The sequence below is a fragment of the Muntiacus reevesi genome (genome assembly GCF_963930625.1).
Source record: "Muntiacus reevesi chromosome 9 unlocalized genomic scaffold, mMunRee1.1 SUPER_9_unloc_2, whole genome shotgun sequence".
NCBI lineage: Eukaryota > Metazoa > Chordata > Mammalia > Artiodactyla > Cervidae > Muntiacus > Muntiacus reevesi.
In genome coordinates, this window is record NW_027077796.1 from 630,970 (window position 1) to 763,677 (window position 132,708).

Sequence of the window (132,708 nt, forward strand, 5' to 3'; positions counted from 1 at the left end):
CCAGCCGGTTCCAGCCGATTCCAACCGGTTTAATCCGGTTCAAACCGGTTCCAGCCGGTTCCAGCCGGTTCAAACCTGTTCCAGCCGGTTCCAGCCGATTTAAACCGGTTGAAACCGGTTCCAGCCGGTTCCAGCCAGTTCCAGCCGGTTCCAGCCGGTTCAAACCGGTTCCAGCCGGTTCCAGCCGGAAAAACCCGGTTCCAGCCGGTTCCACCCGCTTCCAGCCGCTTCTAGCCGCTTCCAGGTTGTCCAGCCGGTCCAGCCAACCCGCCAGCCATCCTCTCAGCCAGCCTCCCAGCCAGCCAGCCAGACTCCCACGCAATCATCCAGCCATCCAGCCAGCCAGCCAGCCAGATTCCCAGCCAGCCAGCCTGCCAGGCAGCCCGCCAGCCAGCCAGCCTCCCAGCCAGCCTCCTAGCCAGCCAGCCAGCTTCCAGGCCAGCCAGCCTCCCAGCCAGCCAGCCTCCCATCCAGCCTGCCAGCCAGCCTCCCAGCAGTCTCCCAGCCAGCCTCCCAGCCTCCCAGCCTCCCAGCCAGCCAGCCAGCCAGCCAGCCCGCCAGCCAGCCAGCCAGCCCGCCAGCCAGCCTCCCAGCCAGGCTCCCAGCCTCCCAGCCTCCCAGCCTCCCAGCCAGCCTCCTAGACTCCTAGCCTCCCAGCCTCCCAGCCTCCCAGCCTTCCAGCCTCCAAGCCAGCCAGCCAGCCTCCCAAACAGCCAGCCTTCCAGCCAGCCAGCCCACCAGCCAGCCAGCCTCCCAGCCAGTCTCCCAGCCTCCCAGCCTCCCAGCCTCCCATCCTCCCAGCCTCCCAACCAGCCTCCCAGCCTCCCAGCCTCCCAGCGTCCCAGCCTCCCAGCCTCCCAGCCAGCCTCCCAGCCAGCCTCCAAGCCTCCCAGCCTCCCAGCAGACTCCCAGCCAGCCTCCCAGCCTCCCAGCCTCCCAGACTCCCAGCCTCCCAGGCTCCCAGCCTCCCAGCCAGCCTCCTAGCCTCCCAGCCTCCCAGCCTCCCATCCTCCCAGCCTCCCAGCCAGCCAGCCAACCAGCCAGCGAGCCAGCCAGCCTCACAGCCAGCCTCCCAGCCAGGCTCCCAGCCTCCCATCCTCAGAGGCTCCCAGCCTCCCAGCCTCCCAGCCTCCCAGCCAGCCTCCCAGCCTCCAAGACTCCCAGCCTCCCAGCCTCCCAGCCAGCCTCCCATTCTCCCAGCCTCCCAGCCAGCCTCCCAACCTCCCAGCCAGCCTCCCAGCCTCCCAGCCAGCCTGCCAGCCAGCCTCCCAGGCAGTCATCCAGCCAGCCAGCCAGCCAGCCAGCCAGACTCCGAGCCAGCCAGCCAGCCAGCCAGCCCGCCAGCCAGCCAGCCTCCCAGCCAGCCTCCTAGCCAGCCAGCCAGCCTCCAGGCCAGCCAGCCTCCCAGCCAGCAAGCCTCCCAGGCTGCCTGCCAGCCAGCCTCCCAGGCAGCCTCCCAGCCAGCCTCCCAGCCTCCCAGCCTCCCAGCTTCCCAGCCTCCCAGCCTCCCAGGCTCCCAGCCTCCCAGCCACCCAGCCTCCCAACCAGCCTCCCAGCCTCCCAGCCTCCCAGCCAGCCTGCCAGCCAGCCAGCCAGCCAGCTAGCCTCCCAGCCAGCCTCCCAGCCTCCCAGCCTCCCAGCGTCCCAGCCTCCCAGCCTCCCAGGAAGCCTCCCAGCCAGCCTCCCATCTTCCCAGACTCCCAGCCAGCCTCCATGCCAGCCTCCCAGCCACCCAGCCTCCCAGCCAGCCAGCAAGCCAGCCAGCCAGCCAGCCTCCCAGGCAGCATCACAGCCAGGCTCCCATGCTCCCAGCCTCCCAGCCAGCCAGCCAACCAGCCAGCGAGCCAGCCAGCCTCACAGCCAGCCTCCCAGCCAGGCTCCCAGCCTCCCATCCTCCCAGCCTCCCAGCATCCCAGCCTCCCAGCCTCCCAGCCAGCATCCCAGCCTCCAAGACTCCCAGCCTCCCAGCCTCCCAGCCAGCCTCCCATGCTCCCAGCCTCCCAGCCAGCCTCCCAGCCTCCCAGCCAGCCTCCCAGCCTCCCAGCCTCCAAGCCAGTGCCAGCCAGCGAGCCAGCCTGTTCCAGCCGGTTCAAGCCGTTTCTAGCCGGTTCCAGCCTGTTCCAACTGGTTCCAACCGGTTCCAGCCGGTTCCAGCTGGTACAAACCGGTTCCAGCCGGTTCCAGCCGGTTCAAACCGGTTTCAGCCGGTTCCAGCCGGTTCTAGCCGGTTCCAGCCGGTTCCAGCCGGTTCTAGCCAGTTCCCGCCGGTTCAAACCGGTTCCAGCCGGAAAAAACCGTTTCCAGCCGGTTCCAGCCGGTTCCAGCCGGAAAAAACCAGTTTCAGCCGGTTCCAGACGGTTCCAGCCGGAAAAAACCGGTTCCAGCCGTTTCCAGCCGGTTCCAGCCGGAAAAACCGGTTCCAGCCGGAAAAAACCGGTTCAGCCGGTTCAAGCCGGTTCCAGCCGGTTCCAGCCGGTTCCAGCCGGAAAAAACCGGTTCCAGCCGGTTCCAGCCGGTTCCAGCCGTTTCCAGCCGGTTCAAACCGTTTCCAGCCGGTTCCAGCTGGAAAAAACCGGTTCCAGCCGGTTCCAGCCGGTTCCAGCCGGTTCAAACCGGTTCCAGCCGGTTCCAGCCGGTTCCAGCCGTTTCCAGCCGGTTCAAACCGTTTCCAGCCGGTTCCAGCCGGAAAAAACCGGTTCCAGCCGGTTCCAGCCGGTTCAAGCCGGTTCCAGCCGGTTCCAGCCGGTTCCAGCCGGTTCCAGCCGGAAAAAACCGGTTCCAGCCGGTTCCAGCCGGTTCCAGCCGGTTCAAACCGGTTCCAGCCGGTTCCAGCCGGAAAAAAACGGTTCCAGCCGGTTCCAGCCGGTTCAAACCGGTTCCAGCCGGTTCCAGCCGGAAAAAAACGATTCCAGCCGGTTCCAGCCGGTTCCAGCCGGTTCTAGCCGGTTCCAGCCGGTTCAAACCGGTTCCAGCCGGTTCCAGCCGGAAAAAAACGGTTCCAGCCGGTTCCAGCCGGTTTAAACCGGTTCAAACCGGTTCCAGCCGGTTCCAGCCGGTTCAAACCGGATTAAACCGGTTCAAACCGGTTCCAGCCGGTTCCAGACGGTTCCAGCCGGTTCAAACCGGTTTCAGCCGGTTCCAGCCGGTTTAAACCGGTTCAAACCGGTTCCAGCCGGTTCCAGCCGGTTTAAACCGGTTCAAACCGTTTCCAGCCGGTTCCAGCCGGTTCCAGCCGGTTCAAACAGGATTAAACCGGTTCAAACCGGTTCCAGCCGGTTCCAGACAGTTCCAGCCGGTTCAAACCGGTTTCAGCCGGTTCAAACCGGTTTAAACCGGTTCAAACCGGTTCCAGCCGGTTCCAGCCTGTTCCAGCCGGTTCAAACCGGTTCCAGCCGGTTCCAGCCGGTTTAAACCGGTTCAAACCGGTTCCAGCCGGATCCACCGGTTCAAACCGGTTCCAGCCGGTTCCAGCCGGTTCCAGCAGGTTCAAACCGGTTCCAGCCGGTTCCAGCCGGTTCCAGCCGGTTTAAACCGGTTCAAACCGGTTCCAGCCGGTTCCAGCCGGTTCCAGCCGGTTCAAACCGGTTCCAGCCGGTTCCAGTCGGGTCAAGCCGGTTCCAGCTGCTTCCAGCCGCTTCCAGCCGCTTCCAGGTGGTCCAGCCGGTCCAGCCAACCAGGCAGCCATGCTTTCAGCCAGCCTCCCAGCCAGCCAGCCAGCCAGCCAGCCCGCCAGCCAGCCAGCCTCCCAGGCAGCCTCCCAGCCAGCCTCCCAGCCTCCCAGCCTCCCAGCCTCACAGCCAGCCTCCCAGCCTCCAAGACTCCCAGCCTCCCAGCCTCCCAGCCATCCTCCCATTCTCCCAGCCTCCCAGCCAGCCTCCCAGCCTCCCAGCCAGCCTCCCAGCCTCCCAGCCTCCCAGCCTCCCAGCCTCCCAACCTCCCAGCAAGCCTCCCTGCCTCCAAGACTCACAGCCTCCCAGCCTCTCAGCCAGCCTCCCAGCCTCCCAGCCTCCCAGCCAGCCAGCCAGCCAGCCAGCCCGCCAGCCAGCCAGCCAGCCCGCCAGCCAGCCTCCCAGCCAGGCTCCCAGCCTCCCAGCCTCCCAGCCTATCAGCCTCCCAGCCTCCCGGCCTCCCAACCAGCCTCCCAGCCTCCCAGCCTCCCAGCCAGCCTGCCAGCCAGCCAGCCAGCCAGCCAGCCTCCCAGCCAGCCTCCCAGCCAGCCTCCCATCCTCCCAGTCTCCCAGCCTCCCAGCCTCCCAGCCAGCCTCCATGCCAGCCTCCCAGCCACCCAGCCTCCTAGCCAGCCAGCAAGCCAACCAGCCAGCCGGCCTCCTAGGCAGCATCACAGCCAGGCTCCCATCCTCCCAGCCTCCCAGCCAGCCAGCCAACCAGCCAGCGAGCCAGCCAGCCTCACAGCCAGCCTCCCAGCCTCCCATCCTCCCAGCCTCCAAGCCTCCCAGCCTCCCAGCCTCCCAGCCAGCCTCCCAGCCTCCAAGACTCCCAGCCTCCCAGTCTCCCAGCCAGCCTCCCATTCTCCCAGCCTCTCAGCCAGCCTCCCAGCCTCCCAGCCAGCCTCCCAGCCTTCCAGCCAGCCTCCCAGCCTCCCAGCCAAGGCCAGCCAGCGAGCCAGCATGTTCCAGCCGGTTCCATCCGGTTCAAACCGGTTCCAGCTGGTTCCAGCCGCTTCCAGGTGGTCCAGCCGGTCCAGCCAACCAGCCAGCCAGCCTCCCAGCCAGACTCCCAGCCAGCCTCCTAGCCAGCCAGCCAGCCTCAAGGCCAGCCAGCTTCCCAGCCAGCCAGCCTCCCAGCCAGCCTCCCAGCCAGCCTCCCAGCCTCCCAGCCTCCCAGCCTCCCAGGCTCCCAGCCTCCCAGCCAGCCTCCTAGACTCCTAGCCTCCCAGCCTCCCAGCCTCCCAGCCTTCCAGGCTCCAAGCCAGCCAGCCAGGCTCCCATGCAGCCAGCCTCCCAGCCAGCCAGCCCACCAGACAGCCAGGCTCCCAGCCAGTCTCCCAGCCTCCAAGCCTCCCAGCCTCCCAGCCTCCCAGCCTCCCAGCCTCCCAACCAGCCTCCCAGCCTCCCAGCCTCCCAGCCAGCCTGCCAGCCAGTCAGCCAGCCAGCCAGCCTCCCAGCCAGCCTCCCAGCCAGCCTCCCAGCCTCCCAGCCTCCCAGCGTTCCAGCCTCCCAGCCTCCCAGCCAGCCTCCCAGCCAGCCTCCCAGCCTCCCAGCCTCCCAGCCAGCCTCCATGCCAGCCTCCCAGCCACCCAGCCTCCCATTCAGCCAGCAAGCCAGCCAGCCAGCCAGCCTCCCAGGCAGCATCACAGCCAGGCTCCCATCCTCCCAGCCTCCCAGCCAGCCAGCCAACCAGCCAGCGAGCCAGCCAGCCTCCCAGCCTCCCAGCCTTCCAGCCTCCCAGCCAGCCTCCCAGCCTCCAAGACTCACAGCCTCCCAGCCTCTCAGCCAGCCTCCCATTCTCCCAGCCTCCCAGCCAGCCTCCCAGCCTCCCAGCCAGCCTCCCATTCTCCCAGCCTCCCAGCCAGCCTCCCAGCCTCCCAGCCAGCCTCCCAGCCTCCCAGCCTCCCAGCCTCCCAGCCAGCCTCCCAGCCTCCAAGACTCACAGCCTCCCAGCCTCTCAGCCAGCCTCCCATTCTCCCAGCCTCCCAGCCAGCTTCCCAGGCAGCCTCCCAGCCAGCCTCCCAGGCTCCCAGCCTCCCAGCCTCCCAGCCCCCCAGCCTCCCAGCCTCCCAGCCTCCCAGCCAGTGCCAGCCAGCGAGCCAGCCTGTTCCAGCCGGTTCCAGACGGTTCCATCCGGTTCCAGCCGATTCTAGCCAGTTCGAGCCGGTACCAGCCGGTTCCAGCCGGTTCCAGCCAGATCCAGCCGGAAAAAACCGGTTCCAGCTGGTTCCAGCCGGTTTCCGCCGGTTTCAGGCGGTTCCAGCTGGTTCCAGCCGGTTCAAACCGGTTCCAGCCGGTTCTAGCCTGTTCCAGCCGGTTTCAGGCGGTTACAGCCGGTTCAAACCGGTTCCAGCCGGTTCCACCAGGTTCAAAACGGTTTAAACCGGTTCAAACCGGTTCCAGCCGGTTCCAGCCGGTTCTAGCCGGTTCCAGCCGGTTCCAGCCGGTTAAAGCTAGCTCCAGCCGGTTCCAGCCGGTTCTAGCCTGTTTAAACCGGTTCCAGCCGGTTCCAGCCGGTTCCAGCCGGTTCAAACCGGTTTCAGGCGGATCCAGCCGCTTCCAGCCGCTTCCAGGTGGTCCAGCCGGTCCAGCCAACCAGCCAGCCATCCTCTCAGCCAGCCTCCCAGCCAGCCAGCCAGCCAGCCAGCCCGCCAGCCAGCCAGCCTCCCAGGCAGCCTCCCAGCCAGCCTCCCAGCCTCCCAGCCTCCCAGCCTCCCAGCCTCCCAGCCTCCCATCCTCCCAGCCAGCCTCCCAGCCTCCAAGACTCCCAGCCTCCCAACCAGCCTCCCAGCCTCCCAGCCTCCCAGCCAGCCAGCCAGCCAGCCCGCCAGCCAGCCAGCCTTCCAGGCAGCCTCCCAGCCACCCTCCCAGCCTCCCAGCCTCCCAGCCTCACAGCCAGCCTCCCAGCCTCCAAGACTCCCAGCCTCCCAGGCTCCCAGCCAGCCTCCCATTCTCCCAGCCTCCCAGCCAGCCTCCCAGCATCCCAGCCAGCCTCCCAGCCTCCCAGCCTCCCAGCCTCCCAGCCTCCCAGCCTCCCAGCAAGCCTCCCAGCCTCCAAGACTCACAGCCTCCCAGCCTCTCAGCCAGCCTCCCATTCTCCCAGCCTCCCAGCCAGCCTCCCAGCCTCCCGGCCAGCCTCCCAGCCTCCCAGCCTCCCAGCCAGCCAGCCAGCCAGCCAGCCCGCCAGCCAGCCAGCCAGCCCGCCAGACAGTCAGCCTCCCAGGCAGCCTCCCAGCCAGCCTCCCAGCCTCCCAGCCTCCCAGCCTCCCAGCCTCCCAGCCTCCCAGCCAGTGCCAGCCAGTGAGCCAGCCTGTTCCAGCCGGTTCCAGCCGGTTCCATCCGGTTCCAGCCGATTCTAGCCGGTTCGAGCCGGTACCAGCCGGTTCCAGCCGGTTCCAGCCGGTTCAAACCGGTTTAAACCGGTTCATACCGGTTCCAGCCGGTTCCAGCCGGTTCCAGCCAGTTCCAGCCGGTTTAAACCGGTTCAAACCGGTTCCAGCCGGTTCCAGCCGGTTCCAGCCGGTTTAAACCGGTTCAAACCGGTTCCAGCCGGTTCGAGCCGGTTCAAACCGGTTTAAACCGGTTCATACCGGTTCCAGCCGGTTCAAACCGGTTCCAGCCGTTTCCAGCCGGTTCAAACCGGTTCCAGCCGGTTCTAGCCGGGTCAAGCCGGTTCCAGCCGGTTCCAGCCGGTTCAAGCTAGCTCCAGCCGGTTCCAGCCGGTTCTTGCCTGTTCCAGCCGGTTTCAGGCGGTTACAGCCAGTTCCAGCCGGTTCAAACCGGTTCTAGCCGGTTCCAGCCGGTTCAAACCGGTTTAAACCGGTTCAAACCGGTTCCAGCCGGTTCCAGCCGGATCTAGCCGGTTCCAGCCGGTTCCAGCCGGTTCAAGCTAGCTCCAGCCGGTTCCAGCCGGTTCTAGCCTGTTTAAACCGGTTCAAACCGGTTCCAGCCGGTTCCAGCCGGTTCAAACCGGTTTAAACCGGTTCAAACCGGTTCCAACCGGTTCCAATCGGTTCCAGCCGGTTCAAAGCAGTTCCAGCCGGTTCCAGCCTGTTTAAACCGGTTCAAACCGGTTCCAGCCGGTTCCAGCCGGTTCCAGCCGGTTCCAGCCGGTTCAAACCGGTTTAAACCGGTTCAAACCGGTTCCAACCGGTTCCAATCGGTTCCAGCCGGTTCAAACCAGTTCCAGCCGGTTCCAGCCTGTTTAAACCGGTTGAAACCGGTTCCAGCCGGTTCCAGCCAGTTCCAGCCGGTTCCAGCCGGTTCAAACCGGTTCCAGCCGGTTCCAGCCGGAAAAAACCGGTTCCAGCCGGTTCCACCCGCTTCCAGCCGCTTCTAGCCGCTTCCAGGTTGTCCAGCCGGTCCAGCCAACCAGCCAGCCATCCTCTCAGCCAGCCTCCCACCCAGCCAGCCAGACTCCCAGGCAATCATCCAGCCATCCAGCCAGCCAGCCAGCCAGATTCCCAGCCAGCCAGCCTGCCAGGCAGCCCGCCAGCCAGCCAGCCTCCCAGCCAGCCTCCTAGCCAGCCAGCCAGCCTCCAGGCCAGCCAGCCTCCCAGCCAGCCAGCCTCCCATCCAGCCTGCCAGCCAGCCTCCCAGCAGACTCCCAGCCAGCCTCCCAGCCTCCCAGCCTCCCAGACTCCCAGCCTCCCAGGCTCCCAGCCTCCCAGCCAGCCTCCTAGACTCCTAGCCTCCCAGCCTCCCAGCCTCCCAGCCTTCCAGCCTCCAAGCCAGCCAGCCAGCCTCCCAAACAGCCAGCCTTCCAGCCAGCCAGCCCACCAGCCAGCCAGCCTCCCAGCCAGTCTCCCAGCCTCCCAGCCTCCCAGCCTCCCATCCTCCCAGCCTCCCAACCAGCCTCCCAGCCTCCCAGCCTCCCAGCGTCCCAGCCTCCCAGCCTCCCAGCCAGCCTCCCAGCCAGCCTCCAAGCCTCCCAGCCTCCCATCCAGCCTCCATGCCAGCCTCCCAGCCACCCAGCCTCCCAGCCAGCCAGCAAGCCAGCCAGACAGCCAGTCTCCCAGGCAGCATCACAGCCAGTCTCCCATCCTCCCAGCCTCCCAGCCAGCCAGCCAACCAGCCAGCGAGCCAGCCAGCCTCACAGCCAGCCTCCCAGCCAGGCTCCCAGCCTCCCATCCTCAGAGGCTCCCAGCCTCCCAGCCTCCCAGCCTCCCAGCCAGCCTCCCAGCCTCCAAGACTCCCAGCCTCCCAGCCTCCCAGCCAGCCTCCCATTCTCCCAGCCTCCCAGCCAGCCTCCCAACCTTCCAGCCAGCCTCCCAGCCTCCCAGCCTCCCAGCCAGCCTGCCAGCCAGCCTCCCAGGCAGTCATCCAGCCAGCCAGCCAGCCAGCCAGCCAGACTCCGAGCCAGCCAGCCAGCCAGCCAGCCCGCCAGCCAGCCAGCCTCCCAGCCAGCCTCCTAGCCAGCCAGCCAGCCTCCAGGCCAGCCAGCCTCCTAGCCAGCAAGCCTCCCAGGCTGCCTGCCAGCCAGCCTCCCAGGCAGCCTCCCAGCCAGCCTCCCAGCCTCCCAGCCTCCCAGCTTCCCAGCCTCCCAGCCTCCCAGGCTCCCAGCCTCCCAGCCACCCAGCCTCCCAACCAGCCTCCCAGCCTCCCAGCCTCCCAGCCAGCCTGCCAGCCAGCCAGCCAGCCAGCTAGCCTCCCAGCCAGCCTCCCAGCCTCTCAGCCTCCCAGCGTCCCAGCCTCCCAGCCTCCCAGGAAGCCTCCCAGCCAGCCTCACATCTTCCCAGACTCCCAGCCAGCCTCCATGCCAGCCTCCCAGCCACCCAGCCTCCCAGCCAGCCAGCAAGCCAGCCAGCCAGCCAGCCTCCCAGGCAGCATCACAGCCAGGCTCCCATGCTCCCAGCCTCCCAGCCAGCCAGCCAACCAGCCAGCGAGCCAGCCAGCCTCACAGCCAGCCTCCCAGCCAGGCTCCCAGCCTCCCATTCTCCCAGCCTCCCAGCATCCCAGCCTCCCAGCCTCCCAGCCAGCCTCCCATGCTCCCAGCCTCCCAGCCAGCCTCCCAGCCTCCCAGCCAGCCTCCCAGCCTCCCAGCCTCCAAGCCAGTGCCAGCCAGCGAGCCAGCCTGTTCCAGCCGGTTCAAGCCGTTTCTAGCCGGTTCCAGCCTGTTCCAACTGGTTCCAACCGGTTCCAGCCGGTTCCAGCTGGTACAAACCGGTTCCAGCCGGTTCCAGCCGGTTCAAACCGGTTTCAGCCGGTTCCAGCCGGTTCTAGCCGGTTCTAGCCGGTTCCAGCCGGTTCCAGCCGGTTCCAGCCGGAAAAAACCAGTTTCAGCCGGTTCCAGACGGTTCCAGCCGGAAAAAACCGGTTCCAGCCGTTTCCAGCCGGTTCCAGCCGGAAAAACCGGTTCCAGCCGGAAAAAACCGGTTCAGCCGGTTCAAGCCGGTTCCAGCCGGTTCCAGCCGGTTCCAGCCGGAAAAAACCGGTTCCAGCCGGTTCCAGCCGGTTCCAGCCGGTTCCAGCCGTTTCCAGCCGGTTCAAACCGTTTCCAGCCGGTTCCAGCCGGAAAAAACCGGTTCCAGCCGGTTCCAGCCGGTTCAAGCCGGTTCCAGCCGGTTCCAGCCGGTTCCAGCCGGTTCCAGCCGGAAAAAACCGGTTCCAGCCGGTTCCAGCCGGTTCCAGCCGGTTCAAATCGGTTCCAGCCGGTTCCAGCCGGAAAAAAACGGTTCCAGCCGGTTCCAGCCGGTTCAAACCGGTTCCAGCCGGTTCCAGCCGGAAAAAAACGATTCCAGCCGGTTCCAGCCGGTTCCAGCCGGTTCTAGCCGGTTCCAGCCGGTTCAAACCGGTTCCAGCCGGTTCCAGCCGGAAAAAAACGGTTCCAGCCGGTTCCAGCCGGTTTAAACCGGTTCAAACCGGTTCCAGCCGGTTCCAGCCGGTTCAAACCGGATAAAACCGGTTCAAACCGGTTCCAGCCGGTACCAGACGGTTCCAGCCGGTTCAAACCGGTTTCAGCCGGTTCCAGCCGGTTTAAACCGGTTCCAGCCGGTTCCATCCGGAAAAAAACGATTCCAGCCGGTTCCAGCCTGTTCCAGCCGGTTCTAGCCGGTTCCAGCCGGTTCAAACCGGTTCCAGCCGGTTCCAGCCGGCAAAAAACGGTTCCAGCCGGTTCCAGCCGGTTTAAACCGGTTCAAACCGTTTCCAGCCGGTTCCAGCCGGTTCCAGCCGGTTCAAACCGGATTAAACCGGTTCAAACCGGTTCCAGCCGGTTCCAGACAGTTCCAGCCGGTTCAAACCGGTTTCAGCCGGTTCAAACCGGTTTAAACCGGTTCAAACCGGTTCCAGCCGGTTCCAGCCTGTTCCAGCCGGTTCAAACCGGTTCCAGCCGGTTCCAGCCGGTTTAAACCGGTTCAAACCGGTTCCAGCCGGATCCACCGGTTCAAACCGGTTCCAGCCGGTTCCAGCCGGTTCCAGCAGGTTCAAACCGGTTCCAGCCGGTTCCAGCCGGTTCCAGCCGGTTCCAGCCGGTTTAAACCGGTTCAAACCGGTTCCAGCCGGTTCCAGCCGGTTCCAGCCGGTTCAAACCGGTTCCAGCCGGTTCCAGTCGGGTCAAGCCGGTTCCAGCTGCTTCCAGCCGCTTCCAGCCGCTTCCAGGTGGTCCAGCCGGTCCAGCCAACCAGCCAGCCATGCTCTCAGCCAGCATCCCAGCCAGCCAGCCAGCCAGCCTGCCCGCCAGCCAGCCAGCCTCCCAGGCAGCCTCCCAGCCAGCCTCCCAGCCTCCCAGCCTCCCAGCCTCCCAGCCAGCCTCCCAGCCTCCAAGACTCCCAGCCTCCCAGCCTCCCAGCCATCCTCCCATTCTCCCAGCCTCCCAGCCAGCCTCCCAGCCTCCCAGCCAGCCTCCCAGCCTCCCAGCCTCCCAGCCTCCCAGCCTCCCAACCTCCCAGCAAGCCTCCCTGCCTCCAAGACTCACAGCCTCCCAGCCTCTCAGCCAGCCTCCCAGCCTCCCAGCCTCCCAGCCAGCCAGCCAGCCAGCCAGCCCGCCAGCCAGCCAGCCAGCCCGCCAGCCAGCCTCCCAGCCAGGCTCCCAGCCTCCCAGCCTCCCAGCCTCCCAGCCAGCCTCCTAGACTCCTAGCCTCCCAGCCTCCCAGCCTCCCAGCCTTCCAGCCTCCAAGCCAGCCAGCCAGCCTCCCAAACAGCCAGCCTTCCAGCCAGCCAGCCCACCAGCCAGCCAGCCTCCCAGCCAGTCTCCCAGCCTCCCAGCCTCCCAGCCTCCCATCCTCCCAGCCTCCCAACCAGCCTCCCAGCCTCCCAGCCTCCCAGCGTCCCAGCCTCCCAGCCTCCCAGCCAGCCTCCCAGCCAGCCTCCAAGCCTCCCAGCCTCCCAGCAGACTCCCAGCCAGCCTCCCAGCCTCCCAGCCTCCCAGACTCCCAGCCTCCCAGGCTCCCAGCCTCCCAGCCAGCCTCCTAGCCTCCCAGCCTCCCAGCCTCCCATCCTCCCAGCCTCCCAGCCAGCCAGCCAACCAGCCAGCGAGCCAGCCAGCCTCACAGCCAGCCTCCCAGCCAGGCTCCCAGCCTCCCATCCTCAGAGGCTCCCAGCCTCCCAGCCTCCCAGCCTCCCAGCCAGCCTCCCAGCCTCCAAGACTCCCAGCCTCCCAGCCTCCCAGCCAGCCTCCCATTCTCCCAGCCTCCCAGCCAGCCTCCCAACCTCCCAGCCAGCCTCCCAGCCTCCCAGCCAGCCTGCCAGCCAGCCTCCCAGGCAGTCATCCAGCCAGCCAGCCAGCCAGCCAGCCAGACTCCGAGCCAGCCAGCCAGCCAGCCAGCCCGCCAGCCAGCCAGCCTCCCAGCCAGCCTCCTAGCCAGCCAGCCAGCCTCCAGGCCAGCCAGCCTCCCAGCCAGCAAGCCTCCCAGGCTGCCTGCCAGCCAGCCTCCCAGGCAGCCTCCCAGCCAGCCTCCCAGCCTCCCAGCCTCCCAGCTTCCCAGCCTCCCAGCCTCCCAGGCTCCCAGCCTCCCAGCCACCCAGCCTCCCAACCAGCCTCCCAGCCTCCCAGCCTCCCAGCCAGCCTGCCAGCCAGCCAGCCAGCCAGCTAGCCTCCCAGCCAGCCTCCCAGCCTCCCAGCCTCCCAGCGTCCCAGCCTCCCAGCCTCCCAGGAAGCCTCCCAGCCAGCCTCCCATCTTCCCAGACTCCCAGCCAGCCTCCATGCCAGCCTCCCAGCCACCCAGCCTCCCAGCCAGCCAGCAAGCCAGCCAGCCAGCCAGCCTCCCAGGCAGCATCACAGCCAGGCTCCCATGCTCCCAGCCTCCCAGCCAGCCAGCCAACCAGCCAGCGAGCCAGCCAGCCTCACAGCCAGCCTCCCAGCCAGGCTCCCAGCCTCCCATCCTCCCAGCCTCCCAGCATCCCAGCCTCCCAGCCTCCCAGCCAGCATCCCAGCCTCCAAGACTCCCAGCCTCCCAGCCTCCCAGCCAGCCTCCCATGCTCCCAGCCTCCCAGCCAGCCTCCCAGCCTCCCAGCCAGCCTCCCAGCCTCCCAGCCTCCAAGCCAGTGCCAGCCAGCGAGCCAGCCTGTTCCAGCCGGTTCAAGCCGTTTCTAGCCGGTTCCAGCCTGTTCCAACTGGTTCCAACCGGTTCCAGCCGGTTCCAGCTGGTACAAACCGGTTCCAGCCGGTTCCAGCCGGTTCAAACCGGTTTCAGCCGGTTCCAGCCGGTTCTAGCCGGTTCCAGCCGGTTCCAGCCGGTTCTAGCCAGTTCCCGCCGGTTCAAACCGGTTCCAGCCGGAAAAAACCGTTTCCAGCCGGTTCCAGCCGGTTCCAGCCGGAAAAAACCAGTTTCAGCCGGTTCCAGACGGTTCCAGCCGGAAAAAACCGGTTCCAGCCGTTTCCAGCCGGTTCCAGCCGGAAAAACCGGTTCCAGCCGGAAAAAACCGGTTCAGCCGGTTCAAGCCGGTTCCAGCCGGTTCCAGCCGGTTCCAGCCGGAAAAAACCGGTTCCAGCCGGTTCCAGCCGGTTCCAGCCGTTTCCAGCCGGTTCAAACCGTTTCCAGCCGGTTCCAGCTCTAAAAAACCGGTTCCAGCCGGTTCCAGCCGGTTCCAGCCGGTTCAAACCGGTTCCAGCCGGTTCCAGCCGGTTCCAGCCGTTTCCAGCCGGTTCAAACCGTTTCCAGCCGGTTCCAGCCGGAAAAAACCGGTTCCATCCGGTTCCAGCCGGTTCAAGCCGGTTCCAGCCGGTTCCAGCCGGTTCCAGCCGGAAAAAACCGGTTCCAGCCGGTTCCAGCCGGTTCCAGCCGGTTCAAACCGGTTCCAGCCGGTTCCAGCCGGAAAAAAACGGTTCCAGCCGGTTCCAGCCGGTTCAAACCGGTTCCAGCCGGTTCCAGCTGGAAAAAAACGATTCCAGCCGGTTCCAGCCGGTTCCAGCCGGTTCTAGCCGGTTCCAGCCGGTTCAAACCGGTTCCAGCCGGTTCCAGCCGGAAAAAAACGGTTCCAGCCGGTTCCAGCCGGTTTAAACCGGTTCAAACCGGTTCCAGCCGGTTCCAGCCGGAAAAAAACGGTTCCAGCCGGTTCCAGCTGGTTCAAACCGGTTCCAGCCGGTTCCATCCGGAAAAAAACGATTCCAGCCGGTTCCAGCCTGTTCCAGCCGGTTCTAGCCGGTTCCAGCCGGTTCAAACCGGTTCCAGCCGGTTCCAGCCGGCAAAAAACGGTTCCAGCCGGTTCCAGCCGGTTTAAACCGGTTCAAACCGTTTCCAGCCGGTTCCAGCCGGTTCCAGCCGGTTCAAACCGGATTAAACCGGTTCAAACCGGTTCCAGCCGGTTCCAGACAGTTCCAGCCGGTTCAAACCGGTTTCAGCCGGTTCAAACCGGTTCAAACCGTTTCCAGCCGGTTCCAGCCGGTTCTAGCCAGTTCCCGCCGGTTCAAACCGGTTCCAGCCGGAAAAAACCGTTTCCAGCCGGTTCCAGCCGGTTCCAGCCGGAAAAAACCAGTTTCAGCCGGTTCCAGACGGTTCCAGCCGGAAAAAACCGGTTCCAGCCGTTTCCAGCCGGTTCCAGCCGGAAAAACCGGTTCCAGCCGGAAAAAACCGGTTCAGCCGGTTCAAGCCGGTTCCAGCCGGTTCCAGCCGGTTCCAGCCGGAAAAAACCGGTTCCAGCCGGTTCCAGCCGGTTCCAGCCGTTTCCAGCCGGTTCAAACCGTTTCCAGCCGGTTCCAGCTCTAAAAAACCGGTTCCAGCCGGTTCCAGCCGGTTCCAGCCGGTTCAAACCGGTTCCAGCCGGTTCCAGCCGGTTCCAGCCGTTTCCAGCCGGTTCAAACCGTTTCCAGCCGGTTCCAGCCGGAAAAAACCGGTTCCATCCGGTTCCAGCCGGTTCAAGCCGGTTCCAGCCGGTTCCAGCCGGTTCCAGCCGGAAAAAACCGGTTCCAGCCGGTTCCAGCCGGTTCCAGCCGGTTCAAACCGGTTCCAGCCGGTTCCAGCCGGAAAAAAACGGTTCCAGCCGGTTCCAGCCGGTTCAAACCGGTTCCAGCCGGTTCCAGCCGGAAAAAAACGATTCCAGCCGGTTCCAGCCGGTTCCAGCCGGTTCTAGCCGGTTCCAGCCGGTTCAAACCGGTTCCAGCCGGTTCCAGCCGGAAAAAAACGGTTCCAGCCGGTTCCAGCCGGTTTAAACCGGTTCAAACCGGTTCCAGCCGGTTCCAGCCGGAAAAAAACGGTTCCAGCCGGTTCCAGCTGGTTCAAACCGGTTCCAGCCGGTTCCATCCGGAAAAAAACGATTCCAGCCGGTTCCAGCCTGTTCCAGCCGGTTCTAGCCGGTTCCAGCCGGTTCAAACCGGTTCCAGCCGGTTCCAGCCGGCAAAAAACGGTTCCAGCCGGTTCCAGCCGGTTTAAACCGGTTCAAACCGTTTCCAGCCGGTTCCAGCCGGTTCCAGCCGGTTCAAACCGGATTAAACCGGTTCAAACCGGTTCCAGCCGGTTCCAGACAGTTCCAGCCGGTTCAAACCGGTTTCAGCCGGTTCAAACCGGTTTAAACCGGTTCAAACCGGTTCCAGCCGGTTCCAGCCTGTTCCAGCCGGTTCAAACCGGTTCCAGCCGGTTCCAGCCGGTTTAAACCGGTTCAAACCGGTTCCAGCCGGATCCACCGGTTCAAACCGGTTCCAGCCGGTTCCAGCCGGTTCCAGCAGGTTCAAACCGGTTCCAGCCGGTTCCAGCCGGTTCCAGCCGGTTTAAACCGGTTCAAACCGGTTCCAGCCGGTTCCAGCCGGTTCCAGCCGGTTCAAACCGGTTCCAGCCGGTTCCAGTCGGGTCAAGCCGGTTCCAGCTGCTTCCAGCCGCTTCCAGCCGCTTCCAGGTGGTCCAGCCGGTCCAGCCAACCAGGCAGCCATGCTTTCAGCCAGCCTCCCAGCCAGCCAGCCAGCCAGCCAGCCCGCCAGCCAGCCAGCCTCCCAGGCAGCCTCCCAGCCAGCCTCCCAGCCTCCCAGCCTCCCAGCCTCACAGCCAGCCTCCCAGCCTCCAAGACTCCCAGCCTCCCAGCCTCCCAGCCATCCTCCCATTCTCCCAGCCTCCCAGCCAGCCTCCCAGCCTCCCAGCCAGCCTCCCAGCCTCCCAGCCTCCCAGCCTCCCAGCCTCCCAACCTCCCAGCAAGCCTCCCTGCCTCCAAGACTCACAGCCTCCCAGCCTCTCAGCCAGCCTCCCAGCCTCCCAGCCTCCCAGCCAGCCAGCCAGCCAGCCAGCCCGCCAGCCAGCCAGCCAGCCCGCCAGCCAGCCTCCCAGCCAGGCTCCCAGCCTCCCAGCCTCCCAGCCTATCAGCCTCCCAGCCTCCCGGCCTCCCAACCAGCCTCCCAGCCTCCCAGCCTCCCAGCCAGCCTGCCAGCCAGCCAGCCAGCCAGCCAGCCTCCCAGCCAGCCTCCCAGCCAGCCTCCCATCCTCCCAGTCTCCCAGCCTCCCAGCCTCCCAGCCAGCCTCCATGCCAGCCTCCCAGCCACCCAGCCTCCTAGCCAGCCAGCAAGCCAACCAGCCAGCCGGCCTCCTAGGCAGCATCACAGCCAGGCTCCCATCCTCCCAGCCTCCCAGCCAGCCAGCCAACCAGCCAGCGAGCCAGCCAGCCTCACAGCCAGCCTCCCAGCCTCCCATCCTCCCAGCCTCCAAGCCTCCCAGCCTCCCAGCCTCCCAGCCAGCCTCCCAGCCTCCAAGACTCCCAGCCTCCCAGTCTCCCAGCCAGCCTCCCATTCTCCCAGCCTCTCAGCCAGCCTCCCAGCCTCCCAGCCAGCCTCCCAGCCTTCCAGCCAGCCTCCCAGCCTCCCAGCCAAGGCCAGCCAGCGAGCCAGCATGTTCCAGCCGGTTCCATCCGGTTCAAACCGGTTCCAGCTGGTTCCAGCCGCTTCCAGGTGGTCCAGCCGGTCCAGCCAACCAGCCAGCCAGCCTCCCAGCCAGACTCCCAGCCAGCCTCCTAGCCAGCCAGCCAGCCTCAAGGCCAGCCAGCTTCCCAGCCAGCCAGCCTCCCAGCCAGCCTCCCAGCCAGCCTCCCAGCCTCCCAGCCTCCCAGCCTCCCAGGCTCCCAGCCTCCCAGCCAGCCTCCTAGACTCCTAGCCTCCCAGCCTCCCAGCCTCCCAGCCTTCCAGGCTCCAAGCCAGCCAGCCAGGCTCCCAGGCAGCCAGCCTCCCAGCCAGCCAGCCCACCAGACAGCCAGGCTCCCAGCCAGTCTCCCAGCCTCCAAGCCTCCCAGCCTCCCAGCCTCCCAGCCTCCCAGCCTCCCAACCAGCCTCCCAGCCTCCCAGCCTCCCAGCCAGCCTGCCAGCCAGTCAGCCAGCCAGCCAGCCTCCCAGCCAGCCTCCCAGCCAGCCTCCCAGCCTCCCAGCCTCCCAGCGTTCCAGCCTCCCAGCCTCCCAGCCAGCCTCCCAGCCAGCCTCCCAGCCTCCCAGCCTCCCAGCCAGCCTCCATGCCAGCCTCCCAGCCACCCAGCCTCCCATTCAGCCAGCAAGCCAGCCAGCCAGCCAGCCTCCCAGGCAGCATCACAGCCAGGCTCCCATCCTCCCAGCCTCCCAGCCAGCCAGCCAACCAGCCAGCGAGCCAGCCAGCCTCCCAGCCTCCCAGCCTTCCAGCCTCCCAGCCAGCCTCCCAGCCTCCAAGACTCACAGCCTCCCAGCCTCTCAGCCAGCCTCCCATTCTCCCAGCCTCCCAGCCAGCCTCCCAGCCTCCCAGCCAGCCTCCCATTCTCCCAGCCTCCCAGCCAGCCTCCCAGCCTCCCAGCCAGCCTCCCAGCCTCCCAGCCTCCCAGCCTCCCAGCCAGCCTCCCAGCCTCCAAGACTCACAGCCTCCCAGCCTCTCAGCCAGCCTCCCATTCTCCCAGCCTCCCAGCCAGCCTCCCAGGCAGCCTCCCAGCCAGCCTCCCAGGCTCCCAGCCTCCCAGCCTCCCAGCCCCCCAGCCTCCCAGCCTCCCAGCCTCCCAGCCAGTGCCAGCCAGCGAGCCAGCCTGTTCCAGCCGGTTCCAGACGGTTCCATCCGGTTCCAGCCGATTCTAGCCAGTTCGAGCCGGTACCAGCCGGTTCCAGCCGGTTCCAGCCAGATCCAGCCGGAAAAAACCGGTTCCAGCTGGTTCCAGCCGGTTTCCGCCGGTTTCAGGCGGTTCCAGCTGGTTCCAGCCGGTTCAAACCGGTTCCAGCCGGTTCTAGCCTGTTCCAGCCGGTTTCAGGCGGTTACAGCCGGTTCAAACCGGTTCCAGCCGGTTCCACCAGGTTCAAAACGGTTTAAACCGGTTCAAACCGGTTCCAGCCGGTTCCAGCCGGTTCTAGCCGGTTCCAGCCGGTTCCAGCCGGTTAAAGCTAGCTCCAGCCGGTTCCAGCCGGTTCTAGCCTGTTTAAACCGGTTCCAGCCGGTTCAAACCGGTTTCAGGCGGTTCCAGCCGCTTCCAGCCGCTTCCAGGTGGTCCATCCGGTCCAGCCAACCAGCCAGCCATCCTCTCAGCCAGCCTCCCAGCCAGCCAGCCAGCCAGCCAGCCCGCCAGCCAGCCAGCCTCCCAGGCAGCCTCCCAGCCAGCCTCCCAGCCTCCCAGCCTCCCAGCCTCCCAGCCTCCCAGCCTCCCATCCTCCCAGCCAGCCTCCCAGCCTCCAAGACTCCCAGCCTCCCAACCAACCTCCCAGCCTCCCAGCCTCCCAGCCAGCCAGCCAGCCAGCCCGCCAGCCAGCCAGCCTTCCAGGCAGCCTCCCAGCCACCCTCCCAGCCTCCCAGCCTCCCAGCCTCACAGCCAGCCTCCCAGCCTCCAAGACTCCCAGCCTCCCAGCCTCCCAGCCAGCCTCCCATTCTCCCAGCCTCCCAGCCAGCCTCCCAGCATCCCAGCCAGCCTCCCAGCCTCCCAGCCTCCCAGCCTCCCAGCCTCCCAGCCTCCCAGCAAGCCTCCCAGCCTCCAAGACTCACAGCCTCCCAGCCTCTCAGCCAGCCTCCCATTCTCCCAGCCTCCCAGCCAGCCTCCCAGCCTCCCGGCCAGCCTCCCAGCCTCCCAGCCTCCCAGCCAGCCAGCCAGCCAGCCAGCCCGCCAGCCAGCCAGCCAGCCCGCCAGACAGCCAGCCTCCCAGGCAGCCTCCCAGCCAGCCTCCCAGCCTCCCAGCCTCCCAGCCTCCCAGCCTCCCAGCCTCCCAGCCAGTGCCAGCCAGTGAGCCAGCCTGTTCCAGCCGGTTCCAGCCGGTTCCATCCGGTTCCAGCCGATTCTAGCCGGTTCGAGCCGGTACCAGCCGGTTCCAGCCGGTTCCAGCCGGTTCAAACCGGTTTAAACCGGTTCATACCGGTTCCAGCCGGTTCCAGCCGGTTCCAGCCAGTTCCAGCCGGTTTAAACCGGTTCAAACCGGTTCCAGCCGGTTCCAGCCGGTTCCAGCCGGTTTAAACCGGTTCAAACCGGTTCCAGCCGGTTCGAGCCGGTTCAAACCGGTTTAAACCGGTTCATACCGGTTCCAGCCGGTTCAAACCGGTTCCAGCCGTTTCCAGCCGGTTCAAACCGGTTCCAGCCGGTTCTAGCCGGGTCAAGCCGGTTCCAGCCGGTTCCAGCCGGTTCAAGCTAGCTCCAGCCGGTTCCAGCCGGTTCTTGCCTGTTCCAGCCGGTTTCAGGCGGTTACAGCCAGTTCCAGCCGGTTCAAACCGGTTCTAGCCGGTTCCAGCCGGTTCAAACCGGTTTAAACCGGTTCAAACCGGTTCCAGCCGGTTCCAGCCGGATCTAGCCGGTTCCAGCCGGTTCCAGCCGGTTCAAGCTAGCTCCAGCCGGTTCCAGCCGGTTCTAGCCTGTTTAAACCGGTTCAAACCGGTTCCAGCCGGTTCCAGCCGGTTCAAACCGGTTTAAACCGGTTCAAACCGGTTCCAACCGGTTCCAATCGGTTCCAGCCGGTTCAAACCAGTTCCAGCCGGTTCCAGCCTGTTTAAACCGGTTCAAACCGGTTCCAGCCGGTTCCAGCCGGTTCCAGCCGGTTCCAGCCGGTTCAAACCGGTTTAAACCGGTTCAAACCGGTTCCAGCCGGTTCCAGCCGGTTCCAGCCGGTTCAAACCGGTTCCAGCCGGTTTAAACCGGTTCAAAACGTTTCCAGCCGGTTCCAGCCGGTTCCAACCGGTTTAATCCGGTTCAAACCGGTTCCAGCCGGTTCCAGCCGGTTCAAACCTGTTCCAGCCGGTTCCAGCCGATTTAAACCGGTTGAAACCGGTTCCAGCCGGTTCCAGCCAGTTCCAGCCGGTTCCAGCCGGTTCAAACCGGTTCCAGCCGGTTCCAGCCGGAAAAAACCGGTTCCAGCCGGTTCCACCCGCTTCCAGCCGCTTCTAGCCGCTTCCAGGTTGTCCAGCCGGTCCAGCCAACCAGCCAGCCATCCTCTCAGCCAGCCTCCCACCCAGCCAGCCAGACTCCCAGGCAATCATCCAGCCATCCAGCCAGCCAGCCAGCCAGATTCCCAGCCAGCCAGCCTGCCAGGCAGCCCGCCAGCCAGCCAGCCTCCCAGCCAGCCTCCTAGCCAGCCAGCCAGCCTCCAGGCCAGCCAGCCTCCCAGCCAGCCAGCCTCCCATCCAGCCTGCCAGCCAGCCTCCCAGCAGACTCCCAGCCAGCCTCCCAGCCTCCCAGCCTCCCAGACTCCCAGCCTCCCAGGCTCCCAGCCTCCCAGCCAGCCTCCTAGACTCCTAGCCTCCCAGCCTCCCAGCCTCCCAGCCTTCCAGCCTCCAAGCCAGCCAGCCAGCCTCCCAAACAGCCAGCCTTCCAGCCAGCCAGCCCACCAGCCAGCCAGCCTCCCAGCCAGTCTCCCAGCCTCCCAGCCTCCCAGCCTCCCATCCTCCCAGCCTCCCAACCAGCCTCCCAGCCTCCCAGCCTCCCAGCGTCCCAGCCTCCCAGCCTCCCAGCCAGCCTCCCAGCCAGCCTCCAAGCCTCCCAGCCTCCCATCCAGCCTCCATGCCAGCCTCCCAGCCACCCAGCCTCCCAGCCAGCCAGCAAGCCAGCCAGACAGCCAGTCTCCCAGGCAGCATCACAGCCAGTCTCCCATCCTCCCAGCCTCCCAGCCAGCCAGCCAACCAGCCAGCGAGCCAGCCAGCCTCACAGCCAGCCTCCCAGCCAGTCTCCCAGCCTCCCATCCTCAGAGGCTCCCAGCCTCCCAGCCTCCCAGCCTCCCAGCCAGCCTCCCAGCCTCCAAGACTCCCAGCCTCCCAGCCTCCCAGCCAGCCTCCCATTCTCCCAGCCTCCCAGCCAGCCTCCCAACCTCCCAGCCAGCCTCCCAGCCTCCCAGCCTCCCAGCCAGCCTGCCAGCCAGCCTCCCAGGCAGTCATCCAGCCAGCCAGCCAGCCAGCCAGCCAGACTCCGAGCCAGCCAGCCAGCCAGCCAGCCCGCCAGCCAGCCAGCCTCCCAGCCAGCCTCCTAGCCAGCCAGCCAGCCTCCAGGCCAGCCAGCCTCCCAGCCAGCAAGCCTCCCAGGCTGCCTGCCAGCCAGCCTCACAGGCAGCCTCCCAGCCAGCCTCCCAGCCTCCCAGCCTCCCAGCTTCCCAGCCTCCCAGCCTCCCAGGCTCCCAGCCTCCCAGCCACCCAGCCTCCCAACCAGCCTCCCAGCCTCCCAGCCTCCCAGCCAGCCTGCCAGCCAGCCAGCCAGCCAGCTGGCCTCCCAGCCAGCCTCCCAGCCTCTCAGCCTCCCAGCGTCCCAGCCTCCCAGCCTCCCAGGAAGCCTCCCAGCCAGCCTCACATCTTCCCAGACTCCCAGCCAGCCTCCATGCCAGCCTCCCAGCCACCCAGCCTCCCAGCCAGCCAGCAAGCCAGCCAGCCAGCCAGCCTCCCAGGCAGCATCACAGCCAGGCTCCCATGCTCCCAGCCTCCCAGCCAGCCAGCCAACCAGCCAGCGAGCCAGCCAGCCTCACAGCCAGCCTCCCAGCCAGGCTCCCAGCCTCCCATCCTCCCAGCCTCCCAGCATCCCAGCCTCCCAGCCTCCCAGCCAGCCTCCCATGCTCCCAGCCTCCCAGCCAGCCTCCCAGCCTCCCAGCCAGCCTCCCAGCCTCCCAGCCTCCAAGCCAGTGCCAGCCAGCGAGCCAGCCTGTTCCAGCCGGTTCAAGCCGTTTCTAGCCGGTTCCAGCCTGTTCCAACTGGTTCCAACCGGTTCCAGCCGGTTCCAGCTGGTACAAACCGGTTCCAGCCGGTTCCAGCCGGTTCAAACCGGTTTCAGCCGGTTCCAGCCGGTTCTAGCCGGTTCTAGCCGGTTCCAGCCGGTTCCAGCCGGTTCCAGCCTGAAAAAACCAGTTTCAGCCGGTTCCAGACGGTTCCAGCCGGAAAAAACCGGTTCCAGCCGTTTCCAGCCGGTTCCAGCCGGAAAAACCGGTTCCAGCCGGAAAAAACCGGTTCAGCCGGTTCAAGCCGGTTCCAGCCGGTTCCAGCCGGTTCCAGCCGGAAAAAACCGGTTCCAGCCGGTTCCAGCCGGTTCCAGCCGTTTCCAGCCGGTTCAAACCGTTTCCAGCCGGTTCCAGCTGGAAAAAACCGGTTCCAGCCGGTTCCAGCCGGTTCCAGCCGGTTCAAACCGGTTCCAGCCGGTTCCAGCCGGTTCCAGCCGTTTCCAGCCGGTTCAAACCGTTTCCAGCCGGTTCCAGCCGGAAAAAACCGGTTCCAGCCGGTTCCAGCCGGTTCAAGCCGGTTCCAGCCGGTTCCAGCCGGTTCCAGCCGGTTCCAGCCGGAAAAAACCGGTTCCAGCCGGTTCCAGCCGGTTCCAGCCGGTTCAAACCGGTTCCAGCCGGTTCCAGCCGGAAAAAAACGGTTCCAGCCGGTTCCAGCCGGTTCAAACCGGTTCCAGCCGGTTCCAGCCGGAAAAAAACGATTCCAGCCTGTTCCAGCCGGTTCCAGCCGGTTCTAGCCGGTTCCAGCCGGTTCAAACCGGTTCCAGCCGGTTCCAGCCGGCAAAAAACGGTTCCAGCCGGTTCCAGCCGGTTCCAGCCGGAAAAAAACGGTTCCAGCCGGTTCCAGCCGGTTTAAACCGGTTCAAACCGGTTCCAGCCGGTTCCAGCCGGTTCAAACCGGATAAAACCGGTTCAAACCGGTTCCAGCCGGTACCAGACGGTTCCAGCCGGTTCAAACCGGTTTCAGCCGGTTCCAGCCGGTTTAAACCGGTTCAAACCGGTTCCAGCCGGAAAAAAACGGTTCCAGCCGGTTCCAGCTGGTTCAAACCGGTTCCAGCCGGTTCCATCCGGAAAAAAACGATTCCAGCCGGTTCCAGCCTGTTCCAGCCGGTTCTAGCCGGTTCCAGCCGGTTCAAACCGGTTCCAGCCGGTTCCAGCCGGCAAAAAACGGTTCCAGCCGGTTCCAGCCGGTTTAAACCGGTTCAAACCGTTTCCAGCCGGTTCCAGCCGGTTCCAGCCGGTTCAAACCGGATTAAACCGGTTCAAACCGGTTCAAGCCGGTTCCAGACAGTTCCAGCCGGTTCAAACCGGTTTCAGCCGGTTCAAACCGGTTCCAGCCGGTTCCAGCCTGTTCCAGCCGGTTCAAACCGGTCCCAGCCGGTTCCAGCCGGTTTAAACCGGTTCAAACCGGTTCCAGCCGGATCCACCGGTTCAAACCGGTTCCAGCCGGTTCCAGCCGGTTCCAGCAGGTTCAAACCGGTTCCAGCCGGTTCCAGCCGGTTCCAGCCGGTTCCAGCCGGTTTAAACCGGTTCAAACCGGTTCCAGCCGGTTCCAGCCGGTTCCAGCCGGTTCAAACCGGTTCCAGCCGGTTCCAGTCGGGTCAAGCCGGTTCCAGCTGCTTCCAGCCGCTTCCAGCCGCTTCCAGGTGGTCCAGCCGGTCCAGCCAAACAGCCAGCCATGCTCTCAGCCAGCCTCCCAGCCAGCCAGCCAGCCAGCCTGCCCGCCAGCCAGCCAGCCTCCCAGGCAGCCTCCCAGCCAGCCTCCCAGCCTCCCAGCCTCCCAGCCTCCCAGCCAGCCTCCCAGCCTCCAAGACTCCCAGCCTCCCAGCCTCCCAGCCATCCTCCCATTCTCCCAGCCTCCCAGCCAGCCTCCCAGCCTCCCAGCCAGCCTCCCAGCCTCCCAGCCTCCCAGCCTCCCAGCCTCCCAACCTCCCAGCAAGCCTCCCTGCCTCCAAGACTCACAGCCTCCCAGCCTCTCAGCCAGCCTCCCAGCCTCCCAGCCTCCCAGCCAGCCAGCCAGCCAGCCAGCCCGCCAGCCAGCCAGCCAGCCCGCCAGCCAGCCTCCCAGCCAGGCTCCCAGCCTCCCAGCCTCCCAGCCTATCAGCCTCCCAGCCTCCCGGCCTCCCAACCAGCCTCCCAGCCTCCCAGCCTCCCAGCCAGCCTGCCAGCCAGCCAGCCAGCCAGCCAGCCTCCCAGCCAGCCTCCCAGCCAGCCTCCCATCCTCCCAGTCTCCCAGCCTCCCAGCCTCCCAGCCAGCCTCCATGCCAGCCTCCCAGCCACCCAGCCTCCTAGCCAGCCAGCAAGCCAGCCAGCCAGCCGGCCTCCTAGGCAGCGTCACAGCCAGGCTCCCATCCTCCCAGCCTCCCAGCCAGCCAGCCAACCAGCCAGCGAGCCAGCCAGCCTCACAGCCAGCCTCCCAGCCTCCCATCCTCCCAGCCTCCAAGCCTCCCAGCCTCCCAGCCTCCCAGCCAGCCTCCCAGCCTCCAAGACTCCCAGCCTCCCAGTCTCCCAGCCAGCCTCCCATTCTCCCAGCCTCTCAGCCAGCCTCCCAGCCTCCCAGCCAGCCTCCCAGCATTCCAGCCAGCCTCCCAGCCTCCCAGCCAAGGCCAGCCAGCGAGCCAGCATGTTCCAGCCGGTTCCATCCGGTTCAAACCGGTTCCAGCTGGTTCCAGCCGCTTCCAGGTGGTCCAGCCGGTCCAGCCAACCAGCCAGCCAGCCTCCCAGCCAGACTCCCAGCCAGCCTCCTAGCCAGCCAGCCAGCCTCAAGGCCAGCCAGCTTCCCAGCCAGCCAGCCTCCCAGCCAGCCTCCCAGCCAGCCTCCCAGCCTCCCAGCCTCCCAGCCTCCCAGCCTCCCAGGCTCCCAGCCTCCCAGCCAGCCTCCTAGACTCCTAGCCTCCCAGCCTCCCAGCCTCCCTGCCTTCCAGCCTCCAAGCCAGCCAGCCAGCCTCCCAGCCAGCCAGCCCGCCTGCCAGCCAGCCACCCAGCCTCCCAGCCTCCCAGCCAGCCTCCCAGCCTCCAAGACTCCCAGCCTCCCAGCCTCCCAGCCAGCCTCCCATTCTCCCAGCCTCCCAGCCAGCCTCCCAGCCTCCCAGCCAGCCTCCCAGCCTCCCAGCCTCCCAGCCTCCCAGCCTCCCAGCCTCCCAGCCAGCCTCCCAGCCTCCAAGACTCACAGCCTCCCAGCCTCTCAGCCAGCCTCCCATTCTCCCAGGGTCCCAGCCAGCCTCCCAGCCTCCCAGCCAGCCTCCCAGCCTCCCAGCCAAGGCCAGCCAGCGAGCCAGCATGTTCCAGCCGGTTCCATCCGGTTCAAACCGGTTCCAGCTGGTTCCAGCCGCTTCCAGGTGGTCCAGCCGGTCCAGCCAACCAGCCAGCCAGCCTCCCAGCCAGACTCCCAGCCAGCCTCCTAGCCAGCCAGCCAGCCTCAAGGCCAGCCAGCTTCCCAGCCAGCCAGCCTCCCAGCCAGCCTCCCAGCCAGCCTCCTAGACTCCTAGCCTCCCAGACTCCCAGCCTCCCAGCCTTCCAGGCTCCAAGCCAGCCAGCCAGCCTCCCAGACAGCCAGCCTCCCAGCCAGCCAGCCCACCAGACAGCCAGCCTCCCAGCCAGTCTCCCAGCCTCCAAGCCTCCCAGCCTCCCAGCCTCCCAGCCTCCCAGCCTCCCAACCAGCCTCCCAGCCTCCCAGCCTCCCAGCCAGCCTGACAGCCAGTCAGCCAGCCAGCCAGCCTCCCAGCCAGCCTCCCAGCCAGCCTCCCAGCCTCCCAGCCTCCCAGCGTTCCAGCCTCCCAGCCTCCCAGCCAGCCTCCCAGCCAGCCTCCCAGCCTCCCAGCCTCCCAGCCAGCCTCCATGCCAGCCTCCCAGCCACCCAGCCTCCCATTCAGCCAGCAAGCCAGCCAGCCAGCCAGCCTCCCAGGCAGCATCACAGCCAGGCTCCCATCCTCCCAGCCTCCCAGCCAGCCAGCCAACCAGCCAGCGAGCCAGCCAGCCTCACAGCCAGCCTCCCAGCCAGGCTCCCAGCCTCCCATCCTCCCAGCCTCCCAGCCTCCCAGCCTCCCAGCCTCCCAGCCAGCCTCCCAGCCTCCAAGACTCCCAGCCTCCCAGTCTCCCAGCCAGCCTCCCATTCTCCCAGCCTCCCAGCCAGCCTCCCAGCCTCCCAGCCAGCCTCCCAGCCTCCCAGCCAAGGCCAGCCAGCGAGCCAGCATGTTCCAGCCGGTTCCATCCGGTTCAAACCGGTTCCAGCCGGTTCCAGCCACTTCCAGGTGGTCCAGCCGGTCCAGCCAACCAGCCAGCCATCCTCTCAGCCAGACTCCCAGGCAGTCATCCAGCCAGCCAGCCAGCTAGCCCACCAGCCAGCCAGCCTCCCAGCAAGACTCCCAGCCAGCCTCCTAGCCAGCCAGCCAGCCTCAAGGCCAGCCAGCTTCCCAGCCAGCCAGCCTCCCAGCCAGCCTGCCAGCCAGCCTCCCCGGCAGCCTCCCAGCCTCCCAGACTCCCAGCCTCCCAGGCTCCCAGCCTCCCAGCCAGCCTCCTAGACTCCTAGCCTCCCAGCCTCCCAGCCTCCCAGCCTTCCAGCCTCCAAGCCAGCCAGCCAGCCTCCCAGCCAGCCAGCCCGCCTGCCAGCCAGCCACCCAGCCTCCCAGCCTCCCAGCCAGCCTCCCAGCCTCCAAGACTCCCAGCCTCCCAGCCAGCCTCCCATTCTCCCAGCCTCCCAGCCAGCCTCCCAGCCTCCCAGCCTCCCAGCCTCCCAGCCAGCCTCCCAGCCTCCAAGACTCCCAGCCTCCCAGCCAGCCTCCCATTCTCCCAGCCTCCCAGCCAGCCTCCCAGCCTCCCAGCCTCCCAGCCTCCCAGCCTCCCAGCCAGCCTCCCAGCCTCCAAGACTCACAGCCTCCCAGCCTCTCAGCCAGCCTCCCATTCTCCCAGCCTCTCAGCCAGCCTCCCAGCCTCCCAGCCAGCCTCCCAGCCTCCCAGCCTCCCAGCCAGCCAGCCAGCCAGCCAGCCCGCCAGCCAGCCAGCCAGCCCGCCAGCCAGCCAGCCTCCCAGGCAGCCTCCCAGCCAGCCTCCCAGCCTCCCAGCCTCCCAGCCTCCCAGCCCCCCAGCCTCCCAGCCTCCCAGCCTCCCAGCCAGTGCCAGCCAGCGAGCCAGCCTGTTCCAGCCGGTTCCAGACGGTTCCATCCGGTTCCAGCTGATTCTAGCCGGTTCGAGCCGGTACCAGCCGGTTCCAGCCGGTTCCAGCCAGTTCCAGCCGGAAAAAACCGGTTCCAGCCGGTTCCAGCCGGTTTCGGCCGGTTTCAGGCGGTTCCAGCCGGTTCCAGCCGATTCAAACCGGTTCCAGCCGGTTCTAGCCTGTTCCAGCCGGTTCCAGCCGGTTCCAGCCGGTTCAAACCGGTTCCAGCCGGGTCAAGCCGGTTCCAGCCGCTTCCAGCCGCTTCCAGCCGCTTCCAGGTGGTCCAGCCGGTCCAGCCAACCAGCCAGCCATCCTCTCAGCCAGCCTCCCAGGCAGCCAGCCAGCCAGCCAGCCCGCCAGCCAGCCAGCATCCCAGGCAGCCTCCCAGCCAGCCTCCCAGCCTCCAAGCCTCCCAGCCTCCCAGCCTCCCAGCCTCCCAGCCTCCCAGCCAGCCTCCCAGCCTCCAAGACTCCCAGCCTCCCAGCCTCCCAGCCAGTCTCCCATTCTCCCAGCCTCCCAGCCAGCCTCCCAGCCTCCCAGCCAGCCTCCCAGCCTCCCAGCCTCCCAGCCAGCCAGCCAGCCAGGCAGCCCGCCAGCCTGCCAGCCAGCCCGCCAGCCAGCCAGCCTCCCAGGCAGCCTCCCAGCCAGCCTCCCAGCCTCCCAGCCTCCCAGCCTCCCAGCCAGCCAGCCCGCCAGCCAGCCAGCCTCCCAGGCAGCCTCCCAGCCACCCTCCCAGCCTCCTAGCCTACCAGCCTCACAGCCTCCCAGCCTCCCAGCCTCCCAGCCGTCCTCCCAGCCTCCAAGACTCCCAGCTTCCCAGCCTCCCAGCCTTCCAGCCTCCCAACCAGCCTCCCAGCCTCCCAGCCTCCCAGCCAGCCAGCCAGCCAGCCCGCCAGCCAGCCAGCCTCCCAGGCAGCCTCCCAGCCACCCTCCCAGCCTCCCAGCCTCCCAGCCTCCCAGCCTCCCAGCCTCCCAGCCTCCCAGCCAGCCTCCCAGCCTCCAAGACTCCCAGCCTCCCAGCCTCCCAGCCAGCCTCCCATTCTCCCAGCCTCCCAGCCAGCCTCCCAGCCTCCCAGCCAGCCTCCCAGCCTCCCAGCCTCCCAGCCTCCCAGCCTCCCAGCCTCCCAGCCAGCCTCCCAGCCTCCAAGACTCACAACTTCCCAGCCTCTCAGCCAGCCTCCCATTCTCCCAGGCTCCCAGCCAGCCTCCCAGCCTCCCAGCCAGCCTCCCAGCCTCCCAGCCTCCCAGCCAGCCAGCCAGCCAGCCAGCCCGCCAGCCAGCAGGCCAGACCGCCAGCCAGCCAGCCTCCCAGCCAGCCTCCCAGCCTCCCAGCCTCCCAGCCTCCCAGCCACCCAGCCTCCCAGCCAGTGCCACCCAGCGAGCCAGCCTGTTCCAGCCGGTTCCAGCCAGTTCCATCCGGTTCCAGCCGATTCTAGCCGGTTACAGCCGGTTCCAGCCGGTTCCAGCCGGTTCAAACCGGTTCCAGCCGGTTCCAGCCGGGTCAAGCCGGTTCCCGCCGCTTCCAGCCGCTTCCAGGTGGTTCAGCCGGTCCAGCCAACCAGCCAACCATCCTCTCAGCCAGCCTCCCAGCCAGCCAGCCAGCCAGCCAGCCCGCCAGCCAGCCAGCCTCCCAGCCTCCCAGCCTCCCAGCCAGCCACCCAGCCTCCAAGACTCCCAGCCTCCCAGCCTCCCAGCCAGCCTCCCATTCTCCCAGCTTCCCAGCCAGCCTCCCAGCCTCCAGCCAGCCTCCCAGCCTCCCAGCCTCCCATCCTCCCAGCCTCCCAGCCTCCCAGCCAGCCTCCCAGCCTCCCAGCCTCCCAGCCTCCCAGCCCCCCAGCCTCCCAGCCTCCCAGCCTCCCAGCCAGTGCTAGCCAGCGAGCCAGCCTGTTCCAGCCGGTTCCAGACGGTTCCATCCGGTTCCAGCCGATTCTAGCCAGTTCGAGCCGGTACCAGCCGGTTCCTGCCGGTTCCAGCCAGTTCCAGCCGGAAAAAACCGGTTCCAGCCGGTTCCAGCCGGTTTCCGCCGGTTTCAGGCGGTTCCAGCCGGTTCCAGCCGGTTCAAACCGGTTCCAGCCGGTTCTAGCCTGTTCCAGCCGGTTTCAGGCGGTTACAGCCGGTACCAGCCGGTTCAAACCGGTTCCAGCCGGTTCCAGCCGGGTCAAGCCGGTTAAAGCCGGTTCCAGCCGGTTCAAGCTAGCTCCAGCCGGTTCCAGCCGGATCTATCCTGTTCCAGCCGGTTTCAGGCGGTTACAGCCGGTTCCAGCCGGTTCAAACCGGTTCCAGCCGGTTCCAGCCGGGTCAAGCCGGTTCCAGCCGCTTCCAGCCGCTTCCAGCCGCTTCCAGGTGGTCCAGCCGGTCCAGCCAACCAGCCAGCCATCCTCTCAGCCAGCCTCCCAGGCAGCCAGCCAGCCAGCCAGCCCGCCAGCCAGCCAGCATCCCAGGCAGCCTCCCAGCCAGCCTCCCAGCCTCCAAGACTCCCAGCCTCCCAGCCTCCCAGCCAGTCTCCCATTCTCCCAGCCTCCCAGCCAGCCTCCCAGCCTCCCAGCCAGCCTCCCAGCCTCCCAGCCTCCCAGCCAGCCAGCCAGCCAGGCAGCCCGCCAGCCTGCCAGCCAGCCCGCCAGCCAGCCAGCCTCCCAGGCAGCCTCCCAGCCAGCCTCCCAGCCTCCCAGCCTCCCAGCCTCCCAGCCAGCCAGCCCGCCAGCCAGCCAGCCTCCCAGGCAGCCTCCCAGCCACCCTCCCAGCCTCCTAGCCTACCAGCCTCACAGCCTCCCAGCCTCCCAGCCTCCCAGCCGTCCTCCCAGCCTCCAAGACTCCCAGCTTCCCAGCCTCCCAGCCTTCCAGCCTCCCAACCAGCCTCCCAGCCTCCCAGCCTCCCAGCCAGCCAGCCAGCCAGCCCGCCAGCCAGCCAGCCTCCCAGGCAGCCTCCCAGCCACCCTCCCAGCCTCCCAGCCTCCCAGCCTCCCAGCCTCCCAGCCTCCCAGCCTCCCAGCCAGCCTCCCAGCCTCCAAGACTCCCAGCCTCCCAGCCTCCCAGCCAGCCTCCCATTCTCCCAGCCTCCCAGCCAGCCTCCCAGCCTCCCAGCCAGCCTCCCAGCCTCCCAGCCTCCCAGCCTCCCAGCCTCCCAGCCTCCCAGCCAGCCTCCCAGCCTCCAAGACTCACAGCTTCCCAGCCTCTCAGCCAGCCTCCCATTCTCCCAGGCTCCCAGCCAGCCTCCCAGCCTCCCAGCCAGCCTCCCAGCCTCCCAGCCTCCCAGCCAGCCAGCCAGCCAGCCAGCCCGCCAGCCAGCAGGCCAGACCGCCAGCCAGCCAGCCTCCCAGCCAGCCTCCCAGCCTCCCAGCCTCCCAGCCTCCCAGCCACCCAGCCTCCCAGCCAGTGCCACCCAGCGAGCCAGCCTGTTCCAGCCGGTTCCAGCCAGTTCCATCCGGTTCCAGCCGATTCTAGCCGGTTACAGCCGGTTCCAGCCGGTTCCAGCCGGTTCAAACCGGTTCCAGCCGGTTCCAGCCGGGTCAAGCCGGTTCCCGCCGCTTCCAGCCGCTTCCAGGTGGTTCAGCCGGTCCAGCCAACCAGCCAACCATCCTCTCAGCCAGCCTCCCAGCCAGCCAGCCAGCCAGCCAGCCCGCCAGCCAGCCAGCCTCCCAGCCTCCCAGCCTCCCAGCCAGCCACCCAGCCTCCAAGACTCCCAGCCTCCCAGCCTCCCAGCCAGCCTCCCATTCTCCCAGCTTCCCAGCCAGCCTCCCAGCCTCCAGCCAGCCTCCCAGCCTCCCAGCCTCCCATCCTCCCAGCCTCCCAGCCTCCCAGCCAGCCTCCCAGCCTCCCAGCCTCCCAGCCTCCCAGCCCCCCAGCCTCCCAGCCTCCCAGCCTCCCAGCCAGTGCCAGCCAGCGAGCCAGCCTGTTCCAGCCGGTTCCAGACGGTTCCATCCGGTTCCAGCCGATTCTAGCCAGTTCGAGCCGGTACCAGCCGGTTCCTGCCGGTTCCAGCCAGTTCCAGCCGGAAAAAACCGGTTCCAGCCGGTTCCAGCCGGTTTCCGCCGGTTTCAGGCGGTTCCAGCCGGTTCCAGCCGGTTCAAACCGGTTCCAGCCGGTTCTAGCCTGTTCCAGCCGGTTTCAGGCGGTTACAGCCGGTACCAGCCGGTTCAAACCGGTTCCAGCCGGTTCCAGCCGGGTCAAGCCGGTTAAAGCCGGTTCCAGCCGGTTCAAGCTAGCTCCAGCCGGTTCCAGCCGGATCTATCCTGTTCCAGCCGGTTTCAGGCGGTTACAGCCGATTCCAGCCGGTTCAAACCGGTTCCAGCCGGTTCCAGCCAGTTCAAACCGGTTCCAGCCGGTTCCAGCCGGTTTAAACCGGTTCAAAACGGTTCCAGCCGGTTCCAGCCGGTTCCAGCCGGTTCCAGCCGGTTTAAACCGGTTCAAACCGGTTCCAGCCGGTTCCAGCCGGTTCCAGCCGGTTCAAACCGGTTCCAGCCGGTTCCAGCCGGGTCAAGCCGGTTCCAGCCGCTTCCAGCCGCTTCCAGCCGCTTCCAGGTGGTTCAGCCGGTCCAGCCAACCAGCCAACCCTCCTCTCAGCCAGCCTCCCAGCCAGCCAGCCAGCCAGCCAGCCCGCAAGCCAGCCAGACTCCCAGCCTCCCAGCCTCCCAGCCAGCCTCCCAGCCTCCAAGACTCCCAGCCTCCCAGCCTCCCAGCCAGCCTCCCATTCTCCCAGCCTCCCAGCCAGCCTCCCAGCCTCCCAGCCAGCCTCCCAGCCTCCCAGCCTCCCAGCCTCACAGCCTCCCAGCCAGCCTCCCAGCCTCCAAGACTCACAGCCTCCCAGCCTCTCAGCCAGCCTCCCATTCTCCCAGCCTCCCAGCCAGCCTCCCAGCCTCCCAGCCAGCCTCCCAGCCTCCAAGCCTCCCAGCCAGCCAGCCAGCCAGCCAGCCCGCCAGCCAGCCAGCCAGCCCGCCAGGCAGCCAGCCTCCCAGGCAGCCTCCCAGCCAGCCTCCCAGCCTCCCAGCCTCCCAGCCTCCCAGCCCCCCAGCCTCCCAGCCTCCCAGCCTCCCAGCCAGTGCCAGCCAGCGAGCCAGCCTATTCCAGCCGGTTCCAGACGGTTCCATCCGGTTCCAGCCGATTCTAGCCGGTTCGAGACGGTACCAGGCGTTTCCAGCCGGTTCCAGCCAGTTCCAGCCGAAAAAAAACGGTTCCAGCCGGTTCCAGCCGGTTCCAGCCGGTTTCAGGCGGTTCCAGCCGGTACCAGCCGGTTCAAACCGGTTCCAGCCGGTTCTAGCCTGTTCCAGCCGGTTTCAGGCGGTTACAGCCGGTACCAGCCGGTTCAAACCGGTTCCCGCCGGTTCCAGCCGGGTCAAGCCGGTTAAAGCCGGTTCCAGCCGGTTCAAGCTAGCTCCAGCCGGTTCCAGCCGGTTCTAGCCTGTTCCAGCCGGTTCAAACCGGTTCCAGCCGGTTCCAGCCGGTTCAAACCGGTTCCAGCCGGTTCCAGCCGGTTCCAGCCATTTCAAACCTGTTCCAGCCGGTTCCAGGCGGTTCCAGCCGGTTCAAACCGGTTTAAACCGGTTCAAACCGGTTCCAGCCGGTTCCAGCCGGTTCAAACCGGTTCCAGCCGGTTCCAGCCGGTTTAAACCGGTTCAAAACGGTTCCAGCCGGTTCCAGCCGGTTTAAACCGGTTCAAACCGGTTCCAGCCGGTTCCAGCCGGTTCCAGCCGGTTCAAACCGGTTCAAGCCGGTTCCAGCCGGGTCAAGCCGGTTCCAGCCGCTTCCAGCCGCTTCCAGGTGGTTCAGCCGGTCCAGCCAACCAGCCAACCATCCTCTCAGCCAGCCTCCCAGCCAGCCAGCCAGCCAGCCAGCCCGCCAGCCAGCCAGCCTCCCAGCCTCCCAGCCTCCCAGCCAGCCTCCCCGCCTCCAAGACTCCCAGCCTCCCAGCCTCCCAGCCAGCCTCCCATGCTACCAGCCTCCCAGCCAGCCTCCCAGCCTCCCAGCCAGCCTCCCAGCCTCCCAGCCTCCCAGCCTCCCGGCCTCCCAGCCAGCCTCCCAGCCTCCAAGACTCACAGCCTCCCAGCCTCTCAGCCAGCCTCCCAATCTCCCAGCCTCCCAGCCAGCCTCCCAGCTTCCCAGCCCCCCAGCCTCCCAGCCTCCCAGCCTCCCAGCCAGTGCCAGCCAGCGAGCCAGCCTGTTCCAGCCGGTTACAGCCGGTTCCAGCCGATTCCAGCCGGTTCCAGCCGGTTTAAAACGGTTCAAACCGGTTCCAGCCGCTTCCAGCTGCTTCCAGCCGCTTCCAGGTGGTCCAGCCGGTCCAGCCTACAAGCCAGCCATCCTCTCAGCCAGCCTCCCAGCCAGCCAGCCAGCCAGCCAGCCCGCCAGCCATCCAGCCTCCCAGGCAGCCTCCCAGCCAGCCTCCCAGCCTCCCAGCCTCCCAGCCTCCCAGCCTCCCAGCCTCCCAGCCTCCCAGCCAGCCTCCCAGCCTCCAAGACTCCCAGCCTCCCAGCCTCCCAGACAGCCTCCCATTCTCCCAGCCTCCCAGCCAGCCTCCCAGCCTCCCAGCCAGCCTCCCAGCCTCCCAGCCTCCCAGCCTCCCAGCCTCCCAGCCTCCCAGCAAGCATCCCAGCCTCCAAGACTCACAGCCTCCCAGCCTCTCAGCCAGCCTCCCATTCTCCCAGCCTCCCAGCCAGCCTCCCAGCCTCCCAGCCAGCCTCCCAGCCTCCCAGCCAGCCAGCCAGCCAGCCAGCCCGCCAGCCAGTCAGCCAGCCCGCCAGCCAGCCAGCCTCCCAGGCAGCCTCCCAGCCAGCCTCCCAGCCTCCCAGCCTCCCAGCCTCCCAGCCTCCCAGCCTCCCAGCCAGTGCCAGCCAGCGAGCCAGCCTGTTCCAGCCGGTTCCAGCCGGTTCCATCCGGTTCCAGCCGATTCTAGCCGGTTCGAGCCGTTACCAGCCGGTTCCAGCCGGTTCCAGCCAGTTCCAGCCGGAAAAAAACGGTTCCAGCCGTTTCCAGCCGGTTCCAGCAGGTTTAAGGCGGTTACAGACGGTACCAGCCGGTTCAAACCGGTTCCAGCCGGTTCCAGCTGGGTCAGGCCGGTTCCACTCGGTTCCAGCCGGTTCAAGCTAGCTCCAGCCGGTTCGAGCCGGTTCTAGCCTGTTCCAGCCGGTTTCAGGCGGTTACAGCCGGTTCCAGCCGGTTCCAGCCGGTTCCAACCGGTTTAAACCGGTTCAAACCAGTTCCAGCCGGTTCTAGCCGGTTCCAGCCGGTTCCAGACGGTTAAAGCTAGCTCAAGCCGGTTCCAGCCGGTTCCCGCCGGTTTAAACCGGTTCAAACCGGTTCCAGCCGGTTCCAGCCGGTTCCAGCCGGTTCCAACCGGTTTAAACCGGTTCAAACCGGTTCCAGCCGGTTCCAGCTGGTTCAAACTGGTTTAAACCGGTTCAAACCGGTTCCAGCCGGTTCCAGCCGGTTCCAGCCGGTTCAAACCGGTTCCAGCCGGTTCCAGCCGGGTCAAGCCGGTTCCAGCCGCTTCCAGCCGCTTCCAGGTGGTTCAGCCGGTCCAGCCAACCAGCCAAACATCCTCTCAGCCAGCCTCCCAGCCAGCCAGCCAGCCAGCCAGCCCGCCAGCCAGCCAGCCTCCCAGCCTCCCAGCCTCCCAGCCAGCCTCCCAGCCTCCAAGACTCCCAGCCTCCCAGCCTCCCAGCCAGCCTCCCATTCTCCCAGCCTCCCAGCCAGCCTCCCAGCCTCCCAGCCAGCCTCCCAGCCTCCCAGCATCCCAGCCTCCCAGCCTCCCAGCCTACCAGCCAGCCTCCCAGCCTCCAAGACTCCCAGCCTCCCAGCCTCCCAGCCAGCCTCCCATTCTCCCAGCCTCCCAGCCAGCCTCCCAGCCTCCCAGCCAGCCTCCCAGCCTCCCAGCATCCCAGCCTCCCAGCCTCCCAGCCTACCAGCCAGCCTCCCAGCCTCCAAGACTCACAGCCTCCCAGCCTCTCAGCCAGCCACCCATTCTCCCAGCCTCCCAGCCAGCCTCCCAGCCTCCCAGCCAGCCTCCCAGCCTCCCAGCCTCCCAGCCAGCCAGCCAGCCAGCCAGCCCGCCAGCCAGCCAGCCAGCCCCCCAGCCAGCCAGCCTCCCAGGCAGCCTCCCAGCCAGCCTCCCAGACTCCCAGCCTCCCAGCCTCCCAGCCAGCCAGCCCGCCAGCCAGCCAGCCTCCCAGGCAGCCTCCCAGCCACCCTCCCAGCCTCCTAGCCTACCAGCCTCACAGCCTCCCAGCCTCCCAGCCTCCCAGCCGTCCTCCCAGCCTCCAAGACTCCCAGCTTCCCAGCCTCCCAGCCTTCCAGCCTCCCAACCAGCCTCCCAGCCTCCCAGCCTCCCAGCCAGCCAGCCAGCCAGCCCGCCAGCCAGCCAGCCTCCCAGGCAGCCTCCCAGCCACCCTCCCAGCCTCCCAGCCTCCCAGCCTCCCAGCCTCCCAGCCTCCCAGCCAGCCTCCCAGCCTCCAAGACTCCCAGCCTCCCAGCCTCCCAGCCAGCCTCCCATTCTCCCAGCCTCCCAGCCAGCCTCCCAGCCTCCCAGCCAGCCTCCCAGCCTCCCAGCCTCCCAGCCTCCCAGCCTCCCAGCCTCCCAGCCAGCCTCCCAGCCTCCAAGACTCACAGCTTCCCAGCCTCTCAGCCAGCCTCCCATTCTCCCAAGGTCCCAGCCAGCCTCCCAGCCTCCCAGCCAGCCTCCCAGCCTCCCAGCCTCCCAGCCAGCCAGCCAGCCAGCCAGCCCGCCAGCCAGCAGGCCAGACCACCAGCCAGCCAGCCTCCCAGCCAGCCTCCCAGCCTCCCAGCCTCCCAGCCTCCCAGCCACCCAGCCTCCCAGCCAGTGCCACCCAGCGAGCCAGCCTGTTCCAGCCGGTTCCAGCCAGTTCCATCCGGTTCCAGCCGATTCTAGCCGGTTACAGCCGGTTCCAGCCGGTTCCAGCCGGTTCAAACCGGTTCCAGCCGGTTCCAGCCGGGTCAAGCCGGTTCCCGCCGCTTCCAGCCGCTTCCAGGTGGTTCAGCCGGTCCAGCCAACCAGCCAACCATCCTCTCAGCCAGCCTCCCAGCCAGCCAGCCAGCCAGCCAGCCCGCCAGCCAGCCAGCCTCCCAGCCTCCCAGCCTACCAGCCAGCCACCCAGCCTCCAAGACTCCCAGCCTCCCAGCCTCCCAGCCAGCCTCCCATTCTCCCAGCTTCCCAGCCAGCCTCCCAGCCTCCAGCCAGCCTCCCAGCCTCCCAGCCTCCCATCCTCCCAGCCTCCCAGCCTCCCAGCCAGCCTCCCAGCCTCCAAGACTCACAGCCTCCCAGCCTCTCAGCCAGCCTCCCATTCTCCCAGCCTCCCAGCCAGCCTCCCAGCCTCCCAGCCAGCCTCCCAGCCTCCCAGCCTCCCAGCCAGCCAGCCAGCCAGCCAGCCCGCCAGCCAGCCAGCCAGCCCGCCAGCCAGCCAGCCTCCCAGGCAGCCTCCCAGCCAGCCTCCCAGCCTCCCAGCCTCCCAGCCTCCCAGCCCCCCAGCCTCCCAGCCTCCCAGCCTCCCAGCCAGTGCCAGCCAGCGAGCCAGCCTGTTCCAGCCGGTTCCAGACGGTTCCATCCGGTTCCAGCCGATTCTAGCCAGTTCAAGCCGGTACCAGCCGGTTCCTGCCGGTTCCAGCCAGTTCCAGCCGGAAAAAACCGGTTCCAGCCGGTTCCAGCCGGTTTCCGCCGGTTTCAGGCGGTTCCAGCCGGTTCCAGCCGGTTCAAACCGGTTCCAGCCGGTTCTAGCCTGTTCCAGCCGGTTTCAGGCGGTTACAGCCGGTACCAGCCGGTTCAAACCGGTTCCAGCCGGTTCCAGCCGGGTCAAGCCGGTTAAAGCCGGTTCCAGCCGGTTCAAGGTAGCTCCAGCCGGTTCCAGCCGGTTCTATCCTGTTCCAGCCGGTTTCAGGCGGTTACAGCCGGTTCCAGCCGGTTCAAACCGGTTCCAGCCGGTTCCAGCCAGTTCAAACCGGTTCCAGCCGGTTCCAGCCGGTTTAAACCGGTTCAAACCGGTTCCAGCCGGTTCCAGCCGGTTCCAGCCGTTTCAAACCGGTTTAAACCGGTTCAAACCGGTTCCAGCCGGTTCCAGCCGGTTCCAGCCGGTTCAAACCGGTTCCAGCCGGTTCCAGCCGATTTAAACTGGTTCAAAACGGTTCCAGCCTGTTCCAGCCGGTTCCAGCCGGTTCCAGCCGGTTTAAACCGGTTCAAAACGGTTCCAGCCGGTTCCAGCCGGTTCCAGCCGGTTCCAGCCGGTTTAAACCGGTTCAAACCGGTTCCAGCCGGTTCCAGCCGGTTCCAGCCGGTTCCAGCCGGGTCAAGCCGGTTCCAGCCGCTTCCAGCCGCTTCCAGCCGCTTCCAGGTGGTTCAGCCGGTCCAGCCAACCAGCCAACCATCCTCTCAGCCAGCCTCCCAGCCAGCCAGCCAGCCAGCCAGCCCGCCAGCCAGCCAGACTCCCAGCCTCCCAGCCTCCCAGTCAGCCTCCCAGCCTCCAAGACTCCCAGCCTCCCAGCCTCCCAGCCAGCCTCCCATTCTCCCAGCCTCCCAGCCAGCCTCCCAGCCTCCCAGCCAGCCTCCCAGCCTCCCAGCCTCCCAGCCTCACAGCCTCCCAGCCAGCCTCCCAGCCTCCAAGACTCACAGCCTCCCAGCCTCCCAGCCAGCCTCCCAGCCTCCCAGCCCCCCAGCCTCCCAGCCTCCCAGCCTCCCAGCCAGTGCCAGCCAGCGAGCCAGCCTGTTCCAGCCGGTTCCAGCCGGTTCCAGCCGATTCCAGCCGGTTCCAGCCGGTTTAAAACGGTTCAAACCGGTTCCAGCCGGTTCCAGCCGGTTCCAGCCTGTTCAAACCGGTTCCAGCCGGTTCCAGCCGGGTCAAGCCGGTTCCAGCCGCTTCCAGCTGCTTCCAGCCGCTTCCAGGTGGTCCAGCCGGTCCAGCCTACAAGCCAGCCATCCTCTCAGCCAGCCTCCCAGCCAGCCAGCCAGCCAGCCAGCCCGCCAGCCATCCAGCCTCCCAGGCAGCCTCCCAGCCAGCCTCCCAGCCTCCCAGCCTCCCAGCCTCCCAGCCTCCCAGGCTCCCAGCCTCCCAGCCAGCCTCCCAGCCTCCAAGACTCCCAGCCTCCCAGCCTCCCAGCCAGCCTCCCATTCTCCCAGCCTCCCAGCCAGCCTCCCAGCCTCCCAGCCAGCCTCCCAGCCTCCCAGCCTCCCAGCCTCCCAGCCTCCCAGCCTCCCAGCAAGCATCCCAGCCTCCAAGACTCACAGCCTCCCAGCCTCTCAGCCAGCCTCCCATTCTCCCAGCCTCCCAGCCAGCCTCCCAGCCTCCCAGCCAGCCTCCCAGCCTCCCAGCCAGCCAGCCAGCCAGCCAGCCCGCCAGCCAGTCAGCCAGCCCGCCAGCCAGCCAGCCTCCCATGCAGCCTCCCAGCCAGCCTCCCAGCCTCCCAGCCTCCCAGCCTCCCAGCCTCCCAGCCTCCCAGCCAGTGCCAGCCAGCGAGCCAGCCTGTTCCAGCCGGTTCCAGCCGGTTCCATCCGGTTCCAGCCGATTCTAGCCGGTTCGAGCCGGTACCAGCCGGTTCCAGCCGGTTCCAGCCAGTTCCAGCCGGAAAAAAACGGTTCCAGCCGGTTCCAGCCGGTTCCAGCAGGTTTAAGGCGGTTACAGACGGTACCAGCCGGTTCAAACCGGTTCCAGCCGGTTCCAGCTGGGTCAGGCCGGTTCCACTCGGTTCCAGCCGGTTCAAGCTAGCTCCAGCCGGTTCCAGCCGGTTCTAGCCTGTTCCAGCCGGTTTCAGGCGGTTACAGCCGGTTCCAGCCGGTTCCAGCCGGTTCCAACCGGTTTAAACCGGTTCAAACCGGTTCCAGCCGGTTCTAGCCGGTTCCAGCCGGTTCCAGACGGTTAAAGCTAGCTCAAGCCGGTTCCAGCCGGTTCCCGCCGGTTTAAACCGGTTCAAACCGGTTCCAGCCGGTTCCAGCCGGTTCCAGCCGGTTCCAACCGGTTTAAACCGGTTCAAACCGGTTCCAGCCGGTTCCAGCTGGTTCAAACTGGTTTAAACCGGTTCAAACCGGTTCCAGCCGGTTCCAGCCGGTTCCAGCCGGTTCAAACCGGTTCCAGCCGGTTCCAGCCGGGTCAAGCCGGTTCCAGCCGCTTCCAGCCGCTTCCAGGTGGTTCAGCCGGTCCAGCCAACCAGCCAAACATCCTCTCAGCCAGCCTCCCAGCCAGCCAGCCAGCCAGCCAGCCCGCCAGCCAGCCAGCCTCCCAGCCTCCCAGCCTCCCAGCCAGCCTCCCAGCCTCCAAGACTCCCAGCCTCCCAGCCTCCCAGCCAGCCTCCCATTCTCCCAGCCTCCCAGCCAGCCTCCCAGCCTCCCAGCCAGCCTCCCAGCCTCCCAGCATCCCAGCCTCCCAGCCTCCCAGCCTACCAGCCAGCCTCCCAGCATCCAAGACTCACAGCCTCCCAGCCTCTCAGCCAGCCACCCATTCTCCCAGCCTCCCAGCCAGCCTCCCAGCCTCCCAGCCAGCCTCCCAGCCTCCCAGCCTCCCAGCCAGCCAGCCAGCCAGCCAGCCCGCCAGCCAGCCAGCCAGCCCCCCAGCCAGCCAGCCTCCCAGGCAGCCTCACAGCCAGCCTCCCAGCCTCCCAGCCTCCCAGCCTCCCAGCCCCCCAGCCTCCCAGCCTCCCAGCCTCCCAGCCAGTGCCAGCCAGCGAGCCAGCCTGTTCCAGCCGGTTCCAGACTGTTCCATCCGGTTCCAGCCGATTCTAGCTGGTTCGAGCCGGTACCAGCCGGTTCCAGCCGGTTCCAGCCAGTTGCAGCCGGAAACAACGGTTTCCAGCCGGTTTCCGCCGGTTTCAGGCGGTTACAGCCGGTTCCAGCCGGTTCAAACCGGTTCCAGCCGGTTCTAGCCTGTTCCAGCCGGTTTCAGGCGGTTACAGCCGGTACCAGCCGGTTCAAACCGGTTCCAGCCGGTTCCAGCCGGGTCAAGCCGGTTAAAGCCGGTTCCAGCCGGTTCAAGCTAGCTCCAGCCGGTTCCAGCCGGTTCTAGCCTGTTCCAGCCGGTTTCAGGCGGTTACAGCAGGTTCCAGCCGGTTCAAACCGGTTCCAGCCGGTTCCAGCCGGTTCAAACTGGTTCCAGCCGGTTCCAGCCGGTTTAAACCGGTTCAAACCGGTTCCAGCCGGTTCCAGCCGGTTCCAGCCGGTTCAAACCGGTTTAAACCGGTTCAAACCGGTTCCAGCCGGTTCCAGCCGGTTCCAGCCGGTTCAAACCGGTTCCAGCCGGTTCCAGCCGGTTTAAACCGGTTCAAAACGGTTCCAGCCGGTTCCAGCCGGTTCCAGCCGGTTCCAGCCGGTTTAAACCGGTTCAAACCGGTTCCAGCCGGTTCCAGCCGGTTCCAGCCGTTTCCATCCGGTTTAAACCGGTTCAAACCGGTTCCAGCCGGTTCCAGCCGGTTACAGCCGGTTCAAACCGGTTCCAGCCGGTTCCAGCCGGGTCAAGCCGGTTCCAGCCGGTTCCAGCCGCTTCCAGCCGCTTCCAGCCGCTTCCAGGTGGTCCAGCTGGTCCAGCCAAACAGCCAGCCATCCTCTCAGCCAGCCTCCCAGCCAGCCAGCCAGCCAGCCAGCCCGCCAGCCAGCCAGCCTCCCAGGCAGCCTCCCAGCCAGCCTCCCAGCCTCCCAGGCTCCCAGCCTCCCAGCCTCCCAGCCAGCCTCCCAGCCTCCAAGACTCCCAGCCTCCCAGCCTCCCAGCCAGCCTCCCATTCTCCCAGCCTCCCAGCCAGCCTCCCAGCCTCCCAGCCAGCCTCCCAGCCTCCCAGCCTCCCAGCCTCCCAGCCTCCCAGCCTCCCAGCCAGCCTCCCAGCCTCCAAGACTCACAGCCTCCCAGCCTCTCAGCCAGCCTCCCATTCTCCCAGCCTCCCAGCCAGCCTCCCATTCTCCCAGCCTCCCAGCCAGCCTCCCAGCCTCCCAGCCAGCCTCCCAGCCTCCCAGCCTCCCAGCCTCCCAGCCTCCCAGCCTCCCAGCCAGCCTCCCAGCCTCCAAGACTCACAGCCTCCCAGCCTCTCAGCCAGCCTCCCATTCTCCCAGCCTCCCAGCCAGCCTCCCAGCCTCCCAGCCAGCCTCCCAGCCTCCCAGCCAGCCAGCCAGCCAGCCTGCCAGCCAGCCAGCCGCCCAGGCAGCCTCCCAGCCAGCCTCCCAGCCTCCCAGCCAGCCTCCCAGCCTCCCAGCCTCCCAGCCTCCCAGCCTCCCAGCCTCCCAGCCTCCAAGCCTCCCAGCCAGTGCCAGCCAGTGAGCCAGACTGTTCCAGCCGGTTCCAGCCGGTTCCATCTGGTTCCAGCCGATTCTAGCCGGTTCGAGCTGGTACCAGCCGGTTCCAGCCGGTTCCAGCCAGTTCCAGCCGGAAAAAACCGGTTCCAGCCGGTTCCAGCCGGTTCCAGCCGGTTTAAGGCGGTTACAGCCGGTACCAGCCGGTTCAAACCGGTTCCAGCCGGTTCCAGCTGGGTTAGGCCGGTTCCAGTCGGTTCCAGCCGGTTCAAGCTAGCTCCAGCCGGTTCCAGCCGGTTCTAGCGTATTCCAGCCGGTTTCAGGCGGTTACAGCCGGTTCCCGCCGGATCAAACCGGTTCCAGCCGTTTGCAGCCGGTTCAAACCGGTTTAAACCGGTTCAAACCGGTTCCAGCCGGTTCCAGCCGGTTCTAGCCTGTTCCAGCCGGTTTCAGGCGGTTACAGCCGGTTCCAGCCGGTTCAAACCGGTTCCAGCCGGTCCAGCCGGTTCCAACCGGTTTAAACCGGTTCAAACCGGTTCCAGCCGGTTCCAGCCGGTTTTGGCCGGTTCCAGCCGGTTCCAGCTGGTTCAAGCTAGCTCCAGCCGGTTCCAGCCGGTTCTAGCCTGTTTAAACCGGTTCAAACAGGTTACAGCCGGTTCCAACCGGTTCAAACCGGTTTAAACCGGTTCAAACCGGTTCCAGCCGGTTCCAGCCAGTTCAAACCGGTTCCAGCCGGTTCCAGCCGTTTTAAACCGGTTCAAACCGGTTCCAGCCGGTTCCAGCCGGTTCAAACCGGTTCCAGCCGGTTCCAGCCGGAAAAAACCGGTTCCAGCCGCTTCCAGCCGCTTCCAGCCGCTTCCAGCCGCTTCCAGGTTGTCCAGCCGGTCCAGCCAACCAGCCAGCCATCCTCTCAGCCAGCCTCCCAGCCAGCCAGCCCGACTCCCAGGCAGTCATCCAGCCAGCCAGCCAGCCAGACAGCCAGATTCCCAGCCAGCCAGCCTGCCAGGCAGCCCGCCAGCCAGCCAGCCTCCCAGCCAGCCTCCTAGCCAGCCAGCCAGCCTCCAGGCCAGCGAGCCTCCCAGCCAGCCAGCCTCCCATCCAGCCTGCCAGCCACCCTCCCAGCAGCCTCCCAGCCAGCCTCCCAGCCTCCCAGCCTCCCAGGCTCCCAGCCTCCCAGCCAGCCTCCTAGACTCCTAGCCTCCCAGCCTCCCATCTTCCCAGCCTTCCAGCCTCCAAGCCAGCCAGCCAGCCTCCCAAACAGCCAGCCTTCCAGCCTGCCAGCCCACCAGCCAGCCAGCCTCCCAGCCAGTCCCCCAGCCTCCCAGCCTCCCAGCCTCCCATCCTCCCAGCCTCCCAACCAGCCTCCCAGCCTCCCAGCCTCCCAGCGTCCCAGCCTCCCAGCCTCCCAGCCAGCCTCCCAGCCAGCCTCCCAGCCTCCCATCCAGCCTCCATGCCAGCCTCCCAGCCACCCAGCCTCCCAGCGAGCCAGCAAGCCAGCCAGCCAGCCAGCCTCCCAGGCAGCATCACAGCCAGTCTCCCATCCTCCCAGCCTCCCAGCCAGCCAGCCAACCAGCCAGCGAGCCAGCCAGCCTCACAGCCAGCCTCCCAGCCAGGCTCCCAGCCTCCCATCCTCAGAGGCTCCCAGCCTCCCAGCCTCCCAGCCTCCCAGCCAGCCTCCCAGCCTCCCAGCCTCCCAGCCTCCCAGCCTCCCAGCAAGCCTCCCAGCCTCCAAGACTCACAGCCTCCCAGCCTCTCAGCCAGCCTCCCATTCTCCCAGCCTCCCAGCCAGCCTCCCAGCCTCCCAGCCAGCCTCCCAGCCTCCCAGCCTCCCAGCCAGCCAGCCAGCCAGCCAGCCCGCCAGCCAGCCAGCCAGCCCGCCAGCCAGCCAGCCTCCCAGGCAGCCTCCCAGACAGCCTCCCAGCCTCCCAGCCTCCCAGCCTCCCAGCCTCCCAGCCAGTGCCAGCCAGCGAGCCAGCCTGTTCCAGCCGGTTCCAGCCGGTTCCATCCGGTTCCAGCCGATTCTAGCCGGTTCGAGCCGATACCAGCCGGTTCCAGCCGGTTCCAGCCAGTTCCAGCCGGAAAAAACCGGTTCCAGCCGGTTTCAGGCGGTTCCAGCCGGTTCCAGCCGGTTCAAGCTAGCTCCAGCCGGTTCTAGCCGGTTCTAGCCTGTTCCAGCCGGTTTCAGGCGTTTACAGCCGGTTCCAGCCGTTTCAAACCGGTTCCAGCCGGTTCCAGCCGGTTCAAACCGGTTCCAGCCGGTTCCAGCCGGTTTAAACCGGTTCAAACCGGTTCCAACCGGTTCCAGCCGGTTCCAGCCGGTTTAAACCGGTTCAAACCGGTTCCAGCCGGTTCCAGCCTGTTCCAGTCGGTTCCAGCCGGTTTAAACCGGTTCATACCGGTTCCAGCCGGGTCAAGCCGGTTCCAGCCGCTTCCAGCCGCTTCCAGGTGGTCCAGCCGGTCCAGCCAACCAGCCAGCCATCCTCTCAGCCAGCCTCCCAGCCATCCAGCCAGCCAGCCAGCCCGCCAGCCAGCCAGCCTCCCAGGCAGCCTCCCAGCCAGCCTCCCAGCCTCCCAGCCTCCCAGCCTCCCAGCCTCCCAGCCTCCCAGCAAGCCTCCCAGCCTCCAAGACTCACAGCCTCCCAGCCTCTCAGCCAGCCTCCCATTCTCCCAGCCTCCCAGCCAGCCTCCCAGCCTCCCAGCCAGCCTCCCAGCCTCCCAGCCTCCCAGCCAGCCAGCCAGCCAGCCAGCCCGCCAGCCAGCCAGCTAGCCCGCCAGCCAGCCAGCCTCCCAGGCAGCCTCCCAGACAGCCTCCCAGCCTCCCAGCCTCCCAGCCTCCCAGCCAGTGCCAGCCAGCGAGCCAGCCTGTTCCAGCCGGTTCCAGCCGGTTCCATCCGGTTCCAGCCGATTCTAGCCGGTTCGAGCCGGTACCAGCCGGTTCTAGCCGGTTCCAGCCAGTTCCAGCTGGAAAAAACCGGTTCCAGCCGGTTTCAGGCGGTTACAGCTGGTACCAGCCAGTTCAAACCGTTTCCAGCCGGTTCCAGCTGGGTCAGGCCGGTTCCAGCCGGTTCCAGCCGGTTCAAGCTAGCTCCAGCCGGTTCCAGCCGGTTCTAGCCTGTTCCAGCCGGTTTCAGGCGGTTACAGCCGGTTCCAGCCGGTTCAAACCGGTTCCAGCCGGTTCCAGCCGGTTCAAACCGGTTTAAACCGGTTCAAACCGGTTCCAGCCCGTTCCAGCCGGTTCTAGCCTGTTCCAGCCGGCTTCAGTCGGTTACAGCCGGTTAGAGCCGGTTCAAACGGGTTCCAGCCGGTTCCAGCCGGTTCCAACCGGTTTAAACCGGTTCAAACCGGTTCCAGCCGGTTCCAGCCGGTTTAAACCGGTTCAAACCGGTTCCAGACGGTTCAAGCCGGTTCCATCCGGTTCAAACCGGTTCCAGCCGGTTCCAGCCAGTTTAAACCGATTCAAACCGGTTCCAGCCGGTTCCAGCCGGTTCAAACCGGTTTAAACAGGTTCAAACCGGTTCCAGCCGGTTCCAGCCGGTTCAAACCGGTTCCAGCCCGTTCCAGCCGGTTTAAACCGGTTCAAACCGGTTCCAGCCGGTTCCAGCCGGTTCCAGCCGGTTTAAACTTGTTCAAACCGGTTCCAGCCGGTTCCAGCCGGTTCCAACCGGTTCCAGCCGGTTTAAACCGGTTCCAGCCGGTTTCAGGCGGTTACAGCCGGTACCAGCCGGTTCAAACCGGTTCCATCCGGTTCCAGCTTGGTCAAGACGGTTCCAGCCGGTTCCAGCCGGTTCAAGCTAGCTCCAGCCGGTTCCAGCCGGTTCTAGCCTCTTCCAGCCGGTTTCAGGCGGTTACAGCCGGTTCCAGCCGGTTCAAACCGGTTCCAGCCGGATCCAGCCGGTTCAAACCGGTTTACTCTGGTTCAAACCGGTTCCAGCCGGTTCCAGCCGGTTCAAGCCGGTTCCAGCCGGTTCCAGCCGGTTGAAGCTAGCTCCAGCCTGTTCCAGCCGGTTCCAGCCGGTTTAAACCGGTTCAAACCGGTTCCAGCCGGTTCCAGCCGGTTCCAGCCGGTTCAAACCGGTTTAAACTGGTTCATACCGATTCCAGCCGGTTCCAGCCGGTTCCAGCCGGTTCAAACCGGTTTAAACTGGTTCATACCGATTCCAGCCGGTTCCAGCCGGTTCCAGCCGGTTTAAACCGGTTCAAACCGGTTCCAGCCGGTTCCAGCCGGTTCCAGCCGGTTCAAACCGGTTTAAACTGGTTCATACCGATTCCAGCCGGTTCCAGCCGGTTCCAGCCGGTTTAAAACGGTTCAAACCGGTTCCAGCCTGTTCCAGCCGGTTCCAGCCGGTTCCAGCCGGTTTAAACCGGTTCAAACCGCTTCCAGCCGGTTCTAGCCTGTTCCAGCCGGTTCCAGCCGGTTCTAGCCGGTTCCAGCCTGTTCTAGCCGGTTCCAGCCGGTTCCAGCCGGTTCAAGCTAGCTCCAGCCGGTTCCAGCCGGTTCTAGCCTGTTTAGACCGGTTCAAACCGGTTCCAGCCGGTTCAAACCGGTTTAAACCGGTTCAAACCGGTTCCAGCCGGTTCCAGCCGGTTCCAGCCGGTTCAAACCGGTTTAAACCGGTTTAAACCGGTTCAAACCGGTTCAATCCGGTTCCAGCCGGTTCCAGCCGGTTCAAACCGGTTCCAGCCGGTTCCAGCCGGTTTAAACCGGTTCAAACCGGTTCCAGCCGGTTCCAGCCGGTTCCAGCCGTTTCAAACCGGTTTAAACCGGTTCAAACCGGTTCCAGCCGGTTCCAGCCGGTTCAAACCGGTTCCAGCCGGTTCCAGCCGGTTTAAACCGGTTCAAACCGTTTCCAGCCGGTTCCAGCCGGTTCCAGCCGTTTCAAACCGGTTTAAACCGGTTCAAACCGGTTCCAGCCGGTTCCAGCCGGTTCAAACCGGTACCAGCCGGTTCCAGCCGGTTTAAACCGGTTCAAACCGGTTCCAGCCGGTTCCAGCCGCTTCCAGCCGCTTCCAGCCGGTTCAAACCGGTTCCAGCCGGTTCCAGCCGCTTCCAGCCGCTTCCAGCTGCTTCCAGTTTGTCCAGCCGGTCCAGCCAACCTGCCAGCCATCCTCTCAGCCAGCCTCCCAGCCAGACAGCCAGACTCCCAGGCAGTCATCCAGCCAGCCAGCCAGCCAGCCAGCCAGATTCCCAGCCAGCCAGCCAGCCAGGCAGCCCGCCAGCCAGCCAGCCTCCCAGCCAGCCTCCTAGCCAGCCAGCCAGCCTCCAGGCCAGCGAGCCTCCCAGCCAGCCAGCCTCCCATCCAGCCTGCCAGCCAGCCTCCCAGCAGCCTCCCAGCCAGCCTCCCAGCCTCCCAGCCTCCCAGCCTCCCAGCCTCCCAGGCTCCCAGCCTCCCAGCCAGCCTCCTAGACTCCTCGCCTCCCAGCCTCCCAGCCTCCCAGCCTTCCAGCCTCCAAGCCAGCCAGCCAGCCTCCCAAACAGCCAGCCTTCCAGCCTGCCAGCCCACCAGCCAGCCAGCCTCCCAGCCAGTCTCCCAGCCTCCCATCCTCCCAGCCTCCCAGCCTCCCAGCCTCCCAACCAGCCTCCCAGCCTCCCAGCCTCCCAGCGTCCCAGCCTCTAAGCCTCCCAGCCAGCCTCCCAGCCAGCCTCCCAGCCTCCCAGCCTCCCATCTAGCCTCCATGCCAGCCTCCCAGCCACCCAGCCTCCCAGCCAGCCAGCAAGCCAGCCAGCCAGCCAGCCAGCCTCCCAGGCAGCATCACAGCCAGTCTCCCATCCTCCCAGCCTCCCAGCCAGCCAGCCAACCAGCCAGCGAGCCAGCCAGCCTCACAGCCAGCCTCCCAGCCAGGCTCCCAGCCTCCCATCCTAAGAGGCTCCCAGCCTCCCAGCCTCCCAGCCAGCCTCCCAGCCTCCAAGACTCCCAGCCTCCCAGCCAGCCTCCCATTCTCCCAGCCTCCCAGACAGCCTCCCAGCCTCCCAGCCAGCCTCCCAGCCTCCCAGCCTCCCAGCCAGCCTGCCAGCCAGACTCCCAGGCAGTCATCCAGCCAGCCAGCCAGCCAGCCAGCCAGACTCCGAGCCAGCCAGCCAGCCTCCCAAACAGCCAGGCTTCCAGCCAGCCAGCCCACCAGCCAGCCAGCCTCCCAGCCAGCCTCCCAGCCTCCCAGCCTCCCAGCGTCCCAGCCTCCCAGCCTCCCAGCCAGCCTCCCAGCCAGCCTCCCAGCTTCCCAGCCTCCCAGCCAGCCTCCATGCCAGCCTCCCAGCCCCCCAGCCTCCCAGCCAGCCAGCAAGCCAGCCAGCCATCCAGCCTCCCAGGCAGCATCACAGCCAGGCTCCCATCCTCCCAGCTTCCCAGCCAGCCAGCCAACCAGCCAGCGAGCCAGCCAGCCTCACAGCCAGCCTCCCAGCCAGGCTCCCAGCCTCCCATCCTCCCATCCTCCCAGCCTCCCAGCCTCCCAGCCTCCCAGCCTCCCAGCCAGCCTCCCAGCCTCCAAGACTCCCAGCCTCCCAGCCTCCCAGCCAGCCTCCCATGCTCCCAGCCTCCCAGCTAGCCTCCCAGCCTCCCAGCCAGCCTCCCAGCCTCCCAGCCTCCAAGCCAGTGCCAGCCAGCGAGCCAGCCTGTTCCAGCCTGTTCCAGCCGGTTCCAGCCGGTTCCATCCGGTTCCAGCCAGTTCCAACCGGAAAAAACCGGTTCCAGCCGGTTCCAGCCGGTTCCAGCCGGTTCAAACCGGTTCCAGCCGGTTCCAGCCGGTTCAAACCGGTTTAAACCGGTTCAAACCGGTTCCAGCCCGTTCCAGCCGGTTCTAGCCTGTTCCAGCCGGCTTCAGTCGGTTACAGCCGGTTAGAGCCGGTTCAAACGGGTTCCAGCCGGTTCCAGCCGGTTCCAACCGGTTTAAACCGGTTCAAACCGGTTCCAGCCGGTTCCAGCCGGTTTAAACCGGTTCAAACCGGTTCCAGCCGGTTCCAGTCGGTTCCATCCGGTTCAAACCGGTTCCAGCCGGTTCCAGCCAGTTAAACCGATTCAAACCGGTTCCAGCCGGTTCCAGCCGGTTCAAACCGGTTTAAACAGGTTCAAACCGGTTCCAGCCGGTTCCAGCCGGTTCAAACCGGTTCCAGCCGGTTTAAACCGGTTCAAACCGGTTCCAGCCTGTTCCAGCCGGTTCCAGCCGGTTTAAACTTGTTCAAACCGGTTCCAGCCGGTTCCAGCCGGTTCCAACCGGTTCCAGCCGGTTTAAACCGGTTCCAGCCGGTTTCAGGCGGTTACAGCCGGTACCAGCCGGTTCAAACCGGTTCCATCCGGTTCCAGCTTGGTCAAGCCGGTTCCAGCCGGTTCCAGCCGGTTCAAGCTAGCTCCAGCCGGTTCCAGCCTGTTCTAGCCTCTTCCAGCCGGTTTCAGGCGGTTCCAGCCGGATCCAGCCGGTTCAAACCGGTTTACTCTGGTTCAAACCGGTTCCAGCCGGTTCCAGCCGGTTCAAGCCGGTTCCAGCCGGTTCCAGCCGGTTGAAGCTAGCTCCAGCCTGTTCCAGCCGGTTCCAGCCGGTTTAAACCGGTTCAAACCGGTTCCAGCCGGTTCCAGCCGGTTCCAGCCGGTTCAAACCGGTTTAAACTGGTTCATACCGATTCCAGCCGGTTCCAGCCGGTTCCAGCCGGTTTAAAACGGTTCAAACCGGTTCCAGCCTGTTCCAGCCGGTTCCAGCCGGTTCCAGCCTGTTTAAACCGGTTCAAACAGGTTACAGCCGGTTCCAACCGGTTCAAACCGGTTTAAACCGGTTCAAACCGGTTCCAGCCGGTTCCAGCCGGTTCAAACCGCTTCCAGCCGGTTCCAGCCGTTTTAAACCGGATCAAACCGGTTCCAGCCGGTTCCAGCCGGTTCAAACCGGTTCCAGCCGGTTCCAGCCGGAAAAAACCGGTTCCAGCCGGTTCCAGCCGCTTCCAGCCGCTTCCAGGTTGTCCAGCCGGTCCAGCCAACCAGCCAGCCATCCTCTCAGCCAGCCTCCCAGCCAGCCAGCCCGACTCCCAGGCAGTCATCCAGCCAGCCAGCCAGCCAGACAGCCAGATTCCCAGCCAGCCAGCCTGCCAGGCAGCCCGCCAGCCAGCCAGCCTCCCAGCCAGCCTCCTAGCCAGCCAGCCAGCCTCCAGGCCAGCGAGCCTCCCAGCCAGCCAGCCTCCCATCCAGCCTGCCAGCCACCCTCCCAGCAGCCTCCCAGCCAGCCTCCCAGCCTCCCAGCCTCCCAGGCTCCCAGCCTCCCAGCCAGCCTCCTAGACTCCTAGCCTCCCAGCCTCCCATCTTCCCAGCCTTCCAGCCTCCAAGCCAGCCAGCCAGCCTCCCAAACAGCCAGCCTTCCAGCCTGCCAGCCCACCAGCCAGCCAGCCTCCCAGCCAGTCTCCCAGCCTCCCAGCCTCCCAGCCTCCCATCCTCCCAGCCTCCCAACCAGCCTCCCAGCCTCCCAGCCTCCCAGCGTCCCAGCCTCCCAGCCTCCCAGCCAGCCTCCCAGCCAGCCTCCCAGCCTCCCATCCAGCCTCCATGCCAGCCTCCCAGCCACCCAGCCTCCCAGCGAGCCAGCAAGCCAGCCAGCCAGCCAGCCTCCCAGGCAGCATCACAGCCAGTCTCCCATCCTCCCAGCCTCCCAGCCAGCCAGCCAACCAGCCAGCGAGCCAGCCAGCCTCACAGCCAGCTTCCCAGCCAGGCTCCCAGCCTCCCATCCTCAGAGGCTCCCAGCCTCCCAGCCTCCCAGCCTCCCAGCCAGCCTCCCAGCCTCCCAGCCTCCCAGCCTCCCAGCCTCCCAGCAAGCCTCCCAGCCTCCAAGACTCACAGCCTCCCAGCCTCTCAGCCAGCCTCCCATTCTCCCAGCCTCCCAGCCAGCCTCCCAGCCTCCCAGCCAGCCTCCCAGCCTCCCAGCCTCCCAGCCAGCCAGCCAGCCAGCCAGCCCGCCAGCCAGCCAGCCTCCCAGGCAGCCTCCCAGACAGCCTCCCAGCCTCCCAGCCTCCCAGCCTCCCAGCCTCCCAGCCAGTGCCAGCCAGCGAGCCAGCCTGTTCCAGCCGGTTCCAGCCGGTTCCATCCGGTTCCAGCCGATTCTAGCCGGTTCGAGCCGGTACCAGCCGGTTCCAGCCGGTTCCAGCCAGTTCCAGCCGGAAAAAACCGGTTCCAGCCGGTTTCAGGCGGTTCCAGCCGGTTCCAGCCGGTTCAAGCTAGCTCCAGCCGGTTCCAGCCGGTTCTAGCCTGTTCCAGCCGGTTTCAGGCGTTTACAGCCGGTTCCAGCCGTTTCAAACCGGTTCCAGCCGGTTCCAGCCGGTTCAAACCGGTTCCAGCCGGTTCCAGCCGGTTTAAACCGGTTCAAACCGGTTCCAGCCGGTTCCAGCCGGTTCCAGCCGGTTTAAACCGGTTCAAACCGGTTCCAGCCGGTTCCAGCCGGTTCCAGCCGGTTCCAGCCGGTTTAAACCGGTTCATACCGGTTCCAGCCGGGTCAAGCCGGTTCCAGCCGCTTCCAGCCGCTTCCAGGTGGTCCAGCCGGTCCAGCCAAACAGCCAGCCATCCTCTCAGCCAGCCTCCCAGCCATCCAGCCAGCCAGCCAGCCCGCCAGCCAGCCAGCCTCCCAGGCAGCCTCCCAGCCAGCCTCCCAGCCTCCCAGCCTCCCAGCCTCCCAGCCTCCCAGCCTCCCAGCAAGCCTCCCAGCCTCCAAGACTCACAGCCTCCCAGCCTCTCAGCCAGCCTCCCATTCTCCCAGCCTCCCAGCCAGCCTCCCAGCCTCCCAGCCAGCCTCCCAGCCTCCCAGCCTCCCAGCCAGCCAGCCAGCCAGCCAGCCCGCCAGCCAGCCAGCTAGCCCGCCAGCCAGCCAGCCTCCCAGGCAGCCTCCCAGACAGCCTCCCAGCCTCCCAGCCTCCCAGCCTCCCAGCCAGTGCCAGCCAGCGAGCCAGCCTGTTCCAGCCGGTTCCAGCCGGTTCCATCCGGTTCCAGCCGATTCTAGCCGGTTCGAGCCGGTACCAGCCGGTTCTAGCCGGTTCCAGGCAGTTCCAGCTGGAAAAAACCGGTTCCAGCCGGTTTCAGGCGGTTACAGCTGGTACCAGCCAGTTCAAACCGTTTCCAGCCGGTTCCAGCTGGGTCAGGCCGGTTCCAGCCGGTTCCAGCCGGTTCAAGCTAGCTCCAGCCGGTTCCAGCCGGTTCTAGCCTGTTCCAGCCGGTTTCAGGCGGTTACAGCCGGTTCCAGCCGGTTCAAACCGGTTCCAGCCGGTTCCAACCGGTTTAAACCGGTTCAAACCGGTTCCAGCCGGTTTCAGCCGGTTTAAACCGGTTCAAACCGGTTCCAGCCGGTTCCAGCCGGTTCCATCCGGTTCAAACCGGTTCCAGCCGGTTCCAGCCAGTTTAAACCGATTCAAACCGGTTCCAGCCGGTTCCAGCCGGTTCAAACCGGTTTAAACAGGTTCAAACCGGTTCCAGCCGGTTCCAGCCGGTTCAAACCGGTTCCAGCCGGTTCCAGCCGGTTTAAACCGGTTCAAACCGGTTCCAGCCGGTTCCAGCCGGTTCCAGCCGGTTTAAACTTGTTCAAACCGGTTCCAGCCGGTTCCAGCCGGTTCCAACCGGTTCCAGCCGGTTTAAACCGGTTCCAGCCGGTTTCAGGCGGTTACAGCCGGTACCAGCCGGTTCAAACCGGTTCCATCCGGTTCCAGCTTGGTCAAGCCGGTTCCAGCCGGTTCCAGCCGGTTCAAGCTAGCTCCAGCCGGTTCCAGCCGGTTCTAGCCTCTTCCAGCCGGTTTCAGGCGGTTACAGCCGGTTCCAGCCGGTTCAAACCGGTTCCAGCCGGATCCAGCCGGTTCAAACCGGTTTACTCTGGTTCAAACCGGTTCCAGCCGGTTCCAGCCGGTTCAAGCCGGTTCCAGCCGGTTCCAGCCGGTTGAAGCTAGCTCCAGCCTGTTCCAGCCGGTTCCAGCCGGTTTAAACCGGTTCAAACCGGTTCCAGCCGGTTCCAGCCGGTTCCAGCCGGTTCAAACCGGTTTAAACTGGTTCATACCGATTCCAGCCGGTTCCAGCCGGTTCCAGCCGGTTTAAAACGGTTCAAACCGGTTCCAGCCTGTTCCAGCCGGTTCCAGCCGGTTCCAGCCTGTTTAAACCGGTTCAAACAGGTTACAGCCGGTTCCAACCGGTTCAAACCGGTTTAAACCGGTTCAAACCGGTTCCAGCCGGTTCCAGCCGGTTCAAACCGGTTCCAGCCGGTTCCAGCCGTTTTAAACCGGTTCAAACCGGTTCCAGCCGGTTCCAGCCGGTTCAAACCGGTTCCAGCCGGTTCCAGCCGGAAAAAACCGGTTCCAGCCGGTTCCAGCCGCTTCCAGCCGCTTCCAGGTTGTCCAGCCGGTCCAGCCAACCAGCCAGCCATCCTCTCAGCCAGCCTCCCAGCCAGCCAGCCCGACTCCCAGGCAGTCATCCAGCCAGCCAGCCAGCCAGACAGCCAGATTCCCAGCCAGCCAGCCTGCCAGGCAGCCCGCCAGCCAGCCAGCCTCCCAGCCAGCCTCCTAGCCAGCCATCCAGCCTCCAGGCCAGCGAGCCTCCCAGCCAGCCAGCCTCCCATCCAGCCTGCCAGCCACCCTCCCAGCAGCCTCCCAGCCAGCCTCCCAGCCTCCCAGCCTCCCAGGCTCCCAGCCTCCCAGCCAGCCTCCTAGACTCCTAGCCTCCCAGCCTCCCATCTTCCCAGCCTTCCAGCCTCCAAGCCAGCCAGCCAGCCTCCCAAACAGCCAGCCTTCCAGCCTGCCAGCCCACCAGCCAGCCAGCCTCCCAGCCAGTCCCCCAGCCTCCCAGCCTCCCAGCGTCCCAGCCTCCCAGCCTCCCAGCCAGCCTCCCAGCCAGCCTCCCAGCCTCCCATCCAGCCTCCATGCCAGCCTCCCAGCCACCCAGCCTCCCAGCGAGCCAGCAAGCCAGCCAGCCAGCCAGCCTCCCAGGCAGCATCACAGCCAGTCTCCCATTCTCCCAGCCTCCCAGCCAGCCAGCCAACCAGCCAGCGAGCCAGCCAGCCTCACAGCCAGCCTCCCAGCCAGGCTCCCAGCCTCCCATCCTCAGAGGCTCCCAGCTTCCCAGCCTCCCAGCCTCCCAGCCAGCCTCCCAGCCTCCCAGCCTCCCAGCCTCCCAGCCTCCCAGCAAGCCTCCCAGCCTCCAAGACTCACAGCCTCCCAGCCTCTCAGCCAGCCTCCCATTCTCCCAGCCTCCCAGCCAGCCTCCCAGCCTCCCAGCCAGCCTCCCAGCCTCCCAGCCTCCCAGCCAGCCAGCCAGCCAGCCAGCCCGCCAGCCAGCCAGCCAGCCCGCCAGCCAGCCAGCCTCCCAGGCAGCCTCCCAGACAGCCTCCCAGCCTCCCAGCCTCCCAGCCTCCCAGCCTCCCAGCCAGTGCCAGCCAGCGAGCCAGCCTGTTCCAGCCGGTTCCAGCCGGTTCCATCCGGTTCCAGACGATTCTAGCCGGTTCGAGCCGGTACCAGCCGGTTCCAGCCGGTTCCAGCCAGTTCCAGCCGGAAAAAACCGGTTCCAGCCGGTTTCAGGCGGTTCCAGCCGGTTCCAGCCGGTTCAAGCTAGCTCCAGCCGGTTCCAGCCGGTTCTAGCCTGTTCCAGCCGGTTTCAGGCGTTTACAGCCGGTTCCAGCCGTTTCAAACCGGTTCCAGCCGGTTCCAGCCGGTTCAAACCGGTTCCAGCCGGTTCCAGCCGGTTTAAACCGGTTCAAACCGGTTCCAGCCGGTTCCAGCCGGTTCCAGCCGGTTTAAACCGGTTCAAACCGGTTCCAGCCGGTTCCAGCCGGTTCCAGCCGGTTCCAGCCGGTTTAAACCGGTTCATACCGGTTCCAGCCGGGTCAAGCCGGTTCCAGCCGCTTCCAGCCGCTTCCAGGTGGTCCAGCCGGTCCAGCCAACCAGCCAGCCATCCTCTCAGCCAGCCTCCCAGCCATCCAGCCAGCCAGCCAGCCCGCCAGCCAGCCAGCCTCCCAGGCAGCCTCCCAGCCAGCCTCCCAGCCTCCCAGCCTCCCAGCCTCCCAGCCTCCCAGCCTCCCAGCAAGCCTCCCAGCCTCCAAGACTCACAGCCTCCCAGCCTCTCAGCCAGCCTCCCATTCTCCCAGCCTCCCAGCCAGCCTCCCAGCCTCCCAGCCAGCCTCCCAGCCTCCCAGCCTCCCAGCCAGCCAGCCAGCCAGCCAGCCCGCCAGCCAGCCAGCTAGCCCGCCAGCCAGCCAGCCTCCCAGGCAGCCTCCCAGACAGCCTCCCAGCCTCCCAGCCTCCCAGCCTCCCAGCCAGTGCCAGCCAGCGAGCCAGCCTGTTCCAGCCGGTTCCAGCCGGTTCCATCCGGTTCCAGCCGATTCTAGCCGGTTCGAGCCGGTACCAGCCGGTTCTAGCCGGTTCCAGCCAGTTACAGCTGGAAAAAACCGGTTCCAGCCGGTTTCAGGCGGTTACAGCTGGTACCAGCCAGTTCAAACCGTTTCCAGCCGGTTCCAGCTGGGTCAGGCCGGTTCCAGCCGGTTCCAGCCGGTTCAAGCTAGCTCCAGCCGGTTCCAGCCGGTTCTAGCCTGTTCCAGCCGGTTTCAGGCGGTTACAGCCGGTTCCAGCCGGTTCAAACCGGTTCCAGCCGGTTCCAGCCGGTTCAAACCGGTTTAAACCGGTTCAAACTGGTTCCAGCCCGTTCCAGCCGGTTCTAGCCTGTTCCAGCCGGCTTCAGTCGGTTACAGCCGGTTAGAGCCGGTTCAAACGGGTTCCAGCCGGTTCCAGCCGGTTCCAACCGGTTTAAACCGGTTCAAACCGGTTCCAGCCGGTTCCAGCCGGTTTAAACCGGTTCAAACCGGTTCCAGCCGGTTCCAGCCGGTTCCATCCGGTTCAAACCGGTTCCAGCCGGTTCCAGCCAGTTTAAACCGATTCAAACCGGTTCCAGCCGGTTCCAGCCGGTTCAAACCGGTTTAAACAGGTTCAAACCGGTTCCAGCCGGTTCCAGCCGGTTCAAACCGGTTCCAGCCGGTTCCAGCCGGTTTAAACCGGTTCAAACCGGTTCCAGCCGGTTCCAGCCGGTTCCAGCCGGTTTAAACTTGGTCAAACCGGTTCCAGCCGGTTCCAGCCGGTTCCAACCGGTTCCAGCCGGTTTAAACCGGTTCCAGCCGGTTTCAGGCGGTTACAGCCGGTACCAGCCGGTTCAAACCGGTTCCATCCGGTTCCAGCTTGGTCAAGCCGGTTCCAGCCGGTTCCAGCCGGTTCAAGCTAGCTCCAGCCGGTTCCAGCCGGTTCTAGCCTCTTCCAGCCGGTTTCAGGCGGTTACAGCCGGTTCCAGCCGGTTCAAACCGGTTCCAGCCGGATCCAGCCGGTTCAAACCGGTTTACTCTGGTTCAAACCGGTTCCAGCCGGTTCCAGCCGGTTCAAGCCGGTTCCAGCCGGTTCCAGCCGGTTGAAGCTAGCTCCAGCCTGTTCCAGCCGGTTCCAGCCGGTTTAAACCGGTTCAAACCGGTTCCAGCCGGTTCCAGCCGGTTCCAGCCGGTTCAAACCGGTTTAAACTGGTTCATACCGATTCCAGCCGGTTCCAGCCGGTTCCAGCCGGTTTAAAACGGTTCAAACCGGTTCCAGCCTGTTCCAGCCGGTTCCAGCCGGTTCCAGCCGGTTTAAACCGGTTCAAACCGGTTCCAGCCGGTTCAAACCGGTATAAACCGGTTCAAACCGGTTCCAGCCGGTTTCAGCCGGTTCAAACCGGTTCCAGCCGGTTCCAGCCGGTTCAAACCGCTTCCAGCCGGTTCTAGCCTGTTCCAGCCGGTTCCAGCCGGTTCCAGCCGGTTCCAGCCGGTTCTAGCCGGTTCCAGCCGGTTCTAGCCGGTTCAAACCGGTTTAAACCGGTTCAAACCGGTTCCAGCCGGTTTCAGGCGGTTCAAGCCGGTTCCAGCCGGTTCAAACCGCTTCCAGCCGGTTCTAGCCTGTTCCAGCCGGTTCCAGCCGGTTCTAGCCGGTTCCAGCCGGTTCTAGCCGGTTCCAGCCGGTTCCAGCCGGTTCAAGCTAGCTCCAGCCGGTTCCAGCCGGTTCTAGCCTGTTTAGACCGGTTCAAACCGGTTCCAGCCGGTTCAAACCGGTTTAAACCGGTTCAAACCGGTTCCAGCCGGTTCCAGCCGGTTCCAGCCGGTTCAAACCGGTTTAAACCGGTTTAAACCGGTTCAAACCGGTTCCATCCGGTTCCAGCCGGTTCCAGCCGGTTCAAACCGGTTCCAGCCGGTTCCAGCCGGTTTAAACCGGTTCAAACCGGTTCCAGCCGGTTCCAGCCGGTTCCAGCCGTTTCAAACCGGTTTAAACCGGTTCAAACCGGTTCCAGCCGGTTCCAGCCGGTTCAAACCGGTTCCAGCCGGTTCCAGCCGGTTTAAACCGGTTCAAACTGTTTCCAGCCGTTTCCAGCCGGTTCCAACCGGTTTAAACCGGTTCAAACCGGTTCCAGCCGGTTCCAGCCGGTTCAAACCGGTACCAGCCGGTTCCAGCCGGTTTAAACCGGTTCAAACCGGTTCCAGCCGGTTCCAGCCGGTTCCAGCCGGTTCCAGCCGGTTCAAACCGGTTCCAGCCGGTTCCAGCCGCTTCCAGCCGCTTCCAGCTGCTTCCAGTTTGTCCAGCCGGTCCAGCCAACCTGCCAGCCATCCTCTCAGCCAGCCTCCCAGCCAGACAGCCAGACTCCCAGGCAGTCATCCAGCCAGCCAGCCAGCCAGCCAGCCAGATTCCCAGCCAGCCAGCCAGCCAGGCAGCCCGCCAGCCAGCCAGCCTCCCAGCCAGCCTCCTAGCCAGCCAGCCAGCCTCCAGGCCAGCGAGCCTCCCAGCCAGCCAGCCTCCCATCCAGCCTGCCAGCCAGCCTCCCAGCAGCCTCCCAGCCAGCCTCCCAGCCTCCCAGCCTCCCAGCCTCCCAGGCTCCCAGCCTCCCAGCCAGCCTCCTAGACTCCTCGCCTCCCAGCCTCCCAGCCTCCCAGCCTTCCAGCCTCCAAGCCAGCCAGCCAGCCTCCCAAACAGCCAGCCTTCCAGCCAGCCAGCCCACCAGCCAGCCAGCCTCCCAGCCAGTCTCCCAGCCTCCCATCCTCCCAGCCTCCCATCCTCCCAGCCTCCCAACCAGCCTCCCAGCCTCCCAGCCTCCCAGCGTCCCAGCCTTTAAGCCTCCCAGCCAGCCTCCCAGCCAGCCTCCCAGCCTCCCAGCCTCCCATCCAGCCTCCATGCCAGCCTCCCAGCCACCCAGCCTCCCAGCCAGCCAGCAAGACAGCCAGCCAGCCAGCCAGCCTCCCAGGCAGCATCACAGCCAGTCTCCCATCCTCCCAGCCTCCCAGCCAGCCAGCCAGCCAGCCAGCGAGCCAGCCAGCCTCACAGCCAGCCTCCCAGCCAGGCTCCCAGCCTCCCATCCTAAGAGGCTCCCAGCCTCCCAGCCTCCCAGCCAGCCTCCCAGCCTCCAAGACTCCCAGCCTCCCAGCCAGCCTCCCATTCTCCCAGCCTCCCAGCCAGCCTCCCAGCCTCCCAGCCAGCCTCCCAGCCTCCCAGCCTCCCAGCCAGCCTGCCAGCCAGACTCCCAGGCAGTCATCCAGCCAGCCAGCCAGCCAGCCAGCCAGACTCCGAGCCAGCCAGCCAGCCTCCCAAACAGCCAGGCTTCCAGCCAGCCAGCCCACCAGCCAGCCAGCCTCCCAGCCAGTCTCCCAGCCTCCCAGCCTCCCAGCCTCCCAGCCTCCCAGCCTCCCAGCCTCCCAACCAGCCTCCCAGCCTCCCAGCCAGCCTGCCAGCCAGCCAGCCAGCCAGCTAGCCTCCCAGCCAGCCTCCCAGCCTCCCAGCCTCCCAGCGTCCCAGCCTCCCAGCCTCCCAGCCAGCCTCCCAGCCAGCCTCCCAGCTTCCCAGCCTCCCAGCCAGCCTCCATGCCAGCCTCCCAGCCACCCAGCCTCCCAGCCAGCCAGCAAGCCAGCCAGCCATCCAGCCTCCCAGGCAGCATCACAGCCAGGCTCCCATCCTCCCAGCTTCCCAGCCAGCCAGCCAACCAGCCAGCGAGCCAGCCAGCCTCACAGCCAGCCTCCCAGCCAGGCTCCCAGCCTCCCATCCTCCCATCCTCCCAGCCTCCCAGCCTCCCAGCCTCCCAGCCTCCCAGCCAGCCTCCCAGCCTCCAAGACTCCCAGCCTCCCAGCCTCCCAGCCAGCCTCCCATGCTCCCAGCCTCCCAGCCAGCCTCCCAGCCTCCCAGCCAGCCTCCCAGCCTCCCAGCCTCCAAGCCAGTGCCAGCCAGCGAGCCAGCCTGTTCCAGCCGGTTCCAGCCGGTTCCATCCGGTTCCAGCCAGTTCCAACCGGAAAAAACCGGTTCCAGCCGGTTCCAGCCGGTTTAAGCCGTTTCTAGCCGGTTCCAGCCTGTTCCAACCGGTTCCAGCCGGTTCCAGCCGGTTCCAGCTGGTACAAACCGGTTCCAGCCGGTTCCAGCCGGTTCAAAACGGTTTCAGCCGGTTCCAGCCGGTTCTAGCCGGTTCCAGCCGCTTCCAGCCGGTTCTAGCCGGTTCCAGCCGGTTCAAACCGGTTCCAGCCGGTTCTAGCCTGTTCCAGCCGGTTTCAGGCGGTTACAGCCGGTTCCAGCCGGTTCAAACCGGTTCCAGCCGGTTCCAGCCGGTTCAAACCGGTTTAAACCGGTTCAAACCGGTTCCAGCCCGTTCCAGCCGGTTCTAGCCTGTTCCAGCCGGCTTCAGTCGGTTACAGCCGGTTAGAGCCGGTTCAAACGGGTTCCAGCCGGTTCCAGCCGGTTCCAACCGGTTTAAACCGGTTCAAACCGGTTCCAGCCGGTTCCAGCCGGTTTAAACCGGTTCAAACCGGTTCCAGCCGGTTCCAGCCGGTTCCATCCGGTTCAAACCGGTTCCAGCCGGTTCCAGCCAGTTTAAACCGATTCAAACCGGTTCCAGCCGGTTCCAGCCGGTTTAAACTTGTTCAAACCGGTTCCAGCCGGTTCCAGCCGGTTCCAACCGGTTCCAGCCGGTTTCAGGCGGTTACAGCCGGTACCAGCCGGTTCAAACCGGTTCCATCCGGTTCCAGCTTGGTCAAGCCGGTTCCAGCCGGTTCCAGCCGGTTCAAGCTAGCTCCAGCCGGTTCCAGCCGGTTCTAGCCTCTTCCAGCCGGTTTCAGGCGGTTACAGCCGGTTCCAGCCGGTTCAAACCGGTTCCAGCCGGATCCAGCCGGTTCAAACCGGTTTACTCTGGTTCAAACCGGTTCCAGCCGGTTCCAGCCGGTTCAAGCCGGTTCCAGCCGGTTCCAGCCGGTTGAAGCTAGCTCCAGCCTGTTCCAGCCGGTTCCAGCCGGTTTAAACCGGTTCAAACCGGTTCCAGCCGGTTCCAGCCGGTTCCAGCCGGTTCAAACCGGTTTAAACTGGTTCATACCGATTCCAGCCGGTTCCAGCCGGTTCCAGCCGGTTTAAAACGGTTCAAACCGGTTCCAGCCTGTTCCAGCCGGTTCCAGCCGGTTCCAGCCGGTTTAAACCGGTTCAAACCGGTTCCAGCCGGTTCAAACCGGTTCAAACCGGTTCCAGCCGGTTTCAGCCGGTTCAAACCGGTTCCAGCCGGTTCCAGCCGGTTCAAACCGCTTCCAGCCGGTTCTAGCCTGTTCCAGCCGGTTCCAGCCGGTTCCAGCCGGTTCCAGCCGGTTCTAGCCGGTTCCAGCCGGTTCTAGCCGGTTCAAACCGGTTTAAACCGGTTCAAACCGGTTCCAGCCGGTTTCAGGCGGTTCAAACCGGTTCCAGCCGGTTCCAGCCGGTTCAAACCGCTTCCAGCCGGTTCTAGCCTGTTCCAGCCGGTTCCAGCCGGTTCTAGCCGGTTCCAGCCGGTTCTAGCCGGTTCCAGCCGGTTCCAGCCGGTTCAAGCTAGCTCCAGCCGGTTCCAGCCGGTTCTAGCCTGTTTAGACCGGTTCAAACCGGTTTAAACCGGTTCAAACCGGTTCCAGCCGGTTCCAGCCGGTTCAAACCGGCTCCAGCCGGTTCCAGCCGGTTCAAACCGGTTTAAACCGGTTTAAACCGGTTCAAACCGGTTCCAGCCGGTTCCAGCCGGTTCCAGCCGGTTCAAACCGGTTCCAGCCGGTTCCAGCCGGTTTAAACCGGTTCAAACCGGTTCCAGCCGGTTCCAGCCGGTTCCAGCCGTTTCAAACCGGTTTAAACCGGTTCAAACCGGTTCCAGCCGGTTCCAGCCGGTTTAAACCGGTTCAAACGGTTTCCAGCCGGTTCCAGCCGGTTCCAACCGGTTTAAACCGGTTCAAACCGGTTCCCGCCGGTTCCAGCCGGTTCAAACTGGTACCAGCCGGTTCCAGCCGGTTTAAACCGGTTCAAACCGGTTCCAGCCGGTTCCAGCCGGTTCCAGCCGTTTCCAGCCGGTTCAAACCGGTTCCAGCCGGTTCCAGCCGCTTCCAGCTGCTTCCAGTTTCTCCAGCCGGTCCAGCCAACCTGCCAGCCATCCTCTCAGCCAGCCTCCCAGCCAGACAGCCAGACTCCCAGGCAGTCATCCAGCCAGCCAGCCAGCCAGCCAGCCAGATTCCCAGCCAGCCAGCCAGCCAGGCAGCCCGCCAGCCAGCCAGCCTCCCAGCCAGCCTCCTAGCCAGCCAGCCAGCCTCCAGGCCAGCGAGCCTCCCAGCCAGCCAGCCTCCCATCCAGCCTGCCAGCCAGCCTCCCAGCAGCCACCCAGCCAGCCTCCCAGCCTCCCAGCCTCCCAGCCTCCCAGGCTCCCAGCCTCCCAGCCAGCCTCCTAGACTCCTCGCCTCCCAGCCTCCCAGCCTCCCAGCCTTCCAGCCTCCAAGCCAGCCAGCCAGCCTCCCAAACAGCCAGCCTTCCAGCCAGCCAGCCCACCAGCCAGCCAGCCTCCCAGCCTCCCAACCAGCCTCCCAGCCTCCCAGCCTCCCAGCGTCCCAGCCTTTAAGCCTCCCAGCCAGCCTCCCAGCCAGCCTCCCAGCCTCCCAGCCTCCCATCCAGCCTCCATGCCAGCCTCCCAGCCACCCAGCCTCCCAGCCAGCCAGCAAGACAGCCAGCCAGCCAGCCAGCCTCCCAGGCAGCATCACAGCCAGTCTCCCATCCTCCCAGCCTCCCAGCCAGCCAGCCAGCCAGCCAGCGAGCCAGCCAGCCTCACAGCCAGCCTCCCAGCCAGGCTCCCAGCCTCCCATCCTAAGAGGCTCCCAGCCTCCCAGCCTCCCAGCCAGCCTCCCAGCCTCCAAGACTCCCAGCCTCCCAGCCAGACTCCCATTCTCCCAGCCTCCCAGCCAGCCTCCCAGCCTCCCAGCCAGCCAGCCAGCCAGCCAGCGAGCCAGCCAGCCTCACAGCCAGCCTCCCAGCCAGGCTCCCAGCCTCCCATCCTAAGAGGCTCCCAGCCTCCCAGCCTCCCAGCCAGCCTCCCAGCCTCCAAGACTCCCAGCCTCCCAGCCAGCCTCCCATTCTCCCAGCCTCCCAGCCAGCCTCCCAGCCTCCCAGCCAGCCTCCCAGCCTCCCAGCCTCCCAGCCAGCCTGCCAGCCAGACTCCCAGGCAGTCATCCAGCCAGCCAGCCAGCCAGCCAGCCAGACTCCGAGCCAGCCAGCCAGCCTCCCAAACAGCCAGGCTTCCAGCCAGCCAGCCCACCAGCCAGCCAGCCTCCCAGCCAGTCTCCCAGCCTCCCAGCCTCCCAGCCTCCCAGCCTCCCAGCCTCCCAGCCTCCCAACCAGCCTCCCAGCCTCCCAGCCAGCCTGCCAGCCAGCCAGCCAGCCAGCTAGCCTCCCAGCCAGCCTCCCAGCCTCCCAGCCTCCCAGCGTCCCAGCCTCCCAGCCTCCCAGCCAGCCTCCCAGCCAGCCTCCCAGCTTCCCAGCCTCCCAGCCAGCCTCCATGCCAGCCTCCCAGCCACCCAGCCTCCCAGCCAGCCAGCAAGCCAGCCAGCCATCCAGCCTCCCAGGCAGCATCACAGCCAGGCTCCCATCCTCCCAGCTTCCCAGCCAGCCAGCCAACCAGCCAGCGAGCCAGCCAGACTCACAGCCAGCCTCCCAGCCAGGCTCCCAGCCTCCCATCCTCCCATCCTCCCAGCCTCCCAGCCTCCCAGCCTCCCAGCCTCCCAGCCAGCCTCCCAGCCTCCAAGACTCCCAGCCTCCCAGCCTCCCAGCCAGCCTCCCATGCTCCCAGCCTCCCAGCCAGCCTCCCAGCCTCCCAGCCAGCCTCCCAGCCTCCCAGCCTCCAAGCCAGTGCCAGCCAGCGAGCCAGCCTGTTCCAGCCGGTTCCAGCCGGTTCCATCCGGTTCCAGCCAGTTCCAACCGGAAAAAACCGGTTCCAGCCGGTTCCAGCCGGTTTAAGCCGTTTCTAGCCGGTTCCAGCCTGTTCCAACCGGTTCCAGCCGGTTCCAGCCGGTTCCAGCTGGTACAAACCGGTTCCAGCCGGTTCCAGCCGGTTCAAAACGGTTTCAGCCGGTTCCAGCCGGTTCTAGCCGGTTCCAGCCGCTTCCAGCCGGTTCTAGCCGGTTCCAGCCGGTTCAAACCGGTTCCAGCCGGTTCTAGCCTGTTCCAGCCGGTTTCAGGCGGTTACAGCCGGTTCCAGCCGGTTCAAACCGGTTCCAGCCGGTTCCAGCCGGTTCAAACCGGTTTAAACCGGTTCAAACCGGTTCCAGCCCGTTCCAGCCGGTTCTAGCCTGTTCCAGCCGGCTTCAGTCGGTTACAGCCGGTTAGAGCCGGTTCAAACGGGTTCCAGCCGGTTCCAGCCGGTTCCAACCGGTTTAAACCGGTTCAAACCGGTTCCAGCCGGTTCCAGCCGGTTTAAACCGGTTCAAACCGGTTCCAGCCGGTTCCAGCCGGTTCCATCCGGTTCAAACCGGTTCCAGCCGGTTCCAGCCAGTTTAAACCGATTCAAACCGGTTCCAGCCGGTTCCAGCCGGTTCAAACCGGTTTAAACAGGTTCCAACCGGTTCCAGCCGGTTCCAGCCGGTTCCAGCCGGTTCCAACCGGTTCCAGCCGGTTTAAACCGGTTCCAGCCGGTTTCAGGCGGTTACAGCCGGTACCAGCCGGTTCAAACCGGTTCCATCCGGTTCCAGCTTGGTCAAGCCGGTTCCAGCCGGTTCCAGCCGGTTCAAGCTAGCTCCAGCCGGTTCCAGCCGGTTCTAGCCTCTTCCAGCCGGTTTCAGGCGGTTCCAGCCGGATCCAGCCGGTTCAAACCGGTTTACTCTGGTTCAAACCGGTTCCAGCCGGTTCCAGCCGGTTCAAGCCGGTTCCAGCCGGTTCCAGCCGGTTGAAGCTAGCTCCAGCCTGTTCCAGCCGGTTCCAGCCGGTTTAAACCGGTTCAAACCGGTTCCAGCCGGTTCCAGCCGGTTCCAGCCGGTTCAAACCGGTTTAAACTGGTTCATACCGATTCCAGCCGGTTCCAGCCAGTTCCAGCCGGTTTAAAACGGTTCAAACCGGTTCCAGCCTGTTCCAGCCGGTTCCAGCCTGTTTAAACCGGTTCAAACAGGTTACAGCCGGTTCCAACCGGTTCAAACCGGTTTAAACCGGTTCAAACCGGTTCCAGCCGGTTCCAGCCGGTTCAAACCGCTTCCAGCCGGTTCCAGCCGTTTTAAACCGGTTCAAACCGGTTCCAGCCGGTTCCAGCCGGTTCAAACCGGTTCCAGCCGGTTCCAGCCGGAAAAAACCGGTTCCAGCCGGTTCCAGCCGCTTCCAGCCGCTTCCAGCCGCTTCCAGGTTGTCCAGCCGGTCCAGCCAACCAGCCAGCCATCCTCTCAGCCAGCCTCCCAGCCAGCCAGCCCGACTCCCAGGCAGTCATCCAGCCAGCCAGCCAGCCAGACAGCCAGATTCCCAGCCAGCCAGCCTGCCAGGCAGCCCGCCAGCCAGCCAGCCTCCCAGCCAGCCTCCTAGCCAGCCAGCCAGCCTCCAGGCCAGCGAGCCTCCCAGCCAGCCAGCCTCCCATCCAGCCTGCCAGCCACCCTCCCAGCAGCCTCCCAGCCAGCCTCCCAGCCTCCCAGCCTCCCAGGCTCCCAGCCTCCCAGCCAGCCTCCTAGACTCCTAGCCTCCCAGCCTCCCATCTTCCCAGCCTTCCAGCCTCCAAGCCAGCCAGCCAGCCTCCCAAACAGCCAGCCTTCCAGCCTGCCAGCCCACCAGCCAGCCAGCCTCCCAGCCAGTCTCCCAGCCTCCCAGCCTCCCAGCCTCCCATCCTCCCAGCCTCCCAACCAGCCTCCCAGCCTCCCAGCCTCCCAGCGTCCCAGCCTCCCAGCCTCCCAGCCAGCCTCCCAGCCAGCCTCCCAGCCTCCCATCCAGCCTCCATGCCAGCCTCCCAGCCACCCAGCCTCCCAGCGAGCCAGCAAGCCAGCCAGCCAGCCAGCCTCCCAGGCAGCATCACAGCCAGTCTCCCATCCTCCCAGCCTCCCAGCCAGCCAGCCAACCAGCCAGCGAGCCAGCCAGCCTCACAGCCAGCTTCCCAGCCAGGCTCCCAGCCTCCCATCCTCAGAGGCTCCCAGCCTCCCAGCCTCCCAGCCTCCCAGCCAGCCTCCCAGCCTCCCAGCCTCCCAGCCTCCCAGCCTCCCAGCAAGCCTCCCAGCCTCCAAGACTCACAGCCTCCCAGCCTCTCAGCCAGCCTCCCATTCTCCCAGCCTCCCAGCCAGCCTCCCAGCCTCCCAGCCAGCCTCCCAGCCTCCCAGCCTCCCAGCCAGCCAGCCAGCCAGCCAGCCCGCCAGCCAGCCAGCCTCCCAGGCAGCCTCCCAGACAGCCTCCCAGCCTCCCAGCCTCCCAGCCTCCCAGCCTCCCAGCCAGTGCCAGCCAGCGAGCCAGCCTGTTCCAGCCGGTTCCAGCCGGTTCCATCCGGTTCCAGCCGATTCTAGCCGGTTCGAGCCGGTACCAGCCGGTTCCAGCCGGTTCCAGCCAGTTCCAGCCGGAAAAAACCGGTTCCAGCCGGTTTCAGGCGGTTCCAGCCGGTTCCAGCCGGTTCAAGCTAGCTCCAGCCGGTTCCAGCCGGTTCTAGCCTGTTCCAGCCGGTTTCAGGCGTTTACAGCCGGTTCCAGCCGTTTCAAACCGGTTCCAGCCGGTTCCAGCCGGTTCAAACCGGTTCCAGCCGGTTCCAGCCGGTTTAAACCGATTCAAACCGGTTCCAGCCGGTTCCAGCCGGTTCAAACCGGTTTAAACAGGTTCAAACCGGTTCCAGCCGGTTCCAGCCGGTTCAAACCGGTTCCAGCCGGTTCCAGCCGGTTTAAACCGGTTCAAACCGGTTCCAGCCGGTTCCAGCCGGTTCCAGCCGGTTTAAACTTGTTCAAACCGGTTCCAGCCGGTTCCAGCCGGTTCCAACCGGTTCCAGCCGGTTTAAACCGGTTCCAGCCGGTTTCAGGCGGTTACAGCCGGTACCAGCCGGTTCAAACCGGTTCCATCCGGTTCCAGCTTGGTCAAGCCGGTTCCAGCCGGTTCCAGCCGGTTCAAGCTAGCTCCAGCCGGTTCCAGCCGGTTCTAGCCTCTTCCAGCCGGTTTCAGGCGGTTACAGCCGGTTCCAGCCGGTTCAAACCGGTTCCAGCCGGATCCAGCCGGTTCAAACCGGTTTACTCGGGTTCAAACCGGTTCCAGCCGGTTCCAGCCGGTTCAAGCCGGTTCCAGCCGGTTCCAGCCGGTTGAAGCTAGCTCCAGCCTGTTCCAGCCGGTTCCAGCCGGTTTAAACCGGTTCAAACCGGTTCCAGCCGGTTCCAGCCGGTTCCAGCCGGTTCAAACCGGTTTAAACTGGTTCATACCGATTCCAGCCGGTTCCAGCCGGTTCCAGCCGGTTTAAAACGGTTCAAACCGGTTCCAGCCTGTTCCAGCCGGTTCCAGCCGGTTCCAGCCTGTTTAAACCGGTTCAAACAGGTTACAGCCGGTTCCAACCGGTTCAAACCGGTTTAAACCGGTTCAAACCGGTTCCAGCCGGTTCCAGCCGGTTCAAACCGGTTCCAGCAGGTTCCAGCCGTTTTAAACCGGTTCAAACCGGTTCCAGCCGGTTCCAGCCGGTTCAAACCGGTTCCAGCCGGTTCCAGCCGGAAAAAACCGGTTCCAGCCGGTTCCAGCCGCTTCCAGCCGCTTCCAGCCGCTTCCAGGTTGTCCAGCCGGTCCAGCCAACCAGCCAGCCATCCTCTCAGCCAGCCTCCCAGACAGCCAGCCCGACTCCCAGGCAGTCATCCAGCCAGCCAGCCAGCCAGACAGCCAGATTCCCAGCCAGCCAGCCTGCCAGGCAGCCCGCCAGCCAGCCAGCCTCCCAGCCAGCCTCCTAGCCAGCCATCCAGCCTCCAGGCCAGCGAGCCTCCCAGCCAGCCAGCCTCCCATCTAGCCTGCCAGCCACCCTCCCAGCAGCCTCCCAGCCAGCCTCCCAGCCTCCCAGCCTCCCAGGCTCCCAGCCTCCCAGCCAGCCTCCTAGACTCCTAGCCTCCCAGCCTCCCATCTTCCCAGCCTTCCAGCCTCCAAGCCAGCCAGCCAGCCTCCCAAACAGCCAGCCTTCCAGCCTGCCAGCCCACCAGCCAGCCAGCCTCCCAGCCAGTCCCCCAGCCTCCCAGCCTCCCAGCGTCCCAGCCTCCCAGCCTCCCAGCCAGCCTCCCAGCCAGCCTCCCAGCCTCCCATCCAGCCTCCATGCCAGCCTCCCAGCCACCCAGCCTCCCAGCGAGCCAGCAAGCCAGCCAGCCAGCCAGCCTCCCAGGCAGCATCACAGCCAGTCTCCCATTCTCCCAGCCTCCCAGCCAGCCAGCCAACCAGCCAGCGAGCCAGCCAGCCTCACAGCCAGCCTCCCAGCCAGGCTCCCAGCCTCCCATCCTCAGAGGCTCCCAGCCTCCCAGCCTCCCAGCCTCCCAGCCAGCCTCCCAGCCTCCCAGCCTCCCAGCCTCCCAGCCTCCCAGCAAGCCTCCCAGCCTCCAAGACTCACAGCCTCCCAGCCTCTCAGCCAGCCTCCCATTCTCCCAGCCTCCCAGCCAGCCTCCCAGCCTCCCAGCCAGACTCCCAGCCTCCCAGCCTCCCAGCCAGCCAGCCAGCCAGCCAGCCCGCCAGCCAGCCAGCCAGCCCGCCAGCCAGCCAGCCTCCCAGGCAGCCTCCCAGACAGCCTCCCAGCCTCCCAGCCTCCCAGCCTCCCAGCCTCCCAGCCAGTGCCAGCCAGCGAGCCAGCCTGTTCCAGCCGGTTCCAGCCGGTTCCAGCCGGTTCCAGCCGATTCTAGCCGGTTCGAGCCGGTACCAGCCGGTTCCAGCCGGTTCCAGCCAGTTCCAGCCGGAAAAAACCGGTTCCAGCCGGTTTCAGGCGGTTCCAGCCGGTTCCAGCCGGTTCAAGCTAGCTCCAGCCGGTTCCAGCCGGTTCTAGCCTGTTCCAGCCGGTTTCAGGCGTTTACAGCCGGTTCCAGCCGTTTCAAACCGGTTCCAGCCGGTTCCAGCCGGTTCAAACCGGTTCCAGCCGGTTCCAGCCGGTTTAAAACGGTTCAAACCGGTTCCAGCCGGTTCCAGCCGGTTCCAGCCGGTTTAAACCGGTTCAAACCGGTTCCAGCCGGTTCCAGCCTGTTCCAGCCGGTTCCAGCCGGTTTAAACCGGTTCATACCGGTTCCAGCCGGGTCAAGCCGGTTCCAGCCGCTTCCAGCCGCTTCCAGGTGGTCCAGCCGGTCCAGCCAACCAGCCAGCCATCCTCTCAGCCAGCCTCCCAGCCATCCAGCCAGCCAGCCAGCCCGCCAGCCAGCCAGCCTCCCAGGCAGCCTCCCAGCCAGCCTCCCAGCCTCCCAGCCTCCCAGCCTCCCAGCCTCCCAGCCTCCCAGCAAGCCTCCCAGCCTCCAAGACTCACAGCCTCCCAGCCTCTCAGCCAGCCTCCCATTCTCCCAGCCTCCCAGCCAGCCTCCCAGCCTCCCAGCCAGCCTCCCAGCCTCCCAGCCTCCCAGCCAGCCAGCCAGCCAGCCAGCCCGCCAGCCAGCCAGCTAGCCCGCCAGCCAGCCAGCCTCCCAGGCAGCCTCCCAGACAGCCTCCCAGCCTCCCAGCCTCCCAGCCTCCCAGCCAGTGCCAGCCAGCGAGCCAGCCTGTTCCAGCCGGTTCCAGCCGGTTCCATCCGGTTCCAGCCGATTCTAGCCGGTTCGAGCCGGTACCAGCCGGTTCTAGCCGGTTCCAGCCAGTTACAGCTGGAAAAAACCGGTTCCAGCCGGTTTCAGGCGGTTACAGCTGGTACCAGCCAGTTCAAACCGTTTCCAGCCAGTTCCAGCTGGGTCAGGCCGGTTCCAGCCGGTTCCAGCCGGTTCAAGCTAGCTCCAGCCGGTTCCAGCCGGTTCTAGCCTGTTCCAGCCGGTTTCAGGCGGTTACAGCCGGTTCCAGCCGGTTCAAACCGGTTCCAGCCGGTTCCAGCCGGTTCAAACCGGTTTAAACCGGTTCAAACTGGATCCAGCCCGTTCCAGCCGGTTCTAGCCTGTTCCAGCCGGCTTCAGTCGGTTACAGCCGGTTAGAGCCGGTTCAAACGGGTTCCAGCCGGTTCCAGCCGTTTCCAACCGGTTTAAACCGGTTCAAACCGGTTCCAGCCGGTTCCAGCCGGTTTAAACCGGTTCAAACCGGTTCCAGCCGGTTCCAGCCGGTTCCATCCGGTTCAAACCGGTTCCAGCCGGTTCCAGCCAGTTTAAACCGATTCAAACCGGTTCCAGCCGGTTCCAGCCGGTTCAAACCGGTTTAAACAGGTTCAAACCGGTTCCAGCCGGTTCCAGCCGGTTCAAACCGGTTCCAGCCGGTTCCAGCCGGTTTAAACCGGTTCAAACCGGTTCCAGCCGGTTCCAGCCGGTTCCAGCCGGTTTAAACTTGTTCAAACCGGTTCCAGCCGGTTCCAGCCGGTTCCAACCGGTTCCAGCCGGTTTAAACCGGTTCCAGCCGGTTTCAGGCGGTTACAGCCGGTACCAGCCGGTTCAAACCGGTTCCAGCCGGATCCAGCCGGTTCAAACCGGTTTACTCTGGTTCAAACCGGTTCCAGCCGGTTCCAGCCGGTTCAAGCCGGTTCCAGCCGGTTCCAGCCGGTTGAAGCTAGCTCCAGCCTGTTCCAGCCGGTTCCAGCCGGTTTAAACCGGTTCAAACCGGTTCCAGCCGGTTCCAGCCGGTTCCAGCCAGTTCAAACCGGTTTAAACTGGTTCATACCGATTCCAGCCGGTTCCAGCCGGTTCCAGCCGGTTTAAAACGGTTCAAACCGGTTCCAGCCTGTTCCAGCCGGTTCCAGCCGGTTCCAGCCGGTTTAAACCGGTTCAAACCGGTTCCAGCCGGTTCAAACCGGTATAAACCGGTTCAAACCGGTTCCAGCCGGTTTCAGCCGGTTCAAACCGGTTCCAGCCGGTTCCAGCCGGTTCAAACCGCTTCCAGCCGGTTCTAGCCTGTTCCAGCCGGTTCCAGCCGGTTCCAGCCGGTTCCAGCCGGTTCTAGCCGGTTCCAGCCGGTTCTAGCCGGTTCAAACCGGTTTAAACCGGTTCAAACCGGTTCCAGCCGGTTTCAGGCGGTTCAAACCGGTTCCAGGCGGTTCCAGCCGGTTCAAACCGCTTCCAGCCGGTTCTAGCCTGTTCCAGCCGGTTCCAGCCGGTTCTAGCCGGTTCCAGCCGGTTCTAGCCGGTTCCAGCCGGTTCCAGCCGGTTCAAGCTAGCTCCAGCCGGTTCCAGCCGGTTCTAGCCTGTTTAGACCGGTTCAAACCGGTTCCAGCCGGTTCAAACCGGTTTAAACCGGTTCAAACCGGTTCCAGCCGGTTCCAGCCGGTTCCAGCCGGTTCAAACCGGTTTAAACCGGTTTAAACCGGTTCAAACCGGTTCCATCCGGTTCCAGCCGGTTCCAGCCGGTTCAAACCGGTTCCAGCCGGTTCCAGCCGGTTTAAACCGGTTCAAACCGGTTCCAGCCGGTTCCAGCCGGTTCCAGCCGTTTCAAACCGGTTTAAACCGGTTCAAACCGGTTCCAGCCGGTTCCAGCCGGTTCAAACCGGTTCCAGCCGGTTCCAGCCGGTTTAAACCGGTTCAAACTGTTTCCAGCCGGTTCCAGCCGGTTCCAACCGGTTTAAACCGGTTCAAACCGGTTCCAGCCGGTTCCAGCCGGTTCAAACCGGTACCAGCCGGTTCCAGCCGGTTTAAACCGGTTCAAACCGGTTCCAGCCGGTTCCAGCCGGTTCCAGCCGGTTCCAGCCGGTTCAAACCGGTTCCAGCCGGTTCCAGCCGCTTCCAGCCGCTTCCAGCTGCTTCCAGTTTGTCCAGCCGGTCCAGCCAACCTGCCAGCCATCCTCTCAGCCAGCCTCCCAGCCAGACAGCCAGACTCCCAGGCAGTCATCCAGCCAGCCAGCCAGCCAGCCAGCCAGATTCCCAGCCAGCCAGCCAGCCAGGCAGCCCGCCAGCCAGCCAGCCTCCCAGCCAGCCTCCTAGCCAGCCAGCCAGCCTCCAGGCCAGCGAGCCTCCCAGCCAGCCAGCCTCCCATCCAGCCTGCCAGCCAGCCTCCCAGCAGCCTCCCAGCCAGCCTCCCAGCCTCCCAGCCTCCCAGCCTCCCAGGCTCCCAGCCTCCCAGCCAGCCTCCTAGACTCCTCGCCTCCCAGCCTCCCAGCCTCCCAGCCTTCCAGCCTCCAAGCCAGCCAGCCAGCCTCCCAAACAGCCAGCCTTCCAGCCAGCCAGTCCACCAGCCAGCCAGCCTCCCAGCCAGTCTCCCAGCCTCCCATCCTCCCAGCCTCCCATCCTCCCAGCCTCCCAACCAGCCTCCCAGCCTCCCAGCCTCCCAGCGTCCCAGCCTTTAAGCCTCCCAGCCAGCCTCCCAGCCAGCCTCCCAGCCTCCCAGCCTCCCATCCAGCCTCCATGCCAGCCTCCCAGCCACCCAGCCTCCCAGCCAGCCAGCAAGCCAGCCAGCCAGCCAGCCAGCCTCCCAGGCAGCATCACAGCCAGTCTCCCATCCTCCCAGCCTCCCAGCCAGCCAGCCAGCCAGCCAGCGAGCCAGCCAGCCTCACAGCCAGCCTCCCAGCCAGGCTCCCAGCCTCCCATCCTAAGAGGCTCCCAGCCTCCCAGCCTCCCAGCCAGCCTCCCAGCCTCCAAGACTCCCAGCCTCCCAGCCAGCCTCCCATTCTCCCAGCCTCCCAGCCAGCCTCCCAGCCTCCCAGCCAGCCTCCCAGCCTCCCAGCCTCCCAGCCAGCCTGCCAGCCAGACTCCCAGGCAGTCATCCAGCCAGCCAGCCAGCCAGCCAGCCAGACTCCGAGCCAGCCAGCCAGCCTCCCAAACAGCCAGGCTTCCAGCCAGCCAGCCCACCAGCCAGCCAGCCTCCCAGCCAGTCTCCCAGCCTCCCAGCCTCCCAGCCTCCCAGCCTCCCAGCCTCCCAGCCTCCCAACCAGCCTCCCAGCCTCCCAGCCAGCCTGCCAGCCAGCCAGCCAGCCAGCTAGCCTCCCAGCCAGCCTCCCAGCCTCCCAGCCTCCCAGCGTCCCAGCCTCCCAGCCTCCCAGCCAGCCTCCCAGCCAGCCTCCCAGCTTCCCAGCCTCCCAGCCAGCCTCCATGCCAGCCTCCCAGCCACCCAGCCTCCCAGCCAGCCAGCAAGCCAGCCAGCCATCCAGCCTCCCAGGCAGCATCACAGCCAGGCTCCCATCCTCCCAGCTTCCCAGCCAGCCAGCCAACCAGCCAGCGAGCCAGCCAGCCTCACAGCCAGCCTCCCAGCCAGGCTCCCAGCCTCCCATCCTCCCATCCTCCCAGCCTCCCAGCCTCCCAGCCTCCCAGCCTCCCAGCCAGCCTCCCAGCCTCCCAGCCTCCCAGCCAGCCTCCCAGCCTCCCAGCCTCCAAGCCAGTGCCAGCCAGCGAGCCAGCCTGTTCCAGCCGGTTCCAGCCGGTTCCAGCCGGTTCCAGCCAGTTCCAACCGGAAAAAACCGGTTCCAGCCGGTTCCAGCCGGTTTAAGCCGTTTCTAGCCGGTTCCAGCCTGTTCCAACCGGTTCCAGCCGGTTCCAGCCGGTTCCAGCTGGTACAAACCGGTTCCAGCCGGTTCCAGCCGGTTCAAAACGGTTTCAGCCGGTTCCAGCCGGTTCTAGCCGGTTCCAGCCGGTTCCAGCCGGTTCTAGCCGGTTCCAGCCGGTTCAAACCGGTTCCAGCCGGTTCTAGCCTGTTCCAGCCGGTTTCAGGCGGTTACAGCCGGTTCCAGCCGGTTCAAACCGGTTCCAGCCGGTTCCAGCCGGTTCAAACCGGTTTAAACCGGTTCAAACCGGTTCCAGCCCGTTCCAGCCGGTTCTAGCCTGTTCCAGCCGGCTTCAGTCGGTTACAGCCGGTTAGAGCCGGTTCAAACGGGTTCCAGCCGGTTCCAGCCGGTTCCAACCGGTTTAAACCGGTTCAAACCGGTTCCAGCCGGTTCCAGCCGGTTTAAACCGGTTCAAACCGGTTCCAGCCGGTTCCAGCCGGTTCCATCCGGTTCAAACCGGTTCCAGCCGGTTCCAGCCAGTTTAAACCGATTCAAACCGGTTCCAGCCGGTTCCAGCCGGTTCAAACCGGTTTAAACAGGTTCAAACCGGTTCTAGCCGGTTCCAGCCGGTTCAAACCGGTTCCAGCCGGTTCCAGCCGGTTTAAACCGGTTCAAACCGGTTCCAGCCGGTTCCAGCCGGTTCCAGCCGGTTTAAACTTGTTCAAACCGGTTCCAGCCGGTTCCAACCGGTTCCAGCCGGTTTCAGGCGGTTACAGCCGGTACCAGCCGGTTCAAACCGGTTCCATCCGGTTCCAGCTTGGTCAAGCCGGTTCCAGCCGGTTCCAGCCGGTTCAAGCTAGCTCCAGCCGGTTCCAGCCGGTTCTAGCCTCTTCCAGCCGGTTTCAGGCGGTTACAGCCGGTTCCAGCCGGTTCAAACCGGTTCCAGCCGGATCCAGCCGGTTCAAACCGGTTTACTCTGGTTCAAACCGGTTCCAGCCGGTTCCAGCCGGTTCAAGCCGGTTCCAGCCGGTTCCAGCCGGTTGAAGCTAGCTCCAGCCTGTTCCAGCCGGTTCCAGCCGGTTTAAACCGGTTCAAACCGGTTCCAGCCGGTTCCAGCCGGTTCCAGCCGGTTCAAACCGGTTTAAACTGGTTCATACCGATTCCAGCCGGTTCCAGCCGGTTCCAGCCGGTTTAAAACGGTTCATACCGGTTCCAGCCTGTTCCAGACGGTTCCAGCCGGTTTCAGCCGGTTTAAACCGGTTCAAACCGGTTCCAGCCGGTTCAAACCGGTTCAAACCGGTTCCAGCCGGTTTCAGCCGGTTCAAACCGGTTCCAGCCGGTTCCAGCCGGTTCAAACCGCTTCCAGCCGGTTCTAGCCTGTTCCAGCCGGTTCCAGCCGGTTCCAGCCGGTTCCAGCCGGTTCTAGCCGGTTCCAGCCGGTTCTAGCCGGTTCAAACCGGTTTAAACCGGTTCAAACCGCTTCCAGCCGGTTCTAGCCTGTTCCAGCCGGTTCCAGCCGGTTCTAGCCGGTTCCAGCCGGTTCTAGCCGGTTCCAGCCGGTTCCAGCCGGTTCAAGCTAGCTCCAGCCGGTTCCAGCCGGTTCTAGCCTGTTTAGACCGGTTCAAACCGGTTCCAGCCGGTTCTAGCCTGTTCCAGCCGGTTCCAGCCGGTTCTAGCCGGTTCCAGCCGGTTCTAGCCGGTTCCAGCCGGTTCCAGCCGGTTCAAGCTAGCTCCAGCCGGTTCCAGCCGGTTCTAGCCTGTTTAGACCGGTTCAAACCGGTTCCAGCCGGTTCAAACCGGTTTAAACCGGTTCAAACCGGTTCCAGCCGGTTCCAGCCGGTTCAAACCGGCTCCAGCCGGTTCCAGCCGGTTCAAACCGGTTTAAACCGGTTTAAACCGGTTCAAACCGGTTCCAGCCGGTTCCAGCCGGTTCCAGCCGGTTCAAACCGGTTCCAGCCGGTTCCAGCCGGTTTAAACCGGTTCAAACCGGTTCCAGCCGGTTCCAGCCGGTTCCAGCCGTTTCAAACCGGTTTAAACCGGTTCAAACCGGTTCCAGCCGGTTCCAGCCGGTTCAAACCGGTTCCAGCCGGTTCCAGCCGGTTTAAACCGGTTCAAACCGTTTCCAGCCGGTTCCAGCCGGTTCCAACCGGTTTAAACCGGTTCAAACCGGTTCCCGCCGGTTCCAGCCGGTTCAAACTGGTACCAGCCGGTTCCAGCCGGTTTAAACCGGTTCAAACCGGTTCCAGCCGGTTCCAGCCGGTTCCAGCCGTTTCCAGCCGGTTCAAACCGGTTCCAGCCGGTTCCAGCCGCTTCCAGCTGCTTCCAGTTTGTCCAGCCGGTCCAGCCAACCTGCCAGCCATCCTCTCAGCCAGCCTCCCAGCCAGACAGCCAGACTCCCAGGCAGTCATCCAGCCAGCCAGCCAGCCAGCCAGCCAGATTCCCAGCCAGCCAGCCAGCCAGGCAGCCCGCCAGCCAGCCAGCCTCCCAGCCAGCCTCCTAGCCAGCCAGCCAGCCTCCAGGCCAGCGAGCCTCCCAGCCAGCCAGCCTCCCATCCAGCCTGCCAGCCAGCCTCCCAGCAGCCACCCAGCCAGCCTCCCAGCCTCCCAGCCTCCCAGCCTCCCAGGCTCCCAGCCTCCCAGCCAGCCTCCTAGACTCCTCGCCTCCCAGCCTCCCAGCCTCCCAGCCTTCCAGCCTCCAAGCCAGCCAGCCAGCCTCCCAAACAGCCAGCCTTCCAGCCAGCCAGCCCACCAGCCAGCCAGCCTCCCAGCCAGTCTCCCAGCCTCCCATCCTCCCAGCCTCCCATCCTCCCAGCCTCCCAACCAGCCTCCCAGCCTCCCAGCCTCCCAGCGTCCCAGCCTTTAAGCCTCCCAGCCAGCCTCCCAGCCAGCCTCCCAGCCTCCCAGCCTCCCATCCAGCCTCCATGCCAGCCTCCCAGCCACCCAGCCTCCCAGCCAGCCAGCAAGACAGCCAGCCAGCCAGCCAGCCTCCCAGGCAGCATCACAGCCAGTCTCCCATCCTCCCAGCCTCCCAGCCAGCCAGCCAGCCAGCCAGCGAGCCAGCCAGCCTCACAGCCAGCCTCCCAGCCAGGCTCCCAGCCTCCCATCCTAAGAGGCTCCCAGCCTCCCAGCCTCCCAGCCAGCCTCCCAGCCTCCAAGACTCCCAGCCTCCCAGCCAGCCTCCCATTCTCCCAGCCTCCCAGCCAGCCTCCCAGCCTCCCAGCCAGCCAGCCAGCCAGCCAGCGAGCCAGCCAGCCTCACAGCCAGCCTCCCAGCCAGGCTCCCAGCCTCCCATCCTAAGAGGCTCCCAGCCTCCCAGCCTCCCAGCCAGCCTCCCAGCCTCCAAGACTCCCAGCCTCCCAGCCAGCCTCCCATTCTCCCAGCCTCCCAGCCAGCCTCCCAGCCTCCCAGCCAGCCTCCCAGCCTCCCAGCCTCCCAGCCAGCCTGCCAGCCAGACTCCCAGGCAGTCATCCAGCCAGCCAGCCAGCCAGCCAGCCAGACTCCGAGCCAGCCAGCCAGCCTCCCAAACAGCCAGGCTTCCAGCCAGCCAGCCCACCAGCCAGCCAGCCTCCCAGCCAGTCTCCCAGCCTCCCAGCCTCCCAGCCTCCCAGCCTCCCAGCCTCCCAGCCTCCCAACCAGCCTCCCAGCCTCCCAGCCAGCCTGCCAGCCAGCCAGCCAGCCAGCTAGCCTCCCAGCCAGCCTCCCAGCCTCCCAGCCTCACAGCGTCCCAGCCTCCCAGCCTCCCAGCCAGCCTCCCAGCCAGCCTCCCAGCTTCCCAGCCTCCCAGCCAGCCTCCATGCCAGCCTCCCAGCCACCCAGCCTCCCAGCCAGCCAGCAAGCCAGCCAGCCATCCAGCCTCCCAGGCAGCATCACAGCCAGGCTCCCATCCTCCCAGCTTCCCAGCCAGCCAGCCAACCAGCCAGCGAGCCAGCCAGACTCACAGCCAGCCTCCCAGCCAGGCTCCCAGCCTCCCATCCTCCCATCCTCCCAGCCTCCCAGCCTCCCAGCCTCCCAGCCTCCCAGCCAGCCTCCCAGCCTCCAAGACTCCCAGCCTCCCAGCCTCCCAGCCAGCCTCCCATGCTCCCAGCCTCCCAGCCAGCCTCCCAGCCTCCCAGCCAGCCTCCCAGCCTCCCAGCCTCCAAGCCAGTGCCAGCCAGCGAGCCAGCCTGTTCCAGCCGGTTCCAGCCGGTTCCATCCGGTTCCAGCCAGTTCCAACCGGAAAAAACCGGTTCCAGCCGGTTCCAGCCGGTTTCAGCCGTTTCTAGCCGGTTCCAGCCTGTTCCAACCGGTTCCAGCCGGTTCCAGCCGGTTCCAGCTGGTACAAACCGGTTCCAGCCGGTTCCAGCCGGTTCAAAACGGTTTCAGCCGGTTCCAGCCGGTTCTAGCCGGTTCCAGCCGCTTCCAGCCGGTTCTAGCCGGTTCCAGCCGGTTCAAACCGGTTCCAGCCGGTTCTAGCCTGTTCCAGCCGGTTTCAGGCGGTTACAGCCGGTTCCAGCCGGTTCAAACCGGTTCCAGCCGGTTCCAGCCGGTTCAAACCGGTTTAAACCGGTTCAAACCGGTTCCAGCCCGTTCCAGCCGGTTCTAGCCTGTTCCAGCCGGCTTCAGTCGGTTACAGCCGGTTAGAGCCGGTTCAAACGGGTTCCAGCCGGTTCCAGCCGGTTCCAGCCGGTTTAAACCGGTTCAAACCGGTTCCAGCCGGTTCCAGCCGGTTTAAACCGGTTCAAACCGGTTCCAGCCGGTTCCAGCCGGTTCCATCCGGTTCAAACCGGTTCCAGCCGGTTCCAGCCAGTTTAAACCGATTCAAACCGGTTCCAGCCGGTTCCAGCCGGTTCAAACCGGTTTAAACAGGTTCCAACCGGTTCCAGCCGGTTCCAGCCGGTTCAAACCGGTTCCAGCCGGTTCCAGCCGGTTTAAACCGGTTCAAACCGGTTCCAGCCGGTTCCAGCCGGTTCCAGCCGGTTTAAACTTGTTCAAACCGGTTCCAGCCGGTTCCAGCCGGTTCCAACCGGTTCCAGCCGGTTTCAGGCGGTTACAGCCGGTACCAGCCGGTTCAAACCGGTTCCATCCGGTTCCAGCTTGGTCAAGCCGGTTCCAGCCGGTTCCAGCCGGTTCAAGCTAGCTCCAGCCGGTTCCAGCCGGTTCTAGCCTCTTCCAGCCGGTTTCAGGCGGTTACAGCCGGTTCCAGCCGGTTCAAACCGGTTCCAGCCGGATCCAGCCGGTTCAAACCGGTTTACTCTGGTTCAAACCGGTTCCAGCCGGTTCCAGCCGGTTCAAGCCGGTTCCAGCCGGTTCCAGCCGGTTGAAGCTAGCTCCAGCCTGTTCCAGCCGGTTCCAGCCGGTTTAAACCGGTTCAAACCGGTTCCAGCCGGTTCCAGCCGGTTCCAGCCGGTTCAAACCGGTTTAAACTGGTTCATACCGATTCCAGCCGGTTCCAGCCGGTTCCAGCCGATTTAAAACGGTTCAAACCGGTTCCAGCCTGTTCCAGCCGGTTCCAGCCGGTTCCAGCCGGTTTAAACCGGTTCAAACCGGTTCCAGCCGGTTCAAACCGGTTCAAACCGGTTCCAGCCGGTTTCAGCCGGTTCAAACCGGTTCCAGCCGGTTCCAGCCGGTTCAAACCGCTTCCAGCCGGTTCTAGCCTGTTCCAGCCGGTTCCAGCCGGTTCCAGCCGGTTCCAGCCGGTTCTAGCCGGTTCCAGCCGGTTCTAGCCGGTTCAAACCGGTTTAAACCGGTTCAAACCGGTTCCAGCCGGTTTCAGGCGGTTCAAACCGGTTCCAGCCGGTTCCAGCCAGTTCAAACCGCTTCCAGCCGGTTCTAGCCTGTTCCAGCCGGTTCCAGCCGGTTCTAGCCGGTTCCAGCCGGTTCTAGCCGGTTCCAGCCGGTTCCAGCCGGTTCAAGCTAGCTCCAGCCGGTTCCAGCCGGTTCTAGCCTGTTTAGACCGGTTCAAACCGGTTCCAGCCGGTTCAAACCGGTTTAAACCGGTTCAAACCGGTTCCAGCCGGTTCCAGCCGGTTCCAGCCGGTTCAAACCGGTTTAAACCGGTTTAAACCGGTTCAAACCGGTTCCAGCCGGTTCCAGCCGGTTCCAGCCGGTTCAAACCGGTTCCAGCCGGTTCCAGCCGGTTTAAACCGGTTCAAACCGGTTCCAGCCGGTTCCAGTCGGTTCCAGCCGTTTCAAACCGGTTTAAACCGGTTCAAACCGGTTCCAGCCGGTTCCAGCCGGTTCAAACCGGTTCCAGCCGGTTCCAGCCGGTTTAAACCGGTTCAAACCGTTTCCAGCCGGTTCCAGCCGGTTCCAACCGGTTTAAACCGGTTCAAACCGGTTCCAGCCGGTTCCAGCCGGTTCAAACCGGTACCAGCCGGTTCCAGCCGGTTTAAACCGGTTCAAACCGGTTCCAGCCGGTTCCAGCCGGTTCCAGCCGGTTCAAACCGGTTCCAGCCGGTTCCAGCCGCTTCCAGCTGCTTCCAGTTTGTCCAGCCGGTCCAGCCAACCTGCCAGCCATCCTCTCAGCCAGCCTCCCAGCCAGACAGCCAGACTCCCAGGCAGTCATCCAGCCAGCCAGCCAGCCAGCCAGCCAGATTCCCAGCCAGCCAGCCAGCCAGGCAGCCCGCCAGCCAGCCAGCCTCCCAGCCAGCCTCCTAGCCAGCCAGCCAGCCTCCAGGCCAGCGAGCCTCCCAGCCAGCCAGCCTCCCATCCAGCCTGCCAGCCAGCCTCCCAGCAGCCTCCCAGCCAGCCTCCCAGCCTCCCAGCCTCCCAGCCTCCCAGGCTCCCAGCCTCCCAGCCAGCCTCCTAGACTCCTCGCCTCCCAGCCTCCCAGCCTCCCAGCCTTCCAGCCTCCAAGCCAGCCAGCCAGCCTCCCAAACAGCCAGCCTTCCAGCCAGCCAGCCCACCAGCCAGCCAGCCTCCCAGCCAGTCTCCCAGCCTCCCAAACTCCCAGCCTCCCATTCTCCCAGCCTCCCAGCCAGCCTCCCAGCCTCCCAGCCAGCCAGCCAGCCAGCCAGCGAGCCAGCCAGCCTCACAGCCAGCCTCCCAGCCAGGCTCCCAGCCTCCCATCCTAAGAGGCTCCCAGCCTCCCAGCCTCCCAGCCAGCCTCCCAGCCTCCAAGACTCCCAGCCTCCCAGCCAGCCTCCCATTCTCCCAGCCTCCCAGCCAGCCTCCCAGCCTCCCAGCCAGCCTCCCAGCCTCCCAGCCTCCCAGCCAGCCTGCCAGCCAGACTCCCAGGCAGTCATCCAGCCAGCCAGCCAGCCAGCCAGCCAGACTCCGAGCCAGCCAGCCAGCCTCCCAAACAGCCAGGCTTCCAGCCAGCCAGCCCACCAGCCAGCCAGCCTCCCAGCCAGTCTCCCAGCCTCCCAGCCTCCCAGCCTCCCAGCCTCCCAGCCTCCCAGCCTCCCAACCAGCCTCCCAGCCTCCCAGCCAGCCTGCCAGCCAGCCAGCCAGCCAGCTAGCCTCCCAGCCAGCCTCCCAGCCTCCCAGCCTCCCAGCGTCCAAGCCTCCCAGCCTCCAAGCCAGCCTCCCAGCCAGCCTCCCAGCTTCCCAGCCTCCCAGCCAGCCTCCATGCCAGCCTCCCAGCCACCCAGCCTCCCAGCCAGCCAGCAAGCCAGCCAGCCATCCAGCCTCCCAGGCAGCATCACAGCCAGGCTCCCATCCTCCCAGCTTCCCAGCCAGCCAGCCAACCAGCCAGCGAGCCAGCCAGACTCACAGCCAGCCTCCCAGCCAGGCTCCCAGCCTCCCATCCTCCCATCCTCCCAGCCTCCCAGCCTCCCAGCCTCCCAGCCTCCCAGCCAGCCTCCCAGCCTCCAAGACTCCCAGCCTCCCAGCCTCCCAGCCAGCCTCCCATGCTCCCAGCCTCCCAGCCAGCCTCCCAGCCTCCCAGCCAGCCTCCCAGCCTCCCAGCCTCCAAGCCAGTGCCAGCCAGCGAGCCAGCCTGTTCCAGCCGGTTCCAGCCGGTTCCATCCGGTTCCAGCCAGTTCCAACCGGAAAAAACCGGTTCCAGCCGGTTCCAGCCGGTTTAAGCCGTTTCTAGCCGGTTCCAGCCTGTTCCAACCGGTTCCAGCCGGTTCCAGCCGGTTCCAGCTGGTACAAACCGGTTCCAGCCGGTTCCAGCCGGTTCAAAACGGTTTCAGCCGGTTCCAGCCGGTTCTAGCCGGTTCCAGCCGCTTCCAGCCGGTTCTAGCCGGTTCCAGCCGGTTCAAACCGGTTCCAGCCGGTTCTAGCCTGTTCCAGCCGGTTTCAGGCGGTTACAGCCGGTTCCAGCCGGTTCAAACCGGTTCCAGCCGGTTCCAGCCGGTTCAAACCGGTTTAAACCGGTTCAAACCGGTTCCAGCCCGTTCCAGCCGGTTCTAGCCTGTTCCAGCCGGCTTCAGTCGGTTACAGCCGGTTAGAGCCGGTTCAAACGGGTTCCAGCTGGTTCCAGCCGGTTCCAACCGGTTTAAACCGGTTCAAACCGGTTCCAGCCGGTTCCAGCCGGTTTAAACCGGTTCAAACCGGTTCCAGCCGGTTCCAGCCGGTTCCATCCGGTTCAAACCGGTTCCAGCCGGTTCCAGCCAGTTTAAACCGATTCAAACCGGTTCCAGCCGGTTCCAGCCGGTTCAAACCGGTTTAAACAGGTTCCAACCGGTTCCAGCCGGTTCCAGCCGGTTCAAACCGGTTCCAGCCGGTTCCAGCCGGTTTAAACCGGTTCAAACCGGTTCCAGCCGGTTCCAGCCGGTTCCAGCCGGTTTAAACTTGTTCAAACCGGTTCCAGCCGGTTCCAGCCGGTTCCAACCGGTTCCAGCCGGTTTCAGGCGGTTACAGCCGGTACCAGCCGGTTCAAACCGGTTCCATCCGGTTCCAGCTTGGTCAAGCCGGTTCCAGCCGGTTCCAGCCGGTTCAAGCTAGCTCCAGCCGGTTCCAGCCGGTTCTAGCCTCTTCCAGCCGGTTTCAGGCGGTTACAGCCGGTTCCAGCCGGTTCAAACCGGTTCCAGCCGGATCCAGCCGGTTCAAACCGGTTTACTCTGGTTCAAACCGGTTCCAGCCGGTTCCAGCCGGTTCAAGCCGGTTCCAGCCGGTTCCAGCCGGTTGAAGCTAGCTCCAGCCTGTTCCAGCCGGTTCCAGCCGGTTTAAACCGGTTCAAACCGGTTCCAGCCGGTTCCAGCCGGTTTCAGCCGGTTCAAACCGGTTTAAACTGGTTCATACCGATTCCAGCCGGTTCCAGCCGGTTCCAGCCGATTTAAAACGGTTCAAACCGGTTCCAGCCTGTTCCAGCCGGTTCCAGCCGGTTCCAGCCGGTTTAAACCGGTTCAAACCGGTTCAAACCGGTTCCAGCCGGTTTCAGCCGGTTCAAACCGGTTCCAGCCGGTTCCAGCCGGTTCAAACCGCTTCCAGCCGGTTCTAGCCTGTTCCAGCCGGTTCCAGCCGGTTCCAGCCGGTTCCAGCCGGTTCTAGCCGGTTCAAACCGGTTTAAACCGGTTCAAACCGGTTCCAGCCGGTTTCAGGCGGTTCAAACCGGTTCCAGCCGGTTCCAGCCGGTTCAAACCGCTTCCAGCCGGTTCTAGCCTGTTCCAGCCGGTTCCAGCCGGTTCTAGCCGGTTCCAGCCGGTTCTAGCCGGTTCCAGCCGGTTCCAGCCGGTTCAAGCTAGCTCCAGCCGGTTCCAGCCGGTTCTAGCCTGTTTAGACCGGTTCAAACCGGTTCCAGCCGGTTCAAACCGGTTTAAACCGGTTCAAACCGGTTCCAGCCGGTTCCAGCCGGTTCCAGCCGGTTCAAACCGGTTTAAACCGGTTTAAACCGGTTCAAACCGGTTCCAGCCGGTTCCAGCCGGTTCCAGCCGGTTCAAACCGGTTCCAGCCGGTTCCAGCCGGTTTAAACCGGTTCAAACCGGTTCCAGCCGGTTCCAGTCGGTTCCAGCCGTTTCAAACCGGTTTAAACCGGTTCAAACCGGTTCCAGCCGGTTCCAGCCGGTTCAAACCGGTTCCAGCCGGTTCCAGCCGGTTTAAACCGGTTCAAACCGTTTCCAGCCGGTTCCAGCCGGTTCCAACCGGTTTAAACCGGTTCAAACCGGTTCCAGCCGGTTCCAGCCGGTTCAAACCGGTACCAGCCGGTTCCAGCCGGTTTAAACCGGTTCAAACCGGTTCCAGCCGGTTCCAGCCGGTTCCAGCCGGTTCCAGCCGGTTCAAACCGGTTCCAGCCGGTTCCAGCCGCTTCCAGCTGCTTCCAGTTTGTCCAGCCGGTCCAGCCAACCTGCCAGCCATCCTCTCAGCCAGCCTCCCAGCCAGACAGCCAGACTCCCAGGCAGTCATCCAGCCAGCCAGCCAGCCAGCCAGCCAGATTCCCAGCCAGCCAGCCAGCCAGGCAGCCCGCCAGCCAGCCAGCCTCCCAGCCAGCCTCCTAGCCAGCCAGCCAGCCTCCAGGCCAGCGAGCCTCCCAGCCAGCCAGCCTCCCATCCAGCCTGCCAGCCAGCCTCCCAGCAGCCTCCCAGCCAGCCTCCCAGCCTCCCAGCCTCCCAGCCTCCCAGGCTCCCAGCCTCCCAGCCAGCCTCCTAGACTCCTCGCCTCCCAGCCTCCCAGCCTCCCAGCCTTCCAGCCTCCAAGCCAGCCAGCCAGCCTCCCAAACAGCCAGCCTTCCAGCCAGCCAGCCCACCAGCCAGCCAGCCTCCCAGCCAGTCTCCCAGCCTCCCATCCTCCCAGCCTCCCATCCTCCCAGCCTCCCAACCAGCCTCCCAGCCTCCCAGCCTCCCAGCGTCCCAGCCTCTAAGCCTCCCAGCCAGCCTCCCAGCCAGCCTCCCAGCCTCCCAGCCTCCCATCCAGCCTCCATGCCAGCCTCCCAGCCACCCAGCCTCCCAGCCAGCCAGCAAGCCAGCCAGCCAGCCAGCCAGCCTCCCAGGCAGCATCACAGCCAGTCTCCCATCCTCCCAGCCTCCCAGCCAGCCAGCCAGCCAGCCAGCGAGCCAGCCAGCCTCACAGCCAGCCTCCCAGCCAGGCTCCCAGCCTCCCATCCTAAGAGGCTCCCAGCCTCCCAGCCTCCCAGCCAGCCTCCCAGCCTCCAAGACTCCCAGCCTCCCAGCCAGCCTCCCATTCTCCCAGCCTCCCAGCCAGCCTCCCAGCCTCCCAGCCAGCCTCCCAGCCTCCCAGCCTCCCAGCCAGCCTGCCAGCCAGACTCCCAGGCAGTCATCCAGCCAGCCAGCCAGCCAGCCAGCCAGACTCCGAGCCAGCCAGCCAGCCTCCCAAACAGCCAGGCTTCCAGCCAGCCAGCCCACCAGCCAGCCAGCCTCCCAGCCAGTCTCCCAGCCTCCCAGCCTCCCAGCCTCCCAGCCTCCCAGCCTCCCAGCCTCCCAACCAGCCTCCCAGCCTCCCAGCCAGCCTGCCAGCCAGCCAGCCAGCCAGCTAGCCTCCCAGCCAGCCTCCCAGCCTCCCAGCCTCCCAGCGTCCCAGCCTCCCAGCCTCCCAGCCAGCCTCCCAGCCAGCCTCCCAGCTTCCCAGCCTCCCAGCCAGCCTCCATGCCAGCCTCCCAGCCACCCAGCCTCCCAGCCAGCCAGCAAGCCAGCCAGCCATCCAGCCTCCCAGGCAGCATCACAGCCAGGCTCCCATCCTCCCAGCTTCCCAGCCAGCCAGCCAACCAGCCAGCGAGCCAGCCAGCCTCACAGCCAGCCTCCCAGCCAGGCTCCCAGCCTCCCATCCTCCCATCCTCCCAGCCTCCCAGCCTCCCAGCCTCCCAGCCTCCCAGCCAGCCTCCCAGCCTCCCAGCCTCCCAGCCAGCCTCCCAGCCTCCCAGCCTCCAAGCCAGTGCCAGCCAGCGAGCCAGCCTGTTCCAGCCGGTTCCAGCCGGTTCCAGCCGGTTCCAGCCAGTTCCAACCGGAAAAAACCGGTTCCAGCCGGTTCCAGCCGGTTTAAGCCGTTTCTAGCCGGTTCCAGCCTGTTCCAACCGGTTCCAGCCGGTTCCAGCCGGTTCCAGCTGGTACAAACCGGTTCCAGCCGGTTCCAGCCGGTTCAAAACGGTTTCAGCCGGTTCCAGCCGGTTCTAGCCGGTTCCAGCCGGTTCCAGCCGGTTCTAGCCGGTTCCAGCCGGTTCAAACCGGTTCCAGCCGGTTCTAGCCTGTTCCAGCCGGTTTCAGGCGGTTACAGCCGGTTCCAGCCGGTTCAAACCGGTTCCAGCCGGTTCCAGCCGGTTCAAACCGGTTTAAACCGGTTCAAACCGGTTCCAGCCCGTTCCAGCCGGTTCTAGCCTGTTCCAGCCGGCTTCAGTCGGTTACAGCCGGTTAGAGCCGGTTCAAACGGGTTCCAGCCGGTTCCAGCCGGTTCCAACCGGTTTAAACCGGTTCAAACCGGTTCCAGCCGGTTCCAGCCGGTTTAAACCGGTTCAAACCGGTTCCAGCCGGTTCCAGCCGGTTCCATCCGGTTCAAACCGGTTCCAGCCGGTTCCAGCCAGTTTAAACCGATTCAAACCTGTTCCAGCCGGTTCCAGCCGGTTCAAACCGGTTTAAACAGGTTCAAACCGGTTCTAGCCGGTTCCAGCCGGTTCAAACCGGTTCCAGCCGGTTCCAGCCGGTTTAAACCGGTTCAAACCGGTTCCAGCCGGTTCCAGCCGGTTCCAGCCGGTTTAAACTTGTTCAAACCGGTTCCAGCCGGTTCCAACCGGTTCCAGCCGGTTTCAGGCGGTTACAGCCGGTACCAGCCGGTTCAAACCGGTTCCATCCGGTTCCAGCTTGGTCAAGCCGGTTCCAGCCGGTTCCAGCCGGTTCAAGCTAGCTCCAGCCGGTTCCAGCCGGTTCTAGCCTCTTCCAGCCGGTTTCAGGCGGTTACAGCCGGTTCCAGCCGGTTCAAACCGGTTCCAGCCGGATCCAGCCGGTTCAAACCGGTTTACTCTGGTTCAAACCGGTTCCAGCCGGTTCCAGCCGGTTCAAGCCGGTTCCAGCCGGTTCCAGCCGGTTGAAGCTAGCTCCAGCCTGTTCCAGCCGGTTCCAGCCGGTTTAAACCGGTTCAAACCGGTTCCAGCCGGTTCCAGCCGGTTCCAGCCGGTTCAAACCGGTTTAAACTGGTTCATACCGATTCCAGCCGGTTCCAGCCGGTTCCAGCCGGTTTAAAACGGTTCAAACCGGTTCCAGCCTGTTCCAGACGGTTCCAGCCGGTTCCAGCCGGTTTAAACCGGTTCAAACCGGTTCCAGCCGGTTCAAACCGGTTCAAACCGGTTCCAGCCGGTTTCAGCCGGTTCAAACCGGTTCCAGCCGGTTCCAGCCGGTTCAAACCGCTTCCAGCTGGTTCTAGCCTGTTCCAGCCGGTTCCAGCCGGTTCCAGCCGGTTCCAGCCGGTTCTAGCCGGTTCCAGCCGGTTCTAGCCGGTTCAAACCGGTTTAAACCGGTTCAAACCGGTTCCAGCCGGTTTCAGGCGGTTCAAACCGGTTCCAGCCGGATCCAGCCGGTTCAAACCGCTTCCAGCCGGTTCTAGCCTGTTCCAGCCGGTTCCAGCCGGTTCTAGCCGGTTCCAGCCGGTTCTAGCCGGTTCCAGCCGGTTCCAGCCGGTTCAAGCTAGCTCCAGCCGGTTCCAGCCGGTTCTAGCCTGTTTAGACCGGTTCAAACCGGTTCCAGCCGGTTCAAACCGGTTTAAACCGGTTCAAACCGGTTCCAGCCGGTTCCAGCCGGTTCAAACCGGCTCCAGCCGGTTCCAGCCGGTTCAAACCGGTTTAAACCGGTTTAAACAGGTTCAAACCGGTTCCAGCCGGTTCCAGCCGGTTCCAGCCGGTTCAAACCGGTTCCAGCCGGTTCCAGCCGGTTTAAACCGGTTCAAACCGGTTCCAGCCGGTTCCAGCCGGTTCCAGCCGTTTCAAACCGGTTTAAACCGGTTCAAACCGGTTCCAGCCGGTTCCAGCCGGTTCAAACCGGTTCCAGCCGGTTCCAGCCGGTTTAAACCGGTTCAAACCGTTTCCAGCCGGTTCCAGCCGGTTCCAACCGGTTTAAACCGGTTCAAACCGGTTCCCGCCGGTTCCAGCCGGTTCAAACTGGTACCAGCCGGTTCCAGCCGGTTTAAACCGGTTCAAACCGGTTCCAGCCGGTTCCAGCCGGTTCCAGCCGTTTCCAGCCGGTTCAAACCGGTTCCAGCCGGTTCCAGCCGCTTCCAGCTGCTTCCAGTTTGTCCAGCCGGTCCAGCCAACCTGCCAGCCATCCTCTCAGCCAGCCTCCCAGCCAGACAGCCAGACTCCCAGGCAGTCATCCAGCCAGCCAGCCAGCCAGCCAGCCAGATTCCCAGCCAGCCAGCCAGCCAGGCAGCCCGCCAGCCAGCCAGCCTCCCAGCCAGCCTCCTAGCCAGCCAGCCAGCCTCCAGGCCAGCGAGCCTCCCAGCCAGCCAGCCTCCCATCCAGCCTGCCAGCCAGCCTCCCAGCAGCCACCCAGCCAGCCTCCCAGCCTCCCAGCCTCCCAGCCTCCCAGCCTCCCAGGCTCCCAGCCTCCCAGCCAGCCTCCTAGACTCCTCGCCTCCCAGCCTCCCAGCCTCCCAGCCTTCCAGCCTCCAAGCCAGCCAGCCAGCCTCCCAAACAGCCAGCCTTCCAGCCAGCCAGCCCACCAGCCAGCCAGCCTCCCAGCCAGTCTCCCAGCCTCCCATCCTCCCAGCCTCCCATCCTCCCAGCCTCCCAACCAGCCTCCCAGCCTCCCAGCCTCCCAGCGTCCCAGCCTTTAAGCCTCCCAGCCAGCCTCCCAGCCAGCCTCCCAGCCTCCCAGCCTCCCATCCAGCCTCCATGCCAGCCTCCCAGCCACCCAGCCTCCCAGCCAGCCAGCAAGACAGCCAGCCAGCCAGCCAGCCTCCCAGGCAGCATCACAGCCAGTCTCCCATCCTCCCAGCCTCCCAGCCAGCCAGCCAGCCAGCCAGCGAGCCAGCCAGCCTCACAGCCAGCCTCCCAGCCAGGCTCCCAGCCTCCCATCCTAAGAGGCTCCCAGCCTCCCAGCCTCCCAGCCAGCCTCCCAGCCTCCAAGACTCCCAGCCTCCCAGCCAGCCTCCCATTCTCCCAGCCTCCCAGCCAGCCTCCCAGCCTCCCAGCCAGCCAGCCAGCCAGCCAGCGAGCCAGCCAGCCTCACAGCCAGCCTCCCAGCCAGGCTCCCAGCCTCCCATCCTAAGAGGCTCCCAGCCTCCCAGCCTCCCAGCCAGCCTCCCAGCCTCCAAGACTCCCAGCCTCCCAGCCAGCCTCCCATTCTCCCAGCCTCCCAGCCAGCCTCCCAGCCTCCCAGCCAGCCTCCCAGCCTCCCAGCCTCCCAGCCAGCCTGCCAGCCAGACTCCCAGGCAGTCATCCAGCCAGCCAGCCAGCCAGCCAGCCAGACTCCGAGCCAGCCAGCCAGCCTCCCAAACAGCCAGGCTTCCAGCCAGCCAGCCCACCAGCCAGCCAGCCTCCCAGCCAGTCTCCCAGCCTCCCAGCCTCCCAGCCTCCCAGCCTCCCAGCCTCCCAGCCTCCCAACCAGCCTCCCAGCCTCCCAGCCAGCCTGCCAGCCAGCCAGCCAGCCAGCTAGCCTCCCAGCCAGCCTCCCAGCCTCCCAGCCTCCCAGCGTCCCAGCCTCCCAGCCTCCCAGCCAGCCTCCCAGCCAGCCTCCCAGCTTCCCAGCCTCCCAGCCAGCCTCCATGCCAGCCTCCCAGCCACCCAGCCTCCCAGCCAGCCAGCAAGCCAGCCAGCCATCCAGCCTCCCAGGCAGCATCACAGCCAGGCTCCCATCCTCCCAGCTTCCCAGCCAGCCAGCCAACCAGCCAGCGAGCCAGCCAGACTCAGCCAGCCTCCCAGCCAGGCTCCCAGCCTCCCATCCTCCCATCCTCCCAGCCTCCCAGCCTCCCAGCCTCCCAGCCTCCCAGCCAGCCTCCCAGCCTCCAAGACTCCCAGCCTCCCAGCCTCCCAGCCAGCCTCCCATGCTCCCAGCCTCCCAGCCAGCCTCCCAGCCTCCCAGCCAGCCTCCCAGCCTCCCAGCCTCCAAGCCAGTGCCAGCCAGCGAGCCAGCCTGTTCCAGCCGGTTCCAGCCGGTTCCATCCGGTTCCAGCCAGTTCCAACCGGAAAAAACCGGTTCCAGCCGGTTCCAGCCGGTTTCAGCCGTTTCTAGCCGGTTCCAGCCTGTTCCAACCGGTTCCAGCCGGTTCCAGCCGGTTCCAGCTGGTACAAACCGGTTCCAGCCGGTTCCAGCCGGTTCAAAACGGTTTCAGCCGGTTCCAGCCGGTTCTAGCCGGTTCCAGCCGCTTCCAGCCGGTTCTAGCCGGTTCCAGCCGGTTCAAACCGGTTCCAGCCGGTTCTAGCCTGTTCCAGCCGGTTTCAGGCGGTTACAGCCGGTTCCAGCCGGTTCAAACCGGTTCCAGCCGGTTCCAGCCGGTTCAAACCGGTTTAAACCGGTTCAAACCGGTTCCAGCCCGTTCCAGCCGGTTCTAGCCTGTTCCAGCCGGCTTCAGTCGGTTACAGCCGGTTAGAGCCGGTTCAAACGGGTTCCAGCCGGTTCCAGCCGGTTCCAGCCGGTTTAAACCGGTTCAAACCGGTTCCAGCCGGTTCCAGCCGGTTTAAACCGGTTCAAACCGGTTCCAGCCGGTTCCAGCCGGTTCCATCCGGTTCAAACCGGTTCCAGCCGGTTCCAGCCAGTTTAAACCGATTCAAACCGGTTCCAGCCGGTTCCAGCCGGTTCAAACCGGTTTAAACAGGTTCCAACCGGTTCCAGCCGGTTCCAGCCGGTTCAAACCGGTTCCAGCCGGTTCCAGCCGGTTTAAACCGGTTCAAACCGGTTCCAGCCGGTTCCAGCCGGTTCAAACTTGTTCAAACCGGTTCCAGCCGGTTCCAGCCGGTTCCAACCGGTTCCAGCCGGTTTCAGGCGGTTACAGCCGGTACCAGCCGGTTCAAACCGGTTCCATCCGGTTCCAGCTTGGTCAAGCCGGTTCCAGCCGGTTCCAGCCGGTTCAAGCTAGCTCCAGCCGGTTCCAGCCGGTTCTAGCCTCTTCCAGCCGGTTTCAGGCGGTTACAGCCGGTTCCAGCCGGTTCAAACCGGTTCCAGCCGGATCCAGCCGGTTCAAACCGGTTTACTCTGGTTCAAACCGGTTCCAGCCGGTTCCAGCCGGTTCAAGCCGGTTCCAGCCGGTTCCAGCCGGTTGAAGCTAGCTCCAGCCTGTTCCAGCCGGTTCCAGCCGGTTTAAACCGGTTCAAACCGGTTCCAGCCGGTTCCAGCCGGTTCCAGCCGGTTCAAACCGGTTTAAACTGGTTCATACCGATTCCAGCCGGTTCCAGCCGGTTCCAGCCGATTTAAAACGGTTCAAACCGGTTCCAGCCTGTTCCAGCCGGTTCCAGCCGGTTCCAGCCGGTTTAAACCGGTTCAAACCGGTTCCAGCCGGTTCAAACCGGTTCAAACCGGTTCCAGCCGGTTTCAGCCGGTTCAAACCGGTTCCAGCCGGTTCCAGCCGGTTCAAACCGCTTCCAGCCGGTTCTAGCCTGTTCCAGCCGGTTCCAGCCGGTTCCAGCCGGTTCCAGCCGGTTCTAGCCGGTTCCAGCCGGTTCTAGCCGGTTCAAACCGGTTTAAACCGGTTCAAACCGGTTCCAGCCGGTTTCAGGCGGTTCAAACCGGTTCCAGCCGGTTCCAGCCAGTTCAAACCGCTTCCAGCCGGTTCTAGCCTGTTCCAGCCGGTTCCAGCCGGTTCTAGCCGGTTCCAGCCGGTTCTAGCCGGTTCCAGCCGGTTCCAGCCGGTTCAAGCTAGCTCCAGCCGGTTCCAGCCGGTTCTAGCCTGTTTAGACCGGTTCAAACCGGTTCCAGCCGGTTCAAACCGGTTTAAACCGGTTCAAACCGGTTCCAGCCGGTTCCAGCCGGTTCCAGCCGGTTCAAACCGGTTTAAACCGGTTTAAACCGGTTCAAACCGGTTCCAGCCGGTTCCAGCCGGTTCCAGCCGGTTCAAACCGGTTCCAGCCGGTTCCAGCCGGTTTAAACCGGTTCAAACCGGTTCCAGCCGGTTCCAGTCGGTTCCAGCCGTTTCAAACCGGTTTAAACCGGTTCAAACCGGTTCCAGCCGGTTCCAGCCGGTTCAAACCGGTTCCAGCCGGTTCCAGCCGGTTTAAACCGGTTCAAACCGTTTCCAGCCGGTTCCAGCCGGTTCCAACCGGTTTAAACCGGTTCAAACCGGTTCCAGCCGGTTCCAGCCGGTTCAAACCGGTACCAGCCGGTTCCAGCCGGTTTAAACCGGTTCAAACCGGTTCCAGCCGGTTCCAGCCGGTTCCAGCCGGTTCCAGCCGGTTCAAACCGGTTCCAGCCGGTTCCAGCCGCTTCCAGCTGCTTCCAGTTTGTCCAGCCGGTCCAGCCAACCTGCCAGCCATCCTCTCAGCCAGCCTCCCAGCCAGACAGCCAGACTCCCAGGCAGTCATCCAGCCAGCCAGCCAGCCAGCCAGCCAGATTCCCAGCCAGCCAGCCAGCCAGGCAGCCCGCCAGCCAGCCAGCCTCCCAGCCAGCCTCCTAGCCAGCCAGCCAGCCTCCAGGCCAGCGAGCCTCCCAGCCAGCCAGCCTCCCATCCAGCCTGCCAGCCAGCCTCCCAGCAGCCTCCCAGCCAGCCTCCCAGCCTCCCAGCCTCCCAGCCTCCCAGGCTCCCAGCCTCCCAGCCAGCCTCCTAGACTCCTCGCCTCCCAGCCTCCCAGCCTCCCAGCCTTCCAGCCTCCAAGCCAGCCAGCCAGCCTCCCAAACAGCCAGCCTTCCAGCCAGCCAGCCCACCAGCCAGCCAGCCTCCAGGCCAGTCTCCCAGCCTCCCAAACTCCCAGCCTCCCATTCTCCCAGCCTCCCAGCCAGCCTCCCAGCCTCCCAGCCAGCCAGCCAGCCAGCCAGCGAGCCAGCCAGCCTCACAGCCAGCCTCCCAGCCAGGCTCCCAGCCTCCCATCCTAAGAGGCTCCCAGCCTCCCAGCCTCCCAGCCAGCCTCCCAGCCTCCAAGACTCCCAGCCTCCCAGCCAGCCTCCCATTCTCCCAGCCTCCCAGCCAGCCTCCCAGCCTCCCAGCCAGCCTCCCAGCCTCCCAGCCTCCCAGCCAGCCTGCCAGCCAGACTCCCAGGCAGTCATCCAGCCAGCCAGCCAGCCAGCCAGCCAGACTCCGAGCCAGCCAGCCAGCCTCCCAAACAGCCAGGCTTCCAGCCAGCCAGCCCACCAGCCAGCCAGCCTCCCAGCCAGTCTCCCAGCCTCCCAGCCTCCCAGCCTCCCAGCCTCCCAGCCTCCCAGCCTCCCAACCAGCCTCCCAGCCTCCCAGCCAGCCTGCCAGCCAGCCAGCCAGCCAGCTAGCCTCCCAGCCAGCCTCCCAGCCTCCCAGCCTCCCAGCGTCCCAGCCTCCCAGCCTCCAAGCCAGCCTCCCAGCCAGCCTCCCAGCTTCCCAGCCTCCCAGCCAGCCTCCATGCCAGCCTCCCAGCCACCCAGCCTCCCAGCCAGCCAGCAAGCCAGCCAGCCATCCAGCCTCCCAGGCAGCATCACAGCCAGGCTCCCATCCTCCCAGCTTCCCAGCCAGCCAGCCAACCAGCCAGCGAGCCAGCCAGACTCACAGCCAGCCTCCCAGCCAGGCTCCCAGCCTCCCATCCTCCCATCCTCCCAGCCTCCCAGCCTCCCAGCCTCCCAGCCTCCCAGCCAGCCTCCCAGCCTCCAAGACTCCCAGCCTCCCAGCCTCCCAGCCAGCCTCCCATGCTCCCAGCCTCCCAGCCAGCCTCCCAGCCTCCCAGCCAGCCTCCCAGCCTCCCAGCCTCCAAGCCAGTGCCAGCCAGCGAGCCAGCCTGTTCCAGCCGGTTCCAGCCGGTTCCATCCGGTTCCAGCCAGTTCCAACCGGAAAAAACCGGTTCCAGCCGGTTCCAGCCGGTTTAAGCCGTTTCTAGCCGGTTCCAGCCTGTTCCAACCGGTTCCAGCCGGTTCCAGCCGGTTCCAGCTGGTACAAACCGGTTCCAGCCGGTTCCAGCCGGTTCAAAACGGTTTCAGCCGGTTCCAGCCGGTTCTAGCCGGTTCCAGCCGCTTCCAGCCGGTTCTAGCCGGTTCCAGCCGGTTCAAACCGGTTCCAGCCGGTTCTAGCCTGTTCCAGCCGGTTTCAGGCGGTTACAGCCGGTTCCAGCCGGTTCAAACCGGTTCCAGCCGGTTCCAGCCGGTTCAAACCGGTTTAAACCGGTTCAAACCGGTTCCAGCCCGTTCCAGCCGGTTCTAGCCTGTTCCAGCCGGCTTCAGTCGGTTACAGCCGGTTAGAGCCGGTTCAAACGGGTTCCAGCTGGTTCCAGCCGGTTCCAACCGGTTTAAACCGGTTCAAACCGGTTCCAGCCGGTTCCAGCCGGTTTAAACCGGTTCAAACCGGTTCCAGCCGGTTCCAGCCGGTTCCATCCGGTTCAAACCGGTTCCAGCCGGTTCCAGCCAGTTTAAACCGATTCAAACCGGTTCCAGACGGTTCCAGCCGGTTCAAACCGGTTTAAACAGGTTCCAACCGGTTCCAGCCGGTTCCAGCCGGTTCAAACCGGTTCCAGCCGGTTCCAGCCGGTTTAAACCGGTTCAAACCGGTTCCAGCCGGTTCCAGCCGGTTCCAGCCGGTTTAAACTTGTTCAAACCGGTTCCAGCCGGTTCCAGCCGGTTCCAACCGGTTCCAGCCGGTTTCAGGCGGTTACAGCCGGTACCAGCCGGTTCAAACCGGTTCCATCCGGTTCCAGCTTGGTCAAGCCGGTTCCAGCCGGTTCCAGCCGGTTCAAGCTAGCTCCAGCCGGTTCCAGCCGGTTCTAGCCTCTTCCAGCCGGTTTCAGGCGGTTACAGCCGGTTCCAGCCGGTTCAAACCGGTTCCAGCCGGATCCAGCCGGTTCAAACCGGTTTACTCTGGTTCAAACCGGTTCCAGCCGGTTCCAGCCGGTTCAAGCCGGTTCCAGCCGGTTCCAGCCGGTTGAAGCTAGCTCCAGCCTGTTCCAGCCGGTTCCAGCCGGTTTAAACCGGTTCAAACCGGTTCCAGCCGGTTCCAGCCGGTTTCAGCCGGTTCAAACCGGTTTAAACTGGTTCATACCGATTCCAGCCGGTTCCAGCCGGTTCCAGCCGATTTAAAACGGTTCAAACCGGTTCCAGCCTGTTCCAGCCGGTTCCAGCCGGTTCCAGCCGGTTTAAACCGGTTCAAACCGGTTCAAACCGGTTCCAGCCGGTTTCAGCCGGTTCAAACCGGTTCCAGCCGGTTCCAGCCGGTTCAAACCGCTTCCAGCCAGTTCTAGCCTGTTCCAGCCGGTTCCAGCCGGTTCCAGCCGGTTCCAGCCGGTTCTAGCCGGTTCAAACCGGTTTAAACCGGTTCAAACCGGTTCCAGCCGGTTTCAGGCGGTTCAAACCGGTTCCAGCCGGTTCCAGCCGGTTCAAACCGCTTCCAGCCGGTTCTAGCCTGTTCCAGCCGGTTCCAGCCGGTTCTAGCCGGTTCCAGCCGGTTCTAGCCGGTTCCAGCCGGTTCCAGCCGGTTCAAGCTAGCTCCAGCCGGTTCCAGCCGGTTCTAGCCTGTTTAGACCGGTTCAAACCGGTTCCAGCCGGTTCAAACCGGTTTAAACCGGTTCAAACCGGTTCCAGCCGGTTCCAGCCGGTTCCAGCCGGTTCAAACCGGTTTAAACCGGTTTAAACCGGTTCAAACCGGTTCCAGCCGGTTCCAGCCGGTTCCAGCCGGTTCAAACCGGTTCCAGCCGGTTCCAGCCGGTTTAAACCGGTTCAAACCGGTTCCAGCCGGTTCCAGTCGGTTCCAGCCGTTTCAAACCGGTTTAAACCGGTTCAAACCGGTTCCAGCCGGTTCCAGCCGGTTCAAACCGGTTCCAGCCGGTTCCAGCCGGTTTAAACCGGTTCAAACCGTTTCCAGCCGGTTCCAGCCGGTTCCAACCGGTTTAAACCGGTTCAAACCGGTTCCAGCCGGTTCCAGCCGGTTCAAACCGGTACCAGCCGGTTCCAGCCGGTTTAAACCGGTTCAAACCGGTTCCAGCCGGTTCCAGCCGGTTCCAGCCGGTTCCAGCCGGTTCAAACCGGTTCCAGCCGGTTCCAGCCGCTTCCAGCTGCTTCCAGTTTGTCCAGCCGGTCCAGCCAACCTGCCAGCCATCCTCTCAGCCAGCCTCCCAGCCAGACAGCCAGACTCCCAGGCAGTCATCCAGCCAGCCAGCCAGCCAGCCAGCCAGATTCCCAGCCAGCCAGCCAGCCAGGCAGCCCGCCAGCCAGCCAGCCTCCCAGCCAGCCAGCCCACCAGCCAGCCAGCCTCCCAGCCAGTCTCCCAGCCTCCCATCCTCCCAGCCTCCCATCCTCCCAGCCTCCCAACCAGCCTCCCAGCCTCCCAGCCTCCCAGCGTCCCAGCCTCTAAGCCTCCCAGCCAGCCTCCCAGCCAGCCTCCCAGCCTCCCAGCCTCCCATCCAGCCTCCATGCCAGCCTCCCAGCCACCCAGCCTCCCAGCCAGCCAGCAAGCCAGCCAGCCAGCCAGCCAGCCTCCCAGGCAGCATCACAGCCAGTCTCCCATCCTCCCAGCCTCCCAGCCAGCCAGCCAACCAGCCAGCGAGCCAGCCAGCCTCACAGCCAGCCTCCCAGCCAGGCTCCCAGCCTCCCATCCTAAGAGGCTCCCAGCCTCCCAGCCTCCCAGCCAGCCTCCCAGCCTCCAAGACTCCCAGCCTCCCAGCCAGCCTCCCATTCTCCCAGCCTCCCAGCCAGCCTCCCAGCCTCCCAGCCAGCCTCCCAGCCTCCCAGCCTCCCAGCCAGCCTGCCAGCCAGACTCCCAGGCAGTCATCCAGCCAGCCAGCCAGCCAGCCAGCCAGACTCCGAGCCAGCCAGCCAGCCTCCCAAACAGCCAGGCTTCCAGCCAGCCAGCCCACCAGCCAGCCAGCCTCCCAGCCAGTCTCCCAGCCTCCAAGCCTCCCAGCCTCCCAGCCTCCCAGCCTCCCAGCCTCCCAACCAGCCTCCCAGCCTCCCAGCCAGCCTGCCAGCCAGCCAGCCAGCCAGCTAGCCTCCCAGCCAGCCTCCCAGCCTCCCAGCCTCCCAGCGTCCCAGCCTCCCAGCCTCCCAGCCAGCCTCCCAGCCAGCCTCCCAGCTTCCCAGCCTCCCAGCCAGCCTCCATGCCAGCCTCCCAGCCACCCAGCCTCCCAGCCAGCCAGCAAGCCAGCCAGCCATCCAGCCTCCCAGGCAGCATCACAGCCAGGCTCCCATCCTCCCAGCTTCCCAGCCAGCCAGCCAACCAGCCAGCGAGCCAGCCAGCCTCACAGCCAGCCTCCCAGCCAGGCTCCCAGCCTCCCATCCTCCCATCCTCCCAGCCTCCCAGCCTCCCAGCCTCCCAGCCTCCCAGCCAGCCTCCCAGCCTCCAAGACTCCCAGCCTCCCAGCCTCCCAGCCAGCCTCCCATGCTCCCAGCCTCCCAGCCAGCCTCCCAGCCTCCCAGCCAGCCTCCCAGCCTCCCAGCCTCCAAGCCAGTGCCAGCCAGCGAGCCAGCCTGTTCCAGCCGGTTCCAGCCGGTTCCATCCGGTTCCAGCCAGTTCCAACCGGAAAAAACCGGTTCCAGCCGGTTCCAGCCGGTTTAAGCCGTTTCTAGCCGGTTCCAGCCTGTTCCAACCGGTTCCAGCCGGTTCCAGCCGGTTCCAGCTGGTACAAACCGGTTCCAGCCGGTTCCAGCCGGTTCAAACCGGTTTCAGCCGGTTCCAGCCGGTTCTAGCCGGTTCCAGCCGGTTCCAGCCGGTTCTAGCCGGTTCCAGCCGGTTCAAACCGGTTCCAGCCGGAAAAAACCGGTTCCAGCCGGTTCCAGCCGGAAAAAACCAGTTTCAGCCGGTTCCAGGCGGTTCCAGCCGGTTCAAACCGGTTCCAACCGGTTCCAGACGGTTCCAGCCGGAAAAAACCGGTTCCAGCCGTTTCCAGCCGGTTCCAGCCGGAAAAACCGATTCCAGCCGGAAAAAAACGGTTCAGCCGGTTCAAGCCGGTTCCAGCCGGTTCCAGCCGGTTCCAGCCGGTTCCAGCCGGAAAAAACCGGTTCCAGCCGGTTCCAGCCGGTTCCAGCCGGAAAAAACCGGTTCCAGCCGTTTCCAGCCGGTTCCAGCCGGTTCTAGCGGGTTCCAGCCGGTTCAAGCCGGTTCCAGCCTGTTCCAACCATTTCCAGCCTGTTCCAGCCGGTTCCAGCCGGTTCCAGCCGGTTCCAGCCGGTTCTAGCCGGTTCCAGCCGGTTCAAACCGGTTCCAGCCGGTTCCAGCCGGAAAAAAACGGTTCCAGCCGGTTCAAACCGGTTCCAGCCGGTTCCAGCCGGTTCAAACCGGTTCCAGCCGTTTCCAGCCGGTTCCAGCCGGAAAAAACCGGTTCCAGCCGGTTCCAGCTGGTTCCAGCCGGTTCTAGACGGTTCAAGCTAGTTCCAGCCGGTTCCAGCCTGTTCCAGCCGGTTCCAGCCGGTTCCAGCCCGTTCAAGCTAGTTCCAGCCGGTTCCAGCCGGTTCTAGCCTGTTCCAGCCGGTTCCAGCCGGTTCAAGCTAGTTCCAGGCGGTTTCAGGCGGTTCCAGCCGGTTCCAGGCGGTTCCAGCCGGTTCCAGCCGGTTCCAACCGGTTCCAGCCGGTTCCAGACGGTTCAAACCGGTTCCAGCCGGTTCCAGCCGGAAAAAACCGGTTCCAGCCGGTTCCAGCTGGTTCCAGCCGGTTCCAGCCGGTTCTAGCCTGTTCCATCCGGTTCCAGCCGGTTCCAGCCGGTTTAAACCGGTTCATACCGGTTCCAGCCGGGTCAAGCCGGTTCCAGCCGCTTCCAGCCGCTTCCAGCCGCTTCCAGGTGGTCCAGCCGGTCCAGCCAACCAGCCAGCCATCCTCTCAGCCAGCCTCCCAGCCTCCCAGCCTCCCAGCCTCCCAGCCTCCCAGCCTCCCAGCCAGTGCCAGCCAGCGAGCCAGCCTGTTCCAGCCGGTTCCAGCCGGTTCCATCCGGTTCCAGCCGATTCTAGCCGGTTCGAGCCGGTACCAGCCGGTTCTAGCCGGTTCCAGCCAGTTCCAGCCGGAAAAAAACGGTTCCAGCCGGTTTCAGGCGGTTACAGCTGGTACCAGCCAGTTCAAAACGTTTCCAGCCGGTTCCAGCTGGGTCAGGCCGGTTCCAGCCGGTTCCAGCCGGTTCAAGCTAGCTCCAGCCGGTTCCAGCCGGTTCTAGCCTGTTCCAGCCGGTTTCAGGCGGTTACAGCCGGTTCCAGCCGGTTCAAACCGGTTGCAGCCGGTTCCAGCCGGTTCAAACCGGTTTAAACCGGTTCAAACCGGTTCCAGCCCGTTCCAGCCGGTTCTAGCCTGTTCCAGCCGGCTTCAGTCGGTTACAGCCGGTTAGAGCCGGTTCAAACGGGTTCCAGCCGGTTCCAGCCGGTTCCAACCGGTTTAAACCGGTTCAAACCGGTTCCAGCCGGTTCCAGCCGGTTTAAACCGGTTCAAACCGGTTCCAGCCGGTTCCAGCCGGTTCCATCCGGTTCAAACCGGTTCCAGTCGGTTCCAGCCAGTTTAAACCGATTCAAACCGGTTCCAGCCGGTTCCAGCCGGTTCAAACCGGTTTAAACAGGTTCAAACCGGTTCCAGCCGGTTCCAGCCGGTTCAAACCGGTTCCAGCCGGTTCCAGCCGGTTTAAACCGGTTCAAACCGGTTCCAGCCGGTTCCAGCCGGTTCCAGCCGGTTTAAACCGGTTCAAACCGGTTCCAGCCGGTTCCAGCCGGTTCCAACCGGTTCCAGCCGGTTTAAACCGGTTCCAGCCGGTTTCAGGCGGTTACAGCCGGTACCAGCCGGTTCAAACCGGTTCCATCCGGTTCCAGCTTGGTCAGGCCGGTTCCAGCCGGTTCCAGCCGGTTCAAGCTAGCTCCAGCCGGTTCCAGGCGGTTCTAGCCTCTTCCAGCCGGTTTCAGGCGGTTACAGCCGGTTCCAGCCGGTTCAAACCGGTTCCAGCCGGATCCAGCCGGTTCAAACCGGTTTACTCTGGTTCAAACCGGTTCCTGCCGGTTCCAGCCGGTTCTAGCCGGTTCCAGCCGGTTCCAGCCGGTTCAAACCGGTTTAAACTGGTTCAAACCGGTTCCAGCCGGTTCCAGCCGGTTCAAACCGGTTCAAACCGGTGCCAGCCGGTTCCAGCCGGTTTAAACCGGTTCAAACCGGTTCCAGCCGGTTCCAGCCGGTTCAAACCGGTTTAAACTGGTTCATACCGTTTCCAGCCGGTTCCAGCCGGTTCCAGCCGGTTTAAAACGGTTCAAACCGGTTCCAGCCTGTTCCAGCCGGTTCCAGCCGGTTGCAGCCGGTTTAAACCGGTTCAAACCGGTTCCAGCCGGTTCAAACCGGTTTAAACCGGTTCCAACCGGTTCCAGCCGGTTTCAGCCGGTTCAAACCGGTTCCAGCCGGTTCCAGCCGGTTCAAAACGCTTCCAGCCGGTTCTAGCCTGTTCCAGCCGGTTCCAGCCGGTTCCAGCCGGTTCCAGCCGGTTCTAGCCGGTTCCAGCCGGTTCTAGCCGGTTCAAACCGGTTTAAACCGGTTCCAGCCGGTTCCAGCCGGTTCCAGCCGTTTCAAACCGGTTTAAACCGGTTCAAACCGGTTCCAGCAGGTTCCAGCCGGTTCAAACCGCTTCCAGCCGGTTCTAGACTGTTCCAGCCGGTTCCAGCCGGTTCCAGCCGGTTCCAGCCGTTTCAAACCGGTTTAAACCGGTACAAACCGCTTCCAGCCGGTTCTAGCCTGTTCCAGCCGGTTCTAGCCGGTTCCAGGCGGTTCCAGCCGGTTCCAGCCGGTTCCAGCCGGTTCAAACCGCTTCCAGCCGGTTCTAGCCTGTTCCTGCCTGTTCCAGCCGGTTCTAGCCGGTTCCAGCCGGTTCTAGCCGGTTCCATCCGGTTCCAGCCGGTTCAAGCTAGCTCCAGCGGGTTCCAGCCGGTTCTAGCCTGTTTAGACCGGTTCAAACCGGTTCCAGCCGTTTCAAACCGGTTTAAACCGGTTCAAACCGGTTCCAGCCGGTTCCAGCCGGTTCAAACCGGTTCCAGCCGGTTCCAGCCGGTTCAAACCGGTTCCAGCCGGTTCCAGCCGGTTCCAGCCGGTTTAAACCGGTTCAAACCGGTTCCAGCCGGTTCCAGCCGGTTCCAGCCGGTTGAAACCGGTTCCAGCCGGTTCCAGCCGGTTTAAACCGGTTCAAACCGTTTCCAGCCGGTTCCAGCCGGTTCCAACCGGTTTAAACCGGTTCAAACCGGTTCCAGCCGGTTCCAGCCGGTTCAAACCGGTACCAGCCGGTTCCAGCCGGTTTAAACCGGTTCAAACCGGTTCCAGCCGGTTCCAGCCGGTTCCAGCCGGTTCCAGCCGGTTCAAACCGGTTCCAGCCGGTTCCAGCCGCTTCCAGCCGCTTCCAGCTGCTTCCAGGTTGTCCAGCCGGTCCAGCCAACCTGCCAGCCATCCTCTCAGCCAGCCTCCCAGCCAGACAGCCAGACTCCCAGGCAGTCATCCAGCCAGCCAGCCAGCCAGCCAGCCAGATTCCCAGCCAGCCAGCCAGCCAGGCAGCCCGCCAGCCAGCCAGCCTCCCAGCCAGCCTCCTAGCCAGCCAGCCAGCCTCCAGGCCAGCGAGCCTCCCAGCCAGCCAGCCTCCCATCCAGCCTGCCAGCCAGCCTCCCAGCAGCCTCCCAGCCAGCCTCCCAGCCTCCCAGCCTCCCAGCCTCCCAGGCTCCCAGCCTCCCAGCCAGCCTCCTAGACTCCTCGCCTCCCAGCCTCCCAGCCTCCCAGCCTTCCAGCCTCCAAGCCAGCCAGCCAGCCTCCCAAACAGCCAGCCTTCCAGCCAGCCAGCCCACCAGCCAGCCAGCCTCCCAGCCAGTCTCCCAGCCTCCCATCCTCCCAGCCTCCCATCCTCCCAGCCTCCCAACCAGCCTCCCAGCCTCCCAGCCTCCCAGCCTCCCAGCCTCCCAGCCTCCCAACCAGCCTCCCAGCCTCCCAGCCAGCCTGCCAGCCAGCCAGCCAGCCAGCTAGCCTCCCAGCCAGCCTCCCAGCCTCCCAGCCTCCCAGCGTCCCAGGCTCCCAGCCTCCCAGCCAGCCTCCCAGCCAGCCTCCCAGCTTCCCAGCCTCCCAGCCAGCCTCCATGCCAGCCTCCCAGCCACCCAGCCTCCCAGCCAGCCAGCAAGCCAGCCAGCCATCCAGCCTCCCAGGCAGCATCACAGCCAGGCTCCCATCCTCCCAGCTTCCCAGCCAGCCAGCCAACCAGCCAGCGAGCCAGCCAGCCTCACAGCCAGCCTCCCAGCCAGGCTCCCAGCCTCCCATCCTCCCATCCTCCCAGCCTCCCAGCCTCCCAGCCTCCCAGCCTCCCAGCCAGCCTCCCAGCCTCCAAGACTCCCAGCCTCCCAGCCTCCCAGCCAGCCTCCCATGCTCCCAGCCTCCCAGCCAGCCTCCCAGCCTCCCAGCCAGCCTCCCAGCCTCCCAGCCTCCAAGCCAGTGCCAGCCAGCGAGCCAGCCTGTTCCAGCCGGTTCCAGCCGGTTCCATCCGGTTCCAGCCAGTTCCAACCGGAAAAAACCGGTTCCAGCCGGTTCCAGCCGGTTTAAGCCGTTTCTAGCCGGTTCCAGCCTGTTCCAACCGGTTCCAGCCGGTTCCAGCCGGTTCCAGCTGGTACAAACCGGTTCCAGCCGGTTCCAGCCGGTTCAAACCGGTTTCAGCCAGTTCCAGCCGGTTCTAGCCGGTTCCAGCCGGTTCCAGCCGGTTCTAGCCGGTTCCAGCCGGTTCAAACCGGTTCCAGCCGGTTCTAGCCTATTCCAGCCGGTTTCAGGCGGTTACAGCCGGTTCCAGCCGGTTCAAACCGGTTCCAGCCGGTTCCAGCCGGTTCAAACCGGTTTAAACCGGTTCAAACCGGTTCCAGCCCGTTCCAGCCGGTTCTAGCCTGTTCCAGCCGGCTTCAGTCGGTTACAGCCGGTTAGAGCCGGTTCAAACGGGTTCCAGCCGGTTCCAGCCGGTTCCAACCGGTTTAAACCGGTTCAAACCGGTTCCAGCCGGTTCCAGCCGGTTTAAACCGGTTCAAACCGGTTCCAGCCGGTTCCAGCCGGTTCCATCCGGTTCAAACCGGTTCCAGCCGGTTCCAGCCAGTTTAAACCGATTCAAACCGGTTCCAGCCGGTTCCAGCCGGTTCAAACCGGTTTAAACAGGTTCAAACCGGTTCCAGCCGGTTCCAGCCGGTTCAAACCGGTTCCAGCCGGTTCCAGCCGGTTTAAACCGGTTCAAACCGGTTCCAGCCGGTTCCAGCCGGTTCCAGCCGGTTTAAACTTGTTCAAACCGGTTCCAGCCGGTTCCAGCCGGTTCAAACCGGTTCCAGCCGGTTTAAACCGGTTCCAGCCGGTTTCAGGCGGTTACAGCCGGTACCAGCCGGTTCAAACCGGTTCCATCCGGTTCCAGCTTGGTCAAGCCGGTTCCAGCCGGTTCCAGCCGGTTCAAGCTAGCTCCAGCCGGTTCCAGCCGGTTCTAGCCTCTTCCAGCCGGTTTCAGGCGGTTACAGCCGGTTCCAGCCGGTTCAAACCGGTTCCAGCCGGATCCAGCCGGTTCAAACCGGTTTAAACCGGTTCAAAGCGGTTCCAGCCGGTTCCAGCCGGTTCAAGCCGGTTCCAGCCGGTTCCAGCCGGTTGAAGCTAGCTCCAGCCTGTTCCAGCCGGTTCCAGCCGGTTTAAACCGGTTCAAACCGGTTCCAGCCGGTTCCAGCCGGTTCCAGCCGGTTCAAACCGGTTTAAACTGGTTCATACCGATTCCAGCCGGTTCCAGCCGGTTCCAGCCGGTTTAAAACGGTTCAAACCGGTTCCAGCCTGTTCCAGCCGGTTCCAGCCGGTTCCAGCTGGTTTAAACCGGTTCAAACCGGTTCCAGCCGGTTCAAACCGGTTTAAACCGGTTCAAACCGGTTCCAGCCGGTTTCAGCCGGTTCAAACCGGTTCCAGCCGGTTCCAGCCGGTTCAAACCGCTTCCAGCCGGTTCTAGCCTGTTCCAGCCGGTTCCAGCCGGTTCCAGCCGGTTCCAGCCGGTTCTAGCCGGTTCCAGCCGGTTCTAGCCGGTTCAAACCGGTTTAAACCGGTTCCAGCCGGTTTCAGGCGGTTCAAACCGGTTCCAGCCGGTTCCAGCCGGTTCAAACCGCTTCCAGCCGGTTCTAGCCTGTTCCAGCCGGTTCCAGCCGGTTCTAGCCGGTTCCAGCCGGTTCCAGCCGGTTCAAGCTAGCTCCAGCCGGTTCCAGCCGGTTCTAGCCTGTTTAGACCGGTTCAAACCGGTTCCAGCCGGTTCAAACCGGTTTAAACCGGTTCCATCCGGTTCCAGCCGGTTCCAGCCGGTTCAAACCGGTTCCAGCCGGTTCCAGCCGGTTCAAACCGGTTTAAACAGGTTCAAACCGGTTCCAGCCGGTTCCAGCCGGTTCAAAGCGGTTCCAGCCGGTTCCAGCCGGTTTAAACCGGTTCAAACCGGTTCCAGCCGGTTCCAGCCGGTTCCAGCCGGTTTAAACTTGTTCAAACCGGTTCCAGCCGGTTCCAGCCGGTTCCAACCGGTTCCAGCCGGTTTAAACCGGTTCCAGCCGGTTTCAGGCGGTTACAGCCGGTACCAGCCGGTTCAAACCGGTTCCATCCGGTTCCAGCTTGGTCAAGCCGGTTCCAGCCGGTTCCAGCCGGTTCAAGCTAGCTCCAGCCGGTTCCAGCCGGTTCTAGCCTCTTCCAGCCGGTTTCAGGCGGTTACAGCCGGTTCCAGCCGGTTCAAACCGGTTCCAGCCGGATCCAGCCGGTTCAAACCGGTTTACTCTGGTTCAAACCGGTTCCAGCCGGTTCCAGCCGGTTCAAGCCGGTTCCAGCCGGTTCCAGCCGGTTGAAGCTAGCTCCAGCCTGTTCCAGCCGGTTCCAGCCGGTTTAAACCGGTTCAAACCGGTTCCAGCCGGTTCCAGCCGGTTCCAGCCGGTTGAAACCGGTTTAAACTGGTTCATACCGATTCCAGCCGGTTCCAGCCGGTTCCAGCCGGTTTAAAACGGTTCAAACCGGTTCCAGCCTGTTCCAGCCGGTTCCAGCCGGTTCCAGCTGTTTTAAACCGGTTCAAACCGGTTCCAGCCGGTTCAAACCGGTTTAAACCGGTTCAAACCGGTTCCAGCCGGTTTCAGCCGGTTCAAACCGGTTCCAGCCGGTTCCAGCCGGTTCAAACCGCTTCCAGCCGGTTCTAGCCTGTTCCAGCCGGTTCCAGCCGGTTCCAGCCGGTTCCAGCCGGTTCTAGCCGGTTCCAGCCGGTTCTAGCCGGTTCAAACCGGTTTAAACCGGTTCCAGCCGGTTTCAGGCGGTTCAAACCGGTTCCAGCCGGTTCCAGCCGGTTCAAACCGCTTCCAGCCGGTTCTAGCCTGTTCCAGCCGGTTCCAGCCGGTTCTAGACGGTTCCAGCCGGTTCTAGCCGGTTCCAGCCGGTTCCAGCCGGTTCAAGCTAGCTCCAGCCGGTTCCAGCCGGTTCTAGCCTGTTTAGACCGGTTCAAACCGGTTCCAGCCGGTTCAAACCGGTTTAAACCGGTTCCATCCGGTTCCAGCCGGTTCCAGCCGGTTCAAACCGGTTCCAGCCGGTTCCAGCCGGTTTAAACCGGTTCAAACCGGTTCCAGCCGGTTCCAGCCGGTTCCAGCCGTTTCAAACCGGTTTAAACCGGTTCAAACCGGTTCCAGCCGGTTCCAGCCGGTTCAAACCGGTTCCAGCCGGTTCCAGCCGGTTTAAACCAGTTCAAACCATTTCCAGCCGGTTCCAGCCGGTTCCAACCGGTTTAAACCGGTTCAAACCGGTTCCAGCCGGTTCCAGCCGGTTCAAACCGGTACCAGCCGGTTCCAGCCGGTTTAAACCGGTTCAAACCGGTTCCAGCCGGTTCCAGCCGGTTCCAGCCGGTTCCAGCCGGTTCAAACCGGTTCCAGCCGGTTCCAGCCGCTTCTAGCCGCTTCCAGCTGCTTCCAGTTTGTCCAGCCGGTCCAGCCAACCTGCCAGCCATCCTCTCAGCCAGCCTCCCAGCCAGACAGCCAGACTCCCAGGCAGTCATCCAGCCAGCCAGCCAGCCAGCCAGCCAGATTCCCAGCCAGCCAGCCAGCCAGGCAGCCCGCCAGCCAGCCAGCCTCCCAGCCAGCCTCCTAGCCAGCCAGCCAGCCTCCAGGCCAGCGAGCCTCCCAGCCAGCCAGCCTCCCATCCAGCCTGCCAGCCAGCCTCCCAGCAGCCTCCCAGCCAGCCTCCCAGCCTCCCAGCCTCCCAGCCTCCCAGCCTCCCAGGCTCCCAGCCTCCCAGCCAGCCTCCTAGACTCCTCGCCTCCCAGCCTCCCAGCCTCCCAGCCTTCCAGCCTCCAAGCCAGCCAGCCAGCCTCCCAAACAGCCAGCCTTCCAGCCAGCCAGCCCACCAGCCAGCCAGCCTCCCAGCCAGTCTCCCAGCCTCCCATCCTCCCAGCCTCCCATCCTCCCAGCCTCCCAACCAGCCTCCCAGCCTCCCAGCCTCCCAGCGTCCCAGCCTCTAAGCCTCCCAGCCAGCCTCCCAGCCAGCCTCCCAGCCTCCCAGCCTCCCATCCAGCCTCCATGCCAGCCTCCCAGCCACCCAGCCTCCCAGCCAGCCAGCAAGCCAGCCAGCCAGCCAGCCAGCCTCCCAGGCAGCATCACAGCCAGTCTCCCATCCTCCCAGCCTCCCAGCCAGCCAGCCAACCAGCCAGCGAGCCAGCCAGCCTCACAGCCAGCCTCCCAGCCAGGCTCCCAGCCTCCCATCCTAAGAGGCTCCCAGCCTCCCAGCCTCCCAGCCAGCCTCCCAGCCTCCAAGACTCCCAGCCTCCCAGCCAGCCTCCCATTCTCCCAGCCTCCCAGCCAGCCTCCCAGCCTCCCAGCCAGCCTCCCAGCCTCCCAGCCTCCCAGCCAGCCTGCCAGCCAGACTCCCAGGCAGTCATCCAGCCAGCCAGCCAGCCAGCCAGCCAGACTCCGAGCCAGCCAGCCAGCCTCCCAAACAGCCAGGCTTCCAGCCAGCCAGCCCACCAGCCAGCCAGCCTCCCAGCCAGTCTCCCAGCCTCCCAGCCTCCCAGCCTCCCAGCCTCCCAGCCTCCCAACCAGCCTCCCAGCCTCCCAGCCAGCCTGCCAGCCAGCCAGCCAGCCAGCTAGCCTCCCAGCCAGCCTCCCAGCCTCCCAGCCTCCCAGCGTCCCAGCCTCCCAGCCTCCCAGCCAGCCTCCCAGCCAGCCTCCCAGCTTCCCAGCCTCCCAGCCAGCCTCCATGCCAGCCTCCCAGCCACCCAGCCTCCCAGCCAGCCAGCAAGCCAGCCAGCCATCCAGCCTCCCAGGCAGCATCACAGCCAGGCTCCCATCCTCCCAGCTTCCCAGCCAGCCAGCCAACCAGCCAGCGAGCCAGCCAGCCTCACAGCCAGCCTCCCAGCCAGGCTCCCAGCCTCCCATCCTCCCATCCTCCCAGCCTCCCAGCCTCCCAGCCTCCCAGCCTCCCAGCCAGCCTCCCAGCCTCCAAGACTCCCAGCCTCCCAGCCTCCCAGCCAGCCTCCCATGCTCCCAGCCTCCCAGCCAGCCTCCCAGCCTCCCAGCCAGCCTCCCAGCCTCCCAGCCTCCAAGCCAGTGCCAGCCAGCGAGCCAGCCTGTTCCAGCCGGTTCCAGCCGGTTCCATCCGGTTCCAGCCAGTTCCAACCGGAAAAAACCGGTTCCAGCCGGTTCCAGCCGGTTTAAGCCGTTTCTAGCCGGTTCCAGCCTGTTCCAACCGGTTCCAGCCGGTTCCAGCCGGTTCCAGCTGGTACAAACCGGTTCCAGCCGGTTCCAGCCGGTTCAAAACGGTTTCAGCCGGTTCCAGCCGGTTCTAGCCGGTTCCAGCCGGTTCCAGCCGGTTCTAGCCGGTTCCAGCCGGTTCAAACCGGTTCCAGCCGGTTCTAGCCTGTTCCAGCCGGTTCCAGCCGGTTCCAGCCGGTTCCATCCGGTTCAAACCGGTTCCAGCCGGTTCCAGCCAGTTTAAACCGATTCAAACCGGTTCCAGCCGGTTCCAGCCGGTTCAAACCGGTTTAAACAGGTTCAAACCGTTTCCAGCCGGTTCCAGCCGGTTCAAACCGGTTCCAGCCGGTTCCAGCCGGTTTAAACCGGTTTAAACCGGTTCCAGCCGGTTCCAGCCGGTTCCAGCCGGTTTAAACTTGTTCAAACCGGTTCCAGCCGGTTCCAGCCGGTTCCAACCGGTTCCAGCCGGTTTAAACCGGTTCCAGCCGGTTTCAGGCGGTTACAGCCGGTACCAGCCGGTTCAAACCGGTTCCATCCGGTTCCAGCTTGGTCAAGCCGGTTCCAGCCGGTTCCAGCCGGTTCAAGCTAGCTCCAGCCGGTTCCAGCCGGTTCTAGCCTCTTCCAGCCGGTTTCAGGCGGTTACAGCCGGTTCCAGCCGGTTCAAACCGGTTCCAGCCGGATCCAGCCGGTTCAAACCGGTTTACTCTGGTTCAAACCGGTTCCAGCCGGTTCCAGCCGGTTCAAGCCGGTTCCAGCCGGTTCCAGCCGGTTGAAGCTAGCTCCAGCCTGTTCCAGCCGGTTCCAGCCGGTTTAAACCGGTTCAAACCGGTTCCAGCCGGTTCCAGCCGGTTCCAGCCGGTTCAAACCGGTTTAAACTGGTTCATACCGATTCCAGCCGGTTCCAGCCGGTTCCAGCCGGTTTAAAACGGTTCAAACCGGTTCCAGCCTGTTCCAGCCGGTTCCAGCCGGTTCCAGCTGGTTTAAACCGGTTCAAACCGGTTCCAGCCGGTTCAAACCGGTTTAAACCGGTTCAAACCGGTTCCAGCCGGTTTCAGCCGGTTCAAACCGGTTCCAGCCGGTTCCAGCCGGTTCAAACCGCTTCCAGCCGGTTCTAGCCTGTTCCAGCCGGTTCCAGCCGGTTCTAGCCGGTTCCAGCCGGTTCTAGCCGGTTCAAACCGGTTTAAACCGGTTCAAACCGGTTCCAGCCGGTTTCAGGCGGTTCAAACCGGTTCCAGCCGGTTCCAGCCGGTTCAAACCGCTTCCAGCCGGTTCTAGCCTGTTCCAGCCGGTTCCAGCCGGTTCTAGCCGGTTCCAGCCGGTTCTAGCCGGTTCCTGCCGGTTCCAGCCGGTTCAAGCTAGCTCCAGCCGGTTCCAGCCGGTTCTAGCCTGTTTAGACCGGTTCAAACCGGTTCCAGCCGGTTCAAACAGGTTTAAACCGGTTCAAACCGGTTCCAGCCGGTTCCAGCCGGTTCCAGCCGGTTCAAACCGGTTTAAACCGGTTCAAACCGGTTCCATCCGGTTCCAGCCGGTTCCAGCCGTTTCAAACCGGTTCCAGCCGGTTCCAGCCGGTTTAAACCGGTTCAAACCGGTTCCAGCCGGTTCCAGCCGGTTCCAGCCGTTTCAAACCGGTTTAAACCGGTTCAAACCCGTTCCAGCCGGTTCCAGCCGGTTCAAACCGGTACCAGCCGGTTCCAGCCGGTTTAAACCGGTTCAAACCGGTTCCAGCCGGTTCCAGCCGGTTCCAGCCGGTTCCAGCCGGTTCAAACCGGTTCCAGCCGGTTCCAGCCGATTCCAGCCGCTTCCAGCTGCTTCCAGTTTGTCCAGCCGGGCCAGCCAACCTGCCAGCCATCCTCTCAGCCAGCCTCCCAGCCAGACAGCCAGACTCCCAGGCAGTCATCCAGCCAGCCAGCCAGCCAGCCAGCCAGATTCCCAGCCAGCCAGCCAGCCAGGCAGCCCGCCAGCCAGCCAGCCTCCCAGCCAGCCTCCTAGCCAGCCAGCCAGCCTCCAGGCCAGCGAGCCTCCCAGCCAGCCAGCCTCCCATCCAGCCTGCCAGCCAGCCTCCCAGCAGCCTCCCAGCCAGCCTCCCAGCCTCCCAGCCTCCCAGCCTCCCAGCCTCCCAGGCTCCCAGCCTCCCAGCCAGCCTCCTAGACTCCTCGCCTCCCAGCCTCCCAGCCTCCCAGCCTTCCAGCCTCCAAGCCAGCCAGCCAGCCTCCCAAACAGCCAGCCTTCCAGCCAGCCAGCCCACCAGCCAGCCAGCCTCCCAGCCAGTCTCCCAGCCTCCCATCCTCCCAGCCTCCCATCCTCCCAGCCTCCCAACCAGCCTCCCAGCCTCCCAGCCTCCCAGCGTCCCAGCCTCTAAGCCTCCCAGCCAGCCTCCCAGCCAGCCTCCCAGCCTCCCAGCCTCCCATCCAGCCTCCATGCCAGCCTCCCAGCCACCCAGCCTCCCAGCCAGCCAGCAAGCCAGCCAGCCAGCCAGCCAGCCTCCCAGGCAGCATCACAGCCAGTCTCCCATCCTCCCAGCCTCCCAGCCAGCCAGCCAACCAGCCAGCGAGCCAGCCAGCCTCACAGCCAGCCTCCCAGCCAGGCTCCCAGCCTCCCATCCTAAGAGGCTCCCAGCCTCCCAGCCTCCCAGCCAGCCTCCCAGCCTCCAAGACTCCCAGCCTCCCAGCCAGCCTCCCATTCTCCCAGCCTCCCAGCCAGCCTCCCAGCCTCCCAGCCAGCCTCCCAGCCTCCCAGCCTCCCAGCCAGCCTGCCAGCCAGACTCCCAGGCAGTCATCCAGCCAGCCAGCCAGCCAGCCAGCCAGACTCCGAGCCAGCCAGCCAGCCTCCCAAACAGCCAGGCTTCCAGCCAGCCAGCCCACCAGCCAGCCAGCCTCCCAGCCAGTCTCCCAGCCTCCCAGCCTCCCAGCCTCCCAGCCTCCCAGCCTCCCAACCAGCCTCCCAGCCTCCCAGCCAGCCTGCCAGCCAGCCAGCCAGCCAGCTAGCCTCCCAGCCAGCCTCCCAGCCTCCCAGCCTCCCAGCGTCCCAGCCTCCCAGCCTCCCAGCCAGCCTCCCAGCCAGCCTCCCAGCTTCCCAGCCTCCCAGCCAGCCTCCATGCCAGCCTCCCAGCCACCCAGCCTCCCAGCCAGCCAGCAAGCCAGCCAGCCATCCAGCCTCCCAGGCAGCATCACAGCCAGGCTCCCATCCTCCCAGCTTCCCAGCCAGCCAGCCAACCAGCCAGCGAGCCAGCCAGCCTCACAGCCAGCCTCCCAGCCAGGCTCCCAGCCTCCCATCCTCCCATCCTCCCAGCCTCCCAGCCTCCCAGCCTCCCAGCCTCCCAGCCAGCCTCCCAGCCTCCAAGACTCCCAGCCTCCCAGCCTCCCAGCCAGCCTCCCATGCTCCCAGCCTCCCAGCCAGCCTCCCAGCCTCCCAGCCAGCCTCCCAGCCTCCCAGCCTCCAAGCCAGTGCCAGCCAGCGAGCCAGCCTGTTCCAGCCGGTTCCAGCCGGTTCCATCCGGTTCCAGCCAGTTCCAACCGGAAAAAACCGGTTCCAGCCGGTTCCAGCCGGTTTAAGCCGTTTCTAGCCGGTTCCAGCCTGTTCCAACCGGTTCCAGCCGGTTCCAGCCGGTTCCAGCTGGTACAAACCGGTTCCAGCCGGTTCCAGCCGGTTCCAGCCGGTTCAAACCGGTTTAAACCGGTTTAAACCGGTTCAAACCGGTTCCATCCGGTTCCAGCCGGTTCCAGCCGTTTCAAACCGGTTCCAGCCGGTTCCAGCCGGTTTAAACCGGTTCAAACCGGTTCCAGCCGGTTCCAGCCGGTTCCAGCCGTTTCAAACCGGTTTAAACCGGTTCAAACCGGTTCCAGCCGGTTCCAGCCGGTTCAAACCGGTTCCAGCCGGTTCCAGCCGGTTTAAACCGGTTCAAACCGTTTCCAGCCGGTTCCAGCCGGTTCCAGCCGTTTCAAACCGGTTTAAACCGGTTCAAACCGGTTCCAGCCGGTTCCAGCCGGTTCAAACCGGTACCAGCCGGTTCCAGCCGGTTTAAACCGGTTCAAACCGGTTCCAGCCGGTTCCAGCCGGTTCCAGCCGGTTCCAGCCGGTTCAAACCGGTTCCAGCCGGTTCCAGCCGCTTCCAGCTGCTTCCAGTTTGTCCAGCCGGTCCAGCCAACCTGCCAGCCATCCTCTCAGCCAGCCTCCCAGCCAGACAGCCAGACTCCCAGGCAGTCATCCAGCCAGCCAGCCAGCCAGCCAGCCAGATTCCCAGCCAGCCAGCCAGCCAGGCAGCCCGCCAGCCAGCCAGCCTCCCAGCCAGCCTCCTAGCCAGCCAGCCAGCCTCCAGGCCAGCGAGCCTCCCAGCCAGCCAGCCTCCCATCCAGCCTGCCAGCCAGCCTCCCAGCAGCCTCCCAGCCAGCCTCCCAGCCTCCCAGCCTCCCAGCCTCCCAGCCTCCCAGGCTCCCAGCCTCCCAGCCAGCCTCCTAGACTCCTCGCCTCCCAGCCTCCCAGCCTCCCAGCCTTCCAGCCTCCAAGCCAGCCAGCCAGCCTCCCAAACAGCCAGCCTTCCAGCCAGCCAGCCCACCAGCCAGCCAGCCTCCCAGCCAGTCTCCCAGCCTCCCATCCTCCCAGCCTCCCATCCTCCCAGCCTCCCAACCAGCCTCCCAGCCTCCCAGCCTCCCAGCGTCCCAGCCTCTAAGCCTCCCAGCCAGCCTCCCAGCCAGCCTCCCAGCCTCCCAGCCTCCCATCCAGCCTCCATGCCAGCCTCCCAGCCACCCAGCCTCCCAGCCAGCCAGCAAGCCAGCCAGCCAGCCAGCCAGCCTCCCAGGCAGCATCACAGCCAGTCTCCCATCCTCCCAGCCTCCCAGCCAGCCAGCCAACCAGCCAGCGAGCCAGCCAGCCTCACAGCCAGCCTCCCAGCCAGGCTCCCAGCCTCCCATCCTAAGAGGCTCCCAGCCTCCCAGCCTCCCAGCCAGCCTCCCAGCCTCCAAGACTCCCAGCCTCCCAGCCAGCCTCCCATTCTCCCAGCCTCCCAGCCAGCCTCCCAGCCTCCCAGCCAGCCTCCCAGCCTCCCAGCCTCCCAGCCAGCCTGCCAGCCAGACTCCCAGGCAGTCATCCAGCCAGCCAGCCAGCCAGCCAGCCAGACTCCGAGCCAGCCAGCCAGCCTCCCAAACAGCCAGGCTTCCAGCCAGCCAGCCCACCAGCCAGCCAGCCTCCCAGCCAGTCTCCCAGCCTCCCAGCCTCCCAGCCTCCCAGCCTCCCAGCCTCCCAACCAGCCTCCCAGCCTCCCAGCCAGCCTGCCAGCCAGCCAGCCAGCCAGCTAGCCTCCCAGCCAGCCTCCCAGCCTCCCAGCCTCCCAGCGTCCCAGCCTCCCAGCCTCCCAGCCAGCCTCCCAGCCAGCCTCCCAGCTTCCCAGCCTCCCAGCCAGCCTCCATGCCAGCCTCCCAGCCACCCAGCCTCCCAGCCAGCCAGCAAGCCAGCCAGCCATCCAGCCTCCCAGGCAGCATCACAGCCAGGCTCCCATCCTCCCAGCTTCCCAGCCAGCCAGCCAACCAGCCAGCGAGCCAGCCAGCCTCACAGCCAGCCTCCCAGCCAGGCTCCCAGCCTCCCATCCTCCCATCCTCCCAGCCTCCCAGCCTCCCAGCCTCCCAGCCTCCCAGCCAGCCTCCCAGCCTCCAAGACTCCCAGCCTCCCAGCCTCCCAGCCAGCCTCCCATGCTCCCAGCCTCCCAGCCAGCCTCCCAGCCTCCCAGCCAGCCTCCCAGCCTCCCAGCCTCCAAGCCAGTGCCAGCCAGCGAGCCAGCCTGTTCCAGCCGGTTCCAGCCGGTTCCATCCGGTTCCAGCCAGTTCCAACCGGAAAAAACCGGTTCCAGCCGGTTCCAGCCGGTTTAAGCCGTTTCTAGCCGGTTCCAGCCTGTTCCAACCGGTTCCAGCCGGTTCCAGCCGGTTCCAGCTGGTACAAACCGGTTCCAGCCGGTTCCAGCCGGTTCAAAACGGTTTCAGCCGGTTCCAGCCGGTTCTAGCCGGTTCCAGCCGGTTCCAGCCGGTTCTAGCCGGTTCCAGCCGGTTCAAACCGGTTCCAGCCGGTTCCAGCCGGTTTAAACCGGTTCAAACCGGTTCCAGCCGGTTCCAGCCGGTTCCATCCGGTTCAAACCGGTTCCAGCCGGTTCCAGCCAGTTTAAACCGATTCAAACCGGTTCCAGCCGGTTCCAGCCGGTCAAACCGGTTTAAACAGGTTCCAACCGGTTCCAGCCGGTTCCAGCCGGTTCAAACCGGTTCCAGCCGGTTCCAGCCGGTTTAAACCGGTTCAAACCGGTTCCAGCCGGTTCCAGCCGGTTCCAGCCGGTTTAAACTTGTTCAAACCGGTTCCAGCCGGTTCCAGCCGGTTCCAACCGGTTCCAGCCGGTTTCAGGCGGTTACAGCCGGTACCAGCCGGTTCAAACCGGTTCCATCCGGTTCCAGCTTGGTCAAGCCGGTTCCAGCCGGTTCCAGCCGGTTCAAGCTAGCTCCAGCCGGTTCCAGCCGGTTCTAGCCTCTTCCAGCCGGTTTCAGGCGGTTACAGCCGGTTCCAGCCGGTTCAAACCGGTTCCAGCCGGATCCAGCCGGTTCAAACCGGTTTACTCTGGTTCAAACCGGTTCCAGCCGGTTCCAGCCGGTTCAAGCCGGTTCCAGCCGGTTCCAGCCGGTTGAAGCTAGCTCCAGCCTGTTCCAGCCGGTTCCAGCCGGTTTAAACCGGTTCAAACCGGTTCCAGCCGGTTCCAGCCGGTTCCAGCCGGTTCAAACCGGTTTAAACTGGTTCATACCGATTCCAGCCGGTTCCAGCCGGTTCCAGCCGATTTAAAACGGTTCAAACCGGTTCCAGCCTGTTCCAGCCGGTTCCAGCCGGTTCCAGCCGGTTTAAACCGGTTCAAACCGGTTCCAGCCGGTTCAAACCGGTTCAAACCGGTTCCAGCCGGTTCCAGCCGGTTCCAGCCGGTTCTAGCCGGTTCCAGCCGGTTCTAGCCGGTTCAAACCGGTTTAAACCGGTTCAAACCGGTTCCAGCCGGTTTCAGGCGGTTCAAACCGGTTCCAGCCGGTTCCAGCCAGTTCAAACCGCTTCCAGCCGGTTCTAGCCTGTTCCAGCCGGTTCCAGCCGGTTCTAGCCGGTTCCAGCCGGTTCTAGCCGGTTCCAGCCGGTTCCAGCCGGTTCAAGCTAGCTCCAGCCGGTTCCAGCCGGTTCTAGCCTGTTTAGACCGGTTCAAACCGGTTCCAGCCGGTTCAAACCGGTTTAAACCGGTTCAAACCGGTTCCAGCCGGTTCCAGCCGGTTCCAGCCGGTTCAAACCGGTTTAAACCGGTTCAAACCGGTTCCAGCCGGTTCCAGCCGGTTCCAGCCGGTTCAAACCGGTTCCAGCCGGTTCCAGCCGGTTTAAACCGGTTCAAACCGGTTCCAGCCGGTTCCAGTCGGTTCCAGCCGTTTCAAACCGGTTTAAACCGGTTCAAACCGGTTCCAGCCGGTTCCAGCCGGTTCAAACCGGTTCCAGCCGGTTCCAGCCGGTTTAAACCGGTTCAAACCGTTTCCAGCCGGTTCCAGCCGGTTCCAACCGGTTTAAACCGGTTCAAACCGGTTCCAGCCGGTTCCAGCCGGTTCAAACCGGTACCAGCCGGTTCCAGCCGGTTTAAACCGGTTCAAACCGGTTCCAGCCGGTTCCAGCCGGTTCCAGCCGGTTCCAGCCGGTTCAAACCGGTTCCAGCCGGTTCCAGCCGCTTCCAGCTGCTTCCAGTTTGTCCAGCCGGTCCAGCCAACCTGCCAGCCATCCTCTCAGCCAGCCTCCCAGCCAGACAGCCAGACTCCCAGGCAGTCATCCAGCCAGCCAGCCAGCCAGCCAGCCAGATTCCCAGCCAGCCAGCCAGCCAGGCAGCCCGCCAGCCAGCCAGCCTCCCAGCCAGCCTCCTAGCCAGCCAGCCAGCCTCCAGGCCAGCGAGCCTCCCAGCCAGCCAGCCTCCCATCCAGCCTGCCAGCCAGCCTCCCAGCAGCCTCCCAGCCAGCCTCCCAGCCTCCCAGCCTCCCAGCCTCCCAGGCTCCCAGCCTCCCAGCCAGCCTCCTAGACTCCTCGCCTCCCAGCCTCCCAGCCTCCCAGCCTTCCAGCCTCCAAGCCAGCCAGCCAGCCTCCCAAACAGCCAGCCTTCCAGCCAGCCAGCCCACCAGCCAGCCAGCCTCCCAGCCAGTCTCCCAGCCTCCCAAACTCCCAGCCTCCCATTCTCCCAGCCTCCCAGCCAGCCTCCCAGCCTCCCAGCCAGCCAGCCAGCCAGCCAGCGAGCCAGCCAGCCTCACAGCCAGCCTCCCAGCCAGGCTCCCAGCCTCCCATCCTAAGAGGCTCCCAGCCTCCCAGCCTCCCAGCCAGCCTCCCAGCCTCCAAGACTCCCAGCCTCCCAGCCAGCCTCCCATTCTCCCAGCCTCCCAGCCAGCCTCCCAGCCTCCCAGCCAGCCTCCCAGCCTCCCAGCCTCCCAGCCAGCCTGCCAGCCAGACTCCCAGGCAGTCATCCAGCCAGCCAGCCAGCCAGCCAGCCAGACTCCGAGCCAGCCAGCCAGCCTCCCAAACAGCCAGGCTTCCAGCCAGCCAGCCCACCAGCCAGCCAGCCTCCCAGCCAGTCTCCCAGCCTCCCAGCCTCCCAGCCTCCCAGCCTCCCAGCCTCCCAGCCTCCCAACCAGCCTCCCAGCCTCCCAGCCAGCCTGCCAGCCAGCCAGCCAGCCAGCTAGCCTCCCAGCCAGCCTCCCAGCCTCCCAGCCTCCCAGCGTCCCAGCCTCCCAGCCTCCAAGCCAGCCTCCCAGCCAGCCTCCCAGCTTCCCAGCCTCCCAGCCAGCCTCCATGCCAGCCTCCCAGCCACCCAGCCTCCCAGCCAGCCAGCAAGCCAGCCAGCCATCCAGCCTCCCAGGCAGCATCACAGCCAGGCTCCCATCCTCCCAGCTTCCCAGCCAGCCAGCCAACCAGCCAGCGAGCCAGCCAGACTCACAGCCAGCCTCCCAGCCAGGCTCCCAGCCTCCCATCCTCCCATCCTCCCATCCTCCCAGCCTCCCAGCCTCCCAGCCTCCCAGCCAGCCTCCCAGCCTCCAAGACTCCCAGCCTCCCAGCCTCCCAGCCAGCCTCCCATGCTCCCAGCCTCCCAGCCAGCCTCCCAGCCTCCCAGCCAGCCTCCCAGCCTCCCAGCCTCCAAGCCAGTGCCAGCCAGCGAGCCAGCCTGTTCCAGCCGGTTCCAGCCGGTTCCATCCGGTTCCAGCCAGTTCCAACCGGAAAAAACCGGTTCCAGCCGGTTCCAGCCGGTTTAAGCCGTTTCTAGCCGGTTCCAGCCTGTTCCAACCGGTTCCAGCCGGTTCCAGCCGGTTCCAGCTGGTACAAACCGGTTCCAGCCGGTTCCAGCCGGTTCAAAACGGTTTCAGCCGGTTCCAGCCGGTTCTAGCCGGTTCCAGCCGCTTCCAGCCGGTTCTAGCCGGTTCCAGCCGGTTCAAACCGGTTCCAGCCGGTTCTAGCCTGTTCCAGCCGGTTTCAGGCGGTTACAGCCGGTTCCAGCCGGTTCAAACCGGTTCCAGCCGGTTCCAGCCGGTTCAAACCGGTTTAAACCGGTTCAAACCGGTTCCAGCCCGTTCCAGCCGGTTCTAGCCTGTTCCAGCCGGCTTCAGTCGGTTACAGCCGGTTAGAGCCGGTTCAAACGGGTTCCAGCTGGTTCCAGCCGGTTCCAACCGGTTTAAACCGGTTCAAACCGGTTCCAGCCGGTTCCAGCCGGTTTAAACCGGTTCAAACCGGTTCCAGCCGGTTCCAGCCGGTTCCATCCGGTTCAAACCGGTTCCAGCCGGTTCCAGCCAGTTTAAACCGATTCAAACCGGTTCCAGACGGTTCCAGCCGGTTCAAACCGGTTTAAACAGGTTCCAACCGGTTCCAGCCGGTTCCAGCCGGTTCAAACCGGTTCCAGCCGGTTCCAGCCGGTTTAAACCGGTTCAAACCGGTTCCAGCCGGTTCCAGCCGGTTCCAGCCGGTTTAAACTTGTTCAAACCGGTTCCAGCCGGTTCCAGCCGGTTCCAACCGGTTCCAGCCGGTTTCAGGCGGTTACAGCCGGTACCAGCCGGTTCAAACCGGTTCCATCCGGTTCCAGCTTGGTCAAGCCGGTTCCAGCCGGTTCCAGCCGGTTCAAGCTAGCTCCAGCCGGTTCCAGCCGGTTCTAGCCTCTTCCAGCCGGTTTCAGGCGGTTACAGCCGGTTCCAGCCGGTTCAAACCGGTTCCAGCCGGATCCAGCCGGTTCAAACCGGTTTACTCTGGTTCAAACCGGTTCCAGCCGGTTCCAGCCGGTTCAAGCCGGTTCCAGCCGGTTCCAGCCGGTTGAAGCTAGCTCCAGCCTGTTCCAGCCGGTTCCAGCCGGTTTAAACCGGTTCAAACCGGTTCCAGCCGGTTCCAGCCGGTTTCACCCGGTTCAAACCGGTTTAAACTGGTTCATACCGATTCCAGCCGGTTCCAGCCGGTTCCAGCCGATTTAAAACGGTTCAAACCGGTTCCAGCCTGTTCCAGCCGGTTCCAGCCGGTTCCAGCCGGTTTAAACCGGTTCAAACCGGTTCAAACCGGTTCCAGCCGGTTTCAGCCGGTTCAAACCGGTTCCAGCCGGTTCCAGCCGGTTCAAACCGCTTCCAGCCGGTTCTAGCCTGTTCCAGCCGGTTCCAGCCGGTTCCAGCCGGTTCCAGCCGGTTCTAGCCGGTTCAAACCGGTTTAAACCGGTTCAAACCGGTTCCAGCCGGTTTCAGGCGGTTCAAACCGGTTCCAGCCGGTTCCAGCCGGTTCAAACCGCTTCCAGCCGGTTCTAGCCTGTTCCAGCCGGTTCCAGCCGGTTCTAGCCGGTTCCAGCCGGTTCTAGCCGGTTCCAGCCGGTTCCAGCCGGTTCAAGCTAGCTCCAGCCGGTTCCAGCCGGTTCTAGCCTGTTTAGACCGGTTCAAACCGGTTCCAGCCGGTTCAAACCGGTTTAAACCGGTTCAAACCGGTTCCAGCCGGTTCCAGCCGGTTCCAGCCGGTTCAAACCGGTTTAAACCGGTTTAAACCGGTTCAAACCGGTTCCAGCCGGTTCCAGCCGGTTCCAGCCGGTTCAAACCGGTTCCAGCCGGTTCCAGCCGGTTTAAACCGGTTCAAACCGGTTCCAGCCGGTTCCAGTCGGTTCCAGCCGTTTCAAACCGGTTTAAACCGGTTCAAACCGGTTCCAGCCGGTTCCAGCCGGTTCAAACCGGTTCCAGCCGGTTCCAGCCGGTTTAAACCGGTTCAAACCGTTTCCAGCCGGTTCCAGCCGGTTCCAACCGGTTTAAACCGGTTCAAACCGGTTCCAGCCGGTTCCAGCCGGTTCAAACCGGTACCAGCCGGTTCCAGCCGGTTTAAACCGGTTCAAACCGGTTCCAGCCGGTTCCAGCCGGTTCCAGCCGGTTCCAGCCGGTTCAAACCGGTTCCAGCCGGTTCCAGCCGCTTCCAGCTGCTTCCAGTTTGTCCAGCCGGTCCAGCCAACCTGCCAGCCATCCTCTCAGCCAGCCTCCCAGCCAGACAGCCAGACTCCCAGGCAGTCATCCAGCCAGCCAGCCAGCCAGCCAGCCAGATTCCCAGCCAGCCAGCCAGCCAGGCAGCCCGCCAGCCAGCCAGCCTCCCAGCCAGCCTCCTAGCCAGCCAGCCAGCCTCCAGGCCAGCGAGCCTCCCAGCCAGCCAGCCTCCCATCCAGCCTGCCAGCCAGCCTCCCAGCAGCCTCCCAGCCAGCCTCCCAGCCTCCCAGCCTCCCAGCCTCCCAGGCTCCCAGCCTCCCAGCCAGCCTCCTAGACTCCTCGCCTCCCAGCCTCCCAGCCTCCCAGCCTTCCAGCCTCCAAGCCAGCCAGCCAGCCTCCCAAACAGCCAGCCTTCCAGCCAGCCAGCCCACCAGCCAGCCAGCCTCCCAGCCAGTCTCCCAGCCTCCCATCCTCCCAGCCTCCCATCCTCCCAGCCTCCCAACCAGCCTCCCAGCCTCCCAGCCTCCCAGCGTCCCAGCCTCTAAGCCTCCCAGCCAGCCTCCCAGCCAGCCTCCCAGCCTCCCAGCCTCCCATCCAGCCTCCATGCCAGCCTCCCAGCCACCCAGCCTCCCAGCCAGCCAGCAAGCCAGCCAGCCAGCCAGCCAGCCTCCCAGGCAGCATCACAGCCAGTCTCCCATCCTCCCAGCCTCCCAGCCAGCCAGCCAACCAGCCAGCGAGCCAGCCAGCCTCACAGCCAGCCTCCCAGCCAGGCTCCCAGCCTCCCATCCTAAGAGGCTCCCAGCCTCCCAGCCTCCCAGCCAGCCTCCCAGCCTCCAAGACTCCCAGCCTCCCAGCCAGCCTCCCATTCTCCCAGCCTCCCAGCCAGCCTCCCAGCCTCCCAGCCAGCCTCCCAGCCTCCCAGCCTCCCAGCCAGCCTGCCAGCCAGACTCCCAGGCAGTCATCCAGCCAGCCAGCCAGCCAGCCAGCCAGACTCCGAGCCAGCCAGCCAGCCTCCCAAACAGCCAGGCTTCCAGCCAGCCAGCCCACCAGCCAGCCAGCCTCCCAGCCAGTCTCCCAGCCTCCAAGCCTCCCAGCCTCCCAGCCTCCCAGCCTCCCAGCCTCCCAACCAGCCTCCCAGCCTCCCAGCCAGCCTGCCAGCCAGCCAGCCAGCCAGCTAGCCTCCCAGCCAGCCTCCCAGCCTCCCAGCCTCCCAGCGTCCCAGCCTCCCAGCCTCCCAGCCAGCCTCCCAGCCAGCCTCCCAGCTTCCCAGCCTCCCAGCCAGCCTCCATGCCAGCCTCCCAGCCACCCAGCCTCCCAGCCAGCCAGCAAGCCAGCCAGCCATCCAGCCTCCCAGGCAGCATCACAGCCAGGCTCCCATCCTCCCAGCTTCCCAGCCAGCCAGCCAACCAGCCAGCGAGCCAGCCAGCCTCACAGCCAGCCTCCCAGCCAGGCTCCCAGCCTCCCATCCTCCCATCCTCCCAGCCTCCCAGCCTCCCAGCCTCCCAGCCTCCCAGCCAGCCTCCCAGCCTCCAAGACTCCCAGCCTCCCAGCCTCCCAGCCAGCCTCCCATGCTCCCAGCCTCCCAGCCAGCCTCCCAGCCTCCCAGCCAGCCTCCCAGCCTCCCAGCCTCCAAGCCAGTGCCAGCCAGCGAGCCAGCCTGTTCCAGCCGGTTCCAGCCGGTTCCAGCCGGTTCCAGCCAGTTCCAACCGGAAAAAACCGGTTCCAGCCGGTTCCAGCCGGTTTAAGCCGTTTCTAGCCGGTTCCAGCCTGTTCCAACCGGTTCCAGCCGGTTCCAGCCGGTTCCAGCTGGTACAAACCGGTTCCAGCCGGTTCCAGCCGGTTCAAACCGGTTTCAGCCGGTTCCAGCCGGTTCTAGCCGGTTCCAGCCGGTTCCAGCCGGTTCTAGCCGGTTCCAGCCGGTTCAAACCGGTTCCTGCCGGAAAAAACCGGTTCCAGCCGGTTCCAGCCGGAAAAAACCAGTTTCAGCCGGTTCCAGGCGGTTCCAGCCGGTTCAAACCGGTTCCAACCGGTTCCAGACGGTTCCAGCCGGAAAAAACCGGTTCCAGCCGTTTCCAGCCGGTTCCAGCCGGAAAAACCGATTCCAGCCGGAAAAAAACGGTTCAGCCGGTTCAAGCCGGTTCCAGCCGGTTCCAGCCGGTTCCAGCCGGTTCCAGCCGGAAAAAACCGGTTCCAGCCGGTTCCAGCCGGTTCCAGCCGGAAAAAACCGGTTCCAGCCGTTTCCAGCCGGTTCCAGCCGGTTCTAGCGGGTTCCAGCCGGTTCAAGCCGGTTCCAGCCTGTTCCAACCATTTCCAGCCTGTTCCAGCCGGTTCCAGCCGGTTCCAGCCGGTTCCAGCCGGTTCTAGCCGGTTCCAGCCGGTTCAAACCGGTTCCAGCCGGTTCCAGCCGGAAAAAAACGGTTCCAGCCGGTTCAAACCGGTTCCAGCCGGTTCCAGCCGGTTCAAACCGGTTCCAGCCGTTTCCAGCCGGTTCCAGCCGGAAAAAACCGGTTCCAGCCGGTTCCAGCTGGTTCCAGCCGGTTCTAGACGGTTCAAGCTAGTTCCAGCCGGTTCCAGCCTGTTCCAGCCGGTTCCAGCCGGTTCCAGCCCGTTCAAGCTAGTTCCAGCCGGTTCCAGCCGGTTCTAGCCTGTTCCAGCCGGTTCCAGCCGGTTCAAGCTAGTTCCAGGCGGTTTCAGGCGGTTCCAGCCGGTTCCAGGCGGTTCCAGCCGGTTCCAGCCGGTTCCAACCGGTTCCAGCCGGTTCCAGACGGTTCAAACCGGTTCCAGCCGGTTCCAGCCGGAAAAAACCGGTTCCAGCCGGTTCCAGCTGGTTCCAGCCGGTTCCAGCCGGTTCTAGCCTGTTCCATCCGGTTCCAGCCGGTTCCAGCCGGTTTAAACCGGTTCATACCGGTTCCAGCCGGGTCAAGCCGGTTCCAGCCGCTTCCAGCCGCTTCCAGCCGCTTCCAGGTGGTCCAGCCGGTCCAGCCAACCAGCCAGCCATCCTCTCAGCCAGCCTCCCAGCCTCCCAGCCTCCCAGCCTCCCAGCCTCCCAGCCTCCCAGCCAGTGCCAGCCAGCGAGCCAGCCTGTTCCAGCCGGTTCCAGCCGGTTCCATCCGGTTCCAGCCGATTCTAGCCGGTTCGAGCCGGTACCAGCCGGTTCTAGCCGGTTCCAGCCAGTTCCAGCCGGAAAAAAACGGTTCCAGCCGGTTTCAGGCGGTTACAGCTGGTACCAGCCAGTTCAAAACGTTTCCAGCCGGTTCCAGCTGGGTCAGGCCGGTTCCAGCCGGTTCCAGCCGGTTCAAGCTAGCTCCAGCCGGTTCCAGCCGGTTCTAGCCTGTTCCAGCCGGTTTCAGGCGGTTACAGCCGGTTCCAGCCGGTTCAAACCGGTTGCAGCCGGTTCCAGCCGGTTCAAACCGGTTTAAACCGGTTCAAACCGGTTCCAGCCCGTTCCAGCCGGTTCTAGCCTGTTCCAGCCGGCTTCAGTCGGTTACAGCCGGTTAGAGCCGGTTCAAACGGGTTCCAGCCGGTTCCAGCCGGTTCCAACCGGTTTAAACCGGTTCAAACCGGTTCCAGCCGGTTCCAGCCGGTTTAAACCGGTTCAAACCGGTTCCAGCCGGTTCCAGCCGGTTCCATCCGGTTCAAACCGGTTCCAGTCGGTTCCAGCCAGTTTAAACCGATTCAAACCGGTTCCAGCCGGTTCCAGCCGGTTCAAACCGGTTTAAACAGGTTCAAACCGGTTCCAGCCGGTTCCAGCCGGTTCAAACCGGTTCCAGCCGGTTCCAGCCGGTTTAAACCGGTTCAAACCGGTTCCAGCCGGTTCCAGCCGGTTCCAGCCGGTTTAAACCGGTTCAAACCGGTTCCAGCCGGTTCCAGCCGGTTCCAACCGGTTCCAGCCGGTTTAAACCGGTTCCAGCCGGTTTCAGGCGGTTACAGCCGGTACCAGCCGGTTCAAACCGGTTCCATCCGGTTCCAGCTTGGTCAAGCCGGTTCCAGCCGGTTCCAGCCGGTTCAAGCTAGCTCCAGCCGGTTCCAGGCGGTTCTAGCCTCTTCCAGCCGGTTTCAGGCGGTTACAGCCGGTTCCAGCCGGTTCAAACCGGTTCCAGCCGGATCCAGCCGGTTCAAACCGGTTTACTCTGGTTCAAACCGGTTCCTGCCGGTTCCAGCCGGTTCTAGCCGGTTCCAGCCGGTTCCAGCCGGTTCAAACCGGTTTAAACTGGTTCAAACCGGTTCCAGCCGGTTCCAGCCGGTTCAAACCGGTTCAAACCGGTGCCAGCCGGTTCCAGCCGGTTTAAACCGGTTCAAACCGGTTCCAGCCGGTTCCAGCCGGTTCAAACCGGTTTAAACTGGTTCATACCGTTTCCAGCCGGTTCCAGCCGGTTCCAGCCGGTTTAAAACGGTTCAAACCGGTTCCAGCCTGTTCCAGCCGGTTCCAGCCGGTTGCAGCCGGTTTAAACCGGTTCAAACCGGTTCCAGCCGGTTCAAACCGGTTTAAACCGGTTCCAACCGGTTCCAGCCGGTTTCAGCCGGTTCAAACCGGTTCCAGCCGGTTCCAGCCGGTTCAAAACGCTTCCAGCCGGTTCTAGCCTGTTCCAGCCGGTTCCAGCCGGTTCCAGCCGGTTCCAGCCGGTTCTAGCCGGTTCCAGCCGGTTCTAGCCGGTTCAAACCGGTTTAAACCGGTTCCAGCCGGTTCCAGCCGGTTCCAGCCGTTTCAAACCGGTTTAAACCGGTTCAAACCGGTTCCAGCAGGTTCCAGCCGGTTCAAACCGCTTCCAGCCGGTTCTAGACTGTTCCAGCCGGTTCCAGCCGGTTCCAGCCGGTTCCAGCCGTTTCAAACCGGTTTAAACCGGTACAAACCGCTTCCAGCCGGTTCTAGCCTGTTCCAGCCGGTTCTAGCCGGTTCCAGGCGGTTCCAGCCGGTTCCAGCCGGTTCCAGCCGGTTCAAACCGCTTCCAGCCGGTTCTAGCCTGTTCCTGCCTGTTCCAGCCGGTTCTAGCCGGTTCCAGCCGGTTCTAGCCGGTTCCATCCGGTTCCAGCCGGTTCAAGCTAGCTCCAGCGGGTTCCAGCCGGTTCTAGCCTGTTTAGACCGGTTCAAACCGGTTCCAGCCGTTTCAAACCGGTTTAAACCGGTTCAAACCGGTTCCAGCCGGTTCCAGCCGGTTCAAACCGGTTCCAGCCGGTTCCAGCCGGTTCAAACCGGTTCCAGCCGGTTCCAGCCGGTTCCAGCCGGTTTAAACCGGTTCAAACCGGTTCCAGCCGGTTCCAGCCGGTTCCAGCCGGTTGAAACCGGTTCCAGCCGGTTCCAGCCGGTTTAAACCGGTTCAAACCGTTTCCAGCCGGTTCCAGCCGGTTCCAACCGGTTTAAACCGGTTCAAACCGGTTCCAGCCGGTTCCAGCCGGTTCAAACCGGTACCAGCCGGTTCCAGCCGGTTTAAACCGGTTCAAACCGGTTCCAGCCGGTTCCAGCCGGTTCCAGCCGGTTCCAGCCGGTTCAAACCGGTTCCAGCCGGTTCCAGCCGCTTCCAGCCGCTTCCAGCTGCTTCCAGGTTGTCCAGCCGGTCCAGCCAACCTGCCAGCCATCCTCTCAGCCAGCCTCCCAGCCAGACAGCCAGACTCCCAGGCAGTCATCCAGCCAGCCAGCCAGCCAGCCAGCCAGATTCCCAGCCAGCCAGCCAGCCAGGCAGCCCGCCAGCCAGCCAGCCTCCCAGCCAGCCTCCTAGCCAGCCAGCCAGCCTCCAGGCCAGCGAGCCTCCCAGCCAGCCAGCCTCCCATCCAGCCTGCCAGCCAGCCTCCCAGCAGCCTCCCAGCCAGCCTCCCAGCCTCCCAGCCTCCCAGCCTCCCAGGCTCCCAGCCTCCCAGCCAGCCTCCTAGACTCCTCGCCTCCCAGCCTCCCAGCCTCCCAGCCTTCCAGCCTCCAAGCCAGCCAGCCAGCCTCCCAAACAGCCAGCCTTCCAGGCAGCCAGCCCACCAGCCAGCCAGCCTCCCAGCCAGTCTCCCAGCCTCCCATCCTCCCAGCCTCCCATCCTCCCAGCCTCCCAACCAGCCTCCCAGCCTCCCAGCCTCCCAGCCTCCCAGCCTCCCAGCCTCCCAACCAGCCTCCCAGCCTCCCAGCCAGCCTGCCAGCCAGCCAGCCAGCCAGCTAGCCTCCCAGCCAGCCTCCCAGCCTCCCAGCCTCCCAGCGTCCCAGCCTCCCAGCCTCCCAGCCAGCCTCCCAGCCAGCCTCCCAGCTTCCCAGCCTCCCAGCCAGCCTCCATGCCAGCCTCCCAGCCACCCAGCCTCCCAGCCAGCCAGCAAGCCAGCCAGCCATCCAGCCTCCCAGGCAGCATCACAGCCAGGCTCCCATCCTCCCAGCTTCCCAGCCAGCCAGCCAACCAGCCAGCGAGCCAGCCAGCCTCACAGCCAGCCTCCCAGCCAGGCTCCCAGCCTCCCATCCTCCCATCCTCCCAGCCTCCCAGCCTCCCAGCCTCCCAGCCTCCCAGCCAGCCTCCCAGCCTCCAAGACTCCCAGCCTCCCAGCCTCCCAGCCAGCCTCCCATGCTCCCAGCCTCCCAGCCAGCCTCCCAGCCTCCCAGCCAGCCTCCCAGCCTCCCAGCCTCCAAGCCAGTGCCAGCCAGCGAGCCAGCCTGTTCCAGCCGGTTCCAGCCGGTTCCATCCGGTTCCAGCCAGTTCCAACCGGAAAAAACCGGTTCCAGCCGGTTCCAGCCGGTTTAAGCCGTTTCTAGCCGGTTCCAGCCTGTTCCAACCGGTTCCAGCCGGTTCCAGCCGGTTCCAGCTGGTACAAACCGGTTCCAGCCGGTTCCAGCCGGTTCAAACCGGTTTCAGCCAGTTCCAGCCGGTTCTAGCCGGTTCCAGCCGGTTCCAGCCGGTTCTAGCCGGTTCCAGCCGGTTCAAACCGGTTCCAGCCGGTTCTAGCCTATTCCAGCCGGTTTCAGGCGGTTACAGCCGGTTCCAGCCGGTTCAAACCGGTTCCAGCCGGTTCCAGCCGGTTCAAACCGGTTTAAACCGGTTCAAACCGGTTCCAGCCCGTTCCAGCCGGTTCTAGCCTGTTCCAGCCGGCTTCAGTCGGTTACAGCCGGTTAGAGCCGGTTCAAACGGGTTCCAGCCGGTTCCAGCCGGTTCCAACCGGTTTAAACCGGTTCAAACCGGTTCCAGCCGGTTCCAGCCGGTTTAAACCGGTTCAAACCGGTTCCAGCCGGTTCCAGCCGGTTCCATCCGGTTCAAACCGGTTCCAGCCGGTTCCAGCCAGTTTAAACCGATTCAAACCGGTTCCAGCCGGTTCCAGCCGGTTCAAACCGGTTTAAACAGGTTCAAACCGGTTCCAGCCGGTTCCAGCCGGTTCAAACCGGTTCCAGCCGGTTCCAGCCGGTTTAAACCGGTTCAAACCGGTTCCAGCCGGTTCCAGCCGGTTCCAGCCGGTTTAAACTTGTTCAAACCGGTTCCAGCCGGTTCCAGCCGGTTCAAACCGGTTCCAGCCGGTTTAAACCGGTTCCAGCCGGTTTCAGGCGGTTACAGCCGGTACCAGCCGGTTCAAACCGGTTCCATCCGGTTCCAGCTTGGTCAAGCCGGTTCCAGCCGGTTCCAGCCGGTTCAAGCTAGCTCCAGCCGGTTCCAGCCGGTTCTAGCCTCTTCCAGCCGGTTTCAGGCGGTTACAGCCGGTTCCAGCCGGTTCAAACCGGTTCCAGCCGGATCCAGCCGGTTCAAACCGGTTTAAACCGGTTCAAAGCGGTTCCAGCCGGTTCCAGCCGGTTCAAGCCGGTTCCAGCCGGTTCCAGCCGGTTGAAGCTAGCTCCAGCCTGTTCCAGCCGGTTCCAGCCGGTTTAAACCGGTTCAAACCGGTTCCAGCCGGTTCCAGCCGGTTCCAGCCGGTTCAAACCGGTTTAAACTGGTTCATACCGATTCCAGCCGGTTCCAGCCGGTTCCAGCCGGTTTAAAACGGTTCAAACCGGTTCCAGCCTGTTCCAGCCGGTTCCAGCCGGTTCCAGCTGGTTTAAACCGGTTCAAACCGGTTCCAGCCGGTTCAAACCGGTTTAAACCGGTTCAAACCGGTTCCAGCCGGTTTCAGCCGGTTCAAACCGGTTCCAGCCGGTTCCAGCCGGTTCAAACCGCTTCCAGCCGGTTCTAGCCTGTTCCAGCCGGTTCCAGCCGGTTCCAGCCGGTTCCAGCCGGTTCTAGCCGGTTCCAGCCGGTTCTAGCCGGTTCAAACCGGTTTAAACCGGTTCCAGCCGGTTTCAGGCGGTTCAAACCGGTTCCAGCCGGTTCCAGCCGGTTCAAAACGCTTCCAGCCGGTTCTAGCCTGTTCCAGCCGGTTCCAGCCGGTTCTAGCCGGTTCCAGCCGGTTCCAGCCGGTTCAAGCTAGCTCCAGCCGGTTCCAGCCGGTTCTAGCCTGTTTAGACCGGTTCAAACCGGTTCCAGCCGGTTCAAACCGGTTCCAGCCGGTTCCAGCCGGTTCAAACCGGTTTAAACAGGTTCAAACCGGTTCCAGCCGGTTCCAGCCGGTTCAAAGCGGTTCCAGCCGGTTCCAGCCGGTTTAAACCGGTTCAAACCGGTTCCAGCCGGTTCCAGCCGGTTCCAGCCGGTTTAAACTTGTTCAAACCGGTTCCAGCCGGTTCCAGCCGGTTCCAACCGGTTCCAGCCGGTTTAAACCGGTTCCAGCCGGTTTCAGGCGGTTACAGCCGGTACCAGCCGGTTCAAACCGGTTCCATCCGGTTCCAGCTTGGTCAAGCCGGTTCCAGCCGGTTCCAGCCGGTTCAAGCTAGCTCCAGCCGGTTCCAGCCGGTTCTAGCCTCTTCCAGCCGGTTTCAGGCGGTTACAGCCGGTTCCAGCCGGTTCAAACCGGTTCCAGCCGGATCCAGCCGGTTCAAACCGGTTTACTCTGGTTCATACCGGTTCCAGCCGGTTCCAGCCGGTTCAAGCCGGTTCCAGCCGGTTCCAGCCGGTTGAAGCTAGCTCCAGCCTGTTCCAGCCGGTTCCAGCCGGTTTAAACCGGTTCAAACCGGTTCCAGCCGGTTCCAGCCGGTTCCAGCCGGTTCAAACCGGTTTAAACTGGTTCATACCGATTCCAGCCGGTTCCAGCCGGTTCCAGCCGGTTTAAAACGGTTCAAACCGGTTCCAGCCTGTTCCAGCCGGTTCCAGCCGGTTCCAGCTGTTTTAAACCGGTTCAAACCGGTTCCAGCCGGTTCAAACCGGTTTAAACCGGTTCAAACCGGTTCCAGCCGGTTTCAGCCGGTTCAAACCGGTTCCAGCCGGTTCCAGCCGGTTCAAACCGCTTCCAGCCGGTTCTAGCCTGTTCCAGCCGGTTCCAGCCGGTTCCAGCCGGTTCCAGCCGGTTCTAGCCGGTTCCAGCCGGTTCTAGCCGGTTCAAACCGGTTTAAACCGGTTCCAGCCGGTTTCAGGCGGTTCAAACCGGTTCCAGCCGGTTCCAGCCGGTTCAAACCGCTTCCAGCCGGTTCTAGCCTGTTCCAGCCGGTTCCAGCCGGTTCTAGACGGTTCCAGCCGGTTCTAGCCGGTTCCAGCCGGTTCCAGCCGGTTCAAGCTAGCTCCAGCCGGTTCCAGCCGGTTCTAGCCTGTTTAGACCGGTTCAAACCGGTTCCAGCCGGTTCAAACCGGTTTAAACCGGTTCCATCCGGTTCCAGCCGGTTCCAGCCGGTTCAAACCGGTTCCAGCCGGTTCCAGCCGGTTTAAACCGGTTCAAACCGGTTCCAGCCGGTTCCAGCCGGTTCCAGCCGTTTCAAACCGGTTTAAACCGGTTCAAACCGGTTCCAGCCGGTTCCAGCCGGTTCAAACCGGTTCCAGCCGGTTCCAGCCGGTTTAAACCAGTTCAAACCATTTCCAGCCGGTTCCAGCCGGTTCCAACCGGTTTAAACCGGTTCAAACCGGTTCCAGCCGGTTCCAGCCGGTTCAAACCGGTACCAGCCGGTTCCAGCCGGTTTAAACCGGTTCAAACCGGTTCCAGCCGGTTCCAGCCGGTTCCAGCCGGTTCCAGCCGGTTCAAACCGGTTCCAGCCGGTTCCAGCCGCTTCTAGCCGCTTCCAGCTGCTTCCAGTTTGTCCAGCCGGTCCAGCCAACCTGCCAGCCATCCTCTCAGCCAGCCTCCCAGCCAGACAGCCAGACTCCCAGGCAGTCATCCAGCCAGCCAGCCAGCCAGCCAGCCAGATTCCCAGCCAGCCAGCCAGCCAGGCAGCCCGCCAGCCAGCCAGCCTCCCAGCCAGCCTCCTAGCCAGCCAGCCAGCCTCCAGGCCAGCGAGCCTCCCAGCCAGCCAGCCTCCCATCCAGCCTGCCAGCCAGCCTCCCAGCAGCCTCCCAGCCAGCCTCCCAGCCTCCCAGCCTCCCAGCCTCCCAGCCTCCCAGGCTCCCAGCCTCCCAGCCAGCCTCCTAGACTCCTCGCCTCCCAGCCTCCCAGCCTCCCAGCCTTCCAGCCTCCAAGCCAGCCAGCCAGCCTCCCAAACAGCCAGCCTTCCAGCCAGCCAGCCCACCAGCCAGCCAGCCTCCCAGCCAGTCTCCCAGCCTCCCATCCTCCCAGCCTCCCATCCTCCCAGCCTCCCAACCAGCCTCCCAGCCTCCCAGCCTCCCAGCGTCCCAGCCTCTAAGCCTCCCAGCCAGCCTCCCAGCCAGCCTCCCAGCCTCCCAGCCTCCCATCCAGCCTCCATGCCAGCCTCCCAGCCACCCAGCCTCCCAGCCAGCCAGCAAGCCAGCCAGCCAGCCAGCCAGCCTCCCAGGCAGCATCACAGCCAGTCTCCCATCCTCCCAGCCTCCCAGCCAGCCAGCCAACCAGCCAGCGAGCCAGCCAGCCTCACAGCCAGCCTCCCAGCCAGGCTCCCAGCCTCCCATCCTAAGAGGCTCCCAGCCTCCCAGCCTCCCAGCCAGCCTCCCAGCCTCCAAGACTCCCAGCCTCCCAGCCAGCCTCCCATTCTCCCAGCCTCCCAGCCAGCCTCCCAGCCTCCCAGCCAGCCTCCCAGCCTCCCAGCCTCCCAGCCAGCCTGCCAGCCAGACTCCCAGGCAGTCATCCAGCCAGCCAGCCAGCCAGCCAGCCAGACTCCGAGCCAGCCAGCCAGCCTCCCAAACAGCCAGGCTTCCAGCCAGCCAGCCCACCAGCCAGCCAGCCTCCCAGCCAGTCTCCCAGCCTCCCAGCCTCCCAGCCTCCCAGCCTCCCAGCCTCCCAACCAGCCTCCCAGCCTCCCAGCCAGCCTGCCAGCCAGCCAGCCAGCCAGCTAGCCTCCCAGCCAGCCTCCCAGCCTCCCAGCCTCCCAGCGTCCCAGCCTCCCAGCCTCCCAGCCAGCCTCCCAGCCAGCCTCCCAGCTTCCCAGCCTCCCAGCCAGCCTCCATGCCAGCCTCCCAGCCACCCAGCCTCCCAGCCAGCCAGCAAGCCAGCCAGCCATCCAGCCTCCCAGGCAGCATCACAGCCAGGCTCCCATCCTCCCAGCTTCCCAGCCAGCCAGCCAACCAGCCAGCGAGCCAGCCAGCCTCACAGCCAGCCTCCCAGCCAGGCTCCCAGCCTCCCATCCTCCCATCCTCCCAGCCTCCCAGCCTCCCAGCCTCCCAGCCTCCCAGCCAGCCTCCCAGCCTCCAAGACTCCCAGCCTCCCAGCCTCCCAGCCAGCCTCCCATGCTCCCAGCCTCCCAGCCAGCCTCCCAGCCTCCCAGCCAGCCTCCCAGCCTCCCAGCCTCCAAGCCAGTGCCAGCCAGCGAGCCAGCCTGTTCCAGCCGGTTCCAGCCGGTTCCATCCGGTTCCAGCCAGTTCCAACCGGAAAAAACCGGTTCCAGCCGGTTCCAGCCGGTTTAAGCCGTTTCTAGCCGGTTCCAGCCTGTTCCAACCGGTTCCAGCCGGTTCCAGCCGGTTCCAGCTGGTACAAACCGGTTCCAGCCGGTTCCAGCCGGTTCAAAACGGTTTCAGCCGGTTCCAGCCGGTTCTAGCCGGTTCCAGCCGGTTCCAGCCGGTTCTAGCCGGTTCCAGCCGGTTCAAACCGGTTCCAGCCGGTTCTAGCCTGTTCCAGCCGGTTCCAGCCGGTTCCAGCCGGTTCCATCCGGTTCAAACCGGTTCCAGCCGGTTCCAGCCAGTTTAAACCGATTCAAACCGGTTCCAGCCGGTTCCAGCCGGTTCAAACCGGTTTAAACAGGTTCAAACCGTTTCCAGCCGGTTCCAGCCGGTTCAAACCGGTTCCAGCCGGTTCCAGCCGGTTTAAACCGGTTTAAACCGGTTCCAGCCGGTTCCAGCCGGTTCCAGCCGGTTTAAACTTGTTCAAACCGGTTCCAGCCGGTTCCAGCCGGTTCCAACCGGTTCCAGCCGGTTTAAACCGGTTCCAGCCGGTTTCAGGCGGTTACAGCCGGTACCAGCCGGTTCAAACCGGTTCCATCCGGTTCCAGCTTGGTCAAGCCGGTTCCAGCCGGTTCCAGCCGGTTCAAGCTAGCTCCAGCCGGTTCCAGCCGGTTCTAGCCTCTTCCAGCCGGTTTCAGGCGGTTACAGCCGGTTCCAGCCGGTTCAAACCGGTTCCAGCCGGATCCAGCCGGTTCAAACCGGTTTACTCTGGTTCAAACCGGTTCCAGCCGGTTCCAGCCGGTTCAAGCCGGTTCCAGCCGGTTCCAGCCGGTTGAAGCTAGCTCCAGCCTGTTCCAGCCGGTTCCAGCCGGTTTAAACCGGTTCAAACCGGTTCCAGCCGGTTCCAGCCGGTTCCAGCCGGTTCAAACCGGTTTAAACTGGTTCATACCGATTCCAGCCGGTTCCAGCCGGTTCCAGCCGGTTTAAAACGGTTCAAACCGGTTCCAGCCTGTTCCAGCCGGTTCCAGCCGGTTCCAGCTGGTTTAAACCGGTTCAAACCGGTTCCAGCCGGTTCAAACCGGTTTAAACCGGTTCCAACCGGTTCCAGCCGGTTTCAGCCGGTTCAAACCGGTTCCAGCCGGTTCCAGCCGGTTCAAACCGCTTCCAGCCGGTTCTAGCCTGTTCCAGCCGGTTCCAGCCGGTTCTAGCCGGTTCCAGCCGGTTCTAGCCGGTTCAAACCGGTTTAAACCGGTTCAAACCGGTTCCAGCCGGTTTCAGGCGGTTCAAACCGGTTCCAGCCGGTTCCAGCCGGTTCAAACCGCTTCCAGCCGGTTCTAGCCTGTTCCAGCCGGTTCCAGCCGGTTCTAGCCGGTTCCAGCCGGTTCTAGCCGGTTCCTGCCGGTTCCAGCCGGTTCAAGCTAGCTCCAGCCGGTTCCAGCCGGTTCTAGCCTGTTTAGACCGGTTCAAACCGGTTCCAGCCGGTTCAAACAGGTTTAAACCGGTTCAAACCGGTTCCAGCCGGTTCCAGCCGGTTCCAGCCGGTTCAAACCGGTTTAAACCGGTTCAAACCGGTTCCATCCGGTTCCAGCCGGTTCCAGCCGTTTCAAACCGGTTCCAGCCGGTTCCAGCCGGTTTAAACCGGTTCAAACCGGTTCCAGCCGGTTCCAGCCGGTTCCAGCCGTTTCAAACCGGTTTAAACCGGTTCAAACCCGTTCCAGCCGGTTCCAGCCGGTTCAAACCGGTACCAGCCGGTTCCAGCCGGTTTAAACCGGTTCAAACCGGTTCCAGCCGGTTCCAGCCGGTTCCAGCCGGTTCCAGCCGGTTCAAACCGGTTCCAGCCGGTTCCAGCCGATTCCAGCCGCTTCCAGCTGCTTCCAGTTTGTCCAGCCGGGCCAGCCAACCTGCCAGCCATCCTCTCAGCCAGCCTCCCAGCCAGACAGCCAGACTCCCAGGCAGTCATCCAGCCAGCCAGCCAGCCAGCCAGCCAGATTCCCAGCCAGCCAGCCAGCCAGGCAGCCCGCCAGCCAGCCAGCCTCCCAGCCAGCCTCCTAGCCAGCCAGCCAGCCTCCAGGCCAGCGAGCCTCCCAGCCAGCCAGCCTCCCATCCAGCCTGCCAGCCAGCCTCCCAGCAGCCTCCCAGCCAGCCTCCCAGCCTCCCAGCCTCCCAGCCTCCCAGCCTCCCAGGCTCCCAGCCTCCCAGCCAGCCTCCTAGACTCCTCGCCTCCCAGCCTCCCAGCCTCCCAGCCTTCCAGCCTCCAAGCCAGCCAGCCAGCCTCCCAAACAGCCAGCCTTCCAGCCAGCCAGCCCACCAGCCAGCCAGCCTCCCAGCCAGTCTCCCAGCCTCCCATCCTCCCAGCCTCCCATCCTCCCAGCCTCCCAACCAGCCTCCCAGCCTCCCAGCCTCCCAGCGTCCCAGCCTCTAAGCCTCCCAGCCAGCCTCCCAGCCAGCCTCCCAGCCTCCCAGCCTCCCATCCAGCCTCCATGCCAGCCTCCCAGCCACCCAGCCTCCCAGCCAGCCAGCAAGCCAGCCAGCCAGCCAGCCAGCCTCCCAGGCAGCATCACAGCCAGTCTCCCATCCTCCCAGCCTCCCAGCCAGCCAGCCAACCAGCCAGCGAGCCAGCCAGCCTCACAGCCAGCCTCCCAGCCAGGCTCCCAGCCTCCCATCCTAAGAGGCTCCCAGCCTCCCAGCCTCCCAGCCAGCCTCCCAGCCTCCAAGACTCCCAGCCTCCCAGCCAGCCTCCCATTCTCCCAGCCTCCCAGCCAGCCTCCCAGCCTCCCAGCCAGCCTCCCAGCCTCCCAGCCTCCCAGCCAGCCTGCCAGCCAGACTCCCAGGCAGTCATCCAGCCAGCCAGCCAGCCAGCCAGCCAGACTCCGAGCCAGCCAGCCAGCCTCCCAAACAGCCAGGCTTCCAGCCAGCCAGCCCACCAGCCAGCCAGCCTCCCAGCCAGTCTCCCAGCCTCCCAGCCTCCCAGCCTCCCAGCCTCCCAGCCTCCCAACCAGCCTCCCAGCCTCCCAGCCAGCCTGCCAGCCAGCCAGCCAGCCAGCTAGCCTCCCAGCCAGCCTCCCAGCCTCCCAGCCTCCCAGCGTCCCAGCCTCCCAGCCTCCCAGCCAGCCTCCCAGCCAGCCTCCCAGCTTCCCAGCCTCCCAGCCAGCCTCCATGCCAGCCTCCCAGCCACCCAGCCTCCCAGCCAGCCAGCAAGCCAGCCAGCCATCCAGCCTCCCAGGCAGCATCACAGCCAGGCTCCCATCCTCCCAGCTTCCCAGCCAGCCAGCCAACCAGCCAGCGAGCCAGCCAGCCTCACAGCCAGCCTCCCAGCCAGGCTCCCAGCCTCCCATCCTCCCATCCTCCCAGCCTCCCAGCCTCCCAGCCTCCCAGCCTCCCAGCCAGCCTCCCAGCCTCCAAGACTCCCAGCCTCCCAGCCTCCCAGCCAGCCTCCCATGCTCCCAGCCTCCCAGCCAGCCTCCCAGCCTCCCAGCCAGCCTCCCAGCCTCCCAGCCTCCAAGCCAGTGCCAGCCAGCGAGCCAGCCTGTTCCAGCCGGTTCCAGCCGGTTCCATCCGGTTCCAGCCAGTTCCAACCGGAAAAAACCGGTTCCAGCCGGTTCCAGCCGGTTTAAGCCGTTTCTAGCCGGTTCCAGCCTGTTCCAACCGGTTCCAGCCGGTTCCAGCCGGTTCCAGCTGGTA